The following is a 136995-nucleotide window of genomic DNA, read 5'->3' on the forward strand; positions in this document are numbered from 1 at the left end:
GTGCATAATTTGAACAAAATAAATTAGTTCTATAGTTGTAAGTTATCTTGAACATATATCTGACATAAAAGTAATTTTCATTTGAGCCAATTACTTTTAACGTAGATATACGTCTATCAATATAAAATGTACTAAACCTATCTAATATGTCTTCCTTTGGATCGACACAATAGTTATATTTAGTAACACGTGTGTAGATAGACCCAAAAAGAATTAAGACTTATTAATCGATTGATACCATATGACCTCATAATCCTTTACATGAGCAAAAGCCATACAAACTGAGCTTTCCGCAAGGGCAATATATGCAAAGAAAATCCCTAATAATGAACCTGAATGCCCAAGAATTCATGTAAAGATGACACCTTGTGGAAAATAATGTTACCGATCTGATTAGACGCTGCCACAACATACACAGCCACGCTGCCACAACATACACAGTCACGCGATCCGTTGTCTGATTCAAGAACACGCCATCGCAAATAAATTTTCCTAAGACTGATATTTTATAAATCATGAAATTTGAAGAAACATAACCAAGACTTTGATACCAATTGAAAGAATTTGTAAATCCTAACTCGTATAAGTTCTACAAGCAAGATAAGAACTTCAATAATAGGAAATACAATTGAATAAGAATCTAGTTTCAACGAATCATGGTTTAACATATTAAATACAAAAAATAATGACAAAGAACCTGATTGAAGAGCCATTGCCTTTGTTTTGCAACGTCAACTGTTCGATCCCTGTGGAAGAAGATAAAGTGGAAGTAAAAGAATGATCTTCCAAGGGAATTAGGATGATGGCGTCGTAAAACCTTCGTCAATGGATAACGAAGGCAAGATGTCACTTGAAATCCTAAATCCCAAACCCTTGTATAAAAATCTGATTCGTTATCAGCCCATAGATAATAACGGAACAAATTGACTTATTCTATATATTTAATCCTTATCCGATAATACGGAACGGATTAACAGATTCAACAAATTTAATTCATATCCAATAATATCGAAACAGACTAACGGATTCTACATATTTAATCCATATTCAATAATCCGAAACGATAAACTTTAGTTAGATCATTTTAAATGTGTTCGAGTATCCGCATATAAAATTTAATTAAGATCATTTTAAATGTTTGCCTTTCACTTTGGTACGGGGCTTGTATTGTGTCGTTGTCGGATGCACACAAAGAACTGTTATTCAAGGTATTGAAGCTGATGCTGAGTTAGGAATTATGGCCCGTGGGTGGTGGCATCTTAATTTAAAATCGATACAAAAGCCGTTGCAGCCCCACAAGGAAACTAATGAGAGAGACATTTAACACTGCGAAGGCAAACTTTCTTTAAAGTGAAGATACTGAGTGACATTGAATCCTCCACCAGTGAGGGGGGAGAGATCTCGTTACACAAGCATTCTTAAAAGTGATAATACCCTGGATACAAGTATTCTTGTCATAATTGCAATAACTGAAGGCTTCAACCCACGACTGGCAAGCAATCTAGCCACTATGCTATATCGCTGCCATCTCTCTAGATTGGGAATTAAGATTTCCTTCTTGGAAGTGTAAATTCTGTCGATATGTATATCTCTTAGCCCAGTAGATAAAGTTCAACAGCGCGAGTATTTGCATAAAGCATAGCAGCCAGTAAAAATAATCAAGGTGACTCTTATTCAAGTTGTTCCCCTCTATCCATCCTCTGCCACTGGTACCATGTCTACTTGCTTTATTTGCCAATCCAACCGTAATAGATCCTACGAAAGCAGCTAAGCCAGGCACGCACCAAAAGATTGCTGTCCCTATAGATTTCATTCCTCTCGGCGCTTCACTGTTGAAGAATTCCAGCAGCCCAACAAAGGAAGTAACATCAACGACACCCAGGCAAAAGTATTGCACTACAAGCCAGAACACTGACATTGGGACGCCAGTCGTCATGTTTTGAAGCCCGTTCTCCTCTACAATTTTCAGCCGTCTGTTCTCCACGACTGCTGCTGCGCACGTCGCAAATGCTGCAAATAAGAAGCCAATAGCAATGCGTTGAAAGTGAGTTATGCCGCCTGTGTACCCTGTGATCCTTCTCAGAAATGGCACGATGGACCGGTCATAGACTACGAGCATCACAGTCTGAAAGAGTTGTGGGATTACAAATAGATTTGCAGGCGAGATTTGAATGTTTCCAAGCCTGGTGTCCATGGTGGTGCCTTGTTGCACAGTGAAGCTTAGGAGTAAGCCATTTGGAATGCTACCCAATATGGAACTGATGATGATAGGAACCATTCTTAAGATAACTTTTGTTTCCTCCACTTGAGTTGTAGTGCATAAGGACCAAGGGGAATTGTCAGATCCATGCTCACCAACAATGGCAGCTTTGTCAAGGAACCTGATAACATGGTAAGAATAGCAAACGTTAAATTATCTTTAGCCAATCACTGACTAAGATAACCCAATCTTAAAAAGTATCAATGCACTTACTTGAATCCTTGTGTGTGAGAAAGCACTTCCACTTCATTGGTGCCTTTCTGAGGAGTTTTATGTAGCTCTTCTGGGTTTTCAGGCAGTGACAGATTTCTCTTTCTGAATGCTGCTACTAAAACCTAATATAAGGGTGTCAGGAAAACAACAAAAGCTATTCAGATCAAAGGTGAACTTTAATGTCTAGAAATTATATTAGTGTTTAACCTGTAATGTCCTGGTTAGGGGACTTCCCTCAGGTATCTGATAGCGATAGTAAGGGAAACCACTAGCAACCACAAGCACTGATAAAAGAACTGAAAGAGCACTAACACCAAAGCCAATACCCCAACCCTTGTTATTCTGAATCCATACTAGCAAAATTAGCCCTATTAATCCTCCTAGTGAGATCCCAAATGTGTAAGAATTGAAGAAGCTACTTCTTTGTATTGCTTCAACCGGATCTTCACCATCAAACTGATCCCCTCCCAGTGATGGCGATGAAGCCCGAACAAAACCATCACCCAACGCTATCATGTACAAGCCAATGTAAAGAAGGAAAGAGTTCCAGCCATGGACTTTCTCGCAATTTCCCCCTTGGTCATTGATGTTGCAATGTGGAGGACGGAGTGATGGAAGGTGTGCTTGCAATGCTAGTAATCCATATGCCTGAAATAAAAGACATTTAAATTTCTTTAAATTCACGAAACACTTTCATTTTCGACTGAACATAAAGTACAAAACAATTCATTATAATCTGAGCTGAGTCTGATCAGCCAACCAAATTATTTCATCAATGAAGCAGAACGGTGTTGCAGGTGTCTTTTAGGTGAGGTCTTACATCAAGGAACTGGTTAGTTCTAGTTGTACCAAACAATGACTACTTTTGTCTGACCTCCATAATTAATTCCTTGTGAGTTAATTCTCAACTAAACTCAATCAATTAAGCGTAGTCTGAATAACTCACTTCAACCACAGCTATGCACTTTCACCAAGTGTAAAGAACAAGGGATATACAATTCTTATCAAAATAAACACATTGCTAATGATATAAACAAATTAGTATATGCCAGCGCAATCATATAAGGAAACAAACTTGAATTTACTTGTAGAATTACCATGAATTCAAGAGGCCCAAAAATGAGTATGGTCTTAAATCTTGTGATGTAAGAGTCGGAGATGAAGGCTCCCACGAGAGAGAAGGCACAGCTTGCGCCAACAAGGTTATTGATCATGGTCGAAGAGTTTGCAATGTCCTCGTGCATGGTTCCATGCAAATAAGTCACCAAGTTCAACAAGATCGGGATGAAGGCAAAGTTCAGCAAAAGTGTTTGTGCTGCAATACACATATATAAATATTCTCTTCTTCCAACTTACACAAGGATGGATGTGAAGAGTGCAGGCAAAGTTAGAATTATACTTACTGCAGATGAAGGATGCAGCTCGTGCACCACCATGTCGTTTTTTGTCGATAGGCTTTCCTTTCCAATCTACAAAACCATGGATGGCCATTGAGCTAGCGAACTGAACAACTCTTTGAGTACTGCAGTGCTGCTCTGCTCATTTATCTGCGTGCTAAGCGAGGAGAAGAAAGTACCTCAATGATTGAGAAGGTAATTAGTATGCTAGTGCATTGATGCTGACCGTAGCAACAATGCCACTGAGTCACAAAAATAGAGTCTTACAATGCATGATAATACAGAGTACAATACATCATTCTCTGAGATTTTGCATTAGCAAGAGTTTCATGTACTATGAATATAATTAATTGAATGTTCAGTCTCTAGTTCTTTTTTATCTTCTTTTCATTTTTATTTATGTATCTAAAAGAAAGGGGTAAATGATTTGAGGAGAGCTCTTTTCTATCATTTTTTAGATTATTCTATTTTTATTTTAAAAAATATTGTAAATGAATTTAAATAATTTAGTGGGTTAAGAAGCCGAATAAATCAAATCAATATTAAATTGGTATTAAATATGATGGCGGGTGATACGCACAGCGTGTTGTGAGGTGAGATGAGCCGATCAATTAAATAGATTGAATGGGATATATAGACAAGTATAACTACTAAAGTAGATGAAACTAATAATGCTATAGTTCATGATCGATTAAAGTCAAACAAAATAGAACTAATAGAGAAAGTGGGCCAAAGTATAACTACCAAAATAGATGAAATAATTTGATCAGATAATTTAGGGGTGGTTGATTTGGATTTTTTTTTTATTTTCTGTTTTTCTTTTTCTATTTCTTTATTTTTTGATTCATTTTTAGAAAAAAAAAAATACGTTTGATATGATATATTATTTTTTATTTTCTAGAAAAGAAAATTAAAAAATATGTTTGATTTGTTAATATAAAAAATTATAAATAAAATAATTTTTTTAATAAAAGCCCATCTTATTCATGGAAAAGGAAAAATCTTGTGTGAAGTATTTCCCATTCTAACTTCAATTTCATTTATTTCCAAAGACACGTAGTAACATTTCTTGTTTCCTAAGGGTCATATACAAGCACAGAAACTTGGCACATGCAAAGAGGTAGTTTGAATGATACAGAATATCCACCATTCACAAAGCATCAAAAACTTGTATCGCATTATCATTTACAGTCTTCATTTTTTGCCAACCAAGAATGTTGGTTCTGAACAAACACATCATCCTTGATAGTCGACTTGTTTGCTCATCGAAACCAAGTCTTGAATGTTGAAATCAAGTGTGGGCAATCTTTGATGTTTCAGGTGGAAAAGCTTAGGCACTGCTATCGCAAATCTTGAGAATTTGACAACGGAAGAGTAGATATTATACTTAGAAATGCTTCTTCAAGGTCTTGGATGATTGATTTTTGACCTGTTGGCATTGTGAAAACAATATCCCGACAGACATTCAATACCGGGAGCCAACATCTAACAAGATTCATCCTCACCTGAGAAAAATAGATACTAACCTTAAAAGCTTGGAATCAACAGATTCTTACAGGATTAAACTGACAAAATACGCATTACACTGATTTTATTTGAATTGCATTATATTTTTTTGAATCAACATTGCAGTCATATGCATGCGCTAAATCAGTAAAATTGTTGGAATAATCAACATAATGCAAGTAAGATGTCAAATTAAATTTGACAAACAAATTGAAATGAAATAGGAATATTTGCTGTAGAAATTCAATCTGGTATATCTAAAATGTTGTAAGTTACCTCAAATGTTCATTATGATTTACAGTCTTCATTTCCTCCGATGTGCAATTCCCATCCGCCTCCTCTAAGACAATGGGCGAAATTCTTGCTAGGAGGTTTTCACACTCCTCCCGTCAAAGCAAAGGCATCAAATTGAGTACCCCCTTAATTAACATATTGTTATTGGGCTTAGCTATAATGGGTAGGCTTGACCCATTAAATCATAGCAGAGGCCCCTTCTCCTAACCTTAAAATGTGGTTGTCGCCCCATTAAGACACACACGGACATTTTATTTTGGGCGATAGGAGAAGTTTCTCTGCGGTTTTCTCTATTACTGTTTTGGGTTTTTCTTACAGAAAAACAAGATTAACTCCTCGACATCTTCCGCTCCAGGTATTTTAACATCTAATTCTTTTATAGTGTTTTTGATCATTCATCGTATCTTGAATTAGATGTATAGTTTTTCCTTCACCCCCTCCTCTTCCTCCTCCGTCCACGGCACTGCCTCAAGGAATCGTACGCAAGCTCGAACGCAATCACCAAAGAGGAACTCCAGCCACAAGGAGCATATCTAGAGCATCAGACATGGATCCGATCTCACCGGAGAAGTCGAGGTTGCGGAGAAGCTGAATGACTACGATGTGAGCATCGAAGGGATTGCAGGAGCGGTGGCTTCCCGCAAAGCGGAGGACCTTAAGGTTGAGGCGACATCGAACCCCATTCTCACTGATGGAGGAGTGATTCCCTTGCTCAGAGAGGAGGGTGTCTAAGTGCGTGGTGGCTGGAGGTAAGACTGGCACTCCGAGCAGTAGACGATGGCGGTATGGCGGATGAGGCCCTCGGTGATGTCCATCCGAGAGCGCAGGCAGCGGACGCACATGTTGGCCGGGTTGGGCGGCATTAGTTTTTTTTGGTATCGAAGAAGAAGCGGAAAACGCGGTTAATGTAGTCATGTTTTTGTATTTTTCCATAAATTGTTATTTTATATGGAAAATAATATTTTATCATTTTTTATTTTCTTAGAAAATGACTTTTCATTTTCTATAGAATGAGATTGGAAACCTAAAACAAATAATAATTTCTAAAAAATAAGAAAATAAAAATGGAAAATGATCAAACCAAACACCAGTTTAGTTGATGATTGAATGCAAGCGGACAAGATAAGATGAATATAGAGATTGTGTTTTTTTTTATAATATAATTATTTAATTTTTACGATCCGATTAATCTAGAGGTAATCGGTCCGATCATATATAAATTAATTCGATGAATATATATATATGCGAGTTGGTAACTAACCTATTTCTCTATCCACATTCAGCACTTACCAACAAAAGCATTATTTCCAAAGATACTAGTATTTCTAGTAAAATTTCTGCCACCAAAACCCAAGCAAAGCACCGGCATATTTAAGGTGTAGTATCACAAAAAAAGGCTCTTTTTTTTTTAAAAAAAAAACTTAATATTTTAAACTCTTATTTGAGCTTGTTTTCTACCAAAGTATTAGCACTTGCAATTAAAAATGATCAGAATATCTATTGGTTGCTCTGGAAGAATATAATCTGTATGTGATTTGCTCTCCACATCGATCATTTATATCATGTGGGTCTTATTCAGTGAAGAAAAATCAGCAGTAGATCAACTGAATCAGTGTTAAATGAAAGTAGGTAAGGCAAAGAAGATGAGCTAATTAATACGGGACCATTTGAATTTTCTACCGATCAAATTTTCTTTTGCATGTCTTTTCATTTATCAGAAGTAAATGATTCCAGAGAATATCGGCACTAGAGCAAGTCTACTATGCCGTCTGTTTCATAAAATGACTCGACCGTATGAGAGACGCCACTATAAAAGTCTACTATGCTGTCTGTTTCGTAAAATAACTCCACCATACGAGACGCTGGAAACGACCTGTTTTTTCCACGATTCTTCAACACTACTGTATTTGTATGACTTTGATTTGGTTTTGAATATGTGTGACTTTCATTATAAAAAAATAATTATACAGAGATTGCAGTGTGTGATACTGAGAGCAGCTGCAACGCAGCTGGCGTTAATCGCAGTATTAATGTGCAGTTGGCAGTGGTGGTCGACCAGTGGTCGACCACCAACAGGTTTGACGTGCGTTAACATTAAAAAAATAAAAAATCCATCAATTAACGCGTTCAGAACTCTGAACGCGTTAAATACCTCACTCCTCCCTCGCTCAGCTGCAACGCAGCTGGCGTTAATCGCAGCATTAATGTGCAGTTGGCAGTGGTGGTCGACTAGTGGTCGATCACTGTATGGTGATCGACCACGTGGTCGACCACCAACAGGTTTGACGTGCGTTAACATTAAAAAAATAAAAAATCCACCGATTAACGCGTTCAGAACTCTGAACGTGTTAAATACCTCACTCCTCCTTCGCTCTTTCCTCACTCCTCCACGTCTTTCCCTCTCTCCTCCACATCCGCTGTTAACGCGCGATTAACAGCGCGTTGCGGATGCTCTGATAGGCATGTTGAGTATTTTATTAAAATATCAGAGATTGCAGTACTGTGTGATATTGATATAGAGCTGAATATTCTATTAAAATTGAATTGAATTAATTAAATTGATGAATTTTTTAAATAAAAATCAAATAAATTAAAGTAATAAAATATTATTTAATTTAATTTTTTATTGAATTAATCAAAATTTTCATTTCTATCTGATTTTAATTTTTTAGTCGTTAATTCATTAGGAATTTAAGATGTCTTAATTTAGAGATTTAAGTTTCGACTTATTTGATTGATTATAATCAAATTAAAAATTTTAAAATCAAAATTGAACTGAATTAATTGAAATGATCAATATTTTTTAAAAAAAATTAAAATTTAAAATAATCAAATTAAACTTTTAAATTAGATTAATTATATTATCGATTAATTCAGTTTAATCTTGAAACTGTACGCAGTTTCGCACCTAACTGTTAACCTCTCAAAATTTTCATATCCTACTAAAAAAAAATATCATACAATATATTATAATTAAAATTTAAATCATAAATATTTAAATAAATCATTGAACGGTTTATCACTATATCAGTGTTGGAGGCTAGCCCTAAAGGCTGAGTGTGTGAGTGAATAAGTCATGACAATTATTATGAGGGTCTTATTCAATGAAGAAAAATCAGCAGAAAATCAATCGGATTAGTGTTAAATGAAAGCAGGAAAGGCAAAGAAGATGAGCTAACACGGAATTTTCTTGATAATTTTTCTTTTGCATGTCTTTTTCACTTGTCACTATGCCGTCACTCCATACAAGACACTGAAAATGAACTTTTTTTTATCCCGCGGTACTTTAACATTGTATTTGTATGACTTTGATTTGGCTTTGAGATGTGACTTTTATTAATAAAAAATTATATATGGTGAACTTTTCAAATATTGCAGTATATAATACTGACAGACAGAATTTAGTAAAATCTCATATGTTTCAATCTATGCTGTCTGGAAACTTGGAGACAGGAAACAAAAAACGCGGAAACAGAAACGGCAATAGTTGAAGTTTCTTATTTTTAGAAACGTCGAAGACCTACAGTGTTGAAGACCTAAATTTAGGAGGAGTTAATTAAATAAACCTAATGTGGATGGGGTTTGATCAATTAAATCTTAATTCATTTAGGGTTAGGAGGTTTAATTGATTTAATTGGTTAGTGGATGAGGTTTTTTGGATTAATGGGTTGTTTCAATGTGCGGAGGGGTGAGCACGCCGTTTCCAAAAAATGTTGATTAAATAATAATAAATGGATCAAATTTAAAAATTTTTATTTTAAAATTATGATTATTTTTTAAAAAAATTAATTAATTTGATTTGATTTCGATTTTAAAATTTTTTTATTTGATTAAATTGAATAAATTAAATTAATCAAAATAAAAAAATAATTTATAATTTTTTAATTTAATAAATTTATAAATCCTTAATTAATTGATAATTTTTTATAATATTTAAAAATTTTGATTATTTTGATGGAAAAGTGAATTATTTGATATTTTATCGATATGATTTTTATTTAAAAATTTGATTGATTCGATTAATTTAAAAAAATTTGATTCAGTTCAATTTTAATTAATTCGGTTCGAGATTTGATTTTAATTAAATACTAAATTTTAAGTGTGTTATACTGATAGACTAGGGTTGAGTATTCTATTAATTGAAATTGAATTAATTAAATTTTTAAATAAAAATTAAAAAATTAATTAATAAAATATTATTTAATTTAATTTTTGATTGAATTAATTAAAAATTTCATTTCTATCTCATTTTAATTTTTAATCTGTTAATTCATTAAAAATTGATTTTTCAATTTAGAAATTTAAAATTTAACTTATTCAATTTATTTAATTTAATCAAATTAAAAATTTTAAAATCGAAATAAATTAATTAATACATATTTTTTAAAAAATTAGAATTTTAAAACAATCAAATTAAACTTTTAAATTAGATCGGTCGTTGGACCTAATTTTAAAATCGAACAGATTAATTAATCGAACCGAATTCAATTTTGTGTTATTTTTTTTTAATGGTGAACTCGAAAATATTGGTTTTGAATTTTCTATTATTTATTTTGCTATTGGACGATTGCTTGGACCTAATTTTGACCTTACGATTGACGCTGTGGAAGTCTGGCCGTCGATCTGATGAGGCGTGGGGATGACGGACGACCTAGTGACAGTGGAAGCCGCGGCGGCGGCCACCGTGATAAATCCTCACCGAGTTCAGGTAGGCGATTCCTCAGGACATGATTTTGCAGCCGAAGTTCCATTTGGAATCTGGGGCGGTGATCTCGACCCATGTCCTGGCCGATAGGTTGGCGGTTCCAACCTTTTGCAGCGAGAGGAAGGCGATCTCCGTCTGTAATAACTCCGGCCGGCTCGATTCCAGTGCTCTCTCCTCGCCGGACCTCCTGCCGTTACCATCTCTAGTGGCCGGGCGTGGTCCCGGCTCCACCTCCGCCGCTAAGCTCGATCAACCAAGGCTCTCGACATCTCTCACAGTTGACGGAACCGTCACAAGCGGAAAGATCGTGCGGCCGCCTCTACACTACGCCACGCGTCGATTAGGGAGTGTCTGCTCGAGGGTATGCTCAGTTACTTTTGGCTCGTGTAGAGAGTAAATAGGGTTACGTAGCCACGATTGTACCAAGTCCCTTTTCCCGGAAGTTCTCTGGCGGTCATGGCTGACGCGGCGGAGGATATGCTCCAGTCCATCAGCGAGGCTTCCACCCATTGTACCGCCCAAACAACGGCCGGTAACGATTCCATCAGATCGGCACCGGATGGGTTCTGTTATTCCGGAGATTCAAAGAAACCCTTCTCGGAGGGGAACAGCTTGTCTTTGCAGTTGTTGGATGACAGCAGATTCGACGTCAAGCTCCAGCTTTGGGCTTTAAGGATACCTCGGGAGCATTGTGTAACCGTCAGCCGTCTCCTAAGAGGGTCAGTAAATCCCCGAAATCTCTGTATTTCTACATTTTTTTATCCTATTTAATTGGTCCCATCTGGAACGGTGTGGATGGGTCTTTTCTGGTTCATGGAATGGAAGGATGATAAAAGGAGCATTCACGCAATCTACCAAGATTTTAGAGTTCAAAACACTAGATTGGAATATACCGTGTCTTTAGATTGTATATGAGTGTTATATTAGCTATATAATAAACCTTAGAATGAGAAAGTTGAAATAAGTGTGGTTAGCCAACTGAGTCCTATTTATCTTCTGAAAGAACTCTTGTATAGCTTAGATTGAAAGAAGCCAGCAATTTGAAATGAGAGGGCAAAGTATAGTTGTTTAGGGGTTCGTTATTCATAGCTTTTGATAATACTGTACTTTGAATCAACTTACTCTTGCTGATTGCTAGCTAAAGAAGCATAAAATAGCAGCCTGATGGACTCAATAGTAGGTGCCTATGCATTTACAGAATGGAAAATAAGAGGAACTAACCGTGAAATAGATACAAATATTAATTAAATGATAAAAATGCTGATCATGATTGATAATGCTTAAAATATAAATAAGGGGTGCTATTTTTTAAGAAATTAAGTAAATGAGTCTAGAGTAATCACCAATATATCTTTGAGAATTAATTGAAACTTGATATTCTTTTTACAGCTCTGTTTCAGAATGACATTTCAGTGTGTTCCATCATGTTATTTGCTACTTACAATGCCTTGGCTGGTTCAATAGATCCAATATCATAATTAAACAAACTGATTCTTTGATAGTGCTAATGATTTAATCATGAATTATCAGCTATGTACAAAATGTTTCCCTTTTATATGTATAATAACACACAAAAGGTATAATAAAATTTGTGAACTACATGGACAATCATAGCATAAAGAAATTAATTCTTAGGCTAATATTACGCCACCATGTAACATATGAAAAATTATTTCTTTTACTTTGTTGAACTAGTTGGTGATGTGTTTTCTTCTTTATGCAGATACTTGATTGACAAAGCGCGTATTAAACCCATTGTTGAGGATCCAACTAGCCAGAAAAACCGATTCATCATTCTATCTGAAAGTATTCAAAATCCAGGCGAGGCTTTATGTCTAATTCAGCTTCAGAATCCTGTCAATTTGCTTTAAAGTTTGTCTACGTTTTTGTAACTGAATAATCCATTTCTAGTATTCTCCTAGTTATGTTTTTACAAAACTTAACCTGATTAAACTGCTTTATTGTTTCATTAGGTAAAATCTTAGTGCTGTAGAACATTCAAATTGGTGTGGTCTGAGGATCCAATCAGGAGCATCACCTAGAATTGATGTTAAATATATATTCCTGGAATTTGTTCAAATATGCAGAAGATTTTGCATATTGATTACATAATCAATCCACTCATTTCTGTATTTTTTTTTGTCTATTTCCACTGGGTTTTAGTTGCACTTATAGCTCTAAATCTAGGGTTAGTACTAGATACAACTTGCAATCTTTTTTTTTTTTAAATTTTCTGCTGGCCTTGTGTATGCATATATACATGCCAGAACTTGTAGTTGTAGATCTAAATTTATACCCCAAAGCGGTAAATAGGTTTCAACTTTATATGACTATTTGTTAACATCTATAGGGGTAATTATTTCATCATTACACATATTCTTTGACGACACTTCTTTAATCATAACACCTGTCTTTGATCAAAGTGGATGCTTTGCTCACCTATCTATCAAAGAATAGTTGCCTTCTGTGGGTATTGACTTCATTATCTTTCCTTCCATTTACATAACTTTTCCATGTATGCTGGGTCAAAACACCTTGTGCATGGGTATCTTGCTGCATCATGTTTTCAAGGAAAAACAGTTACTATTGCCTAATCCTAGGAATCACAAATTGAGTGCCTCTTCCTTGCTCACTACAAGAATGTGTAAACTTTGGTTAAGATTTTCCCGAATAAAAGATGAGGCTATGTTGGGTTTTCTTTCAACAACAATAGCTATTGTACTTTTAAGAAACAAGTAACTGTTACAAATATGCAATCAAATGGTGGATACTTTGCAATTTATTTCTTCATTTACAAGTAGCCTGGCTGGTTCTACTGAGTCTATTTGGTTCTGCCTGCAAATGGGGCAGTTGAAATTAGGATTTGCTACACATTGATTTATTTGCAGGCATCTCAGGTCTGCATACGATCTTCTATTTGCAAATCCATTGTAGTTAGGACATAGAAAGTTGTTAATGCGACTACTCCTTGAGATGGTCATGTGTTATTTTTTAAATCTGATATCATTTTTCTTATAAATTCAAGATAGTATAAAAATAGAAAATATAATATTGCTAGTATGTTATTTTTTCACAAAATATTGAAATTACTATTAATCTTGCCTAGAAATCATGGAAGGATATGCTTTGTACAGTAGCACAGCCTGACCACAATAATGATTATTGAATTTAAAACAAACATTCAAATATGCCATTTTAGCTTTGTTTACATGTTTCACATCAATAAGATGTCATTAACAATATTAAATTAAAAGGTACATTAATAGTAACAAAAGATTTTTTTTATTAAGACTTAAAATAACTGGCAAAAATATATTATTAATTGTTAGTATACTCTTGTTTAAAGACGTGTCTATTCTAGCATAATGTTATAGTTTTTTCTCTTAATTTAAAAGTATAAAAAGAACAAAAATGTCAATATCAAATATCTTAATGTATAATAATTTTATCATATATGAGAACTCCCATTGCAAATATTAGTTCCATTTACATGCACCTAGACACTCTAGTTAATAATATCATTTACACCATTTTCTTTTGCTTTCAATTGGTATTTGCAGGCATTACTAATTCAGGCAACCTAAGGTCCTCTATACGAGCATATTCTCATGAGTTAGAATTGACAGTTTTGTCTTATTTCAATTACAGATCTATCTGAGATTCCAAGTCATCTGCTGGATTCACTTAAGGACACATGCAATGTTGAAGCAGTGCCACATGAATTAACATTAGGATATTCTTATTGGGGTGCTGGTAAGTTACATGGGGCACATGGTTCTTTGGTAAAATTCTAGTTTTATCCTTAGTTTGTGATGATTGTTAATTTTAGCTCCATGTGTGTTTTCTCTGTGAATACCTTTATGGCATAGTGTCTTTTTCAATTTTACGATCCTAATACATTGTGTATTTGACATCTTCTTACTCAAAATTTTGATTTACGATCCTCATTTTTTTGTAACCTTCTATCTTATTCTTTTCGACTCATTCAGTCCCATATTTTACAAGGTGACCTTGAGAGGCTGAACCCCTTGAAAATTCTCAAGCTGCTAGACTCCCATCTTGTTTTGTTTCAACAATGTATGATAAAGAACAGAATGAATATTCTATTCTTGCCTTTTATTTTCATATAATTTTTCAAAACATCCTCTAAATTTTCACTATTGTCAAAATATCCCTAGGGTTTCCCTTCTCTCCTCAAAACACCCCCTCTTTGTTAATACCTAACGAACAGATTAATGACAGAGGCAAGGGTGGTTGAGGCTGAAGAATTCATGCAAGTTTGAGTGCTAATTTTGCCGCTGAAATTTTCAACATCGCATACATCTCAGATGCTCTTCATCAACGAGAATGTGATAGGCACAGATGGCCTCCACCTTGATGGCCACTGCCCACAACTTTCATCACTCTATCACCTTCATCTATTCACTCCCCTTTGTCGACCGATCCAATCCACAAACCACACAACTATGTGATAGGCATTGCCACCACTTCACCAACTATCACTGTCTACCTTTGCCCACTCCCATCCATTGCTTGGTTTCCACCTCTCCTCACTGTCACTGCCCTCTACTCTCTTAGTCTCTCTCCTTCGCCACTTTGGTAGCATGCTACTTAATCTTACTTGCAGTAGCTGTCACCCGCCACTTGCACCACCACTGTTCAGTGTCTACTTGCTTACTGCCTTCCACCACCACTATCAATTTTATGGTCCCTTATACCAGTGTTATTATTGACACAAAATTTTCTCAATATGAGCTATTTAACTCATTCTAGAGGAGAAGACTCTTCCTAGCAATCCTTATAAGGTAAATCTTGTTATTTGAATAATTGAATGTTCCACTGAACTATTGGAGTGTAGTAGTGCCATGAAATTATAAGTTTGAAGCACAAATTATACTACAATGAATAAACAAAATCACTTGTATAATTTGTGCTTCAAATTTATATTAAAGATGAAAGAGATTGAGACCATGGTTTAAAATTTCATGTTGCTTCTCCTGATATGTGTGAGGCATGTGGTTTCAGACTCTCAATGAGAAGTGGAACTCTTTTTCTAACAACATGTCAAATTCACCATTTTTACATTGCTAGTGGTTGGTCAAAGGCTTTCTCAACAATGAAGAAAATTTGACAATACATTCCTAGTGGCTGGGAAGGATGGCAAGGCGGCCAACAACATCTTTAGCATGGTTGACCTATGATCTAAATATTATTTTCAGGATAGACAATAAAAAGATGCCAAAGATACTAGGTTGACAAACATGATATTTGATCCATTTGGCACCATCCTTTTTTCATGAATATCCTTTTTGTTGTTGCAGTTTGCCGTTGCTACCATAGTTTTGGATTGGTTTTCTTTAGCTATCATTTTTTCAGCTTTAGTCATTCAACTAAATTGTGAAGGTTGAGAATATTTCTGATCATATCTTCTTCTTCGACTGCCATATGTTAGTTTTTCTTCTTGTTTCGCAGATCATATTTTAAAGCAAATACTACCCTCTGGAGTGGAGGTGCCATCTTCTTTTGAAACAATAGTTAAGTTTCCCTTAGCATAAATCACTCTACTTGCATTTGTTCAATTTACAGATAAATGTCACTCATAAAGCTGATTTCAGTAGATTAAATTTGTTTTTCTTCTACCTTCTTCAATTTTTTGGTTATATTAACAATGTTTGTATTTCCTCAATCTACAGGACATATTGCACATCTCAATTTAACAGATGACGTTCTTCCTTACAAGGATGTCATCGCAAAGGTTATCTATGATGTATGTCTTATCTAACTCAATTTATTGTATTTATCGATCTTGTTTAGGTTTCTACATGCTAACAAAGTTATCAAATTCGACCATGATACTTTGATGTGGTTGGCAATAGGATTTAAGTTAGCATACATAATGTGTGCAGCAATTTAGAATAGTGCACATTGAGCTTGTGAAGCCTATGTAATGCAATTAATTTGGTTTTTGCTCAGTGGCTTGATGACATGAAACAAGGTGGACTCATAGGCATGGAGGATCAGATAGCATAGAATGAGCTTGTGAGAACTTGGTGCATTTGATGGATTAGAGATCTAACACGAGGTGGACTCTGGGGCATGTACCATTGAGTTGTCGTGTTGCTATCATAGTGATTGTGTGCTCAAAGGCTCAGTAGCCTGGAACAACGTGAATTCGTAAGTATGGATGATTTGACATAGCACGAACTCAGAGAGCTTGGTGTTTGGTGTGTTTGATGGATCAGAGGTATGAAAGCTACAATATATTACGAGGGAATTGTAATCTTGAAGGTTTTTTTTTTTTTTTTTGGGGGGGGGGGGGGGGGTAACATAATTGTAACTGATGTATTTAGCTAGATATGTGCAGGCTACCTATTGGCTTGATTGCAAAGCCTTCAGCTAGGGGACTATTTGTCCTAAGTATTTTACAACTTTGCTTAGATCCCTGGACTTTATGTAAGCTTATAGTAGGTGTAAGCTGAGTGAAAGAGGAACCACCCAGGATCCAGTCGACATCCTACTTCTATTGTAGTCAATTGCCTTTAAAACACTATCTGCCCCTTTTGATGTGTTAGAATTACGTTCCTAAAACTATTCAGTCAATTCTCATTATCAAATTTCTTCTGTGTCATTGCATGGCTTTCAATTATTTATTGTTTTATTTCTCTAACAAACTTAGAAGGGTGTGTTCAAACAATATCCCAAAAGTGTGATAATGCAGGAGCATCTACTGAAAAAACAAACCACTGATGAGTGGCTAAGATGAATTACTATTTTTTGTCCATTAGATATTATATGATGACACTTCATATATAGCAGAACCAATCCCAATTAGTGAGTGGTAGATTTCCCATTTCTGCTTTTATGCTGAATAGGACAAACAAAATTTCTTTTATCAATATATAACATGATTGTGTTACATGTATAGCAATTTTTGTTGCTCTATAAGAAGAGAGAAGACTCATGGCAATTGATAATTAAGATTGAATAATAAGAATTGTTGGGAAACTGGGACTAGAATGTCTTATTAAACATTGCTAAATATAAGCATTATCTTTGTTTGTGTGTTAGTGCTCCTAGGTGAATACAAGATGACAGCTATTCTCGTACAGAAATTGTCCATATAGTTGTTGGATTAGCACAGTTCGGTCTTCTGATTTTGTAATATACAAATGTCTTTTAGAAGCATTTGGATATTCTATCCTTCGTTCCTCTGTAGATGTGAAAATTCATTATCTACCTAAGTTGCTCTCTCTATTTTATTTTTTGGCTTCACTAATTTCTTTATGCAATGCTGCTCTATGCAAACTTGTTCTACAATGATATACATATATCTTTTAACTTTTCTGTTACTTTGGGGAAAAGTAATTTTTACTCAAGTATTTTATTTATTAGGATTCTTTTTGACTATTTGCTCCCTCTCCTTTATGAGCTTACAAATTTTAGTTAACCTAATATTTACATTTACTTGCAGAAAAATCAGCCAAGAATTCGGACTGTGGTGAATAAAGTTGGGACCATAATGAATCAGTTTCGAGTGCCAACTTTTGAAGTCCTGGCAGGAACGACTGATATGGTCACTGAGGTTAAACAGTATGGTGCTACATTTAGGCTTGATTATAGTTTGGTCTATTGGAACTCAAGACTCGAACACGAACACATACGATTGATTTCACAGTTCAAGAGAGGAGAGATAATATGTGATATGTTTGCTGGAATAGGTCCCTTTTCAATTCCAGCAGCTCAAAAAGGTTGTCTCGTTTTTGCCAATGACTTAAATCCACATAGTGCTAGTTATCTACAACTAAATGCTAAGATCAACAAGGTAGAGGATTATGTTTTTGTACATAACATGGACGCAAGAGATTTCATACGGCATTTGATGACATTTCCTGGTTCCGAGGGCACAATTAAAACTGCAGGAACTGTTTCAAATGCCGATCATGTTAATGCGCTATTGACTAGCCAAAAACAAGGTTGGGTTATTGTTACAAATGACACTTAAACCATGATCACATATGCATTTCCCCAATTCTGATAGTAATTATGCACCATTTTACAGTTGGTGTCGAAGAAACACTTGATGCAGCCAATGATCATTGGAATTGTTTGGATCATGCTTCAAAGGATGAATTTTGTGCTACTAAAAGACAGTTCGATAGTACTGGTGAGGGTTTTTTTAATGAAGTTTATGGGGTATTTCTCTTTTTGCTTTTGAGTTTTGCATAATTATTTTTTTTATTGTTGTGGAACATCAAGCCATCCTGTTTAACTATCATTAGACCCAAAGATCAACAGCAATGCCTATCAGCTGCAACTTCAACCAATGGGGTTGCTGCTGAGAGCCTGATACACTGTTTTTACAGAGATTGCTATCACTATTTCCTACATACGTGCAAGATAGTTTTGTAGACATAGAGTTACCTTTTGGTTTTTGAGAGGCATACAAGTGTGAATACACAATTCTGGTTCAAATCAAATTAATACCTAAGAACTTCAGTTTCATTCCTCAAAAGGATTTGGACATCAGTTTGTTGTGGCAACTGACGACCAACACAACTAGTTGCATTTGAAAATTCCTGTCGAGTTTGTAAGTCTACTAGAGTAGTAAGGGATTTTTTCTGATGCATCTTCCTGAAGATGCTTTTGCTGACGACAGGGTTTCTGGAAAATGGGAATATCACAAAACGAAAGAGAAGCCTCCCTTTGACTGAATCCAGGCCATGGGCGCATGTGGATCATGTGATCATGAATCTTCCTGCTTCTGCTTTGGAATTTCTAGGTGACTATTGTTCTTACCAATTTCCTTGAGTATGAATTCAGTAGTGCACAGAACCTATTGGTGCAATATATTTCAAAGATCCTTAAATTTGGCGAGACGTCATGTGTCATGCATATATATGTTTTCTATTCATTAACTGTTGAAGGCATTTCACTCCTGTGTTTCTTTTGCAGAAATATCTGATGGTAGGTTGATCTGAGATCTGCCTGTAAAGTTTGCTATTTTCAATGTTTCATGCATTTATAGTTAAATGCTTCTTTCTTGTTTGTTATTTACCCCTTTGAAAGCATAAGACAGGCATCGGTAGAATAATGAATTCCCAATCTTTGGTATGGGAAGGATATGGCTTTAGATATGCCCAATGGGTACAGGTATGGAAAGTGAAAAAATACTGGTCACTCAGCCCATTGACAGTCCTTGTCCCCTCACTTGATCGTCATGGATTAATTAGATTCTACTTAGACCATAAAATTCAAGGTCTTGTTGCTGATTAGTGGCTCACACGTCAACTGTGGCCCAGCCCTCAAGCGGTGGTAATTGACAATGCCCAAACATGGAATCTGGTGCATGTCCTATGTGTTTGCCTCCATGCAAGAAGATATGTATAATGTATATACGAATTCTCCAAGGCCAAGTGTGGTTAGCTGCTTGGATGATGACCTGTCCACCTGACACATCTTCATTATGTGTTCAGATTGCCCTTCTCTGTGATTCTTTTTTTAAGTGGTGACTGCATCTGTAAACTGGCACATGCCTTTTTTCCTGACATTCTATTTTGCCTGTAGTGCCTCTCTGTTTACCACTGCTATCACAGCCACCTATATGGCCATCTCATGGCCTATCCTTTGAATTGATTGATATCCTGCCCAATCATAATTGGAACCCTCTTGGATTAATGGAGGTCTATTGGCTTCACACTCAAGTACAAGAATGAAGGGAATTAATGTTGCATCCTTTGTTAGGTCCAAACAGTATAAAAGTGCTGCTCAGCACAACTTCACATCAGCAATTCAACTTTATCTCTGTTATTCTATAGGAATTGATGGATCAACGCGAAGAAACAAGGATGATAGCATTCTTTAAGTAGCTTACTTATCAGGTTGACACCCATCTGTGAGTTGCTAATATTATGGGTGTAGGAGCACTGGAGAATCATATGCATGGTTGTTTTGTCCATGTATAAAAAGTTGTGGGGTTATTTAGGACTTAGGAGCCATGACAATCTTACTCTTATTGTCCTTGTAATTGTTATATTTATATGAGGGAAAAATGAAACATAACACACTTTTGCTTGGCTTTGCATATTCTTTTCTTATACATATTCTATTGAGATCTTGAGTTCCCTCATTGTCCATAGACTCTATGAATCAGCCACAGAATTGATCCACGACACATTCTGCATGTGGTTCTTGTATAATGTCTGTTGAGTTTGGGCAACATATTTGTTGCATGCTGGCTAGGTAGTTTGCGAGCTATGGCAATGCAAGCTATTTGATGTGGCTTAAACTCACGTCATAGTAGTCCATGCTCTATAGCCAAGCTAATTATTGATCTGGGATTTCACTTTCAGTGACACATGGAAATCACATTGTATGTAAGTGTTGCCACTATGCAGCAAACTTTAATGCTTCAAGCATTAAAATATGGCATTGCTTGTTACTTTTATAAGGATCTCCTGTTCAGAAGTAATGGTTTACTAGAGAAACTTGCAAGCCTATACTATGTTGAACTATAATCACACAGAACAGCTAAGGTTCTTAACAATCACGAATGGACCAATATTTAAAAAATTCACATCCACTGAGGTTATTTCTCAATGAAGTTACTTTGGCTTCTTTTTTGTGTTTGCTTTAGGTTATTTTAACTTGCTTTTATGTGAAATATCACAAATATCTTAAGTTATACATAAACTTCTATAAATTTATGCACTCTCTGAATGGTCTGGTAGATGTCTTCAAAGGCCTTATTCAGAGGGAACAATGGAGAGGGCCTTTACCCTGGATCCACTGCTACTGCTTCATGCGAGCAACTGAAACAAAAGAATCAACATTAGCTGTGAGTAGCTCCTTGCCATATGCAGTTCAGTTAATTACAAATTTGTACCATTTACTGCCATACATTCGACTATTAGGTAGGATTTAATTGTATGTGATCCAATAAGAAAGTTTTGGCCATTTTCTTTGCAGAAAGCTGAGGCTTTTTTGAGTACTAGAATACCAGAGCCATTTTTTCATCGGGTCAGAGATGTTGCTCCTAACAAGGTATAATATACTTTAATTGCTGCTTTAAAAGTAGATCTTGGTATTATGGAACATCACTGATAACCTTGTAGGAAAGGTACATTCAAGCTATCCCAGATAGTTCATGTATTGAAATGACATTGAATCTTAATATTGTGGAATTTGGAACAATTTTTTTTAGCTTTTTTTACATGGGTAATACCTGATCCAGCAAACCTGGCGTGGAAGTCCTACCATAAAGTTAAGGTGCTACTGCCCAGTATTTTCTCAAGAAATAGATGTGGAGTTAATTAATGTGTGGATGTAATGGAAAACTTATTTTTGTGTCACATTTTTCATATTGATATAGACATCACTAACTAGATATTGCGGTTTATGAATTCTGTCAAACCATTACTTCAATATTACAATAACATCTCGATCGTTATTTTCCAAGCCGGATCAAGTACATTGCAAATATGTTCACTACTATGCACCCAAGTATCCATGTTCATGTTAATGTTATTACATTTTATAAGTTTTCATATTTTTTTTAGTTGCATAACCTTTTCTTGCCAATTGTCGTTTTCAGGTAATGTATTGTTTAAGCTTCAAGTTACCTGCAGATGTATGTTTCCAAGGTGTCAGTGGTACTTGAGGTCCATCGGCACTGAATGACTACTTGATAAAGAGAAAATGCATATCAGTCAGTTCTCACTCGCTCATCTCTGATTTGTTTTTATTTTTGGGAAGTTTTCTCGTAACATATATGGATGTAAGTTTCTGAATAGCTATAGTTTATGTGAATTGCACAAGGAAATTTCAAAACTGGCATGCTTCTGAGGCTATCATTGATTTTAATTCCATCGCCTTTTGTTAAAATGTTTTTGTGAACAAAACGGTTGCATCACTCTTAACAGAAGTCGATCTTATTTCTTATATCGTGGTTGGCTGGTTCCTGGGGTACTACTGTCTTCTTCCATTATAGAAAAGGTAATGCCTGGACACGTTACAAGAATTAGGTACAAGCCTCATTTGTTTGTTATGTTATACAAAAATGCAGAGATACTGTGCAACAATTTTATTTACACTTTCCCAATGCAAAGTTTTACAGTATATCATATTAAAAGAGAAAAACAAGTAAAAAAAAATCTTGGACGTCGAGGGCATCAAGTTTGAAAATCTTTCATCAGTATGGAACTTCTATTCTGATTTGTCATATGTTGTTGAAATTTGAACGTCTGTTTGAACTTAGAATTGTATTTCTATGGTTCTAATGTACCTCCAACTTTTCTAAAGTTATTTGTGCGTCTATTGGACTCTGTAGAAGTTGGTTGAGGCCTTACAGAGATATCAGAAGAATGCGATCCATCATGGTAAACAGGTTCAGAAATCAAAATCAAAACAATAGCTACCATGATTGCTGAAAGAACCGTCATTGCAGTCCATGTCAAGGTAACATAATACTTCAACGGTTTGCATTCTTCGATAAGGATCCTGGAGAACGCATCACCAACCAACCGACAATTCGCGAGTCTCTCCATGCGAGGAAATCCATCAAGTATATTCTGCATGGAGCTCGTGTAGACTTGCACTCTTGTGTACTCGGCGGATGATAAAAATTCTCCATGGCTGCAAGAGCCACCACCATCCGAGCACGTATATTTCTTCAAGATCTTGAAACAGAAAATATAAATATATATATATATTAGCTTAGAACATGAGCAGTACATAGAATGAAAAGTAAAATGTCTAGTGGTAGAAGAAGAACGTTTGGAGAGTATGCAAGAGAAAGAAATTACCTGAGGAATATCTCCTATTTTGATTGTGTTGGAAGAACAGTTTGCTGGTTGGTAAGAATACTCTGGTGGTCCAGTAAAGGGGTTGCAAACATACTCCAGGTCTGGAAGAGACAGTGATTTCGCTGTCGATATGTTTGCATTTACCTGCACATTTTGCAAGTGTAGTAGCTATTAAGAACTTGATAACCCATGTTAATCCTTATCGTTTCATTGTTTCTCTCACCAAAAGATTTATTTCTTTGGCTGCTTAACTTAATTTCGCTTACATTACGAACTCTTGATAAGAAGGAGCATCCACAACAAAGACAGGCTTTTAAGACCAGTTTGCATGCGCTGAAAGGGATTATCAAGGTAAAAACATAATAAAGTTTGATACCTGGTCAATGGTATCATGGATTCCTTGTCGGATATCATGTAGAAAAATATTAGCTGACAGTTGCTCACTGCATTGCAGGATTGAGCTTAAGGTGCTATTTTGAGGATTTTGTTGATATTCCTCTAATGCTGCACAGGTATCACCAGAGAACCTGTAAATTTTGGGAAATTAACTCGATCATAATTGTGAAAAAAAATGCTCATGCACAGTAGCATTTTTTACGTACTTAGATAGGAAGAAATATATCCCAAAGAATACCCACAAGACAAATGTAAGTAGCCAGCAAATGATGATAGACCTGTCAGAGTAGAAAGTTAATGTTGGATATTACATTAGAAATGCGAATTGGATTTTAGGAGGATCTTTATGATCTCTGTTATTTTACAGTGAGATCTGAACTCTTTAACTGAGTTGACAACTAGTTAAGTTTGCCTACTTACAGGTAAAAAATCTGGTGAAGTCTTAGTCTCAGAGGCCTCAAGACTGCAACAAGGAAATAAAACAATTAGATATCAAATTAATGTGGTAAAAGATGGTTAAGGCAAGAAATTTGCTTATTTACCAAGCACTGCAAGAAGAACTATAAGATTTAGCACAATGATGAAGATGGTCACCATGTTCCTGCAAAATGCACCATTGCAAATGTTATTTCAGATAACAGTTTCATGTGAATCATGTTCATTTCCCTCTTTATGTAGTGTTCAGTTCTTACAATATGCCAATTGCCCTATCGACCAGTCGCATGCTCTTCTCAGTCTTTTGCTGCATGTTTGCAGCTTCGTCGTTAAGAATTTGAGACCTGGAATTCAAATAGCTGGATCCTTCAAGGCTGCCATATTGTGCTGCAACACTTTCCATGTCGCCTATTGCTTTTGTCACATTGTTTATGGTTTGTGAAGCCTCTTGTGATGTTTCTACGATGAGGTTCTTGATCGATTTCACTCTTGAATGAAACTTAGAGCTTCCACCAAGCACCATACCGGATGCTACTCTGCATATTGACATTTTTACAACAGTAATCCGATAGTAAGATTTATTTATTTATTTTTGGATAAATATTCTCATTTCATAATAACAGGCTTACATGGCGAGGCATGCCAATATGATCCCAAGTACCATTGCCCAGACAAGGTGTCTCTTAGAACAAGGGTGTTCTTTCTTTTGCTTCCTTTCCATCTTGAGCAAAATAGTCCCTCGTGCCACAAGAATGCAAGCATACAAAAAGCCACTGAGAAGCCATATTGTGCCGATAATGTACCCATATCTCCCTGTATAAATTGTAGACTGAAAAAGGGAAAAAAAATCATATTTTTCAATATCTGTTCAAGTTTATACAGTGGCTAATGTGATTTTAACTTAGACTAAAATAAACGAACGGTGTTCAATTCATAAGCCATTTTTAGTGCTTTAACAAGATAGAGAGGGAACAGAGATTACACTCCAATAATGCTTGCTTGTGATGCTGTAGCCACCCATGTACTTTTTGAAGCCATTCAAAGGATCAACTCTCTGTGTCCTTGCTGATAATCCTCCTCCTACTTCCGCATTGTTCTTGTCTTCGATCGAAACTCTTTCTTTTAAGAATAAAAGGAGAGGAAAGGTCAATCAATCACCAGTAATATGAGAACATTCTAATATGAGATGCAAATCCAATTTGAACAAAGAACTAACTTACCTGTCTCAGTGACAGAAAGCCCAACTGCCTCCTTACTGCTGAAAGAAGTGGCTGGAACTGCTGCTTCACATCTTAACAGTGAGGCCAAGGAAAACACAAGCATCGTAAATCGGCACATCATTGGCAATCCCATTCTAGTGTTTTAAAACCTATACAAACCCTGATTGAGAGTATTAGACACCTACAATTCCTGATAGAGCATTATATATTCCTTCTGAGATCAGGGAGAAACACTGTCAGTAAAAGGTGGGGAGGACAGCGTATTAATTTAAGCTCATGGCATACACGTTTGAGGTCATTCTTATTGAGTGGGGCAACAGAATGTCATGAAAAGTTCACTTCTTGGGCTGCTTCAGGTGTGCAATAAACATGCAAATGCAAACAACAAAAAGTGAGCTTTAGCGGAAGTTTATTAACTTTTAGATGAACTGCACCTTTAAAAGATTAAGCTAGTGCAGTAGGATAGAACTGATCGACAGGCTTACAAGCCATGAGATGGATTATTGTTAGGGAGAATCAATTGCTACGAATTTTTTGAGGTTGATAAAGAAAAGTCCGGAGTGGGTATACATTTGAGAATACTTGAAAATTGGAAAAACTCTAGGGAAAAGCAATTTTCTGGATATATAATTAACCAACAAAAAACATGCAAGAAATTGAATTGAAGTTTTTTTTTGGGAAAAAAGAAGTCATGATAATGTCTCTCAAAACTATTTGATAGGTTTAATTACAAGCAAGATGTTAGGGCCAAATGGTGTATAAAGCATGATGCAGATTTCAAGTATGTTAATAAAAAGTTGAGAGAAATTAATCTCACTTACTCTCAAACTTCAGCCCGATTGCCAACAGTGAAGCAAACTTCAAGCAGGAAATCAAACTCGCATAATTAGTATCTCCTTTCTTCTTCCGGGGAACAACAACAGGAAGAGGCAAAGCAAAGCTGCTCTCTTTCTCTCAAACCAACATGATATCCCTCAAAAGAGACAAAAAGCATTACATGCCTTAGCACCTCTTTTGCCACTCAAATCTATCTTCCTGCAGAATTCTCATCTTTCAGGAGCTCTCCCTGAAGCTTAAATGCCCAAGAGCAGAGAGACCTTGTGCCGGTCATTATAGAGCAGCGAGAGTCCTGCCTCTCTAGTGTAGCTCACGCAGTCAAACCTTATGAACTAAGAAATTAACGAAGCCCAAACGAGTAAAAGGAGGCGGCTGGAGCCCTTTGCAAAGACCTTTTTTTACTATACTTGTGTGTCTGTGTATATACATACTCTCGAGCGTTGTTGATGTGATTCTTTCCTTCTCTGCAGCGTGTGAATTGTGATGCAAAAAGAATGGAAAACAAAAGGTTGAGCTAACCTTTATCCTTTCCTTTCGGCTATGCATCCCTTCATGACCACTTCACCGGCGATAAGTTTCTTTTTTGTTTAGAAAAATATCCTCTACGTGTTTTGATGTTATGGAAGCGTATAAACAATAACTTTGCCATAAAAAGTTGCCGTTTTGATGGAAAAATATCAGGACATGTGCCCAGGTGAGAGGGTCTGGTGGAGGACTTCTTTGACTAATCTTTTGGTATGTGACCAAACGAAGATTTCGTGGGGTGGGCATCAGATCGATAGACTTTGAGCAGTTTGGCGGAAAGATTGCGTTGAAGTCAAAAGTGTATGACTTTAAACTTGGGGACAGAGTTTCTCACTATGATTTTTTTATTAATAATTAACTGATTTACCTACTGATAAATTTTATTTGAAATACAATTTATACACATTTAAAAGTTAATTTCTAAAATATCTATCCCATTTGAAATTTAAAAATTCCTATATTTCTTTGGATGAAAATGAGTTAGAAGGAAATAGAGAAGGGAAAAAATATTTTATTTTATTTTCCAATTTCTCTAGTTGAATGGGAAATAACATTAATCAACACTACTACTGTTTCTTTTGATAACAAAAACAATTTAAAAATATTAAATATTAAAAGTTAAAAATGTATAATAGTGAATGTTTAATAAGAATAGTAAATGTATAATAAGAATAATAGCACCTTGATAACCATTAACACTTAAGTGTTCAGCAAGATAAAATTAAAAAAGAAGAAGAAGAAGAAGTTGTTTTTAAGATTCCTCACAAGTCTACAATTGAATAGCATTCATCCCTCTCCCTCCAAGTAACATTCACCTTTTCGAGATCATTTTGTGAAAGAGGATTGTGATATGAAAATAATATCTAGATTATGAAAATAATCTCTATAAAAGATCGATGAAATTTGATACAAAATACATTAGTATTATTAGACTATAAATTAAGATGATTATTTACATTTTAATAATAAAATATTATACAAAGATTATTTTCATAATCTACAAGGTGGTTATTTATATTCTAATAATAAAAGATTTATAAAGATTATTTTCATAGAGTCTAAAGATTATTTCCATAATCTATTAGATTGCACATAAGCACAAACCTTATCTCTCCCTCTAATCCTCGATCACTCATCTTTTTAAACTAAATTTGCATACTCTGGATAAATTCTAATGATTTTATCTTCGAGTTTAATGGACTACTAAATCTTTTTTCACAGTGTCAGGCACAAAAGAGTAGATTTGTGTTTTTTTCTTCAGCTTAAATCAAATAGATGTTGCTAATCATCTTAAAAAACATCTCCTTCTTTCTCTTCAAGTAAACAAGCCAAATATATACTTTAATTTGCAGGAAAACACGTGTTCCATTTTTTTATTTATAAACAATTCAATTAAAAAAAGTCGTCACATGTGCATTGATTAACCATCCCCCACCTGTGGGCTGCGCCACCATTCAAACAGTCGCATTTGCTGCCAACACTTCGATATGAGATCACCATTCAAGGTCCGAAGTACTTATTCTAACATTTGTTCCACCGGATTCGAATCGAGACACGATCAATCTGACGATGCATCGAATAGACTATTCTTCTTTTAACATTTAACAAACTCAAGCATCTGTTAAAGAATAGTGTTTAATGTTTCATCATCTTCGGCAGTAAAAAATAATAATAATTCCGATGGTTGTTAAGAAATTGTAGCATGTCCAACAACTCTTTCGAACGTGTGGACAGAAAAGAAAAGAAAAGGAAAAACAATTCCTTTAGTGCGTGTGTGTGACAAATGACTAGTTACCAGTTGCTTTCCTTCCTCTGCTGCTATCAAATAAAATTCGTTTGGACACGTGACTGCCACGTCCATATAAGCTTCCCACTTCCACGGATCGCCCCAACATAATAAAAGCGATATTGCCACTGTCTGTCGTTCTATTTTATTTTATTTTATTTTTTTTTAAAAAAAATTAATTCATTGTTGAATAAATAAATTAATTGGTTTTAGTTAAGCTGTAAACCGGGCATAATCAATACTCCACTAAGCAGAGGGCCAGAGGCTTGGAATATGCGTTATCTATGGTCGGTATGCGGGAAGACCTTCGTCGCCTCCGCACTTTTGGTCTCTGCGGCTGCCCGCTTGCTGTTTATAGCCAGCGCATTTTTAATACACTGCGTGATCAGCCTGCGTCCAACGCCTTCCACAAGCGCCAACGGTTGCCCTCCTCCGTTCTGCCATCGTTCTTTTTTGCCCTAATCCCTTCTTGCCCTCTTCCTCCTCCACCTCCTCGCTGCCTCCTTCCTTTCCCGCTGTGATCGAAGCCGTCTCGGTGTTCTAGACAGCGATCGATCGAGCGAGCGAGCGAGCGATTGAGAGTTGCGACGATGCCGGTTTCCTCGGAGGAGGTTATGAACTACCGCGGAGGTTCCGTCCTTGGGAAGAAGACCATCCTCAAGAGCGACCACTTCCCCGGATGCCAGAACAGGAGCTTGAAACCCCAGATAGATGGAGCCCCAAATTATCGCCAGGTTGGTTGCGTCATCTTTGCTCTTGCTCCTCTCTATTCTTGACGGCATCCCCTTCACGTCGGCTTCGCTCTTTCTTCTCTGATTGCCTGGCCTGCAGGTGTGTCTACAATTGACCGCCTCGCTTCGCTCTTTTTCATGTTTATCTCTTCATCTGCATCCAAATCATGATGCCTAAAGCAGCGATAGAGTCATGAGAGGTTGGCGGTAGAGCCCCAAGGGATTGTCATGGGCGGTTAACTGTCTGGCTGACTCGTGTTCATCATTCGCAACAAAGATGGCTATACTTAACTTTTTTGTTTACGTTAGAAAAATCAAGCTCTTTGTTCATAATTATATCCGCAATATTAAATTTGTCAAGATTGGTGGCGTACCTTGATGTTTAATCAGGAGGCCGTCTATGCTGTTTTGTGCTCCGTATATGCTGTTTTCTTGAATTCCAATTTCCTCTTCCACTCTCTTTTGACGATTTGAACATGTTTTCCCTACATAATTATAAACATGTTTGTGTTGACAATCACAACAACTTGCAGGTTATTATGAGTTCATATTTATTCCTTCTTTTGTCCAAATGCTCTAACCTTGTTAGCTAAATAAGGCGGTAACAATTAAAATTGCATTAGTTTGTTGACTGAGGAACTTGTTCAACGTTAGACAACGCGAAGACAGACTGATATCTTGCCACTTTTCACGTTTACTTTTTTTTTTCTCATATAACCGCTATCGACAAAAATAAGAATCTTCAAATAATAATTTCAGACTTCTTGTTAGTAGTACCCAACTTGACATTAAGGCGGAGATTGCAGATTACTATCATGCCCGTGTTAACTCATTAAGTTTTATCATGTTTCAAATGTGAGCAATTGGCTATAATGGTTAATAAACATCGACCACTGTTTTGTGCAACATAAATGTTCCTATTAATATGTCCACAAAGAAACTAGTACAATGTTTTAACTTCTTGTTGGAGAATCAACTAGATTAGGAAAATAAATAACTTTGGTTCCAAGCTTCAAAGACATCAAGTTTATGGAAATTATACATATGGCTAACCAATTTCCTTCTATTGTAGTAATTTGAATCGAAATAAATATTAATTTACTTGGCTAATTAGAGGATATCTCAATTAGATGGTGCTATATAATCTTCCAAATATCTTCCATGGTTACAAAGAGTTTAAAAAGAGAGACTTTTCTATCTATATCGTGTTTCTAGTCTAGCTTTAGATATGTTGAATGCTGACAATCAATGTCTATGCATGCAACGATGTAGTGCTTCTCTATGTACAAACTTTTTTTTGTTGAATGCCTAATTGTACTAAAGGAGTTTGTTACTAAATCTCTCACATGGTCCAATATCTTCTGCATCATTATGCTATTCAGATTCTGCACATGTATGCCTTTTCTGGTACTCTTTTATTCTGATCAAGTGATTGTTACTTTTTTAGGCTGGTTCGTTGCATGTGCATGGAGTTGCAATACCTACAATAGATGGGATACGGAATGTGCTCGATCATATTGGGGCAAGAAAGCAAACTAAGCAAAGAAGAGTACTTTGGCACAACCTCCGAGAAGAGCCTGTAAGATCACCTGATTATTTAAGTGAATAAGGGTGAAATATGAAGAGAATTTACTGTAAAATTTTCTCAATGTAGGTCTCATTTTCTTAATGATCTTCTCTTGTTTAACCAGGTGATCTACATCAATAACCGTCCCTTTGTTCTACGAGATGTTGAGAACCCTTTCTCCAATCTTGAGTACACGGTTTGTAATTAAAAATGCATTGTGAAATGAACTTTGATATTTAGATCAATCTTTTTTTGTCGTTACTATATAATAACAATTATAGCAAGTTTTCTTGGGGGACCTTCGTCGGTTTATAAGATGCTTTTTGATTATAATGGAGCTATAACTTTGAACATGAATTATAATTATCTGATGAATCCTCTGCACTGATCTTCTAGCAACGTTTCTTCTGAAATGTTGTCATACTATTTCCAACCACCTGAGCATGGTATATACCCTGATAGAACCATTGTTTGTTTGATGACATGCTCCTCTCCCTTCTTCTTTTGCTCTAATTTTGTACAAATTAGAGATTGATTGCTCTAATTTTGTACAAATTAGAGGTCTTTTTAGAAACTGGAAACCAACCAAGAAAAGCGAACTTAATTTATGTTGCCTATTTTTTGGAAGTACTAACAAAGAAGATAATTGCTAAACAAAGTGCTATTCTGGATGAGATCTTGATTTTCTAAATATATCAGTGAAGTTCAGTTTCCTGTTTGTATTGTCTTCAAATCAGTTTTCATGAAATTCCAGGGAATCAATAGAGTGAGACTTGAGCAGATGGAATTTCGGCTCAAAGAAGACATTTTGGTCGAAGCTGCTAGGTATGCACTTAAATATGCAACCTTCAATTGCCTTGTGACAGTGATTATACGGTGATTATATGAGTTTTTTTTTTCTTGTTGGATATATGATAAACAGGTATGGGAATAAGATCCTTGTAACTGATGAACTTCCAGATGGCCAGATGGTGGACCAATGGGAGCCAGTGATGCCTAACTCTATTAAAACACCTCTGGAGGTACCGAATTTGATATTTGACATGGGGTCATACATGATCCAATACTTAATGTTTTAAATTTCTTAGATGCTTAATATTCTTTTAGGTTTATGAGGAGCTACAGAAAGAAGGATATCTTGTTGATTATGAGCGTATTCCTATTACGGATGAAAAGTCCCCCAAAGAAGGAGATTTTGATGATTTGGTCAGTTACTATTTCTGCAAATTGGAAGTTACCAACTTCTCATTCATGTCATTACTTATTCTCACTGTGGGCATATTCTACTGCTGCTATTGCATGGATTATTCATGATCAAGCTTTATTTACCAAGCACAATGTGGTAATGAAATTTATATTTTTACAAATCAAGGTTTAAAATCTTGCTCCAAGCCTAGGTTTTGGTCCCTGACCAAAACGAGACAGTTTCATGCTGTTTTTGATAGTTGGTGTTAATCGTTCTAAGGAGGAGGAGGAGGAGGATTTAGTCCATATTCAGAATAAACTATGATGTCTGTTTGATACTATTTTCTATTTCTTTGCTCAATAAAAGTCACTGAGTATCCTACCTTTTGCCTAGAGGAGGAGAAAAAGCCTTCGACTGTCAGGGTTCTGCCCAACATCAACATGGATGTGGAATTAGGTTGAGATTTTAATCCATGTTCAGAATCTAGTGTTATGTATCTTTGATCAACTACCATTTTCTATTTTCTTGGCTCAATAAAAGCCACTTATTATCCTACCTTTTGCCTTGAGATACCTTGACATGCTTTAGTCCCAAATCAGCATGGTCGTGGAATTAGGTTGAGATTTTAATCCATGTTCGGAACCTACTATGATGCCTCTATGATCAGCTACCATTTTCTATTTTTTTTTGGCTCAATAAAGGCCACTGATAAAATTACCTTTTGCCTAGAGATATCCTGTCATTGGTAAAACTTAAAATATTTTGACACGCTTAGCTTGGGTATCTACACCTGTAAACTTGTAAAATTGATTATCTATTCTGTGGTTTTTCTGAAGCTTCACCTACACAACCCTACTGAGGTATAATGCACCCATATGCAGTGTTTCTGAATCTTTCAATGGGGATTATTTCAATAATAAAACATCACTAGCCTATTCTGTCACCATCAGTTTCTTCTGAACTTCAACATCCAAATTTAGTACTCTGTCGTCTTTTGATTAATGGCGATTCCATCAGACACTAGAACCAGGTGTTGTTCGATATTATCACCTAATTAATTATAATCAGTCCTGGCATTTTGTTGGATGTATGCTCAGCTTAGGTTGTAGATGAGTAGATGCAGCAGATTTTGAATTTTCTCTAGATTAGGAAGGATTACATGGTTACGCTTAACTTTCTTGTTGCATACCTTGGAATTCACCTCTTGTATGTATATATGAAACCATGATTGTCTAAGCTTGCAAATGCTGCAGTTAGTAATTAATATTATCTAATAAGGCTGACAGATTTACTTTGGTTTTATTTAGGCTTGTCCTTTACATAGACTATGCATATATGTAGCTATTAAATTTTGAGTAAATCGTACAATTACTTTATGTACATATTATAAAGCATAAGCTACTTAGTTAGTGGAGGTGTTATTTGTTGCTTCTCAAGTATGACAAATCTTGAGTATCGTTCAATTGGAAATAGGATGGTATGGTATTTAGGCTAAAGAAAATCCCACTAAGGATTCTGTAACTCTTACTATAGCTAGCATGCAGTAACTTGAAATTAAAGTGTAAGCTTTAAATATCTATATCCTGCATAATTGAATGTTACATTTATATTCCCTTATGTTTGTTAGGCAATATGTTTGAGGACCTGGTGGTAATAATGTGCACAAGGACTATATTTGTAGAGAGGGCTACCTAGGGTATGATTCTGCTTAGGTCATCCTCCATCTCTGTCTTCTTCCCAGAATGGGAGATTTGCTGCTTCTGACGTCTCCCAAATGCATTGTTGCTAATGTCTTCCTCCGTGTGGGAGATCTTCAGCTGTTGTCTTGCTCTCAGAAGCAGAGTTGCTGCTTCTAGATTGTAAGGAGGGGATCAGGGATTGCGTAACAGGCTTCCATAGTCATTAGTTTTATGTCTGAACAGTCTCTCTCTGCTGAATCTTCCTTCTTGGAGTCAGATCTCTCTGTCGATCTTCCTCATACAGCTGAGTTCTGGCTGCTCGTAGCTCTTCTTCATGAAGTGCAGTTTCAACCTCTTTTGTCTCTCTTAATCCTTTTAAATAAAGAAATATTTTCAGTTCTTGAGTCAAAACATATACTTCTACATGTTTCTCTTTACTTCGTTATGATATTTGGCATTCTATTTGTGTCCCTGCGAATTTGGATTTCAAATAATTTGTATCAATGATTATTCTAGAATGAAATGTTTTTAATGAAAAAATATTTTAATTTCAATTTCATTTTGGAATTGAAAAATTCCTCTAGACTCTAGTACTTTTCATTCTTTTCATAACAGTCAATAAGTTATGATATCAAAATTGTGAAAATAAATCATATCAGTTTGGATTTGGAATGTACATATCAAATTCCACCGTGATGCAGGTACATAGTATGTCTCAAGTCAGTTTAGATACACAAATAGTTTTCAACTGTCAGATGGGGCGAGGACGAACAACGACTGGTATGGTGATAGCCACTTTGGTATATCTTAACCGAATTGGATCATCAGGTGAACTTTTTTGTTGCTTTTTGAAATAACTTAATCCACTTGATTGTAACGCAATTGTAATGACCTTCATCATATTTTAATCTTGATAATTGAGAAGCTTTCCTAAAGGCTGAAGTCTCTCCATGTTGTTATTGATGTCCTTCCTTTTTTATCTAGTATGAACTAGTGCTTCTAACCTCTGCATAGTTTTTTCTCTTTACTAGTTAATTTTGAATATTTATGCTACTCAAGAATTTGATCCTTTGTTTGTTCAACTCAAGTTTTTATGCTTGTGTAATAACTGATTTTCAACAATAGGTATTTCACGGTCTACTTCTATTGGAAAAATCTTTGCTTCTGGTTCTGATGTCACTGACCATGGCCAGAGCTCTGAAGATGCAAAAAGAGGTGAATATGCTGTAATTAGAAGTCTAATTCGTGTTCTAGAGGTAAATTGCACCTTTCTTTAGTTGGTCTATTTATGTGATTTGTCCTCTCACCCAATCAATCTTATGAGATGGCTGTCTTCAATGCTTTAGGGTGGTGCAGAAGCCAAGAAACAAGTGGATAAAGTCATTGACATGTGTGATTCTATGCAGGTATAACTTGATTAATAATTGAAGATTGTTTATCTTGTTCATATAGATTTAGGTGCTTTACTTTTGTTCTGGGTTCGAACTTGGTGTTATTGAGTCAGGAATTATCATGTAATTGATTGATTGACTTTTTCAACAGAACCTAAGAGAAGCAATTGCTACCTATGGGAATAAAATTTTTCGTCAGCCAGATGAAATGAAGCGGGAGGCATTACTTTCTTTTTTTGTTGAGTATTTGGAGCGCTACTACTTTCTCATCTGCTTTGCTGTTTTCATCCACACACAGAGAGCTTCTGTTCATTCCATTTCATCTGATCAAATGAATTTTTCTGAGTGGATGAAAGCTAGGCCTGAACTCTATAGTATACTTCGCAGGTTATCTATCAGAGATAAATTGACAGATTCATTACTTAAAACTTCCTGATCATTATTTACATTCTTGGAAATTATAATCTAAATAATCTTTAAGAACTTAATCATTTTAATTTTAAACAATCCATGTATTTGCTAAAATTTGCAAGTATTAACGTTATATACATGTTTCATGTTAATGTAAACAAGATCTGCATTTGCTATTGAGTTCAAATTAAGTCTCCTGTCAGCTCAATTTAGATTTGATCTTCACATGTTCTACGACATCATGTAACCATTTCTTCATACATCATTTTTTGCATCAAGAATCTTTTTCATTCTTATCTTCTTTAATTCTTCAAGTAAAACATAATTATAGCATTGATTCAACTGCTTCACACTTCCATATTACTAAAAAGTTAGTTGGGAAGTGGGATGAGTGAGATTAAGGACTAAATTGATGTTACCGCATTTGAGTTATACTGCCAAGATTTATGCTTATTCAATCTATTACGTAATGACATTACATCAGGCAGTAATGAAGCACAACATATGCACATGTGGTTGAGTGAGCTTCTTTCTAAAACCAGAAGTTTGATCAATATTTCTGATTAATTTGTACCAAGAAGGTCATCCAGCATTCTATTCATAAGTCATGATGGTTAGTAGGTTTATTTTAATTTTTTTAATATACTTATCTTTATTACAAAATGCAAGTTCTATCCAACATTTTCACAGTAAATTTTCTACAACCTTTTGACCACAGAATGATAATGCCTTAACAAGAATATATGGAACCTGTGACAGTGTATAACAACCTATGATAATTTATATGCTCCCTATGTTTTTCCATCCAATTCTTTGCTTGTAGTATATTATACTATCTTTTGATATTGTCAGGAGCAAGTTAGAAGCTTTGAAATACCCATCAACTTTATCCTCTAATGGTTTTCATGTCATCTTGCATTATGCAAAGCTATTGAATTCTTGAACTTGCCTAACCATGTTGACTTGTTAATGTGGGAATGAGTTATTTCAAATCTTTTTACATATTGGCTATTCTGATATGGTTACTTTCATTGCAGATTGCTAAGGAGAGATCCAATGGGTGCCCTTGGATACTCAACTTCGAGGCCTTCTTTGACTAACATTGCTGTATCTACTGATGGTTGTCCTTATGAAATTGGTGTGGTTGCTGCAATGAGGAATGGAGAAGTTCTGGGAAGTCAAACAGTCTTGAAAAGTGACCACTGCCCAGGATGTCAGAATCTTAGTTTGCATGAAAGAGTGGATGGTGCACCTAATTTTCGTCAAGTTCCTGGGTTTCCAGTTTATGGTGTCGCGAACCCAACGGTTGATGGTATTCGAGCTGTGATTCAGCAAATTAGAAGTAAAGGTGGATACTCTGTTTTCTGGCACAATATGAGAGAAGAACCTGTTATATATATAAATGGGAAACCCTTTGTGTTGCGTGAGGTGGAAAGGCCATACAAAAACATGCTTGAATACACGGTAATTTATTGTTCTATATATGCTACTTACAAAAACATGCTTGAATACAGGGTAATTTGTTGCTCCATATATGCTGCAATTTCACACTCCAAAGTTATCTGTCTTTGTTGTATAGAATGGAAATGTTTATGGATATGAATCTAACCTAAGATATACTATAAATGTCTGATTGGACCATAAATTCAGCAGGTGTTTCCCTATTCTTTTAAAAGAAGTGCAAGCATTATCCCTATACCAATTTTATATTTAGTTTTTCCTATAATTCCAATCTCTGACATATTTCTCCAGTCTTTTCTTCATACCATTTTGTTTTTTATAAATAAAATTGCTGATGCTGATCACTAGTCCTGACAAAAAAGGATAAAGGTTGTGTTAAGCCTAGACGATGAAATCTACTACAATTTTTATATTTGGCTTTTCCTATAATACCAATTTATAATCTATTTCTCGAGCTTTGGATGGAAAAGTTTGAGGGTACGTTAAACCTAGACTGACAACCTTAAAATTGTCTAAACCTATAAATATATTTGAATATTAATAGTGATATAGCTGGAACTTAAAGAAGGATAAGATTCATGTAGCTAACCTTGAATAATTGAGACACTTGATGATCATAATGATTTTATTTCTAGGCATTTTTTCCCTTTTCATCTTACCTACCATTGCATTTTGTTTCAGTTGAGGAATTGCTTCTAGGTAGTTGAATAGACTAGTGGATCTTACATCGCCTCCTCCTTCACCTTCGTTACTCTTATTCCACAACTACCCTGACTTATTTGTCCTTTGGAATTTGTTTAATTAAATCAGACTCTATATGCTAATATTTAATTGATTCTAGTTTATTTGATTATCATCATCAAATGGTGAGTATTGACCTTAATCTTGTAACATTTGCATTATAAATATATAACTTAACTAGATTGGGAGGATTGCAGAACCTCAACCTCAGTTATCTGTAATATTGGTGGACACAATATAATCAGAGTATTGCCACTTATATTCATCTCGACAATGTCATCTATCCAACATTCACAAATAGTCTGAACTTATTTTGGGCTCAACTTAAAATGTTCAAGGTTTTGTGACCTGAAATCATGGACTCTCCTCAATTCAAACACGAAAAGGATAATTTTTTTTACCATAAGTACCTAAAGTGTTGTCTTGTCAGGGAATTGATTGTGAGAGAGTTGAGAGTATGGAAGCTCGATTAAAGGAGGATATTCTTCGGGAGGCAGAATGTTTTGGAGGTACAATAATGGTAATTCATGAGACAGATGATGGACAAATATTTGATGCGTGGGAACATATAGATGCTGAATCTATTCAAACTCCATTAGAGGTCTTCAAATGTCTAGAATTTGAAGGTCCAATTCAATATGCACGTGTTCCTATTACTGATGGTAAAGCTCCTAAAAGTTCAGATTTTGACAGAATAGCATCAAATATTGCTTCAGCCCCCAAGGACACTTCTTTTGTGTTCAATTGCCAGGTATGCTTTGCCTGTAATTGCTTGGATTTTCGTGAGCAATCAAATCCTAATGGTGTTATTTTGCATAATTAATAACCGTGTTTCCAACAGATGGGCCGTGGCCGGACAACTACAGGCACTGTGATTGCATGTCTTGTCAAGCTTTGGATTGATCATGGAAAACCTATGAAGATGCAGAGGGATGACAGTTGCAATGAACAACTGGATGCTGATTGCTCTAGTGGTGAAGAAACCATTGGTGAAAATGGTTCGCCAATTTCAACTTTTCTAAAATCTATGGATGGAAGTGAACCACACCACAATTTTGGCATTGATAACATCCTTCTACTAAGGAAAATAACAAGACTCTTTGACAATGGGATTGAATGTAGGGAAGTTTTGGATGCTATCATCGACAGATGTTCAGCTTTACAGAACATACGTCAAGCAGTTCTTCAATACAGAAAGGTAATCAATCAACAGCATGTGGAGCCAAGAGTAAAGAGGGTTGCTTTAAATCGAAGTGCTGAGTATTTGGAACGGTACTTCAAATTAATTGCTTTCTCAGCATATCTTGGAAGTGAAGCTTTTGATGGTTTTTGTGGGCAAGGAATAACTAAAACTTTGTTCAAAACATGGTTGCACAAGAGGCCTGAGATCCAAACCATGAAATGGAGCATAAGATTACGTCCTGGACGATTTCTCACTACCCCTGTAAAAGATTTCATCTACTAGTTAAATTAGATAATGCATGATTCTTGTGCTCATGGATCTTGAGTTGATTAAAATTTGCTTCTCATTTGAATCCAGGAAGAACCAAAAGCACTGTTTGGGTCTATGCATGGTGATGTAGTGATGGATGCGATAGTCAAGTCACGCAATGGGTCTGTGTTGGTCAAAGGTTCCATACTGAAAATGTATTTTTTCCCTGGACAGAAAACCTCAAGTTGGAAGCAGTTTAAGGGCACACCTAACGTATATAAGGTATGCTAATTGCTGAATTTGTTAAATTGAGCAATTAATTTCTTTTACACTGGTATAAACTGTTCCTATTTTAGCTATTGGGGGTTAACTGTAATTGTTCTTTGGAAATATATGTTAGATTTTTCCAAGGAATGTTTGTTGAGGTGTTCTATAAATTCAATATCATAAAATTATGACAATTCCTCATTTATAAGTCATCGAGCTACTTCAAACATTTTTAGATTGCAACTTGTTCCAATTAACTGCCATTAGTTGTTACCTTAGTATGAGTGGGTTAGGCTGAATCGCTGAACTTGTCTTGGAATCCATTCTTTTCATCCTTGTAAGATTGCCTGTTACTTTGCTCTCATGCATTTTGTAAAGGTTATGAACATGCAGTAGGATATTTTACTCCTCTTGACTCATGTCATGGAGATGGAGAAGCAACTTATGGGCTGCAGCTGCACTCTAAGCTCTTGAATTCGACCTATCAACCTCTCTAATTTTCTTTCTCACACCATTTATTTCTGCGATATGGGGCCTGCCAATGGTCTGAATTAACAGTTATGGTCAATTTGGTTCATAATAAACACCATTGTCAAGACCAATATGGTTCTGACCTGCAAGCATAATGAGCCCTTTGTTTACGTGAGTGTCAGGCTTAGTGGATTGAAGAGCTCTAATTAAAGAATAGTTATTTGTAACACTACCCAGTCTCCATTTGTTCTGTTCAATGTTTTTTCATATTTGATGATCAAACTTCAGGGAACACAGAGGAACAAGGTGGCTGAACTTTGAAGGTTTTAACCATATCCATTTTCTAATTTTTGTTCGACGAGCACTCTATGCTTACTCTATCAAAAAATTTTACAAAAGAACTGATCTGATTGAGTTGGTTCTAGAATTTCTTTAGACTCCCAAAACTAATTGCGTCTCTCTACATTTATGGATGAAAGGCTGGTGAATGGTAGAATATTCTTACCCATATTTTTAATACTAATTGATCTTTGAACTTTATATCTTCTTCTGCAAAAAAGGTGAAATCCGTCACCCCAACGGCCCCACACGGTCGGCCCCACGACCATCTGTGAGGAGGTAAATTGAGAAGCTGCAGTTGGCCACGACGGAGGAGGGTATTGCTCGGCTTCACCGAGATTCGAACCCTTGTCCTCTTCTACAACTCTACAACTTTATATCTTCTGTTCCATATGCATATCTCCCTATGATGTTGAGCAATTAGAGAGAACCATGGTTTTGAGTTTCGTTCATCAGCTGATACTGGGCAAGAGGAACAGTTCTGTGGAGAATTTAGCTATCAAAACCTTGGTGAGAGGTTGCAATGGATGTTGAAGCTCCGACAACAAATTAACTCACTGAGGAGCCTAGAGGAAGCTTTTGGCAGACAACTGATCCAATGAACTAGCTGAACCCTATATGAGATAAAGAGGAAGTTTTTTTTTTCTCTGGTACTAGAGCTTCTTCCTTTCTGATCATTGTCAACTGATACCATCTCATACTAACAGATGATATGATGGCCAGCATGGAACCATACTATTCTGCCAACCAACCCAAATGGATATTGATATAGGTATCTGAAACCTTGGATAAATGTCCACAACGAACTCCCTAAAATCCTGCAACAATGGTAATATATATGATTTAGGATCCAGCATTTATCAGAAGCCTGGCTCTGGATTTGAAGCATTAGTCTGAAAAATGCCTCATTAGACATAAGTAGTTTAGTATGCTATCATAATTTCATAAGTTTTCTTAAACTATGTCTATGACAATTGTTTGCACCTCGTTCAGAATCACCTCTTAACTAACAGTTGTGCATGTATGACAATTACTTAGGACATGTCTAAATGGGCATAGTATATTGGTGTAATTTGTTGCTTGAATCTCTCTCTATATATTTTCTACTTCAACATTTCTATGCAATCTTTCAGGTTGACGCTTATCCTGTGTACAGTATGGCAACTCCGACAGTTGATGGTGCGAGAGAAGTTCTGTCTTACTTAGGTGCTAAAGATCTTTCTGCAACAACTCGTTCCCAAAAGGTCATCATTATAGATCTGAGAGAGGAAGCTGTTGTATATATCAATGGTTCACCTTTTGTTCTTAGAGAACTCGATCGCCCTGTTGATACACTAAAACATGTCGGAATTTCTGGTTCATTGGTTAGTGCAATTATGGCTCTAGTGCTTATGCTGTCATGCACCATGTCTGCATTGAAATTATGTTTCTCATGCAGGTCGAACACATGGAGGCAAGGATGAAAGAAGATATATTTACTGAGGTGAAACAATCTGGTGGTCAGATGCTTCTTCATCGAGAAGACTATAACCCAGCTTCAAAAAGGACAAGTGTGATTGGTTATTGGGAAAACATCTCATTAGAATATGTTAAGACCCCTGCAGAAGTGTTTGCAGCACTGGTAGATGAAGGCTACAGAATTGAATATAAAAGGATCCCTCTTACAAGTGAAAGAGAAGCATTAGCTGTGGATGTTGATGCAATGCAATATTGTAAAGACGAGTGTGTATTAAGTGATATGTGGTTTGATAGTGAAATTTTATTTTTTCTTTTGGTTATCTGCTGACTAGTTGGAGTTCATCTCTGCAGATTTGCTAGATATTACCTTTTCATTTCACATACTGGATATGGAGGGGTTTCATATGCAATGGCTATCACATGTCTCGGGCTTAGTGCTGACAAGAAATTTGCTACAGAACAGACAGTTGAGACACATTTTGTATCAACATCACCCATTGGGACCTTGCATTTTCAGCCATATGGAGTAGATGCATTAAAACTGGGTGACTATCGTGACATTCTAAGCCTTACTAGAGTTTTGGTCCAGGGACCACAAAGCAAGCATGAAGTTGACAATATCATCAATAGGTATCTGTCTAAACTCTTGGCAATTTCCAAAATGTGTTTTTTTGGCAACTTGACATTGGAGAACTCAGTGTTAAAAGATTCTGAACACTTTTTCCTGAGCTTCTCAAGATTCATGAGGTTCTTCATGCTTTCATTGGTTGCTATGAGCTCTGTGTAGACTTCAAAGTTTGAGTGCCTTTTGTGTGACTACTACTTTGGTTTTTAAAGTTGGCAAAGGATGATACAAACATCTTTTGTTCAACTTAGCACAAGTACTAAATTATTTGGCTACAAAAATTTTCCAAATAGTTGAGCTAGAGGAGATGGGAGCAGATGAGCGTTCTGAGTAGCTATGGCTACTGGGCCACATGAATGTTGTGTAAAGGATGATCTTCTAGATAATCATGGACTGAGTAACCGACATCCTTGGCATCATGGTTTTGAAAGTCTTAACTTGAGCTACATAAGCAAATTTTGAAGGTTACCTCGTAGCTACTGCCTTTGATATATGCACCCTATATGTGAAATTAATAAACTTTATTTGCTTTCTTAAACTAATTTAAGCTAAACTAAAATAACTTAAAACCTTAGGCTATTTTATTAGTAGTTTGTGATTTGTGTGTTAAATTAATAGTTTTTGCAAATAATAAATGCTTTGGATATTAATATAAAACTTTATTTTAATGTTGATTGTATATACCTTTGTATAATGCTCTCGCATATTGTATGTGTGCTATGCAGTGGATCAAATCCATAGTGCCTTCATATGATATATTAAATCATGTTTGACATGCTCAATCTTCCATAAAAGGTACATTTGGGCTTGTCTTATCTATCAATATGAACTCCATTGTTCCACGATCAACCTCCTCCACTTTCATGAGAATCTCTAGATAATAATTGAGTGGTTAAGTTCTACCTATTGTGGGGATCATATGGTGGTACGGATGTGGTAGATGCACTCAACATCATGTAAATTATGTGGGCATGGAGGTGCCTCCCAAGATTTGAGTTAGGTTCTAACTTTGGATGAATTGTGTAAAGAACCATAATTATGAGGAGCTTGTTGAAATGGTTTTACATAACTATATCATTTGAGATGATTGAGAGGATGTCTCAGAGATTAATAGTAATTGCCTAGAAATTGAATCTTTTACATGCATGGTCATATTAGCCAATACAAGAAATAGATTGCACTGCAAGATGAATAAATGTTGTGATCAAATTTTTGGTGCGCACTGAAACATCTGATGGAAAATTGCAAAATGGATGTGATAATTTGGTTGCCTTTTTAGGAAGTGACTAAGTGACCATATAATTGGCAAATCTGTGGCATCAGTGGGGTGAAGGGTAAATGACCAGTTGCTCCACCTATTCCAGCGTATATAAAATATGGGTGTTCCTGTCTTTTTTAATTTTTTTGCATAGCTATTTTCTTATGTGTTACTTTGGCTTTGTGTTAGGTGTGCTGGTGCTGGGCATTTACGAGATGACATATTGCATTATAAGAGAGAACTTGATGAGTGTCCGAGTGATGATGATGAGCATAGATCCTACCTCATGGATATGGGGATTAAAGCTTTGAGGTTAGTCTTTTTCCCTAAAAATATCTTGTTTGTTTTTGGTGTCAATATTTTCTGTTTAGTCAGTATACCTTCACATATCAAATGGACAACTCTGCCTAGACTAGGACATGAATTGGAATGTGAAATGTGGTAATTATGTAGATGAGATATATCACTTGATTCTCAACAGATGACATTTCTCAGAATCAAGCCTGTTCTCATTGTTTTCCTGAAGTGACAATGGCCTCAGGATATATGAGATTAAACTTCCATATAAAATTAAAGATACATATTACTTTAACTAGACATTTTGCAGCTGTTAATGAGTTGATTGTTACTGGTTAATTGAGATATGACTTTTGATGCGATTTTAGTACTTATCTGAAGCCTTTTATTTGAAGTTAAGATAGAATTTGTTCGCTAAATCTTCTCTATTATACTAAAGTAGATAACTTACAAGAAATCTGGTTCTAGTTACTAGTTTATGTTGATGATGATTGATAATTGGACCATTATTGACGACATATGGTATGCTTCCTTGTACATTGATTTCACTTAAAATCATGTGGCATTCTCTTGCCTTTTCATAAAGCCAACCAACTTCCTTTGGCATAAGCACTTGTCTTTTCCAAATTGGATGATTTGACAAGTTTTCTGCCTCCGCACATGCATACACATGGACATTGTGCATCAACACAATGTAGCATCACAGTACAATGAGATGATGTTACATAGACTTAAAAGTTTATATTGATGACAAAATATCAAAACAAAATTAATACAACAATTCTAAACTTCTGTTTCGGACATTGTAGCTTGGACGGCTAATGTCTTGGCTTGACGTTTCTGATAATTTGCCTATAATCTGGTCCTCTGGCGTGTTAAAATCGTACTTTCATACTACAACCACTATTTGTGGAGAACTCTAGAACTTGTCTAAGCAATGATTTTCTCATTCATTGCTTTCATTTTGTATGCGGACAGTATCCAATGTTGCATTCATTTCGAATTATTCATTACTTTCCCAGCTAAAATTACTTCCAGGTTTTACTTGACAGTTCCTTTAACTGATATTTAGGCCTAAACTCATTGCCCTGGCAACAGCTTAACTTTTTCATAGTCCTAAATAATGGCCTACTGCAGCAAAATAAGTAAACTTACAATATGGTAGGAATTGCTTTCAATGAAATACACCATGATTAAGATAGCAGCCTTGGTTACCAACCTAAATGTTTGTTTGACAACTCGGAGTTTATCTCCTCCATGTCCTCACCTTGACTGTTCTTGCAAATTGCTCCCAGTTACCTTCTTCACGTTGTCTCGTTGACCCTTCTTGCAAGTCGGGATTCCTTCGTGCTTATATCCACCAAATAGTGAGTTCCCTAAAGCATTGATTAGTATCCTAATTTGTTAGGTTGGCTATCACAACTCATTTGACTCCGAATTTTCAATATCCCAATTTACGTCACATGGTTAGTTGTGGGCTAATAGAGGAGGAACTTTATAAGCTTTGACGAATTAACTACTATTAACTTATCTAAAGCATATTGGGCTGCTTGGGTTTGACAAGTTAATAGGTTTAGGCCAATTCTCTCATTTAAGTGAGTCATCACAATTGATATTAGATATAATCTAATTCAATGCATGCTAAAGCACTAGAAAGGATTGCATGTACCAATGGACCAGATGATTAGTGAGAATTATGGGCTATAAGTTGAGTGTTTAGGTTTGTCAAGATTTAAGTGGGGGAGATTGTAGCACCCCCAATTTAGTCCCACATGATGGGTTGTGGATTGATAGAGGAGCTTTATTAGAGGACTTAACTATTGTTATGTGGCTTAAGCATTTTAAACCTGTGGTTGAGTTTGACAAGATTGGTTAGCTCTCTCATCTAAATGAGCCCCATCAACTATCAGTGAAATGAAAATTTGCAACAAACCTGTACCATCAACTATCAGTGAAATGAAAAACTGCTGAAAGCCTTGCACCATCAACTATTAGTGAAATTAAAAACTGATGCAATGACCTCTCAAATGTCCAAACTACTTGAAATCTGAAACTGATGCAATGACCTCTCAAATGTCCAAACTACTTCAAGTGACCAAACTGCTCAATTTTTGGAATGAAGAGCTTGTTTCATTGCAGTTCTTCTTGGAATTTTTAGGCTTGAACTTATGTTCCATATCCTTGTTTTTTTATTGTGGATAGTTGGCCTTGAGTGTTTTTGTATCTCCACTCGAACCTAGAGGGAGTTCAACAATCACACTTCTCTCAGGTTAGGTTGCCAGTTAAAGTTTCTCCCTTATTGCTGGAAGCACTGGTCTCTAATTCACTTGTCACAACATTGTCTCCGCGAGGAACTCATTAATTCATGCTGTCAGCAATTCTTAATAAAGCAAGGCCATCTGTACAAGATGCATCTTGATGTTAGGGATGATTATTTTTGGAGTCATCTACTGAAGTGAATGGTTGGTTAAACTAGTTTTTCAACTGGAGATTTGGAGTCGTATCCTTAATAACTGGAGGGAAAAAAACTTATTGCAAATCTGTAAGAATGAAGAGAACATAAAAGTTTGTTCCCTTAAACGAATTAGGTTAATAAATAACACCATGACTCTAAGAAATTGTAGTTGGGCAAGAATAAGATGTGAAATGAAAGTTTCTAAAAAGCAATGTGGTTTTATGGTCAGAGAGAGACAATAGAAAAACCTTTTAGAAAAAGAACTGGCTCAGGATTTTAATTGACTTTGAAAAAATTCTAAGAAAACTTCTAGACAGTTATTATGATGGATTCGGCATTTCAGCATCAGTAGTGATACCTTTCATCACGTGGATAAAAAATGTCTAAATTTTCTTTACATGTGTTCCCAATATTTATTACTTAATCTTTGGATGTCATTTGATAGATCAGATGGTTGACTTTTAATTGCCCTTTTAATCATTGATATTTTGTTGTTTAGGGAAGTGTAGCATGAGTTGGGAAATGGATATGTTTCTACACTGGCTATATTGTACAATTTTTCCAACAAATAATTAATAATCTTCTAGAATGACTGTTGTCTTGACGCTTTGTTTCTTTCTTCTTCCAGGCGATATTTTTTTCTGATTACTTTCAGGTCTTATCTTTACTGCACTTCTCCAACTGAAGTAAGCTTTTCGACATGGATGGAGATGAGACCTGAGCTCAGACATCTTTGTGACAACCTGAGACTGGAGTAGTACTGTCCAAAGGAAGTTCAATGTAAAGCACCTTTAGTCATTTAATCAATAACCAAGAAAGTTGAGAAGGATAAAAGAAAGAGGGGGATCCATGTAAAGCATTAGATTAGTAAAATCTTCCGTTTCTAAAGCTTTGAGTGTACAGTTATCCTGTAAAATGCAGCTTGATCTAGGGTTTCCTTGTGTTCTGCTCATTGCTAATAAAAAAACATGAAAGCCATTTCCACCTAGCTTATCTGCATATGCTGATGGTTGGTTTCTCAGTATTTGGAGTTTCTTGGGTTGTTAATTAAATCCAGGAATTGTTTGTGTTTTTTCGGTTTCTCGTAGTAAAAACTTGTAAGAGCATTAGTTTTTTTTTTTCCATTTCTCAAGCTATTACCTTATTTTCTTTTTCTTTTTCTTCTTCTTTTTTTTTGGAAATGCTAGTTGTTCATATGATGGAGGTCCAATACTGAATTACAGAACGTGTAGACAGCTACAAAACAGCTTAATGTAAAGTGCCCCAAACAGTTCGAGGGTGGAATGAAAGATGATGATGCTATAGCTAGTGGGATCAACACCACGATGGTTTAGACGCTTAATTTATACCGAATTAATAATTTATTTGACTTGAAACGGACATTGCAACATTTTTCTCTCATGTTCCACTCTCTTCTTGAATCTGAGAGAGAGAGAGAGAGTTCGTGCAAAGGCCTCGAGATGGCGATCAGGAATTGCGACCGGTGATAGGCCACGAGGCAGTCAAATAAGTAATAAATAAATTCCAACAAGTTCAATTAACAGAATGGCCATGTTTTTGTTTTTGCAAAACTATAAAAATGTTTCATAGGCCAATTTACTCCTATAGGAAATTGTTAATACATGAAATTCTTTTCTAAACTCAATACGTTTTGAATCTTATATAAGTTGAAACAAAGCTTAAGAAGTCACTTCAAAACGGAATAGGAACTTCAAGGATTAATGGCTTGCAGTTAGAAATTCATAGCCACACCAAATTAGGAGTGCTCGTGCAAAAGCGCTTTGGCATGTGCATGATAGGTCACAACAGGATGCCACAGTCGAGCATACATTAGCTATTTCGACAACATACGTCTATAACATAGTTGAACCCTTGTATCAAATTCTTCCAACCAGAGTATTCCAAAGCAACTATTATGACTGATACCTATAACACAATAGCATTTACTGGTAACATGGGAGTCTTGTTATACGTCATACTATTTGTTTTTGAAGCATTTCCACTCATTGTTGTTGAAGCATTAAGAGATGCGCAATTTTCATCTCTTCTTGAAGCAAACTCCCCCAAAATCTGCTGCACCTCACCCACCACTCCGAGCCTACTAAACCACCTGGCCAAGACTCGAGATGCCTCTTCAGCAACCAGAATGCCATCGCGCTCCAGTTCTATCAGAAAGGAGAGTGCTGCATTCAAGTCATTCTCCCTTTCATAAGCACCTAGCATCAAGGCAATACATCGGTCATTGGGTTCAAGGCCTGCAACCCTCATGTTCTCCAATACAGTGCGCGCTTTTACACTCTGCCCGGCAATGCAGTAGGCACTTATGAGTTGAGCACAGTGCCTACTGTCAGGAACAATTCCAGCAAACTGTATTGAGTCAAAAACCCTTTGAGCTCCACTGGCATTGCCTTTGGCGGAATAAGCTCTAAGCAACGCCTTGTAAACTTCTTTTCGTGGATAGATTTCTTGTTCCTCCAGTTCTTTCATTAAAGCTTCTGCACTCTCAAGCATTTCAGCCCTGATATAAGCCATTATCATCGAGCCATAAGCTCGTTTGTCAACAGGTACACCAAGTAGTTCGATCTCTTTAAATGCTTCCTTGGCATGATCGAAATGTCCAGCCTTGCTGTACATGTGAATAAGGACTGTAAGTGTGACCTGATCATAAGGGAACCCTCTTTGCTTCATGGCACAAAATGATCTTTCAGCATTTTCTAAGAGATTCTGCTTTGCATATAGGCCGATCAATTTGGTATAATCACGTACGTTGGCTTCAAAAGAATTTTCCAGCAGTGCATATTCCATTACCTAACTTGAGGCATATGCCAGATTAAGAGATACTTGATGGTAAGTTCTTATCACACAATTCTAAGATGAAAGATGCATGCCCTAAGTGCATCTTGAGGCAGTAAAAATTAGAAAGTAGATACAGAGGAGAACCAGATAAGGAGCAGGAGAGGAGAGATACCAAGAAAGGGAATATTTTAATTCAGAAACTTACTATAATGAACACCAGATACAATGACTATACAATATCTTTGAAACTAAAATTAAAGGAATAACAAAATAATAAGAATATTTATTTATGTACTTGACTCGTTCATCATCAATGTTGTGTTTGTTGCAACTCTCAACTCTTTGAAGTTGGTTACATAGATTTTATCCCTCAATTGAACTCTATACAAATTGTAAGGCTATATGCCTATGTCACTAATAAATTCAAATCAATTTATTATATTATCCATAGTTTAGTCTCCTCTACCCATTACATTCCCACTCTAATCGATTTAACTTGTCTAAGAACACAGGCTACCAGTCATTACCACATGAAAGGAAAATGGTTGATAAGCCATCACATTGGTAAGAAACATCAAAATGATCAGCAGCATATGCCAACTTCAGTCGAATATTATCAAACAAAAGAGAGGAGAAATAACACATGATATGTGAAATAGCCTGAAACAGGAAGGTACAGAACTGACCTCAAAAAGTAGATGATGCTCCATCCTTTCGATCTCTTTCAAAACTGACAACCAATCAGCCCGTCTAGGTTTCATGGCTTTCACCCAAGCAGCTAAGAGGAGGGATAAATTGTCTGTTTCAGCAGAAAAACAGATGATCTGCTTCAAAAGGGCCTTGCAGCGGTTAGACATCTTTAAAGGAAGTTGGGAAATAGCCTTTTTCTGTGCTTCTGTTATATTAGATCCTATGTTAGTCCATTTAACCTTCGGTTCTTTCTTGCAGCAGTTATCAGATTCACCATCTTGGCCAATTGATGTCGATTGGAGTGAACATGTTGACACTTGAAATTTCCTTCGATACTCCAGGACATCCAGATTAAAGAAATGTTTAAATGGAAGTTCAGAAAATTTTATGTTGTTGAATATGAGTAGTTCTGAAACTTGGAAGATAGATATTAGAAGGCAGAATTGGAGAAAGGCAGGGCATTATGCTGGGAAGGAATTTAGTTGAGTAATTGACAAAGATTTTAATTTTTTCCACAATAACAACTTCTATGTGGTAGAAAAAGGTAGAATTATACTAGTCAGGTGATGAATGAAATAGCCCTGCACCAGTTTAAGCAAAATTCATCAAAGGTGCACCTCTTAGTTCTCCATGAATAATTCTGTGATAGTAACAAGCTATGCAGTTCGCTCTTCTAAAATACTTGGACCTGCAAATAAAATAAACTCTTTATTTCTCATAATTCCATTTTTTTTTTTCTAGTAAAGATTGTCAGTTCTATCTTGAAAAGAACAAATCAGAAAAATTGTCATTTCTCATATCACAACCTTAGCAGAAATGATATTAAACAATCCACAATGAAATGTATGTTTTAGGATATTGTATAAATAATGAAGCTAGAGAAATGCAGAAACATGTGAACAAACATATTCATAACTTGATGAAAACATCATAACTTCAGCATGATAATATAAATGGAAAATAGATAATGCTGATACAGTGGAATCATATCATTTGAGACAAAGCATTATACAATGGACTAGAATAAGAATATCCTAAAGAAATAATTGAAGCTTCAAAATTCAAATGACATATCAAAGGGAAACATAAGACTCAAATCGCTAGCATGTCGATTTGAAAATAAGAATGCAGCATTGATCAATGAAGAATAAACATTATTCGTATTCAAATATAGACCTATAAAAATATTAGTTTTGCTGATATTTATAGGCTCTTTCATTTTCATTCTTCCTTCCAGATTGAATAGATGTTCGGGTATTTGCTTATAGGAAGAGGAAGTTGAACAAATGAAACAGTAGGAAGAGACAACGGGATCACAGAAGTAACTCGCCCAATAATTCTCTTTCTGGAGATGCAACAATTGAGTATGGTGGCTCTCTATTGGGCAAGAAAGATGATACAGAACCACCAGAGGAGAGCCATGATGGGGAACTTAACTTTTCCATGTTCGTCATGATGCTATTAACTGGGGAAAAATGGCAAACTACTTGGTTTGAGTTACTGAGATAGAGGATAGTCATTTGCAAAACCTCAAGCAAGCTGCAAACGCTGGCGCCTTCTAAGTCTCATTCAACAGGCTACAACAGCACTGGCCATCACAGGAATTAGTACAAAGCCGCCAAGAAAAAAAACAGTAAAGAAGAACCGCCTCGCCCGCGCTACCATGCCCAGATTCTTCTCGGTCGACGCTCACGCGTATGTCGCCGCCGTTATTCCCCGTGTCTCTCAACTCTCTCAGGTTTGAGAAGAAGGGAGGGACTTGGTCGGCAGCTTCGCCGGGACATCTGTTGGACGGAGAGGAGCTGCAACACGCCCCAGCTGCCGGAGTATCCAAGGATACCAAAGGGGTCGGTGGCCGGAGTTAGGGTGGAGGACGACGGGCAGCAGAGGGACGGAAAGAACCGCTCCTCTGATAACCGGAAATAGGGCAGGATATGTTTGTCACATTATATAGATAAGTCCTAAAACTTCTCGATATACAAAATTAGCCCTTCAAAATAGTCACACTTTACTCGTTCAAGCCTTTTGCATTCTCAGGGAGCAACTAAAAGCAAAGAACTAGATAAATATATTAAATGTGCCAACTTGTTTGAATAATTTTAAAAGTTTGGTGGACTAATTTAGTGCATTTAAAACAAAAAAAATAATGAAAGGACCTAATTTTGACATTTTAAAACATAGAAAATCAGTATGGACATTTTTCAACGTTATAAAAAAAAATGATAATCGCAGTTAATCGCATTGACTCAATCCCTGGAGATGACCGATCACAAAAATTTCCCACCGGGATAAAGCGCACACAGCGGTCAACTCAGATGTCCAACATCCTTTAATTGCGATCCTCATTTGAAAAAAAAATTTCTACAAATACGTCGTAACTGGGGATCGAACTGTAGAGTGCCTAGGTGATAATCTGAATGTCCTTTTTCAACGTTATAGGTCCAATATGAAATGGTCTGTAATGTCAACTTATCTCGACTTTTTAAAACGCAAGTTATTGAAGACAGATCAAGATATGTTTTCAACATTGCGATTAAAATCTTATTACACGCAAGTAAAGAGAAACTTATCGCACGCAACTAAACTTCTTGCGATTACAATCCACAAAAGAAAATTGCAAACATCCCAGTCATTTATCTCCCTAAGAATGCAACACGGTCTTTTTGGATCGCTTGAGAAAGGTTGAGGTCAAAAAGCTCACACCGTATCGGCATCTCCATCTCATAGAAAGGGTTCTTCAGCACATAATCTGTGTACAACTCATAGATCACTTTCAGCAAAGCTTCCATGTGCAGCGTGCCAGGCTCACAAACAACAAAGAACTTTGTTCCTGTGATTCATTTTAAAGATAAATCAATTAGACGAATACATTCTCAAACAAAGAACTTGCACAAGATCTTTTATATAAATCTCCATCTGCATATACTCTCTTATTGGTGTTCACACTGCATGTACAGATGTATAGTAAGGATTTCCTCTTATTTACATACATTTGCCAATTTATGTTACTAATTATGTGGTGGCTTGTAACTAGCCCAATCTCCATCTTCCACAATTTCAATACAGTCCTCACATTTTCCAGTGTGGTTTCCATATTCAAATCTCTTTATTTGCATCTGAGTTGTTCTCATGTTTCACTATTTCTTGAAATTCAACTTCACCTGTTTGTGTCAACTTGTTGGCCAAGAATTGGACAATTTTACTATATGCACATAAACCAAGCAATTTCCAACTGTATCCATATTTTTATGACCATTTTCCCTGTATCGTATAACTAAAGTAATATGGTACCAAAGTCAGTCAGGAAGAAATCAATCTTGACTTAGATAGCTTGAGTCAATTTCACGACTACGTGAATTTGAAAAAGTTATCACGGTAAATACAAAGACATTAAGAGTCAGATCTATTCTTACCAATAACAGTATCTGTAATGCTCAAATTAATGACTATTTAGCTGTAACTCTAATTGAGCAGGAATATTACTGCAACAATGCATGAGCCCAATATATAGTTTGGCTACATAGATTTTATCTACCATTGAACTCTATGTAAAAGATATAGCTTCTTAGATCCAAATCTTTTTATTAAGTTTAATTACGTTACATATTCTTAGATCTCGATCTATCCTCACCACTTGAACTTAACCAATTCCATTTATCCAACTATAGAATAAATTCATGAACAAGTTTGTATCCTCTTGATGTATTTGTTCTCTTTTTAACATCTCCTGAAGTTGCACCTAGTTACTCCTTAAAAGTAGTATTTTTGAGTAAGCAAAGAGTGCAGGAATATTATTTAAAGTAGTTAGGAAATATCTATACACAGATATACTGAATGGAGAAAGTGAAATAATTATGATTAGTTGTATGAGAAAAGGCAGAAAATCTTGCTGTGATCTACACAGAAACATTTACAAGCACTAAGTTTGATCCACTATTTTGTCCATAGATCAGCAAAAGGAAAAGAATATATCCATGTAACAATCATATAATGTTAATGTAGTTTCTAAAGACAACTGTAAAGGAAACGCAAATTTTTTGTTTCTGTGGTGATCACTATTAGATAAGAAATTGAATCGTTTTTAAAGGGTACCTAAGACAATCTTCTGTTCATTCAAGGTACCTAATATATTCATCAATCTGTTCAAAGATGAAACTAACCAGATGTTTCTCTTTGATATTTCCTTAACTTGAGATGATAAAATGACTCAAGATGCCATCATCATTATCTCAAACGAACAAGTTCAAGGAATTCTTTTGAGCACGTTTTCTGATCTTTTTTGTGCTGTTTTACTCGGTAACCATCATTATCCTGGTGTAAAATTCTCTTACAGAACCTTAATATTAGGAGGCTTTGCCCTTCAGTGTTTGAAAAAGATAAATAACATTTCCGTACAGACAAACACACAGATCCAATAGAAAAAGTATCTATAGCAATTTTAACATACATATAGTTATACCAAAAAGATATCACATATTACATAGGCAGTAGCAAATGTTTTACAGAAATGAACGCAAAATGCAACAAGAAAGGGACCATAAAATGGAAGTAGGAATAATTAGCAGGTAAATTTGACGGATCTGACGAGCGTTAGTACCAGTGAGGGACTGAAAGCAGTGTAGATCGAAGGTATCGGCATGCAGAAGCTCAATGCCGGAGCAACCTGTGGTGGGCGACAGTTGCTGCGAGATGGCGTGCATCGAGTGCCACAAGCTCGCCAGCCGCAAGCTATCGTTCGTGTCCATCCGCCCCGCCGATCCGTAATCCTATCGGAAGAAACGGACCAACAGCGAGTTCAATAATGAACAAGAATGAGCATACGACTCAAATCAAAAAAGAAGGGCGGATCCTGATGGATCTAGGGCTCCCACCCACCGACCTTATAGAAGATGAGACCTCCGGATTTGTTGATTATGAAGAGGCTATAGATCGCCGCCATGGAAATAGTACCGGATACCAGACTAACGAGGCGAAGAAGCTGGCCGGCGTCGCGGTGATGAATCGGCGGTGGAGATCGTCCCGAACACGAGAAGGGCAAGGGTCTGTAAACGGGTTTTTTTTATTTAAAATTTTATAAATTATAGAAGATAAAATGTAATATTTTATATTAGATAAAAATATATATAGTTAAAGTGTGGGTGAGAAAAATGAGATTGACTCGAGTGACTGCCATTATCTGGCTGGGTCGACCCAAGACGTCCCGCATAGAGAATGTGTAAATCTTCTAGGAATTCGCTATAAATACCGTTCCGCTCCACTTGCCCCGACAGTTTCGTTGTTAGGGTTTGTGCGGCTGCTCCAGTGGTGTTGCGATGGCGATCTCCTTTACAGATCTGCACACAGAAACTGGTCTCAAAACCCTCGAGGAATTCCTCTCTGGGAAAAACTATGTCTCCGGGTCAATTCCCGATCAAATTTTCAGTTCTATAATACTTTTTTTTTCTTTGGTGCTTATAATAGTGACGCCCTCTGTTAGTAGATAAAGAAGCGAAAAAGAATTTATTTTTTTGGTATTTCTTTGTTGTTTTTAATTCAGGGATCAAATCAGCAAAGATGACGTTAAAGTGTTTGCTGCCGTCGCAAAGCCTGGAGGGGGGTTTCCCAACCTATGCCGTTGGTATACGAGCGTTTCTGGAGTTCTTGCGCCAAGGTTTGTTGGATCGGAGCCGTTGTGAACTTAATTGTGTGAATTGCTGACTTGATCTTCTTCATTTTTCTCCTTTTCGTTTTCGTTCTGCTATAAATTTGGAGGTACGAATGTATATTCTATTTGTGAATTTTGGTTTGTCAAATTTTGTCTACATATGTTCTTTAAAATAAAGAATTGTGTTCTCCAATATTTGCTTATTATAGTTCAATTTGTTTAAATTTTCTATGAGTTTGAATTAACCCTTTTTCATTTTTAAAGTCTTTTGGTCTATGCTAGTCGCTGCACTCCGTCCTTTGTTAAACAATTCTGGAGTTATGCTTTGTTATGCTTTAGGAGATTAGATCTGCAGCATGTGTCCTTTAGGCTTTAGCCATCAACTTGTCTCATTGATCAATTCAGGATGCCATAAAATAGTTAAGCTGGATTTACTATATTGATCTCCTAAATTACCTTATGCTTGCACAAATGTGTTTGTTTTTTTTATAATTACTTCAGAATGATTTATGTATTTAACTATGTTACACGTTCTCAATTAGAATATGATTGAAAATGATGAAGCTTGTTTATGAGTTTGACTGGAGAATTGAGTTCCATAAAGAGACTGCTATAGATTTGAGGAAATTTTTGGCATGAGTAGCTGTTGTAATTGAGTTGTTGTCGATAGTGTAGACAGGCACATTAAGATCTAAATCAGACAACTTTATAATTATCATCATGGCTATATAGGCATCCTTCTGATAGATGAATTTGATCAAGGTGGCAACCGTAGTCTTCCAAGGATCTCAATTTTTTGTCTTATTTTCATCTTAACCACTTGTTAGCGGTGTGCTAATGACCATTTCTTTCCAGATTTCCTGGTGAAGCTTATGGAGTTAAAATTGGAAGTCAGGCTGCAGTCTCAGCTACTGCACCTTCTGCTGAAGTCTCAAAGGTATGCTATTTCTAGTCCTGTCTTAGAACTGGGCAACCAACATAGATCATTATTAAATTTAACTATTCCAACCATTTACCTGCAGTAATACTACCAATTAATTTAAGAAAACCCACCCAGCTAGCTGTTGGCCCTTTTCAGAAGGACCTGGCCCAAGCTAAATTTAGATACCATGCTTTCTGGGTTTGTTTACTAGGGTATACACATCAAATTAACTGTTCATTGATGTCAGTCTTTGTAGTATCAACATATCTTCACCAGTGGGTTTGTCCTCTTTAAAAGTAATTTTGTGATACAAGTCCATTGGAAATGATACAAAGGCATTTTTTTTATAGCAGTAGTTCTTTGTCATGTATGGATTATAGTGCTCTATCGACATGTTACCAGTTATTCCATACTTCATTTTTTTTCTTCTTTATCTATTCGTGCCATGCTAACTTAGGAAATGGTTCCCTGTTCAACTTTTACCATGAGTTTTGAAACTGCTGTTTTCCTGGTCTATGAAATGTAAGGTGAAATATTATTTGGAGAAAATCTCGAAGAAATTGATAATTTCATTTATCTTATATGTTTGTTATGATATTATGACTTTTTAGACCTTTCACTACCTCTATTTTGTATATTGTTTCGTTTCTTTATCACAAATCCTCTTAAATATCCATCTAGTACAAGTAAATAGTATTTTTGTTTGATCAATTTTCTCCATCTGTTGCCTTCAGAACTGACTATCCCAGTACATTAGTAAAAGTTGCAGTGAGAGAGTTTTGTAGGAGCATTGTCTCTTGTTCTTTGGAAGTTAACTTTTTGTTCCCATAACTAAGAAGCATGATGCGTTTCCGCATTGAGAATTTATATGTGAATCTTGATGAGTTCATGTTTAAATCCTTGTCTCACCTTCATGAATATGATTGTGTTTTAGTATTCATGTTAATCCTTCCGCATTTCAGGAGGCTGCAGATGGTGATGATGATGATCTAGATCTCTTTGGTGATGAGACAGAGGAAGACAAGAAAGCAGCAGAGGAGCGTGAGGCGGCTGTTAAAGCCTCTTCCAAGAAGAAAGAAAGTAAGCCTTTTCTTTACATTTCTTATTTTGTTCAATTAATTTTATGTTTCTTAATGAATGTTCACTGAAATATAAGGTACGTTGCTTCCTTTTCAGGTGGAAAGTCATCTGTTCTTTTGGATGTCAAACCTTGGGATGATGAGACCGACATGAAGAAGTTGGAGGAAGCTGTCCGAAGCGTAGAGATGCCAGGCCTCTTATGGGGAGCATGTAAGCATCATTGTTGTCTATTTGGATATTTTTTTTTTGTGGGTTAAAATCCTTATCTAAAACTATGCTTTTCCTTTGTATTCATCCTTTTCTTTTCTCTTTCTTGCAGCTAAGCTTGTTCCTGTGGGTTATGGTATTAAGAAGCTGCAGATCATGATGACTATTGTAGATGATCTTGTTTCCGTTGACAATCTCATTGAAGAGTATCTCACTGAAGAGCCACGCAATGAGTACATCCAAAGTTGTGATATCGTTGCCTTCAACAAGATTTAATAGCAGTTTGCTCTGGCATAGAACTCGAATCTAGAACTTCATGTTTTATATTTGAGGTATTTAATGTATCGTCATTTATAAGATTTTACCCGCCTTCAACTACATTTAATTTAGTTTCCCTCTCATCTAAGCGACCGAGAAGGATGGATTTGAGTCCTGCTTTCCATTACGTTTGAGGTATTTAATTTAGGCTCGTTTATGTTACTTGAATTTATATTTTTTTAGGGTGTATGCTGGATCTGAAATTCTTCTGTTCCAGATCTTTAATCTGCTGCTCAGCCCAGTACTTTTTCATCCAAATGCAAATTGTCAGATTTATTTACATTCTTTTCCATTTATTTTTTCAAGTAGATCGAAATGGATAAGTGATCGAAATATCAACTAGCCCAAAACTAAAGCAGCACTTAATGAACTATTAGAGCGAAAACAATTTATAAAGCCTGAAAATGATTACATAAGGCCCAATTTTCTACGAACGTTCAGCACTAAGACAAGCCCATGATAAAACTAGAACGATATGTACACATACAGGCAAACTATGCTTCGTACAATTGAAGAAATCTTGCATACAACACTGTCATTGCACCCTGGAGTTTGTCTTTCCCTTGCAAGGATGCTCCTAAGGTAGAAATGCTCCATGAACTGACCTTAGACCTTGTTGGATAAGTGGTGGTTGGTTGCCAAGACACCATATGTGAAAGTGAATTACCTAGGACACTGGAACATGCCAGTCAAAATAGCAATTCGTACTTCACGGTAATGACACCAGAACTCATCAGTAAGTGGAATGGATGCCAACAGGCCTCGCAAGCCACTGCGTATCAACATGTCTTCCTCGTCGATTCTTGAATATTAGGAGAACAGTTGTGTTAGTCACCCCAAACAAGCTTGAAGATGTTCCTGCTGGCTGGTGAGCTCACAACTTTACTTTTGTTCTTCAGCATCTCCTCCTGAGCATGAAGGTCTCCCTCCTAAACAATATCAGACAAGATAAAGCATTGGAGTGCTTTCATCTTTAAGAAAACACGATTTTAACTGACTAAACAAACAAATCTCTCTTGAACGTTTGGATATAAAACTAAAGAAAAAATGCTCAGAATTACTTAGTTCTTACCAGTTGAGAGTATGCCTGAGCCAGGGAAAGAACAGTTGGATATAAACCTACAACAGCCAGAGCTATCTCTTCTGTTACTTGTGGAACCTGACATACAAAAAGCAACTTGAAATGAAAGTGGCATCCAGTATGGATATAAATTTTTTTTAAAAAAATACATATAATCACCTGCATGAGTTGAAGAGCAAAAACATCACTAACAGTCATCTTCTCAAGATCTTGACATTTACTGATAAATTCCTTGTATGAGGAGCAAACTCTAGACTGCCGAACTTTGCCATTGCAGAACTGCTCATCATAGTATTGCATTATTGATTTGGTGAGATAGCCATATCTTCTCACAGTATCGGAAAAACCACTCGTCCTTTGTACATCAAATCCTTCCAATATTTCTGTTGTGAAACATCTAGATATAGATACTTTTATCAGTTGTACAATTTTTGACATAAATTGGAAAGGCAGTAAATACAGAGGATCATAGAAAAATACCATGGTGTGGAATGATACATACATGGTATTGTTCAAAACACCACCGGTACCAGTGACGTTGAGACACCACCTAATAAGGCAATTAGTCTCGCAGTCAAACCTTCGGATACAGTTTGTGCAAAAACTATGCAATTGTGGATTTTTTTTTTAATCAAAAAAATTCCCGTTAACTGCACAAGTATATGCACTGAGACTAAAGTGCACGTTCTTTGAGTGGTCAAAATATGTGGTAATACCCACTACGCTACTGAATATTGAATGTGCAGACCAAAAAAGTAGTATTCATGCTGATGGAATTGGTGTATCATTGTATGAATATGATAAGGTAAGTTGGAATTAGCTAAAGTCGGTTTTATAAATCTAGACGGCAGTATTTTAGTTACTCCCATTGCACTGGACCAGTGTCGTTGAGACGCCACCAAGAAAAACAAATGCTTATTGCATCACCAATATTTCATCTGTTTCACTTAGAATTCAGGCATGTTGCAGCCCAATATCAAGTGCAACAGGAAGCAAGCTAATCATAACTTTTGGAGACAGGGTGGAACTTACTGATGATGAAGCCGAATTGAAGTTTGGGTGTATTTTGCACATAACTAAGGATCAATGATCAAGTGAAATTTGTGATGCCTTTATTCCGGTGTTGGTTTTGGTTACTCAACATATGCATTTGCACATGCATTTTTATTCCGCAAACTAAACTATACATTGCAATTAGTACTCAGAAGACGATATTAAAAAGTAAAAATGATAACTCATTCCAATCTAAGCTTCTATTTAATAACTGACACAATTAGTTGAGCTGGTAAAGCAATTGGAGCGCACCAAAAAAAAAAGTAAATGGCAAATAACATAAAATGGTAGTAGCAGTATACGTACGCAGTTTTAATGCTTTCAGCAGCCTCCAAACTATTCGGATCACCCTCCACCAAATATATCAGTTTTTGGACTCCACATCTCTACATAAAGTGAATATTGTCTTTTTAAAAAGAGATAATGTAACAGTAGAGAGATATACTATAGCAAGATAATAATTTCTTTGCAAGAAGATTTATATGAGATGGGCATGTATTTATCTTCAGACAATTTTTATCTAGTTTTTTAAAGTACGTTCAAACTCTAGAAATATGTTTATGGACTACAGTGAAAAGATAAGCACACGTGATGCAATAAAAAAAACTTTTAAGGTAACCCAAACCAATAAAATAAACAGAATGACGGTCTATTTTTACTCTTTCTTTAATTCTAGAGCATAATTTTATCACTTCTAGAAATTATCTCATCACTGATGAGAACACCAATTAAGGCATGCAACCCCATGAGTGCTCATGCATAAGACTCTGACATAGCACCTAATAATAACCAACGTGGAATTAACATATAATAAATAAGGGTGGCAAATATCCATAGATACATGAGAGTGGGAGACGCTTAATAGTGACAGAGCTACTACTGGCCATATCACAAGTTACTTGAAAGACAGACAATAGGGTAGATGATATATCATTTTATTGAGGATCAGTGGTTTCAGAATCTCGGTCAGGAAAAAGCAGTAAAGTAGAATCCCTTAAAATAGAAAACTTTCCAGTATTGACATTTTAAATCAAGAAAAACAGCTTCCTTCCAACTGCAAATTTCTCCATCCTTCAAAATGAAATAACTAAGTATCTCAACTATAAACTATACCTTTGAAATGCAGCAACCTATCATCAGCAATGATACTTTCTCAAACTTCATGATAGTAGTAAGAACATTAGATTTTGACTATCCATCCAATTTCTGTCAACCATTATTTATTTACAAATCATTATGTCATATTTATCTCTGTATATAGTGTGACAGGCTACAATTGTCAGTGTAGAACCAATATTCATAGCCATTGTACCAAATCTGCACTCTTTACATTTACAAATATAATGGTCAATTAGATTTTCCATAAGATGAAGTATTTCGTGCAAAGTAACCTAGCATACAAGTAGTCTAGCATAATATGCATGTTTGGACAAAAGAAAATAAGTCATCTAATATATTATGTAATCTGATCAAGCAGGGTAACAAAATTTTTTTAAAGAGGAACACCTGTAATCTCAACTTCTGATCTCTATATCTGTTATCCCTAATTGATTTGCACAGATCATCGACTCTTTTTCTTTCTACTATAAAATCAAGCACATACTCAGTGTTGCACTCTCTACGTCGAGCAAGCCAAATGGCATCTCCAACAGGTAAGCGTCTAGCCTACAAAGAAAATTGATAAGACAATTGATGTTCTCTACCAGAAGTGGAAAAGGAAAATATGACACTTGAAAGTGCTACTACTATATTATACATCTTAACCAGAATATGATCACCTTTAGTCTCCAGAGGTTAATCATGATAAGTTTTCCAAATAAATCATGTTATTTTCTTTGAAGCTACCCAATGTTGTCACAAAAAATTGGAATGACTCTTTATGAGCACTGCATTCCATAAAAGCTTGGACCAATTCTATAATGTCCACTGCACATGATTTTCCAAATAAATCATGTTATTTTCTTTGAAATTACCCAATGTTCTCACAAAAAATTGGACTGGCTCTTTTTATGCTCTGCACTTATGTGTTTGTGTAGTTGTTTCGACAAGCTGCACTTATGCATTTGTGTAGCTGTGGAGTTGAAGTCTGTGACATCATTTTTATGTTGGTGTAAAGTTCAGCTCTGGTTGTGGTATGTGTAGGGAGTTGTGGCAAGTAGTGGGCTATCAGAGGTTACAGTTTGAAGCCACCGATAGTCATATTGATAATTGTTATCCAACTACAGAACATATAGGCAAGAAAGTTTACAATCATAAAAACAGTATTTTTCACCCTTTGCAATTGTCCCAATCTGCATGCTTACATTGATCGGAGTGGGTTCTCTCTTCTTCAAGGAGCCCCACTCACGTATGGAAAATCCTGTGTTCATGTCAGATTATAATAGGAAAAAACAAATTACTCACCATCCAGACAGTAGCCAAGCCTTTATCAATGTTCTCAAGACAAATAAGTTAAGGAAGATTGTTCTTCCATTCAAACATCTGAATTTTCTTATATAGTATCAGCTGATTAAAATGGAATATCAATATGGCCTTAATAATGCTAACATCTTAGATGATCTTTATGTTCTGCAAACAACAAAGCTTCTTTTTGGTTGTTTTATCTGAATAGTCTATTAGTCTATAATATCATGTGACTTCAATGATTTGTAGGATGCAGTAGGAAACTTGATGAGTAACAACTAAAAGGCACAAGTGCATTTGAAGAAACAAAAACACAATGTGCGCATGCTTGAAACAGAAAACTGTGTTAATTGAAGCAAGGATAAATATTAAAGCATTTTCTAATTTGACATAATTTAGATCCTAAGATGAACATTGTGGAAATAAGGACCAAAACCAAATCTTAATCTATAATAAAAAATGTCAAAGGTTCAGTTCAAACTTCAAACAGTTCTTCAAGGAACTCACCTCTACTAAGATATTGAATTGCATCTGTATGTTATCAATGACTTTTCTTGAACGGGACCTAAAAAGGTTTAAGTAAGAAAAAAATGAAATTTGTGAGTTGTTCTTACCAGACTGTTTTGTGAGCACTATCATAACCATTTATTTGAGTTAAAAAATAAGCATTAACCTGCCTGGTTGATCATAGAATAAGCCAAGTTTACATATGGTATACAAGAAGTGATGACGGTTAAAATAGACCAAGGTGCCAACAAGTTATAAACCTTGAAAAACATCACAAATTATCTTGCGATGGATTAATGTGAATTGAGTAGCAGGTTATTAAGTCATTGCTTCATATTAACAACTCAATCACATAACAACAAAGTTCTACATGACTTGCATATAAGATTTAAGTAGGATCTGTGTTATTTATTAATAACAGTTATACAGTTAATTGAATACCAAATTGCCAGATGGACAGAGATGGCTCAAACAAGTACAAAAATACATAGTCAAAGGTAAATACCTTTAATCCCTCAAGGTTTTTTGATTTTTGACAAACATATTAAAATGAGTGGTTTCTATTTGACAAGTTGGCTAAGTGTGTTGGTTGACTTAATTAAACGGATAGACTAATTGGATGCATCAGCTAGGAAATGTTTTGACTGTGAAAGAATGCCCAAAATACTTGTAATTTGGGTAGAATGTGTTGTGTGGTAAATAAATATGTACATAGGTTAAAATGAGTAACCTAGTAAAGCTCGAAAAATGAGTTTCAATGGTTATTATTCACCATTGGTTGACCAATCAGCTTGGTTTGGTCGACCAAGAACATTGGTTGACCAACCCAACAGATAACAATCATTATATGATAGTTAATTGATCTGAAGGTGCTTTTGTCGATTAAACAATACAATTTTACATGGTCAACTTGGTAGACCCAAAGGTCACAAATTAGGATGAATTCGGATTTCAGATCATAAAAAGGTCATGAATGAGATATAGATACAAATTACAATTGATGGAAACTAACTATAAATAGCTCCTTGAGGGTCCTTACTCAAAACATTCTCTACAAGTTATCTTGTCTTGTCTTAAGCACTTTGTGTATATTTTCTATATGTACATCAAACGTTGCTTGTTTCTCTTTCTCTTCCTACGTGCTTTATTTATATCCGTTATATGGTGAGATTGAGTTCCTTTTATCTTTTGCACGCATACTCCACATTAATGAAAGAGAAAAAGATCACCAAATTTTTGATATAGACATTATTATTGTCCTATATTGAATCCGAGACTTGTGAGCTTATATTCACAAGATTGTAAAGAGTAATCTTGCTCGATTGATTTTTGATACTAAGATTTTCCATTGACACAATGTTGCACAAGAGCGTCATGGGCCATGGAGTAGGAGGGGTCTCTAAACCACGTTAAAAGGTCATGTTAGCATAAACCTCTTCTATCTTTGTTTTTCTCGTTGCTCTTAATTAGATTTCTCATTGCAATTCAATACTTTCTTGTTGCTATTCAATACAAGTTTTTTCCTTACAATTTAATACAAGATTCTTCATTGCAATTCAATACAAGATTTATCATTGTATTTTATTTTCAAACTTTTTGTTGCAATTTAGTAATTAATCTTAACATTACAAATGTTCTGTTATTTATTTTTGGTTGCAATTCATTTCATACTTACATTACATTCCTGGCACTCCATCTAACACTCTATTTAACTTTTGATTGAGTTGGGACTTTTGCGAGGTTTTGGTGAATCATCTATTTACCCTTGCCTCTAGCCGTCCTTTATAATCCTTTAAATACTTCATAATATGAGGGTAAATGAACTAAGGAAGCTAATGAAAAGGAAAAATTTTGTAATGAAAGGTTAAAAAAAAGTCAAACTCTCAACAAAATGGAATATGGAATGTTACTAACCAATACTGTTTGTTTTATTTAATTTAAAATCCATGGTCATTTTGAAAAATGATATAAAATATTCATTATGAAAAAAGACCAACTGGAAACATTCATTATCCTTTAACAGACTTTAACTGGAATTAGTTAATTATATATATACCATTGTTTTTGTCAATCATCTATAACAGTCAATAAAAAGAATAGAAAAAGGCAAATAAATTTTTGTTTTTATTTATTAGAGGAGAATGACTGGTGTTTGAATTCTGTCTTGATGTTCTTTAACACAATTTTACAAGTAATAAAATATATTTATTGTTGTTTTTGCCAAATTGTTCCCAAATAACAAAGATACTAGGAGTTTGTTTTTTGTCTTTTTGTTGATGAGTGGTGTTCTATTTTAATTGGCAGAGAATCAAATAATGAAATAAGACTTGTGATCAGATAACATAGAAAATCAAGACATAGAATCAATTTTGCAAAATAGTTGAAAATGGAAAGTTGCTAACCCAAAGTTTTCACGATCATCTAATATCAAGATAACATCGTATATATCCTGAAATTTCTCCCCAAAGTCATGTGGTGGCATGGCAAGAATATTGTCATTTCCTTTGATGGCATCATTAGCAGATACTTTGTGCGTATGAGGATCCTAAGAATCAGGATTAATTAACAGTTAGTCAAAATAATTTTAATGCTTCTTTGAAATCTCTGATCACAAGAGACAAATTTAATTTTGCTATGCTAAAACTTGAAAAATATGATTTGCACAGCAAGGAGATTAAACATACAACTGCAGTGCAAACTCGTAAATTGAAAGATTGAGTGGCATCAAAACAAACAGGAATCTGGGACATCATATTGACTGCAGGTATGGTGGTCATAATATCTGAAGAACCAACCAAAGAATTCAGGTATAAGTATAATGCAAGAAAAAAGGAGTATGAAATTTAACACTGTACAGATTAAATTAATTTGGCAAGCAAGAAGAATACCCTGAACTATGGGCATGCTGATAAATGTTGATCTGCACTGCTTTCCCTGGACTGTATAATCCATGCTATAATCAGAAAGATCAGCTTGCTTGCCCTGGGGATTAATATATGAAAGCCAAAAACTGGTAAAAATATTAAAGGAACTTCAAGATTCTACCAAGTTGATATTATAATTCAACATTAACTCAAAGAAAAGATATAGCAGGCATCGTCACCCAAAAGTATATATCAAGAAAACCTATATCTCTTATTTTTATCCCTCATTTTCTCTCCCCTTCTCTCTTCTCATCTCTATCTACATGCTTTGAACTTCCCTCTCATGTTGAACCAGTTCGACCACCACGACATGAGTACTTGAACTAGTTAAGTTGAATAGAGAAGACACGAGTACTCATAACGAGTTAAGTGGAATAGAGAACTATCCCCTACTAGAGACAAAATTCATACATGCACTTCAGAAACAATGCCCAAACCTTATCTGCAACCTCATTTGAAATGTCAATCACTTCTTGCTGACAGCTTGTACTTGATGGTTGTGAAGTCAATTTAACAACAGATGAATTTTGTGTGTCAGAAATACTGTGGCACATATTAGTTTCTGACATGGATTGAAGATTCCCTGATCTAATGAGGCATTCATTTGCAGCTTCTTGCCCTTCTTGCGTTAGCATGAATCTGCAAAAGAGTAAGAGGATACATAATTAAAATTAAGTCATGGACAACAATATTAGGGCCAATTTCTTATGGTATTAATAATGACAGAAACATCTACCAGCTACCAAAGTTAAGTATGACAATTTTAGACTCATACCTCTGAGCTTACTGTGGTAATAACCTAACCTTTGGCAATATCTTGTTTCATGAATGAATTTGGGTTTCCTTATGGTATTAAGTCTGTGTATATGAGATGATGTAATTGCTTCCTGTTAATGTTTACAATTTTTTAAATTTTAAATTTTAATTCAACCATATATGTATCACTAAAATGTGTGTTATTTTAGCTTTTACTAAGTGAAGTGAATAATTCCTTTTCAATAAGCATCCATGTTGCAAATGATACTTAACTACAAGAGTCTTGAGAAAGAATATTAAATTTTGTAATTTTGTATTTTTTTTAAAGAAGTTATCTGATGAATGACCATTTGACTTGTATAAATATCCTACATGTAATGTTTATAGTAACTTGTGAAACACAAGTTTTTATTAATACTTAATTGTCTGTTTTCTTGCATATTTGCTAACTTGTTGAGCAGGTATCCAATGATATGTTACACATTGTAATTGGGGAGTCACAAGCTATCTGAAGAGGAAGGAGATAAAATAGGAGAAAACCACAAAGAAATATACAAGAGAAAGCTGAGATTAAGGTTAAATGAAGAAGAATCTAACTTTAGAAGAGAACCAGACACTAGAAGATGGATACATCTTAAAGGAGAAGAAAAGGAAGAGGAATGACAATTGGAATTTGTTGGGCTGCCAACACAGATTTCCACTAGAGAAGCATCGAGTGAAGAGTTGTTGGCCATGAAGAAGTGTGGGTGAGCAAAGAGAGCGGGATTAAAGATTCGGTTTTTTAACTGTTTATTACTTTATTATTCAAGTGGAACACTTTTAATAAATGAACCATATTTTTTGATAAAATTGAACCTGCCTAAACTGAGCATCTAGATCACCTAGGTTGCCTAGTCAAACTGCATTGGCTACTCTTTGGAGGGCCCCCTAAATGGGAACTCATATTCAATAAGCAAGTGGTACTCTTTCCAAATTGCCTAGGCGATCCAAGTGGTTGTTTTAGGTCATAACTTATATAGTGAAAAAGTCACCTTCCTTGTGGAATAAGGTAGGAACAGCCGGTATTGGATACCTTAATATAGGATGCAACAAAATATTTGGCACTAGAGAAATCCTACCCATCTAGTAAAGTCAACTTGACATAGGTTCAATACACTAGTCTAATATTTAAAATTTTAAATCACATATAATCTGATCGACAACTCTAAATCTTCATAGTTGGCCTTATAATATTGTGAAATGAAAATGTCTTCGCATGGACAATTTTCAGAGATTATAACCCAATAAATTAGAGTCAATCTTGGACAAATTTGGCAAAAAAAAAAAAAAGGTGTTCATTGAGATAAGCATAAGACTAAGACTATAAAGGTATCTGTCATCCATGATTTGATTGTCCAAAGACCTGAGCTTGAAGTTATAGTTACATAGTGGAAGATGCAAGTGTGAAACTAAAAAGAACTTCGGCAATCATTTATGTTGTCAACTAAAGCATGAAAGTGATAAGTCTTTCATAATTCCTTTTGAATTAGAATCTAATCTTCTTTTCTAAAATTTGTGGCCATTAATATTCAGTTATACAAAAAAATATCAATATAATTTGTAAAAAGAATATCCTTCTAAAAGGAGAAACACACACATATATACAAGAAACATAAAGCTTATTTCAATGCAAGCAACTTTGCAATGTTCTTATTTTTTTCACAAATTCAATGTATTTCAATGCAACTCATATAGATGTCAAAAATGCAAGCATAGATATCATTTTCGTAAACCAAATTGTACACACGTGTGTGAAACTTGCTTCTCTCCCTAATTCCCATTCTTGCTCCACAAAACTGAGAATATGCCACTTTCATTGAATATAATTGTCTCGCTCTCAACACACTTGTAACTAACTGGCAAAGGAGATGTAACTAGCTTCTATCCCCAATTCCCATTCTTGCTCCAAAAGTTTGAGAAATTTGTCACTTATACTGAATAGATGTTTTCTAAAGATAGATGTATTTCATTAATATAATACACAAACAATGAAGTACTTTTTAGATATCCATAATACCCCAGCTTTTCACCATTTCGTAGGGCACCAATCAACATACACTCTGAATGTCTGTAGTTGGATGTAAGTTGTATCGTTTAACAACTTCATTTCTCCAGGTGACAATATCCTCCAACTTTGCATGTTTTTATTATAGAATAAACAAAAAATAAAGTATCCGTCCTAAGAATGGCAAAAGTTTGTTAAATTAGTATGAGAGTTTGTTAAACTAGTGTTATACTATTACAAGCAAATCATGAATCTTTAGATGGAAGCAACATTACTTTGCTGGGCAACTAGACTTCACCACTAAGCCTCTTGATATCAATGTTTTCATGCAGCTCCATCCAGTATACCAATCCCTTGAACTCCCAAAAGATCCAGGTTGCTTACTCTTATCTGTCCTGTGATCAAGACCAGGAACAGAATCATCAGTCCAGGTTAATAGATACAGATCTGTAAAACAGTTAAATAGATAGATGAATAATCACTCACGCAATTGAAGTCCGTGAAAGGCCACTTGCTTCTGAGGCATCAATCAGTTCTTGTTTTTTCATAAAACTAGCCCCATTCTGCATTGCTCTAAAAACCAGAAACAAAAAAGATGCACTATAAATAAATACAGAATAAAACAATCACAAACCAATGACACCAAAACCAGATATACACCTGTAAAGTGTAATAAGTAAGGCATATGCAGCTGAATTCTTCTGCGGTATGTATCTTTTCGGCTCTTTTGCTTTCTTCCCTATCAAAACTCGCATTTATTAGAAGATACTAACTAATGGGGATGCATAAATAAACATATTTTTCAAAGATAAAAAATGTTGGGATCCCAAGGATAACCATTCCGAGGAGCATCATTCTTAGCGGAAGACTCATCCGCGACGGACTCTGGGAAGAACCCCTGCATGAGCCTCAGGATCCACTTCCCCACGCCCCTAGCACCGAGAAAACACGATCGTCATCAAAAGCAAGAGGACATTTTTGCGACTAAAGAAAGGATCTAACAAGCCTCACTTTATTTTGGACAGGTCTTTAAGGGTTCTGATCGGGGTTTTCGCACTGCAGATGTTGCGATAAGCGACGGAAAGCGTGGAGTCGAGATTGTCAGAGATGCCATCGGACTCAGCCATCTCCTGCCGCTTCCTCCATAGGTAAAGCGTGAGCTCTTCGTTCTCGCTGCACCGGACGGGATGCCGATTCTCCATCTCGTATCACGGACAGAGTTGGAGAAGCTCGATCCGGAAGAAGCCAACGGGCTATTCCTTCTAGGGCTGGACGTCGCCTGCCCCGCGAATTCGTTCGACTATTCGAATTGCTTGGGCAGGAGACGGAGTGGTCCGGGTCTACGATGTGAAAGTCTGGCCCATTTCTTCATATCGAAGCGCTTCGACTTGCAGCCCACGAGGCAAGGCCGAAAATTTGGTCCCATCTAATCTCTTTGTTCATTTATTTCATTTAATTTTAAATTGATTAAATCTGTCACCTTAACAATCTCACACGATCATTCCTACAATCATTTATAAAAAATAAATCAAAAAACTACAATTGACTACGATAGAGAAAGATATTATCCCAACTTCGTCTAAATTTGATTCTTGTCTACTTCAACAACTCTGCTTTGTCGTATCAACTCAACTATGTCCGGAAGACTAAACTAATTTACTCGAGAGTATCTTGATAATTTTGCACAATTTCGCTTCAAAAAAGAAGAGTTAGAACATGAATTAAATATCATCAATTTTAGTGATCTATCTGTTAACGAGAGAACGCTGGTCGATCCATAGCTCACACATGGCATATGGCGTTGAGAAGAACATGAACCAGCATCAAGTCCACAAAATAATAGTGCCCCACTTCTCCATCGCGCCACCGCGCCTTCGCCGGCTTTCGGCCGTAATGCACGCCGTCGTTGCATCGGTTATCGTAGTGCCACGGGAAACTCATGTCGAACTCGTCGATCACTCCTCCGGTGATCAGCCCCCTGGCCTTCAACTTCTCCAGCAGCACGCCATCGAAAGCCTCCATCTTGCTCGGGTTGAACGCGAGGTCCCTGGCGTACCCGCCGGCGGCGATCGTCGTCCGGTAGAATATCCTTGGCGCATTGGCCGTGCGTCGCGTCACATGCCCCATCACTTGCTCCCAGAACTCGGCCGCGTACTCGGCGCCTTGCGCGAAGGCCCGGACGCTCCGCCAGTAGATGCCGTCGTGGAGACCGGAGTTGAAGAGCATGACGTCCGGTGCGGTCGGGCCTTGGAAGAACTCCCAGACGAGGTCCCTGAACCCTTGGTTTCGGAGCGACTGCAAGCCGAGGTAGTTCATCGACTCGTTCCAGTGTCCGTTGAAGACATTGGTGATCCTCACCGACTCCGAACCCTTCGCCGGATTTGTGAAATTGGCATCGAATCGGCGAGGCACGGAGTCAATATCTGCTCGTCCGAGCACGAAATTGAGCAGATTGCGGATGGTGTCGACGTGATTGGAGTCCCCCCAGAAGAAGATCCACTTGTTGCGGAGGCATCTCCACGCCGATTCCTGTGTAAATATCCTGAAACGGCAGTGAGCGGAGTAGACCCAACCATTGCTCTCCAGTGCGGCCAACGGCCCCTCGCACCACGGTACGGGGCAGAGGAGGCTAAGCTCGAGGCAGCGGTACCGCCCCTCATCGTCCACGCCGCAGCTATCGTTCTCGGCGTGCCGCGTCCACCGCCCAGACCAGACCGGTCGGGAGAAGTCGCCGCTGCGGCAGAGGTGGAGCGGCGGAAGTAGAACGTTGCTTCGGCGGAACCGGATCTGGAACTTCCTCATTTGTCGATTGTACTTGAAGCGCAAAGGGGAGAGTTTGAGCCCCTCGAAGCTCCGGAAGAGGAGCACGATGGTTAGGTTATACTCGCCAGGGAAATCGGGGTGAACTTGGAGCTGGAATGAGTAAGAACCGTTTCCGTAGTCTACCACAGGCGGCCGCGACTTCCAGGAAGAACCAGAGAGGTCCGTCTCGAAGTAGTCGCCGCCGACACAGCGCGGACGGCCGCCTTCGCCCAGAGCTGAGATCGAGAACTCGTGGGCCTCCCCGGCGGGCAGCTCGACTACGTGACGGTGGTCGAGGACGGGAACGGAGATGTCGGTGGTGCGGGAGTCGCGGCAAGGCTCGCCTCCCGGAGCCTGCCAGCGGGAGATGAGGGTGCGGGTGAAATTAGGGGTTGAAGGGGCGGAGATCCAGCTGAGGAACTGCGACGCGACGGCGGCGGCGGCTGGGTGAGCCGGAAGTGACAGCCCGTCGGTCGCAGATGAAACGGAAACGAAGACGGAGGAGGTGGCGCTGATGGATACGGAGAGTGCGTCGATGGCCCAGAGGAGGAGGGCGACGAAGAGGGCGACGGCGAGGAGTTTCACCGGAGACCGCCGGTGGAGGGTGGAGGCACAGGCCTGTGCCTCGGACAACATTCTTGGGAGGCGAGCAAGGGCGGCTCGGGCTTACAAGCCACCAGGTGCGGTGGGAAAGGCTGGTAGCAACAACATTGGCACGTCTTTCCTTTTCTGATTTCTTTATTTTTATTTTTTATATTTAAAATTTTTAACATCCGCCGTCGGTAGCTGCGCAGCTGCCGGTTGCTCTGCAATCTGCTGTTTGGTAAATGAAGATTTTGTAGGAAAACATGTGTCGGTGTTGGAGGGATAAAGGGGGCCGCTCGTGACACAGCCTGGCAACCGGCAAAGCCTGTCTTGGCACATAAATCTTAAATATTTTAAATAATGTTTAAGAAAAACATTACTTTTGATATTAAAGGTTTTTCTGAAAATTATTATTATGATATTATAATTTAAAAATATCAAGTTTAATATTGTTTTTAAATTTGAATTTTTTTAAAAAAAAATCTTTTGAATATTTAAATTCCTTTAAATTCTGATGATCTTGCAATAAAATTTTAAGTTGGATTTGTAGAGTCCATCTACATATTTGTGTTTGAATTTTGATAAAAAATAACTATATAATTCATTGGCCAAAACTGATGTATAATTTAGGATTTAGCATAAAATGCATGATTTTTTAAATTTATAAGTAAAGTATTATATGACTAAAATTTTAAATAAAAAATGTGACATATTACTATTTTAGCTAGAATTGATATATAATTATTTTTTACTCCTTTATTTCTTTTTGAAGTGTGGTTGCCAAAATTATATTTTATAGTTTTTACAATTTATCTTTTTTAAAATATTAATTATTTAATCTTTTTAATTTATAATTAGCGTAGCCATTTTAAAAGTTTTATGTCAGGATTTATATCATTTTACTTTAATATATTTTTGAAAAACAAATAATTTTAGATAAAAAAGGACGCTGATATTTTATATTTAAACAAATAAAACTAATTTATTTATTTTAAAATTGTTAAATTGTAAATTTTAAAACTGTTCTAACAATAGTTAAAGATGCTCTCCGATTAGTTAAAATAATTTTAAATTAATTAAAATTACTCTACTTATGTGGAGTAATTATAACTAAGTTACAATAATTTTATCTAACTTAAAATCAATTTAATTAATATTGAAATAATTGTAATCAAGTTTAAAATTTTTAATTAAGTTAAAAATATTTTGATTAATTTTAAATACTTTTAACTAATATTAGAGCACTTTTAGGATTTAGATAATTAGGGTTACAGACACATTATAGTAATTTTGGGGGCAAATTATTATAATAATACTGAAAAAAACTATACTTTTAGGACAAATGACGGGATGAAGTTCAACTTTAATATATTTGGCGCATCATAGCAACATAGAACGTGACAAAAAGAATAGAACATGCACTTTTATTTTTGCTCAATAATTTTATCAATGCATGTTAGGTCATCCACATCACAATTATTGCAAGGGATAGAGCTATTTACAAGAATAGATATCACAATTATCCCCGGAGCTAAATGCAATGATAAGAGATAAAAATGAGAGTTCGATTCTCCTACATTACACTTTATACATCAGCAGTGTTTGAATCGTTCATGATGTTGAATCATTCATTAAGGAGGTGTTTAATTTTAAGTTGTATTTTTTCAACGAAAAATTGAGGTTGAAAATATGTAAATATATAATTGGGATTAGAAAAGGTTAAGCAAATGTAAATATAAATGGAGTGTTTGATGAATATGAGGTTTAGTTATATTTTGAATGTCTATTTACTTATGTACCCTTACTAAATTAAAAAATTATTTCAATTTTAGTTAAAAAAAAATGAAAAGCAGTATACTAGTACGGGCATGATTTGGAGGCTAATTTTCAAAGAATAAAATATTCGAAAAAATCCTTATATATTTTTCACAAAGGTAGATGTGTAATTTGAACTTTCAGATTGGCAAAAAAGACCTCCACAGATCCTTTTTGCCAGCCCCCAATTTTCGATTATCCCAATCTCATATGTACATTCATCATCTAAGCCCAAACACTCATCATCTGTCCATTGCACAAATTTCAAGAACTCAACGGAACATTTACATCTGAAGAACCTTAAACCAAACACCCCCTAAGACTCATCTATTAAGATTCATCTGTGTTTCTCGAATTTATTTTAATAACAGATGAAAAATTTTTATAAGATTAAATCAATTATCTTCAAGATTAATCAATTCAAAAAACTAAATCCTTGATTAAAAAAATAGATATCACAAGCATCTTTGAACTCTCGAGCAACATCTAAGACACAATTGAGGCAACAATTCTCAAGATTTCACTTTGACTGTTAAGTTTCGACAAGGCACAATAAACCAATGAAGTCGAATCAAACTAAAAGGAAAAAAGTGGGCCTAAAAAAACTATTTTATACAATAGGATAAAATAAATAGATCTTTTTTCTAGCATATCCACACTAAACAACATCATGGCGCAAACATCTGCAGGTTTGGCACTTCCAATGTCAGATGAATCGAGAATGCATCTTTCAGACATGGCAGTATACTGCGTTAAAACCTTTGGACAAACAAAATTTATCTCATTCGTTTGGAGGCGAAGGGACGAAAGAGAAGTTATTACCGGGTAAATACCTGTTGGTAAATAAATAGAAGCCTTGGTTATGGAAACGTCAAAAACCCACAATATTTTCAGACAAGGCAATAACAGACCACACACCTAAAATCCAGTCCATTTCTGAAGAAATTTGGAGGAATGTCACCAGTTAGGTTATTGTTTTCAATGTAGCTGCAAAAAGGAAAATAAACAGGTAAGAAAAACAAGCAGCACAAACAAACGAAAGGACGACCTAAGGAATTATGGTTTAGTAATGAAAGTCAAGCTGTAAATCTGTCTGCAGCCACTGCTTCGGATGACAAAAGCATCACAGCTAGTCACGTATTAAGCTGGCTTCGATTCTATGGTTCATTTGATTGAGTTTTTATCAGTTGATGGTTCACATACCTAGACTGTATAAATATAGATATACAGAAGCTCCTATGAGAATTGTGAGAATTGAAAACTCCCTATGAGACAATCCATCCTATTCTCCGATGGTGTGAAAGGCCTGAGGTGTGAGTTTAAAACCCCTACAAGATAATCCTGTTCTCCATGGTGTTAAGCAGCCTACTGACATGAGGCATGAAGTCATGTCTATCCCGTTCAATTACAACCCCATGCTCATCTGCTGATTCTTACCATCGAAGGGCAAATCTCTCCTCCTATGAACCAAAGTCATCCATGGGCTGTGGACTAAGTGAACATAAGATAACCCACTGATCTTGATATCTTCATGGCAAACAGAGGAAGAACATGACAACTATTTTTATGATGGAACTTGGTTTCAATTCCCATTACATGAATATCTATATAATATGTATATACAACTTTAACTACTCAACTCCATAAGGCACCCCTCAGCTTAATAGACAAACATAAACTACTTGCACAACTTCTCCAGAAAGACTTCCATAGCTGGATTGGATCACCACATATGTAATGTCACTCCTCTATGGCAATGTTTTTGTCCTTGAGCACAAAAGAGGGACAGTTTGGCTTTTGTGACTCAAGTGAAGCAAGATGTTGCAAGAACATAAACATAACTATCTAACACCTCCCACATTTAACAAGGGGCATAAACACAGAGAACTACAAACACATTGCAGTAAAACATGGGTGGATTTAGTCTAGCAAAATTTCCAAGAAAAGGTTTGGTCGATAGGCCAAGATTCTATTTATTCCCTGAAAAAAACATAAGTTGAGTAACTAGAAGATAACAAGAGGTCATCTTGTGCATCAACATATGGCTTCACTTGTCAATCTACCTCTTGGCATTCTTCAACATGACAAATGAAATGACAAATGCATTGTGGATGTTGAGAAGATGACAGAAGATGCGGTGAAGGGCGGTCAGGCAAAAAAGAGGCATTCCATCGATGAAGCATGGAAAGGTGATAGGCTTTAGGTGCAAGGAGCTGACGAATTGGTACTAGCTCTGAGCTGGTGGAAGATAAGCAATCGATGAGGAAGCCTCGCAGCACATGGTTGCCTATGATGGCAGCACAGGAAGCTCAGCTGATTAAACTCAAAAAACTAAGAGATTCTTAGATTGGCATCATTCCCCTATTCAAACAAGGGGATTTAGGTCAATACAAAAACAATGGGAGAACAACCTTAGCAAAATAAGAGCTCTTGCTGATGGCTCACAGCGAAGACCAAAGAAACATGTTTTGCCAAGGGAAGCAAGTGAGAAATAACGCACGACAATGTTTGTATCCTCACTCACTAGAGTAGAAGGTCAAGGATGGAATGTCACACAGGTATCACATTGGAGATGTTGCAAAAGTGTCAGGTGGTTTCCAAATATAGCATTATCAATGGGGAGGCAATACCAGGTTATTTACAAGAACAAATAAAAACTTTGAGATATCTTTTAATTGTAAGGTAAAAAGAAAAAATAATGGTGACTTCCTTTGCATGAAATCCTGGGTAATGAGCCCAGTTAAAGGAATAACACAATTGTGGAACCTTTGTCTGCTGCAGACTTGTTTCTGCTGGAGAGCTGTTAATAATGATTAAAAATACAATATTGTTGCTTAGAAAAGAAAAGAAAAGGCAACATCTTTGCAAGACAGAAAGAAGAAAAAGTTGTGCCCAAGGCTACACAATAATGTTACTTACAGTTCTTGTAGCCTCGTCAAACTTGCAAGTGATAGAGGGATCATTCCTTTTAAATGATTGTCCTGCAAGTGTCTTCAAAAAAAATTTCAACAATAAGTAAAATTATTAGGAAATCAAAGGGAAAAGAGAAAAGGAAAAAGTTAAAGATGTCACTTACAATTCTTCAAGATTTCTCAATTTAATAAGGTCTGGAATAGGCCCTGTGAAATTGTTATTGGCCAAAGATCTGCAAACTAAACATTGTAAGGTCGAATTGTATCAACTTCCAACCATCTAAATTCATAATACCTACACATTAGTTAGTGCTGTCAGCTTGGAGATATAAGGTGAAATAGTTCCAGATAAGGCCATACTTGAAAGATTCCTGTCAAAAAAGATTTTCTAGTTTGTTAATTGTGACAACAAAACCTGAATGTTAAATGTAGATATTCATATATTAGGACAACTTACAGAGAGACAATGCATATTTGGCATAGATAAGAGCAGGTTACTCCAACCCACAAATAATCGCGTGGCATACAAGGATCACCACTCCAACCAGGTGGTGGAGTAACAATATTTCCTCTGATTCTTTCCATCGCAATGACTGCAACAAATACAAATTACAGAAAAGATGAAAATAACAATAAACTAAGAACATATAATAGAAGGATAGGAAGACATACCATCTCTTCGAAGTGTCAGATTTCCAATCAAGAAAAGATCAAAAACCTCTCTAGTGCTTATTAATGGTAGACCAGATCCAGGAGTCAATGTGACTGTTGTTTGAACAAAGAGATTCCATTCGTTTGAAAAAACAACAAGGCCATATGATGGGACTGTTAAATTAGAAAAGAAGTTGTAGTCATTTACAAAGACATTCGATGTCCTGGTGCTCTCTAGTGATGTATCAGCAAAATAAAGAGCAATATAATAGATAGCATCTGGAAGAAAATTAGGAGGCCACAGTAACACCAATGGTTTCCCTTGATCTGCTATCATAGCAGTGTTAAAGACGACTGCAGGTGGAAGATTCCAAATATCAGATGTTGTGATAGGTGCTGAATTTTGCATGTGTACTATTAGAAAACGGCTGCCAGTATCTGTCAAATCTGTCATCTGGATATCTACAAAGCACATAAAACTTTTCAACAGAAGAAATAGCATGGATACAGGCTATACACACACATACACACAAGTTATCATCCTTCAAGTGGAAAGTGGCATAGATGGCAATATTTACTTTATGCTCCCCGCAATTGCATCATCAAAATATATGATTATCTTATAGTTAGATGATTTTTTGTAGTTTTCTTGTTTTCATTTCTAAATCAAAATTTCCTTTAGGATCAATTTAACATGAGAGCTTCTAGATAATTAGATATGCTGGGTTTTACCTGGTAAAATATGGAATCAGATCTTAATATGATTGATTTAATATATAAGTTCCTAAAATGAAGCCATTGATTTCATGTTGCAATATGTTAAATGTCACTTTGAAAATACAATAAATCGTCTTCAATTATACTAGCTTATTTAAACTTGTCATGTGTATTGTATTGCCTCTTATCTCAGTGTACGAGGCCATATTTAATGAAATAAATCGATAAGGGTGTCTACTTTTTACTTCTAAATTGGGAATCAGGGCAAACCTAATGCCAACCCCTCCAACCTGATCTGATGGCATCCCAAATACAATACAATGCAATACTGTAATTAGTTCACCCTCCTTCATTTCCTTCCACCATTTTTTCCTAAGGAATAAGAGTTCCACTTATCTCCAAGTTTTTTCTCCTTCAGCCTTTTTGATTTTTTATCTTATCAAATTTGATCAATCGATATATAATGCAATACAATTTATACTGTGACTGTCTATTTTGCAATGATATCTCCCAACACATCCCTTTTTCCCCAAAATAAAATGGCAAGGATCTTGGCTAAAACTTTGACACTAAGCATAGTACAAATGAACGTATTGTCTTAAATCTCTAACTTTCTGCCCAAAGAGAGGTCAAATTAAATAAGATATATCAGCTAGGATTTCTAATTCAAAATTGGGGAATTAGGGTAAACCTAATGATATCTCCCACCTCAACGACATCATAAATATAATAATGTGGCATAATTAGACGTAATACTGCAATAGGTTGCACCTTCCATCCTCTCCTCCCACCATTTTCGTCTAGATAAAATATTGTTATTCATCTTATTTTTCTGCTCTCTAGTTTTTCTGCTTAATCTTTGTAATTCATCTTATGAATCTGATTGATTTATTAACGGAATTTGTACTAATATGACGGTAAATTTTGCAACAATATCTCCCCATTTTTTTTCACAAAAAGCAAGGAAACTGACTAAAATATTGTTATTATGCATATGAGAATGAGATCGATAACCAGAAAGGGCATTCATTTTACCTTATAATAGAACCAGCGGATCCGAAGCTGCTCCTCGCGATGAGGCCCATGGCGTACTTCCTGAAATCCATGCCATTATAAACCGAATCCTCCAACATAATCATCTCCAGGGCGGAGATGAAAGGTTCAGAGGCCGTGTAGGTGTTGGCGGCAACGCACACTCTCATATGCCTGCCCACCGCCAAGAAGACGCCCTCGTAGTAGGACGCCATGCCGACGGCGTAGTCAGCGGTGGTGTTGACGGTGACCCAGAAAGTCCCGTCAACGATCTGATCGAAAACTGGGGGCGTGGAGCCGTTATCAAAGCCGCCATAGAAGTAGGTGGTGCGGACGAGGTAGCGGGCGCCGCGGTAGGCTGGGAGGACGTAGCAGAACTTGAGGGGAGAGTTGAGGTCGGCGCGAGAGGGGAAGAAGCGGAGTGGAGAGGACGGGGAGTAGGCCTGAGAGGGTGAGGTTGTGAGGAAGGCCGGCGGAGATGTATTGGGTGTCGTGAAGCCACCTGAGGCCGTCGGGAGTGGCGAGGTCGGCGGTGGCTACCCTTTTCCCGTCTATATAATATGAGCTATAAAAAATATATATTTTTAATTTTATTTTAAGATTTAGACTTTAAAATTAAAGATTTAATATTTAATATATATATATATAATTTAATATTCATGGAGTATGTCCATGTAAGATTCCTGTGTGTGTATATATATATATATATATATGCAGCGTGTATATATATATATATAATAAAGCAACGCCAGCAATAAATTAAAATAGTCACCGTTCGATTTTACAGTATTAAATCGACCGTAATTGAATGGGTAATTGTGATAGTTTGCCTATTTTAAAATTTAATCCAGTTGATAACAAATTTATGCCCTATTGTAATCCAGTATAACACATCACTAACAATCCAAGAAGCAACGCCAGCAACTAAATTAAAATTGTCACAATATTAACAGTAACAATAACGAATGCCATATTATATAATCCAGTTGATAACGAATGCCCTATTGTAATCCAGTTGCAGACTATGCCTACCATGTTTAAGAACACAATATTAACAGCAGAGCTAAAAAGTAATACACTATCTAGCATTTTACAGAAATCTAGATTACAGACTGTCTTCTGTTCTTGCACAAAACTCTCTGAGCTGTACCAAGCCTTGCAACAAGATTCCCACCCCTAAAAACTTGATTAAACATCATGTGTCCTTGATTCATGAAAGGTTTTGGTTGAGCTGGGGAGCCGACAATGACTCTCTTTTGCACACTGAAGCATAGTTTGTTTGTAGTAGGGTGTGCACCATCCAAGTTTTCTGCATTGGTGGGGCTCGACATTAGTCGAAGCCTTAGGCGAGGTGAAGAAACAGTTGGTATCTTTGATTTGGGAAATGCTTGCACTAGAGATGGGCTTCTGTACTTGCTACTGGATGCCAGTGTGTTAAAATTTGTCTTTTCTGGAGTAGTTGCTGCTCGAAGAGAAGTCTCTCTTGTGGCAAGAAGAGAAGTCTCCCTGATGGGAGTGAAGGTGGCCAACGACCTCCTATTTGGAATCATCAGCTGCGATAACTGAGAACCAGTGATGTTGTTTTGGTGTCCCGATACTGACAATGCTTGTGTTCTTTGTGTCACATCTTGCAAAACTGCAATAGAGGACCTCCTCTTGGGTTGAGCTGGCACATTACGGACTACTGGTGCCAATGTTATCCTTCTTGATTTGTATAGAGGTTTAACTGAATCTGTCTCAGAAGCCCTACTGGTCAGCAGACTATTCTCTTTATCTAGTGGCTGCGCCCTTCTATTTGTTTGATATCGTGAGGGCGGCAACTGATTTGTGATTCTCTGTAAAGGAGGCCTCTGTCTTAATGGAGCCATTGGAGGTTTTAGAAACTTTGCAGCATCATTCTTGGTTTTCCTCTCAGCATTTAATTGATTTTCCAGTTCTCTTACCTGAATGGAACCAAAATAGACAATATGGAAAAAGCAGTTGTTGCTTAGTTCAGGAGGAAAACTAAAAGTAAAAGCGATGTATACTCTAATGGATCAAAGAGTATTAAATTTAAAAATAACCTTGTGCTGGTAATTTCTGCTTGTTTGCTCAGCTTCTCTGACCTGCACATTTGAAATATTCTGTTTTAAGGATACTAATTTGAGAGAAGCTATATATAGTAATGAATGGTGAATAATAGAATTTTTTTTCCTGGAATATAGAATATATATTATTTAATTCATACTGTCTTGATTAGGAGGTAACAATATAAACAATTTGTTCCCCAAAGTCGTGTACAACTTGGAATTACTAAGTTTACGTGTATGTACTGGCTTGGCTGAAAAATTGGGCCAATGATTTTGGATGATAAGTCCAATTAGGAGAATACCACATGGCGACCTTCAATAGACTAAATGTTATCATGTTTTTCACTAAGAGCAACAATTTGTGAAGACAACTTCAATTTGTATAGGATCTGAAATTCCTAGTACTACCTTATCTTGCAATGTTTTGAAAACATTCTCCCGAGATGCGTACTTCAGATGCATCAATTGCAAGCTTTCATTAAGCCTTGTTATTTCTTTTTCATTCTGAAGGAGCTTATCAGCCTGTACAATAGCTCATATTAGGCATCAGATAGCTCTGGAAGATACAAAGCTGTATATATATTGCCAAATAACACAAAGAATTTAATTAGCAACGTAGCCCAAATACCATTTGTTTAAGCTTGAAACTCTCTGCTAAATCTGTCTGTTTACGGACAGGGCCATGCTCAATCCCTCTGACTCTGCTAGCAAAGTTTAACGAGCATAATGTTTCGCCTAAATCTGTTGAACATGGGCTGATCTGTACAAACATGAGCGTCTTGCAATCTCCTCCTATCGTGTTTACAACATATAATATAAACAATAAAATAAGGACACGATATAAACCATCTATTGTTTTTGAAGCTAAACCACAAGATTACCAAAGCTAGATATAATATTGTTTAGGTTCATTCTCACCTAGAGAGCTTTGGAGCAAATGAGTTAGCTTGGAGTTCCTGCATAAGCACACCTCTTTTAGCAAAATGAGAAGTTCAAAAAAAATTTAGTTTTAATAGAGTAAACTAGAAGTATGTGAACATTAGAAGGAACCTATAAGGAATATGAGGGTTCTTGGAGGCAAGAGCAGAGATCACGTCTCCCAAAGCTGATAAAGACTTATTGATGAATTGAGATTCCTTCAGCCTCTCTCCTTCCACTTCAACCTTACCAACACGCTCGCTGCCAGCTAAATCAACCAACCACAATCTACTTGTGCACTTCTGACCATCTACAAAACTTTCACCCTCGATAGTTACCCTCACCAAGCTGCGAAAAGCTTTAATATAACCATGCTGGTAATAATAAGAAATTGTTTTAATTGATTTAAAATGCCAGGCAACATCTTTCTGTAAATGCGAATGAACAAAAAGCAACTGTTCATTGTAGTCAAACAAAAAACATGATTTGATGGAATGCAGGAAAAGAAACTCACGAATGAGAACGGCTACTCATTTCGTTAGCATTTGTTGACCCCACAGCTCTGTTTCTTCCTCCATTTGTTAGAATTTCCCAGACCTCATCTATGTTGCCAACTTGAGCTTGGGACAGGCCAGGTACATCTTGAGTTCCATCTGATGTTTGCTTTATCTCCAATCTTCATCCAAGCAACGAAGTCCACAAATGAAACCATTACTTTGTAAGTGATATGAAAAGAGTTTCCTACAAATATCCATCATGTGATTGCAAATCCTTCCAGGATACTACCTCTTGGAAAGTTGGTCGGGGCCATCTGCAAGAAGATCTCTGATCTTCTCATTGTAAACCTCCAGCATGCTGACATAGAATTCATATCTCATAAGAGAACTTTTCTGACCAGAAATATTGAATAATTCTTCTAACGCTCTGTAATTAACGCCTCTACTCTCTGGAATCCCTTCCATTGTGAAAGTTTTTCCAGATCCAGTCTGTCCATAAGCAAAAATGCAAACATTGAAGCCATCCAATGCCGATTTCACAACCGGCAACGTCTCTTTGAATACAGCATCTGCAATCACCAGATTTCCAATCATGAATTTGAACTTTGTTAACATTTGGCACTCAATCTATAATTTGGCATCAAGAAGCCACCCTTTTGAAGATTTAGTTTGACCGCAAAACGGGGAAGGACTATGCCACAACAATCATATTTTGTACTCAGCTTACAATTTCTTTTTTTAAAAAGAGAAATTCAAAGTTTAACTCTTTGAATGATTTAAATATATACATATGTGCGTGTGGTTCTATAAGACATGTACGAATTACTATACCTTGGTCATCTTTAGGTCCGAAAACATGATCAAACTTAAATGGCTTCTTGGATGAGTCGGTGCAGATGACCCGGAGTTCAGTATCTTGTGCGGGGTCAAAATCCACCACACAGGAAGATCCTTTAGAAATCTCTTCCGAGCTCAGAGGCCTACACCTGCAGAACACTCTGATGTTACCCTTGAGCTCAATGACCTCATTGTACAGCCTCTTCCTCTCTTCACGCTCGTCAGTGTACTTCTTCTTCAAGATCTCGTATTTAGGAACGCATTCCTCGCAACATTTCTTTCGCAGGTTTTGGCATTCATCCCTTAGCCCTTGATTAGCCTCCATGAGCGTGTTGTGCTTTCGCCCTGAAAACACACCAATGGAACTGAGTGGCTGCCAGGGAATTCTCGTCGAATCACGGAAGGAGGTGGATCCTTACCAATAAGAAGCAGCGCAGACGATAGATCAGGGAGAGAGACCGCCTTGAGAATCGGAGACGGTAAGGGGCATTCATCTCTGATCGCCTACGAGAATTGGGGGAAAAAATAAAGTGATTGAAGAAAAAAATTCCGATCGAAGAAAAAAAAAGATTCATTACCTGGACGATATTGTCGATTGATTCTTGCTTCTTATTCTCCAGCGTTTCCTCTGATGAATCTTCACCGGGCGCCATGGCGTCTTCTGGCATGGAGGCGACAGGAGACGACAGCGGCAAGGGAGCTTCTTCTTCCATTGGATCTGGAATGATCGCAGATGGAGATTCGGACTCGGAGATGCGAAGAAATGGGGTGCGTAGGGTTTCTAACGGTTAGTAGATTTGCGAGCGTTTGCCACTTTGCCCTTTATTGTTGCTGCCGTTTCAAAATTTGAATTTCTCTCGTGAGGACCGTTGGGTTCAAAATTTAATTTTTGCCTTTACATTGAAGGGCAAAAATGAAAGAAATTTTATCTCTTACCTAAACGGAACAGAATTTGAGGAAATGATAATTTACATTTAACATAAATAAAATATTATTTATTTTTGTCGAAGTCAACAAAATGGGGAAAATGGTTGGAAGAAATAATAGTTTACTCCCTTCCCAACTGTCGTTTAAAATAATAATATAAATAATTATAATCAAGGAAAATGTAGAAGGATTGATTACCGTATATAGTTAGTTAACTTAGGTTGATTAATATATTTTTTATATCAGATATTCAATTTCGTTCATTTTAAGATGGACGATCCTAACCAACTTTAGTAAAATGATTTTTGACGTCACACTCTAATATCATTAATTATTAATATACAATCTACAAATTTTAAATCCTAATTGTTTGAAAAAAAAAACATCCTTCACTTGCCACCCCCACCGTGCAGTGCACGGGAGCATGTTATTAATGTTTTGAAAATTGGATTCGACGATTATATTGTTCAGTGGTTAAATCCCCCATATTAATCCAATCGAGGAACATACTTTTTTTTCCCATCTTAAGCACTGAAATCGTACTCTTAGAAACGTTATTACCCTTTTTCACTTCTGATTTTTCCTTTTCCAGGGGTCAACTTCGATCCTATATTCTGATCACAGCAGTGGGAAATTGAGAATCATCTAATTAGAATCTACAGAATTTATCAACCAATGCGCCATCCAATTCTTCCTATAATAATTAAATCGTCAAACGAACAAAAGAATGGGAGCGTATCAATTACAAAATAATGTGTTCTGTATCATTCAATTCCTCGTGCAGTCCTGCTCCACAAACATGGCTGTACGTTTTAGCAAGAAGCTTACCGAATCTTGTAAGATTGAGTTTGACATTCTGCTTATCAAGGTAGATCTTCTTCATCTCCAGCCATCCCCTGTTGGTGATGAGGTTGGTGTTGACCAGGACGGGGCTGCGCCGATCGTAAAGCTTCAACAAGGTGCTCTCCTCGGGCGTGATATTGTAGGCTACGTACTCCATCCCCAGCCGCCGAGCCGGTTCGCCGTAGAACTCCTCGGCCGGCTTCTCCAGCCCCAGCGGCACCACCTGTATGAGCACCGACGACGGGCGCATGAAGAGGAAGTGCGTCACGGCGGCGCCGTGGACGGCGAGCATGGCGTCGGCGGGGACGAGGGCGCGGTGGATCACGTCCAAGGGAGTGTCCCGCTTGGGCTCGATGATTTGGACATCGAACCCGGTTCGCTGGCACGCCCGCACCAGCTCCCGCTGGTTCACCAGCACCCGGCTGCGTTTGCGCACGAACACCGCGATCCTCGGCCGCCGGCAGCGAGAGCACCGGCCGGGCGGTTCGCGGCGAGTGGACCGGACCAGGGGTCGGAGGAACGGTGGGGACTCCGCGGCCGGCGGCGAGGGCCTCGACTGGGCCACGGCGTTGTAGCCTTCGTGAACGAGAGCCTGGAAGTCCCGGATGCCATTACCTGCATCGCCATGCAGTTGAAAACTAACAAAAAACTTGAAATACAAAGGGGAAAGTCTGAACAAATTCTCAAGTCACGCAGCTAGTTCAATCTAAATTTAAATGTATGCATCTCGTGAACAGAACACACTGAAACAGCGAGAATCCAAGATCTCGTTGTGTCCCTCGAAGGAGTAGTAAATGTCACTAGTTCAAGAAAAGGGACAGGGTTTTAGATGGACTGAGATTGTTACTGCTACTCCTGTCACATCACATGCTGTGTTGCTATCTATACCCCACTACTGCGACATTCGAATCCAACTCATCCCACTGATTAAATGAAGTGACCTACTAGTAAATTAAGTGACCATGAAAGGGAGGTAGTTGAGCTACTTCCACCAAATTAAATATTGTTAGAGAGTAGAGAGGAACCCTCCAGCTAAGTTGCTTCATCGTCCAGTGCGCGGCTTTGCCGCATGTGAAAAAGATGAGGCGGGCAGACCAAAACGGGGAGCGTGACATTCCGCTGCACGCAGGAGATTATTTGGGTGAAATCTTTCTCACTCGATTCCTAATCCTTGTGTCGGTGTGCTTGTTTGATAGCACTGCTCGAGACATGGCCATGTTCTGTTCCCGTAGGAATCACGCCTCCTCGATTGATGTGCTCGCAGCATGGATTGCCAGCTGCTAGCTTTTCTAAGATTTGTGTAAAATGTGTTTAGTTGGACAGAAACGAAAAGACTAATAAACGGGTACACATCATTAATTTATTTGAAAGAGAGGATTTCTTTTATTTTGAATGAAGGGATTAACAAAGTTGCATTATTAATTGTCATTCCTACAACATCCAAAAGATCAAATCCACTTTGGACGTAACCAAAAGTATAGAAATGAGTTCCAATTTGTTATCTTCCTTTTCACCTAATTAGACATAGAAATTTGATTAGTCCCTCTTCCTTTCATTCTACTTTGGCTCCCTCTCTAGAATAGACATGTCCTTGTGCTTGTGCAAAAGATAAAGAAAGGGAAAAGGAGGGATAAGTAAGAGAAATAATTAAAACTCATTTAGCACAAGGGAAAATGAATACTACCAGTAGTTCCATTTTCATAATTATGTCGACAAAAAGAACACAAAAGTTACTTTTTTTTTGAACTTCTATTCATTTGTAACTCTACAATACTCACACAATTAGCTGCATCGTTGCCTTCGATACTGTCTGTATTTGAGCTTTTCTCTTTATCCACGATGGTTAACTAGCCAACCAATTATTAATGATACTATTATTATTCCAACTGCCAACACAACCTCTGACTCAATTGGTGTGAAAATCCTAATCGATCTTGAATATGTAAGGCATGTTCATTGATGAAGTACAACTAACCATGGTGATCAAGTTCGTAGCATCCTAATTTTCCGAGATGGTGAGATGTGAGCCAACAGAGGAGTTGTATAAGCCTATATGAGTTAACTAATATTAACTTAAACTTATGCATTTTAAATTAGTCGTTAAGCCTAATAAATTAATGGATAAATTTTCTTCATATAGAACAATAAAGTTATTTATGAAACATAAGAAGAAAAAAATTATAGGTATTAGAAAGAGTTTGAATAATGTAAGGTATAATTAGAAAGAATTTCAATAATGTGTAAGGTATAGTGTCATTTTGTTCATCCCCGTTGATGGACTAGACGGATTGAGTTCATCGAACTAATTGTTTGCTAAATCGATCAAAATAAGCAATCAGAAATCTCGAGAAAGTTTAACGAGGAGGAGATGGCCGGAAACTTACCGTTTGGCATCAGCCACGGGTCGATGATGAGCTCCCCGTGGATGCGCAGGCCGACGATCATCTCGGAGAAGCAATGGACGCGCCTGTCCCGCCTGAAATCCACCACCTGGTAATTGGTCAGCCGCTCCAGGAGGGGGCGGTACCGAGCAAACCACCACGGCCGGTACTCCGCCACCACCAGCACCACCTCCCCCCGGAACCGCTGCGCCGTCACGTACAGCGGGATCAGCCCGTCGCTGAACTCGTGGTACAGGTTGCCGGTGTAGCCGCCGTTGGAGAACAGCAGCGCCGGCACGCCCTCGTGCCGCACGTCACAGCCCTTCTGGCTGCCGCCGCTGCCGTTCCCCGGGCGGATCGAGATCTCCTGGATCGTCCTCGTGATCGTCGCGTCCCACTTCCGCGTGTACGGCCGAATCCTCTCCGCCGACGACTTCAATCCGTACACCAGTACGGACGAGGAAGCGAAGTCGGTGCGGATGTCGCCTCTCGCGTAGCAGAGGTCGCTCCGGATGTGGCTCCGGTCGCAGCAAACGAACGCCGCTGCCGCCTCGTCCGTGCTGGCGGCGGTTCCTTCACGATCAAAATAGCAACAAACAAAAAAGGGCACAAATCAGGGCGGATAAGTCGACCGACAACGACGCCAGTTTTCCTTGTGAAATTATCTTTCTGAATTTCGTTACCATCGATGAAAGAAGAACAAGGAGGCGCCGCCGCCACCGGATTTTCTTCGTAGGCCTCGAGGTGGTGGGTCTCCGACGGAACATGCGTCTTCAAAGATTCCGATTCTTGCCTCGATTCTGCGGAAACTAGATAAGGGGCGATTGAAATTGGAATTCGAATTGGAATTGGGAACGGCCTAATTTAGAAGCGGAATTTAGTAATTCTTACATGTAGAAGAAGAAGCGGATGCCTGCACGAAGGAGGAAGGAAATGGGGACGAACAAGCGAGTCGAACAACCGACGCGAGCGCATAGAGCGTGAGGAGCAGCAAAGGGAACATACGGTGGAAGGAGTTGCTCTTCCTTTCCTTCTCCGTCGTCGACTTCACCGGCGGTGGCAAGACGGCGATGGCGATGGCCCTCTGCTGGCGATTCATGTTCCTTCACGACCCTGAGGCGGAAGTATCTACCCCGTCGCGTAGACCTCCATATACAAACCGATCCCTTTGATATGGATTCCGATGAACGATGACGACGAGAAGAAGAAGAAGAAGAAGAAGAAGGCGAATCAACAAGGTGGCTCCTGAGGCAGTACAATTCATGAAGATGTTCACAGATAGAAAGAGCCTTATGCACCGACCCGTTCACCTACCCACAATTAATCCTGAAGAAGTTAAAACTCGAAAGCAAAGGCTTTGCTTTCCCAAACGTTGCTGCCTGACTTGGATCAGCTTTTTCCCAGACTATAATTTTGCTAGTTAAGAACAAGAGATTGGCTTGGACCAGAGGCGACTAGGGCAGCCTGAGCACATGCCAGTGGACTCTCTTCTGCTCTGCCAAAATGGTGGAATCCGTCATCTTAGCAGTTCAATCGATAAATCAATTCACCGGCTGGTCGTTAAAACTACTGTAGTTGGATAGGTGTGCTCGACCAGCTTATGGATCTAATGCCGCATTAGCTGAAGGGAATTATTGGCGGTAGGTCAACAAGCATGGGTTTTTAATACCATTAGTTGCCTGCGCTTTGTTGTTGCATGTTTTTTTAGAGAAAAAGAGTGCCCAACAGAGATGATAAAAAAAAAGAGTAACAGTTTACTTCTTTTGAGATGTTGATGTTAGGGAGCTTTTGACCATGGTCCAACCCGGGCGTTCTGTTGGGCGTATGCCACATGATCTAGCCCAAGAAGGATCAATGATCCTTCTTTGATATTTCAAAGGATAGACGAAAAAGTAAAGGATTTTTGTTTCAAATTTTAACGTGAACGGAGTCTTAAATGTTTCCATATCAACCGACAAAATATTGCGTGTAAATATATATACATTGAGAGAAAAGGGATTTGTACGGGGAAGGGAATTTGTTTCACTTTGTCGATGTGATACACAGATACAGTTCATATATATATATAGTAGGGCAAAGTTTGCATGCCCATTGGTCATATTTGCACTTGCATGAAATAGTATGGCCGGGCGCGGTCCGTGGGTTAGCTCACAGGCCTAACTCAGACCTATTAAAAATAAATTTCGGCCCTGCTCAGCCCGACCACAATCCGTTTACTACCCTCACAAAGTTTCAATTGACACAGTTTAGCCTATTTATCTGAGAAATGATTAAATTTGCTTCAACTCTTTGAGGACATTTGCCCTACAATCAAGCAATTAAGAGGGAAGAGCCGTACATATTCTTCTTCGATTATGTTTCCCTCGTTCCACATGTTTGGTTTCGAGGTCATGTCGGGACGATCTATCCTCTACACACCACCATCGCCCCCTTCATTCCCGCTTCTCTTAGATTGGTCATCATTTACAAGCCAAGACGATGGAAGAAAATTAGCTAGTTGCAGGTCAACGGATCCCATGGCGAAGGAGAAGAGAGCGAGATGAAAAACTAGAGAATGTTCAAGGACAACCAGCTCGTCAAGGCTTGGGAGTCCACCATCCGCAAGACTACTGCTGCTCATCACCAGGAGAAGCAACAGCCTCCTCCGCACCACGCTCGCCGTCGCAGCGTCGCTTCGGCGTCCATGTCGATTCTTCCCAACGATGACCAGCTCGATGTCTCTTCCAGTGACACCGCCCCAAGTACTCCTCCCATGGGGAACGATGAAACGGCCTCCTCTATCTACCACGCCGAGCGTGTTCTCTCCACTGGCGACTTCTACACCGGCCAGTGGTGCGGCAACGTGCCGCACGGCCAGGGCAAGTACCTCTGGACCGACGGGTGCATGTACGAAGGCGAGTGGCACAACGGCAAGACGATGGGAAAGGGCAAGTTCTCGTGGCCCTCCGGCGCCACCTACGAAGGCGAGTTCAAGGCCGGGTTCATGGACGGCTACGGCACCTACATTGGCGCGCTCGGCGACACCTACCGCGGCACTTGGTCCATAAACCTCAAGCACGGCCACGGCGTGAAGTCCTTCGCCAGCGGCGACTACTACGACGGCGAGTGGCGATGTGGCGTGCAAGATGGGCACGGGCGATACGTGTGGAAGAACGGGAATGAGTACGTGGGGCAGTGGCGCGCGGGCATCGTGGACGGCCGCGGCACGCTCGTGTGGGCGAATGGGAATCGGTACGACGGCGGATGGGAAAATGGCCTCCCCAAAGGGAATGGTAACTTCAGGTGGGCGGATGGAGGGCTTTACGTTGGGTATTGGAGCAAGGAGAACGGGAGCCTCCAGCAGAAAGGTGTCTACTATCCATCTCCGACGGCCTCCTCGCCGACGGCCCGAGATCCCTACGTCATCTTCATGGCCGGCCTCGGAGATTGCAAGGTGTCCAACGTCGAAGACGTGTCTATTCTGCCATCCCAAAAGACTCTGAATTGGCCAGCCACGGAAGCTGATAATCTGGCACAAAAGCAAGCGGCCTGGAGAACCTCCAAGACGGGAGAATTGCAGACGAGGCGGCGGCGAGCTTCGATCGAGACGGCGGCAGCCATCGGGGCGACACAGCGAGGGCACCCCGGACACCATGCTAGCAATACCATAGGTGGGATTGGAAGCAAAAGTGGCTTTTGGTATGCGGATGACCTTGCGAACGGTTGCGACGGGGAGAATGAAGAAGGTAGAAGAAGTGAGGTCGGAGGTACCACAAAAGGTGTTGATGAGTTGCCTGGCGAGTTGGATGATCAAGTGGAATTGAGGGGCATAGGGAGGATCCCACTGACAAGGTCGCCGGCTAAGGAGGCAAAGAAGCAAGGTGACACAATATCGAAAGGACATAAGAATTATGAACTGATGCTCAATCTCCAACTCGGAATCAGGTAATTAAGAGGAAATTGATTTGTTTTTTGTTTTTGTTTTTGTTTTTGCTTCGTTTCATGATGTTTATGTTGTTTTCTGAAATATTCACAAAATTATTACTTTGGTGTAGGCATGCAGTAGGGAAACTTCCTGAACCCAAGTCACTTGACCTCAAGGCACCTTCATTCGACCCAAAAGAAAAGATATGGACAAGGTTTCCACCAGAGGGAACCAAACATACACCCCCACACCCTTCTTGTGATTTCAAGTGGAAGGATTACTGCCCTCTAGTTTTCAGGTTTGTCTTCCTCAAACTCCTTGAAGCATTTTCTCAGTGTTGTTCTTAAACTAATTGATTCAGACAATAAGAGGACATGTGTATATATAGTTCGCAATTGAACTGATTTTTTTTATTTAATGAGTGTTCAGGACACTTCGCAAGCTATTCATGGTTGATCCAGCTGATTATATGCTTTCAATATGTGGAAATGATGCTCTGCGAGAACTTTCATCTCCTGGGAAAAGTGGAAGCTTTTTTTACCTTACGAATGATGATAAATACATGATCAAAACAATGAAGAAATCTGAAGTAAAAGTAAGTTGTCACGTTTTAAAGTTTTTATAAGGAACACCTTCAATTTCAGATTTCAGTATTTGTCAAACCAATTAATGTTGTATTTTCCTCTACAATTGGGTTCCTTGCAGGTTCTTCTAAGGATGCTTCCGGCATACTACAACCATGTTCGAGCTTTCGAAAACACTCTGGTGACCAAGTTCTTCGGCTTGCATTGTGTCAAACTGACTGGGGCTACTCAAAGAAAGGTTAATTGTTCCTCCGAGCATACCTTTCTAACACATCGATATATATAAGACTAATACGAGAGAAGCATCCAATTGCTTCAACACTTCATTTGAATTTTCGATCGAAAACACTAAACTCTGAAGCCAAAGTTGTTGATCAACTTATTTTCTGATCAGGTTCGATTTGTCATAATGGGGAACCTCTTCTGCTCCGAGTATTCCATCCATAGGCGTTTTGACCTCAAGGGATCTTCTCACGGTCGTACGACAGATAAACCTGAGGCAGAAATCGATGAGAACACTACTCTCAAAGACCTTGATCTGAATTTTATATTTCGACTGCAAAAGTCTTGGTTCCAGGAATTTCATAAGTATAACTTAACACTGTTTTTTTCTCCCCTCTGTTCTTCATAGTGAAGTATTCTTACACGCTGTGTTGATTTTAATAGGCAAGTCGATCGAGACTGCGAATTTCTGGAGCAAGAGAGAATTATGGATTACAGTCTCTTAGTGGGAGTTCACTTCAGAGAAGCATCCGTCTCCCAAGAAAATGAGGGTTGCTAATTTCTAACAAAAATTACACACAAGTTTTTTATATGATTATTTTCTATTGTTCTTGTTTATTTAATATTTTTCAAACACAGTTTCTACTGAGGTAATTAACACCAACACTGGAGCTACTCCTCGCCTTTCTAGAGCTGATATGGATCAACTTCCTTGTGATCCAACACGGTATGCCTTGATGCTTAATATAATTAGTTTCTTTTAAATATCATTTAATTTAATTTGTAGTACTAAACTTTGTAAAAATATGGATTATTATTGCCATTCTCAAGCTATAAACAATGTTTATTTAGCTACCATTTAACCTAAAGATGGATTTAGTTTGATTATTTAGAATAAATACACTACAATTAAGATATGATAAAAATTCATTTAATTATATGGCATTATATTGCAGGTGGGCATCTACAAAATTAGGTGCAAATATGCCGGCTAAGGTCGAATCGATACTTCGAAAAAATGATCCTGAACCATGTCTGAATTTTGAACCAACAGGGGAGTTTCATGATGTGGTTTTATACTTTGGCATTATAGATATTCTCCAAGATTATGATATCACCAAGAAGCTTGAACATGCCTACAAATCTTTTCAGTATGATCCAACCTCTATATCAGCTGTTGATCCTAGACAATACTCAAAGCGATTTCGCGACTTCATCTATAAAGTCTTCATAGAAGAAGACTAATCGTATCTACTTGGATGAATTACCGTATGTATGCTAATTTTACAGAATTGAACATGATGTTCATCGATCTTACAGAAAATCAGAGGTTAATTTATCTTAGGAGTCATTGTTTTTTGACTTGTTCCTCGATTGTCGTCGTCCATAGGTTGATGTTGTTTAAGAAAATTTAGGTACATTTTTTTTATGTCTATGATTGTGTCAAGGACTATCAAAGTTACACTTGAGTTGTATATTTTTGTTTCAATGTTTAGATGTATAACTTAAAATGTATTATGAATTATACTTAAACTCTTTTATTGAGTACTAATGTGGATGTTTAGGGTAGAAGCTTTACTGATAATTAATTTTTAGGGTTTGATTTGGATAAAATAGTAATTAAATTTGATGCACAATAATCTAAAATGTTGATTGATGCTTAAGTTTGCTACTTTGGTAGATAATAGTAAATCTTTGAAGAAGATTTTCTAACTAAACGCAAATTCCAACTGGTCCGAGGAGGAGTTTTCTAAAACAAGAAAAAATAGGCAAGTCAAAATGGGGGCAGCCGCAATGGGATCTTCATATGTCCTGTCACTATCAAAGCTTTTTCCGTAGATACGTCACCCAAAAGGGGAAATCTATATATCTATCCCGTTTTCCACCAGATTTATAATAGATCTAGTGGTTGACATTTTATTATTATTATTATTATTATTTGCACATGTAAGTGAAGTTTGATTATTCTTCTTCATGGAAATTAAGGAAGGCCATTCAGTGAAGTTTTCATTTGGAATGCCGACCAGCTGCTCTATTTGACAAAATATCTTTTTCTTCGCCCACTTGATATGGGAAAAAATTAAACTTTGACCACATTTAATACATTGCCAACTGAATTTGTAAGTTATTCAGAAAATGACAACTATCTACACCCATAAAGATGATGAAAATTAGAAATAAATAAATAAATTTCAATAATAATAAATATTTTAGAATTTAATTTTTAAATGGGTAGGTTTTGAATTTATTTAGTAGATGAATTAAACGAAAATAGTCTATCTTTTATTTAAAAAATAAAAAAATTGTATAAAAAATATATACCCTTTATTATCATCTTTATAAATTAAAAAAATTAAAATAATAGTTTATTTTGTTCTTAAAATATTATTATTTCAGTATTATTAAATCAAAACTATTATAAGTTTTGAATAATACGGAGTAATTTGAGTTAATACATTATAATTTTTGAATAAAATTGCTATTTGATTGATTTTAACTATCTTTAAATAATTTTTAGCAAATTTTAATATAAGTATTTCATGTGCAGTAATTTTAATAAGTAAAATAATTCTTTTTCTTGAGTAGAATACAGGGTTGACGAATGAGTAGATTATACTACATAATTGGCTGTCCGTTGACTGATTCATCACCGACCAGATACAAAACTAACGGCCGGCAACCCGCGGAGAAGACTGGTCAAGTCAACTCCCTCTTTGCTATATTAAGATGCGCTGTTGGTTTAGACTTCTCATAAGTCGTCAGTAATCGACATGGGGAATGCCGTCCAACGCGCCTCTTGCTGCATCTCCGCCTCCGAGGGTCCCATCAAGCTCGTCTTCTGGGGCGGCGCCACCGAGCTCCTCCACCAGCAGCAACCCGCTGGCGAGCTCATGTTCCGGTTTTCCGACTGCATCGTCTGCCCCGCTGACGCCTTCTTCATCGGCCACCCGGTCCCCGCCCTCGCCATCGACGACGACCTCCTCCCCGGCCGCACCTACTTGGTCCTCCCCCTCGACAAGTTCCCCTGCCACGGTAACCCGCTCACCGCCGCGTCGGTGGCGTCGCTGTCCTCGACGCCGCGGGCGCCGCTCGCCGGCTGCCCGTTCGCCTACGTGAAGGGCGGCGATGGCCGGGCGATGATCAAGGTACTCCCCGAGTTCATGACGAAGCTGGTCGTCGGCGGCGGAGCCGATGACGGAAGAGGCGCGGGGAGATGGTGGGAACGCGGCGATTTGCACCACGCCGGAGCTGAGGAAGCATTTCGCGCAGCTGGTGGGGCCGAGGGAGAGGCCATGGTCGCCGAAGCTGGAGACGATAGCGGAAAGCAAGAAGAGGTTATTGCTTGCAGGAAGCCTATCGCCTGTTAGATTGTTAGGGTTGACTGACAGGAAAACTTGTTAATTAATTAATTAGGCGATAATTATGGCCTCTATAATTTATTAGCACTCGAATTTTGAGAAACATGTTAGGGCAGTACTTTGATTAGCTAGGATCCTTAACTGATTAACAGAAATATATATGCTCTCTATTATGATTATGGTGCCAAATAAACCAACTTACACGAAGCAGATATGTGCTAAAAGGAGATTTAATTTGATGAGTAATTAATACTTTGATGAAAAGCGTTTTTCATTTTTTTTTTGTTCTAAGCTGATTTTTTATGTATATTAACGTGTAGAGTGATAAAAAGTTTTAATTTTTTTTTTAAACTTGGAAACATATAAACCTTTTTTTGCATATTTCTCGCAGTGGTTTTCATATGGAGGGAGTTAGAACTTTTCAGAAAGGACAAAGTCATCCCAAGAACTATAATTAGCTTCCAAAATTGTAATGAACTGAAATAATTTCATCAGTATCTAATTCATGAATCATGATTAAAAAAGAGATTAATTTATGTGTTCACATCATGAACAATTTCTTCAAACCAAGCTGCTAAATAAATTAATTAAGCATCTAATTTCTTTTCTGCAATTAATTAATTATCATATCCAAGCATCTACTATTCGAATCTGTTAAAATTTTAATAGGATGAAAAATTTAAAACGTTAATTGTTGAATGAAGAGCCATTTGTATTTTTAAATTTATCTAATAAGAATCTTTTATCTCCAAAATTAATTGAGCCTGTTACTCAAATATCTGAATTATATATAAAAATTTTTACTTTGAATAAATTTGGGTATAACTAATGAATATAAAATAGAAAATCAGTTTCACACAAGTTTACACCTTGTCCATGACAGGTCGCGCTTCTCCCACTCTCAACGACGTGTCAGTCGTAAAGTGGGCTACTCGAGTTATTTATAGACAACACGAATTGGTTATAATTAATAACTCTCTTCCTATGGCTTTCTATTTTGTTATTTTTTTCATTATTTATTTTTTAAAAAAATTGGCACACCGTATCAAATTGCTTGTTTTCTCCCGATAGCTTCTAAATTCTAATGGATATGCATGTTGTTGAATGAAATCAACAATTCCTTTAATTTTGGATGGGTAGGCGATTGCACATTCCGTCCGATACATCAGCACAGGTACAAGAAAGTTACTTTTTTTTTTTTTTTCCATTTGTGTTGGATTGAAATTTGTTGATCTTTGGGGATAAGTATCATTTCGCAATTAGGAGAAGGCGTTGAATGAGGTGGTTGTGGGCATTGAATTATGATGTCTGCCCAACAAGAGTTCTACGACTCCTGCGCTCCTATCGGTTCGTTCCCTTCTCGTTTTCAAAATTTTCGATCTTCTTTGATTTCGTTAGAAACCTTTCCTACACGAACCCTAATTCAAAAATCCTTGAAATTTATCATACAACCATAGCAGATCTTTATAGATGAATTTTGTATGCACAATCTACACAGTTGGTGCAATAGCATCATGGGTATATATCTCAATGAAGAGATTGATTTAGCGAAATATTCTGTTTTGGTAGTACGATTTTGTGGATCTGTCTGTTTTGATCCTTCTCTCGATTTCTTTGTTTAATTTTTGGTCTACCTTTTCACTTTTTTTTGCAGGTTCCCCGACTCCTCAAAAAAGGCTGGAACTTTTAATGAATCAACCAAGCAACAGATACTGTGCTGATTGTAGCTCTCCAGATCCAAAATGGGTGTAAGTATTCTAGTCTAAATAGTGTATAGATCTTTATGATTTTCCTTTTACAACATAAATAGGTTATCGTGATTGCATCTTGTATATCGCCATTGTTAGATGAGAAATATTCATAATCTCACTGATCCCAACTCCTATATTTAACGTGAAGTTTGAAGTAGAAAGTACCAATAGCTGATGTTGCTGTCTAAGTTGATCACTACGGTACATTTACTACTATTGTCTAAAACTATAAGTTTAATGTTAAAATGTCTCAAATTCTCTGTTTCACCATTTAGTAGAATTTGGACCAATATGAAGCCATCGTTCCCTGGTTCAACAATCAACATGTAATGGCTTTGTTCCCTATTACCAATTTACTATTGTATTTATGAGTTTTTTTAAAGATAATAGTAGTAAAGTTCATGAAGCACTATCTTGTGCATTCACATTTTCTTTAAGCTGAAAGCTTAGATTTTTTGATCATCAACTAGTGGTTAAATGCCATTTTTTGGTAATCCCATTGGTACTAGTTGCTATATTTGACAATACATTTTTTTTATGTACAGATCATTAAATCTAGGCGTATTTATTTGTATCAAGTGTTCTGGAGTTCATCGAAGTCTTGGAGTTCATATCTCTAAGGTAATAATATGCACGAATGACTTCAGAGTAAATTTGTTCCATTCAAGATTACTCAAATATATACATTTTGTGTAGTTTGGTAGCATGTGCTATGATTGATTTGCTAATCACTTATCCTAAAAGCTCAAGCTATTAGGAAATAAACTAATTTGTATAATACATGATCACACGTATCCATCTGGGATTAATGGAGACCAATTTATATAATCGACTATTGTATTTGTCCATGTGGGACTAATGAGCATGGGGCATTCTAGCTGCTTTGACATAATGCAATTGTATTCATATCACATTTGATTCAGTTTCAAAATGATCTAGATATTGTATATTACTATATTTTGCATATTAGAGTCCAGAATTGAGGTTGGGTTGATAGGACTAAGATTTTGTCCTACTGATAGATTTTAGCGACAACCTAACTCTATTGAAATTGACCAATTACTAAGATTGCACATGAACTTTGCTCCTTTTGTTTAGGTTAGGGATTATGGAAAGAACTCGATTAGATACCTAAATGTCGAGTTTCAAATGTATAGAATATGTTCTGGACTGAAGAAGAATGGAAACAAAAACCTCTCATGATCATCTACATTACAAGTTTCATTTATAAAAAAAACAAATTCACTAAATTATGTATCCTAAATTTCTGAAATGATTCTGAACTGACAGGGTTGGAAATATACTTTTAATAGGACTTTGGCAATAGATTGACTCATTTAAGATTGACTATGTGCTCGTAAAGGTTACACTTTATCTTTGCTAAATTTCATGACTTGTATTGATTATAGAAAAAAAATTCCATCTAAATTTTTATATTTGTCCCTTTAAAGGTGATATGTTATTGTCTAGTGAGGTTGTAACACACTAAAAGATTTAAATAAATGGGTAATTTACTAAAATTAGTCTAACATATCACACAACCATAATAACAAACAACATTTTTAACATTTTGATCGTCGCCATCGCCTAATTCAAAATTCTACAATTTCAATCCAAGTTTGGGATTCACAAAGGAGGTGTTTTATATCAATATTTGTGCCTTTTTCTTTAATCACTTTCTACTTTGATTTTATATGTTCCATTATCCTTCAACAGATCCTCTCAGCGAAGTTAGATGATTGGACAGACGAACAAGTTGATTTTATAATTGAGGCGGGTGGTAATGCTACTGTGAATATGAGTTATGAAGCCTTTTTGCCAGAAAATATTAGGAAGCCGAGACCAGATTCCTCTATTAAGGAACGATCTGATTTTATCAGGTCTACTTCATCCAATTCTAGTTTTGCACTGTACTTTGACTCAATCTAAATGTTTATATAATTATGCTCAGGAGAAAATATGAGTTTCAACAGTTTGCAAGCTCAAATGCACAGAATGAATATTCCATATCTAGTTGTAATGCATGCTTGCTTCACCATGGTCCGAGTAACAGACATCTTGAGGAACAACAAACTGGTATTCGTCAGACATTTCATAATAATCGGAGAAAAAAGGATGCTGGACATAAATCTATAAAGAACATGGTATGAATTGCATTGTTAGAATAAATATGCAATTCTTGAATGTATCTGATCAAGTGGTATGCTATAACCGAAGTAATGTTTTGTAGATTGGCATGGTAGAATTTGTTGGATTAATTAAGGTTGACGTGATTAGGGGCACCAACTTAGCTATTCGTGATATGGTGAGCAGTGATCCATATGTTATCCTGAGCTTGGGACACCAGGCAAGACATTTATCTTTTCAGTTGGAATATTTGAAATACTAAGTTCACTTTGACAATTAGTTTTTTACTTCATTGTTACAGTCAATGAAAACACGGGTGATAAAGAACAACTTGAACCCTGTATGGAATGAAAAACTAATGTTGTCAATCCCTGACCCTATCCCACCTTTAAAGTTGGTAAGTAGAACTGTGTAGTTGCTCTAAAAAGTGCAATATTTTTAATGGTATGACAATTGCATTTTTTTGCCGTTCTTGTACTAAGTGGCATTGAAATATTTTGCTTGCTTGATGAAATGACATCTTAAATTGGTCCATTTGGTTCCAACTATTTGTGGTTGATGTTAGGAAAAAAATATTAGAATTTTGTTCTAATATATTGAACATGTACATTTTCATATCTTTTTTGTTCTACTACTGTGTTTTTCTATTATTAGGGCCACAACTATAATAGTCTTTGATTTTTTTTTCTTTTCTAGTAACCATTGTGTTTATGTGAACGAGAAGGTTTAATAGTCTTTTATTTTCTCTTTTAGTTTGTTTTACTCCATCAAACAACATAAAATAATATTGTTATCGCTTTCATATGCACTATGCAACACGGAAAATGGCCTACTTCTATTGAAAATATTCTCACCTTAAGGTAAGTTCCACTAGAAAGTATTTCATGCGTAACAAACGGATGAGCTTTTAAGAATGCAGCTTGGTGTTTCAGAGTTTAGCTTATTGTTGCATCTATAACTCGGATATTGAGTTGGTTTACCATCGAAAAGTTGAAAATTGATGCTGCAGTTTGAGACTTCTCTGGATAGTCAATGTTGAATGCTGAAGATAGACCATCTTTGACCACGTTATTTGGTTTCTCCTGTGAATTTTGTTAGTGTTTCTTCTGTTTTTTGATTCAGTTGTACGGATGCATTTAGCTGACCAACAATTTTTAGGTATAAGCTGACAGTTTTTTTGGTTGCAGCAAGTGTACGATAAGGACACATTCTCGACTGACGATCACATGGGGGAGGCTGAGATCGACATCCAGCCACTCGTAGCAGCAGCCAAAGCATACGAAAACTCAGGCATCTCAGAATCTATGCAGCTCGGGAAATGGCTAGCTTCGGAAGACAACACTCTGGTAAAAGATAGTATAATATCCCTCGACGAGGGCAGAGTAAAGCAGGAGATCACCTTGAAACTTCAAAATGTAGAACGTGGTGAGTTGGAGATCGAACTTGAATGTGTACCTCTCAGTCAATAAATTGGAGAAGACTAAGCATGATCTTGTCGCAAATTCTTCCTTCTTTTCTCGAGGGACATCTGGAGTTGTTAGTTGTAGCATCACTGTACGTTGTTTAGTGATTATATTGTAATATAGCACTTTTTTAGCCGCACTGTTCTCTTCCCTTGTTGATTTAAATCCATTAGTTCTTGCTCCTCACTGTTAAACAAAAATGATGATGAACCAAAATGGAGCTCCATCACTGCTAAATGTTGTCTTCACCATCCAAGATAAATATTTAGATTTACAAGGCTACAAACTTACATCCACGTTTTACCAATCTTTAATTAACATGCTTAACAGAAGCACAGAGAGTTCTCAGCAGCCAGTTCCATTTCCCTGCTGTTGGAATGCTAATTCAGTGCACTCAACAAAATAGAAACCATTAAAATTGTCTACCAAAAACACTCACGATAGCCACATTTACAAATCGAGAGAATGTCAGCTAATCACAAGGGCAGGGCACTTACGAAAACAAAAGATTTTAGAAAACTTTGGGAAATATGACAATCTAGGCATAAAACCCCCAAACTGAGATTTTGCAGCCACTGCATTGCATGTATTGCAATATCTATGAAGAAGATGTCTGAGGCACACAAAGGCGAACAAACAAAACAATCTTTTGATACTCAGAAACAAATTTGAAGCTCCTGGAACCTACATATTTGCAAGAAAAACTAAGAATCAGTCTGGAAAATTGTGTTAGTAGGCAGTCGAGCAACAATACAAACTAGTGAATCACAGTAGTGTAAGATTGAATTGAAGGGCTGGAGTATATATTACAAAGGGAGCAGAGGGGCTAGCTCTCTATCACTCTAAAATGGGCAAGCACCATATAACTTTCCTTCTCTATGAGCCAAATTTGGTCGTGTGCAATCTTCACCAAAGTGCTGGCTAGAGGTTTATACTACGCAGTATATAGCAACAATTTCCTGATTTAGTATGCTTGGAATCTCACCATGTTTGATGCAGAGGCCTGCTCAGCAGGATGAAAGTCTTATTTCTGAGTCAGTATATTAGAGGATAATTGACCAAAATTCAAACACTTGAATATGACGCCGGAAACTAGTTCCCAAGACCTTGAAATACACTGCCATGCTAAAGATTTCTTAAGAGTTACCTGGCTGGTTAACATAGCAAGATACGAGTCACACCTAATATTGTTTGCTTACTTCCAAATTTGAAGTCCATACCTGCTCTCTCAAAAGGTATTTGTAAATATGATCACCGGTAGTTAGCATCTATATAAAGGCATCATTGTATTCATAACTGAGTGAGGCTTCTAATCATACAATCATTTTTAGACCGCTACACAGTATGGTAAATTTATTTCTGAAAATTGGATCATCAGTAAGGAGAAAAATTTGTAATGATCGGATCGTCCTCTGTTATTTAAGCTCACAACATTGCCAAGGCAACTGACATTCATGGGTGGCTATAACTTGTTTATCCATTAACTAAATCCATTGTCTCTAGAAGTAGAAGAGTGAAAGGAAAGGTTGTTTTTTGATGCAGGTAAAACAATGGAAAAACTAACAATATTTAGAATCTAATCTTCAACCTCACGACATTTTATCTTTATAGCCATAGTATCTATTTGCTTATAGACTAATGACAACTCTTAGTCCTCTAGTCCAATGATTATATAATTATCAGATTATACATTTGATCTGGGTATACATCTATTTGATTCACAGATTATGTATTCACGATATCTATTCTCTTTGTTGTTTGCACAGATTGTATATTCACTATATATATTCCCTTTGTTGTTTGGTGGCCAGAAGTCAAAAAATATTCACCAAACCATTCCCATCAAGTTCCAGAAGAATAAATCAAGAACCAGCATCTCCACAACACTATCCCTTTATAGTGAATTCTCTTTAAGATTCAAAAATGGCCAAAACAAGCATACTCAATTCTTCACTGGTCCTTTAATTCAGCACCATGTTTCTTTTTCAAATAAACAGACAAGTAGTCATCGAGTAAAAATCAGCAACGCGCTCTATCATCAAGATCATCTTTTCACTTAATATGTCCTCGTTTGGATAATGATGGCTCATTATAACTGTAGAGATGGAAACGAGATTATGAAATTGTACAAATCACAACTCATGGTCGTACCAAATTCATGGCACAAGTCCCTGGTGGTGGTGGAGCACTTGTCTGCTGCCACTTACAAAAAAGAGACTACTTTATCTAAAAAGGTTATCTGTTTCTTTGAATAGCCGTAGGAACAGTTTGAGGCTTTGGGAATTATAGAGCTGGAATATGGTTGTGCATTGATGTTATGGTAGCAACTGTTCAACGAAAAAAGCTCACCAAACTGTACTGTTCTTGAGAAAGAAATGATTAAGTCTTTTAGTTATCCACAATCACGCTCAAGGTCTCGTTGCCACCACAATCCATTAAGACATTATACAGGCTAATACTGTATTTTCTTGAGGGAAAAGTCAGAAAGGTTGAGGCAATCATTTCATTCGATAGATTACCTTTTTGCCTCAAACATCAAGTTACAAGATTTCTCTTTCGGTATTACTGATAAGTTGAGGGAACGATTGAAAGCACAAGATAATAAAATGCAAACGTTCCCAGTTCTTACAAGAAGAATCGCATGCTTGCACAATAAGAACACGAACATAAACAAGAAAGGGAAGCGGGCACGAGAGACAACCTGGACGCCGATCAACCGACAGGAAGCGTGCCGATCTCGCCGGACCTGAGGCCGTGTGCGATCTCGTCAGCGATCATCAAACAAGTGGACACCCACCCGTGGAGAACCACCCACACCATGCCCATCACGTAGATGGCCAAGCTCCACGGCATGGCCATCAATGTCAGCTCAAAACCCTGCCCTCTTTACCCTGCTGCCTTATAGATCGCAAGATGAGGCCATCAGTTCCACGAGATGAAGAGCAAGCATCCGAAAGGAAGAGAGGGGGAAGAAAAAAGACATCTGATCAAGAAAACGATCGCTGACCTCGTGAGAAAAAAAATCAATTCTTGGCCTCGTCATTCAACATCCACGCCATTCTTGCTGTAGAAAAAAAAAAATCAATTTTTGATTAAGAAAAATCTGAAAGAGAGAAGAAGCCCAAGAGAGCTCGGTGGGACTTTGGTTGGCAGGTCGCAGAGGCAAGGAATCGCACTTTCCCCTTTTAAAATGAACAATTATGAGGAGTTGATTTCGCGAGAACAGTTCGTTGGGGCGGTTGGCGACAGAATCTGGTGGCGTTGATTTCGTCACTACAAAGTCAGCGCCCAGCGGGATGTAGATTTAGACGTTCGATCTATCGGCTGAATTCATTGTCGGTATATAAGCACGGTCAAGTGGTCAACGTCGCAAATTTGCTCTTAAATTCATAAAAAACAACTAATTATATATTTTATATGATAACTAAGAATAATTAAACATATTAATAATAAATTTATATATTTTATATGATAACTATGCTGTTTAAGTTGAGTTATTTGCTTGACGCACACGCACTGGTGAATGGATCGAACTCGGACGAACTATGCCAGAATTTTTTTTTTTTTAAAAAATGATTAAAAAATAAATCGAATTAATTTTTTTTCAGTATTCTTCTCCATAATTTCGTATTTGCATTAACGATTCCTCGATTTTTTTTATTAAAATTCGACGTAAAAAATAATCAAAGATACGAATGCTTAGCCACTAAAGACGATGCTGGATTCCGAGTGTCTAGGGTTTGTCTGAGATTTCTCGTCCGCCTCTCCATGGCGTCGATGACCTTCGCCACCTGCAATTCGCTCTCCACTGGCATCTCCCCTCGCTTTCTTGCTTCTCCTGTATGCCGTAAATCCAGGGCCTCTACTTATCTTTCAACAACTACTGACAAAGCTCTCAGTTTCCTCGGCTCCTCCTCCCCGAAACCCTTCTACTTATCTACGGTGCAGCTAGGGGTTACTACTAGAATTGAGCGGCGAATCCTTGCCTCCGCCTCCAGGAACGAGGGAAGCTCGGAGCCGGAGGCTGCTCAGTCCGATGATGCTAATCAGGCGAGGGGTCAGAGCACGTTTCCGGAGAGGTTTCGTTATCTCACAAAGGAAGCGCCCGATCGCCCAGTCAGGTGGCCATGGGCTATTGGTATGTTAACCAGATAAGAACATTGCTGTGTTTCTCTTGGGGTTTGGATTGGTATTCGTATGATTGCTCCTCCTGATGTTGTGCCAGTATTTTTTGGTGCTTAGAATGTTATCAAAGATCGAAATTTTGAAGTAAAATTGATGCTATTCTCCTGAGATTTTCCATGGGCATTTATGCATTATCATCTTCACGAGGAGAAAATTTTGAACTCAGTAAAGTTACGTATTAGCAATTATGAGGATTTTTTGTTCTTTGGTTTGTTGAACCATCATATTTGTGTTAACGAACTCTGTATTGTTAGTTTCATGTATTTGATGGTTTGAATGTCAGCATATGGTTCAGTAATTGTTTTATGACTCGATGGTTGATCACCATACCAAATATTTTCTTTTTATATGAAAATTCAGAAAATGAATAAGCTAAATTAGCATTTAAGAATATCTGTGTCTTTGCATATGATCTACCTATTTTTTGTTGCAATTATAACTCAGATATTATGAATGCAGTTCATAATGCTTATAATTTATACTAAATATGGCATTTTCACATTACAATAACTTCTGAAAGTTGCCATGCCCGCTTGTATGTAGACAAAAAAAGGTAGAGATATATGTTGTAGAACAATCAAAATGAATCCTGTAAGATAGTTTACTAAATCTTAACTTTTCTTAAAACTGGAATATGGTTGGTTAGTTTATAAATCTACAAACTAGTAAACAAATTCTTACATAATTTGTTTATATTGCTTAGTTAAAGGTAGTTTGTCAAATTTTTTTGTTCATTAACTTATGGATATATATTTTATGCATCTTGACCATCTGGATGCTGAAATGTGCATATAGTGATTGCATCATTAACCTGGTATAATTCAGATTGTGCTCTCCCCTTTTATGACTTATCTTGAGTATTTGATAAAAAGTCTTATAGAAAGATAGGATCTTGGTATTTTAAACTTTGGTATTTACAACTAATGATTCAATCTTATTCCGGGACATTGCTGGTTTTGAACACTGTTACTCAAATTTTCAAATTTTTATTCTTGTTATGCTTCCAAATATACTCGATCAATTTTTATTTACTGTTCATCAAATTTGTGTATAAATCAATTTATGACCGTTTGTATATCAGATATTCATTTATCTTATTGTTTCTTGCAGCACTGGTTTTTCTTGTTTATGCTTGGCGAACTGCATTGTGGGAGCTTTCAAATTGGGCAAAGACTGTGTTAGCTGTTGTGAAATTTTTTGGTTACTTAGGCAAACTGCTCCTTGCTGTTGTATTCCACTACATTGGTGGTCCTGTTACAGAAATTATAAGATGCCTCGAGTTCTGCCTCTATTCTGCAAAGTCTGTATATGGCAGTGTTGTGGCATTTGCTCCTGTGCCAGAACTGACGAGGATAATCTTGTTTACTACAGTGATATTAGCCGTTGCTGAAGCTACAGTTCCAGATTCTGTAAACAACCAGATGCCCTTGCTTACATTTGCAGCACTTATCGGGTTTGGGGCCGTGAAAAACTTTATTCCAGAGCCACTCTTCTGGATGTGCCTCTGTGCACTCTTTTGCTACTCGAGGTTTATTACAAAAAAGGATGATGTATCAGCGTTATTGCCATCTGCTGCTGTACTCGCCGCTGTCGGGGAGCCATGGGTCAGATTTCTTGTGATCGGTTTTTACTTGGCCCTCGCCATCTTCCAGCATTCAAAGGCATCGAAGGAACCTTCAAATGAGGAAGTTCCTGAAACCAGTAGAAGACTTCCAATCCCACTCTTACTCGCTGCTTTATCTATTGGAGTTCATCTTGCTGCCAAATGGGTTCGATATCGTCACTTGACATGGATGATCGCTTGATCGTGCCTCATTCTAAATTGATTTTGAAGATCCTGTCGAATCACAATCATCTCGGAAGTAAGTTAGTGTTGTGTAATGTCCTATTTTACTTTTATTCATTGATCAGAAATTTGCATTTCACAAAGCCCTGTTTCAATCAGCTATATGCTGTAAACCTATCTCTGATTCCTATATTCCATCCGTTTTGCTGAAGTTCCATTCGTTGCTCGGTGAAATTTTCATCATACAGCATCCATAGCTCACCAATTCATCAATTAAAAAAAAAATTTAAAGGTAAAAACTTCTAAAGTTAAATCTTACAATCATGACTTAAGACCACTATTAAATTAAACTAACATTTAACCATGTCATCGATAGAGTCTCAAGTCTATATCCAAGTTCTTAGAAATGTAATCATAAGTTACTTTTAAAAATTAGTCAAAATTTGAGGAGCATTTTATTTTATTTTATTTTATAAAGTATAGAGATAAATGTAATATTCGAAACGAAAAGGAGTAAAATAAAAAAGAAAATAAACTATGAAAAAATATTTCTCTCCCTCTCGTAGCATCCCAAACTCAACGCCGCCGTTCAGTGTTTTGAGCTTACCCTGTCGGAGAAATTTGTTCAAAAGAAACAAGAGAAGAGGGAATTCATTTGGGTTGTTGCTCCTTCCTTCCTCGCGTGGCATAAGCCAAGTCGAAATGGAATCACTGCGCGGATAGAGGATCGTGAAGGGTTTAGACTCAAATGGAGCGAGAAAAACCGCGCGTACCGGGAGGATCGGAGAAGGATGCATCCGCTTGTTGGAGAGTCCTCGAATTCTACAGCGGGATCGGCGCAATGGTTGGTGGTGGATTGTTTCATCAATCTCTAGGTGTTGCTTAGCCTCGGCTGCTTGCAGTGACTAGGGTTTCATGCTTTCGCTCTTTGCAATTTTATTTCATCTATATATTCATTGACGCATCAATCCTTTCAGAGGTACTCCTTGATGCGGGCTGGTTTTCCAGAATGCATAGTGGAAGCATTCGACATCAACAACATCGCCAACGACGTCTACGAGCACAACTTTGGCCATCGCCCCTTCCAGGTTCCTCTTATCTCCTTCGGTTGCTTATCCTCCACTCCAGAGAAAAGGGAGAGACGCAAGTTATAAATAAGAAAAACAAGTCCTTTTTTTTTGTTTTTTTGTTTTTTTGGTTTTGTTTTGCTTAATACTGTCGTAAAGGAGATGAAAAGAAGACACGTATGCAGGAACTTGACTATAAATTTGGATTGCCTTTGGTTCGCTGCATAAAACCAGTAGATACTCGAACAGATGGAAAACACGAGTAGACAAGAAATGAACTGAACAGAGGACTATATATAACGTTTTACAACCATATCTCCTGTTCAATCGTGTGTTAGGAGATCGTCTTTCTCCTCTGTCCAATGGTTATTTATCTAACTATTCAGAAGGCTGCCATGTGTATTCAAGGCATCAACTGAGTTCTAGCTTCATTTCGTTATGGATATCCTAGTAAGAAAAATTGATATAGGAATACTGAGATGGTATATAATCTTAGAATGGATTTGGTTTAGTTTAGCCTATCAGGACTTGTATAGACAACTGTGTCACCATGCACAAAGTTCATAAGGACACATTTCTATTCTGTTTGGCTTTTGCCTAAGTATACAAGAATATATGGAAGAGGCTCTTGAAAATATTTGGATGATTTTAGAGATAACATGAGGGTGGGATTCTTATAGTTTCAGTTCATCCTTAATGTATCAGGTAGCATTCCATTGCAGGGAAACATCCAAATTTTGTCACCTGTTGATTTAGACAAGTATGAAGCACATGCATGGCTTCTTTCTCCTCCATGCCAACCTTACACTAGACAAGGTTGTATTTTGAGTTCTACAACTATATTATCAATAGACTATGATCCTTCCACATTTATGTTTGAAGTGTTGTTTTATAGGCTTGAAGAAAGACTCAACTGATGCTAGATCATTTTCATTCATCAAGATCCTTGAGAATATGCCACATATGAAGCATCCTCCTCTAATGCTATTTGTGGAGAATGTTGTTGGGTTTGAGGTTTCAATTTCAAAATCTGCCCTTTTCTCATCTTCTCCATGAATTTTGTCAAATTGAATCCTTGCCTTATGTTGCAGACTTCAAATACACACAGGCATATGATGGAAGTGTTGGCAGGAATTGGCTTTGTCACCCAAGAATATATTTTGAGCCCATTGCAATTTGGAATCCCATACTCTAGACCTCGGTACTTTTGCCTGGTACGTTCATTCAGAATCAAATATTTTACTCTTAGACTGTTGCCTGAAGTACTCAGATTTATGTTAACATTGGTAAATAGTAGCAGATTTTGTTACAGCATTTTAGATGATTACCTACCTAGCTTAGTAGTTTCATTTTTTTTCCAGAATGCTTTCCTACTATTGGGCTTGTTTGTTCAAATGTTATGTTTAGAAAACTTATCTGGATAATTAATCGACATGGAAAGAAAAGGATACAGATACTAATGATGAGTTTATATCTTCCATGCATTTGTTCTATTCTGAAAATCTCTTTTTTTTTTTTTTGCAGGCAAAAAGAGAACCTTTTTCTTTTAGGAATCCGTGCTTCAATAACTCAATTCTTTGCACACCATCTCCCTTCATTTTGTCCAAGGATGCTTACTCCACAAATAAGCTTGATGAAGCAAATACAAACCATGAAAATTTTGAGTCTCTTTGTCAGCCTATCATGACGTTTCTAGAAACAGACTTGTTTGCCCCAAATCAACAAGAGTGCACGAGAGACGTTGTTGTTTCCAAGGTGGAGTCTGAATATGATACTGATCAAACACCAAGTACAACTGAACACTTGCAGATCACTGACATTGATAAAGTTTATGAAGAGGCTGAAGAAGGTGAAACTTGCATAAATTCTTGGAACACATATTTTGTTCCACCAAGTTTGATCGAAAGATGGGGAAGTGCCATGGGTATCGTCATAATTTTTGTCTCATTTATTATTAAACACTAGATTTACAAGGTATCTTGACTGTTGATTGTCTGAGTCAATCTTTGAAAATGGCCAGATATTGTCTTCCCGGAGTCTAAGCGTTGCTGTTGTTTTACCAAGAGTTATTTTCGTTATGTAAAGGGCACAGGGTCCTTATTGGCTACTTGTAGGGTATAATGCCCTCTTTCTCCCTTTTTTTGTCTGAATAATTGATAACTATTGTTCATTTTCTGACACTTTCATTAATATTTGCTATGCTATGATCTTTCTCCTTATTCTTTGTAATAGCACACTAACTCAAGGCTTGAAGCACTCTCCTTGAAAGAGCTTGGACTACGTTATTTTACACCTCGAGAGGTAGGCATTTAGTACATAATTAGTTGATTAGTATCCATGCCAACTTCTGTGGTTTGAAAGTTTACAATCTATTTCAGGTTGCTAATTTTCATTCTTTTCCGCCGGATTTTCAATTTCCATCACATGTGAACTTGAGGCAAAGGTGAGTCTTTCTTAGGTCCTGTGTAGTAGTGACTTTATATTGCAGTAGTACTATGAACTGAGACTGATGTTTGCGAAGATTTATTTGTAAAATACATGAAATTCAAATATACTTTTGGTTAAATTGCATTTATAATAATTTATTTGTCACTTCTCATTTGCTATTGAACAATTAGGAGAAGAGTAGGTGATGTTGGCATTTTGTTGTTGGATAGGTGGATCAGGTCTGGTTTTTCTTAAGGGTTTTCATTAGATCAATATATTACAAGATTTTCTCAAGGGTTTCCATTAGATATGGGTCAGTGTTTCTAATATTGAGTTGATCTAATGGATTCAACCATTTTACGAAAGAAATGAAAGTCATGCATAAAAATAAAAGAGGTTTGGTTTGGTATGGGTAGGCTCTTGCATATTGAAATTGCATTGTTTCTATATTTTAGTTTCTACACTTCGTGATTGCATTTTTGTGGTTAAAAATATTTTCTATTCTCTAAGGAGTCTATTTTCCTGTAGAAAGCCTCAGTTGTCCTAATAGCAATGAAGACTACATACAAGTATGGGCATGATAAAGCGTGTCTTACTGCAAGCTTATTTTTCTGCTAAATGTCGTGCAGGTATGCCTTGTTGGGAAACAGTATGAGTGTTGCTGTCGTGGCTCCATTACTCCAATATCTTTTCAGCGAACCTACATAATATCGTCGATGTGCACTTATCTAGCATTTATCGGCGCAAAACATGAAAATCATGCTTATTCCTGTTTCCATCTTTTTATTCACACTTTTTAGGTCTTGTTCTACATTTATAAATTGAAGAGTTGGCCAGTTTGTTTTTAAATTTTTTCAAATTCTTGTCGAGTTTTCTTCAGCTCCTTGGCCCTTCTGTTCTATGTGAATGGTATAGTAGGTGGAATTGCAGCTGCCAGCTACCACTTTCTGACGTTCCTTAATCTTCAAACAGTCTCTCAATGTATTGCTATAAACTTGCAAAAATGGTGGGTTTTCATTATGTTTTTTGCCCATTTATTTGACTTTTGATCTGTTAACATATTTATCTCAGTTATACGACTTTCTAGTTTGCCTCTTCGAGTATAGTTTGTAGTAGAAGATGTGAAAAATATATATATATAATTTGCATTTATCGAAATGTAATTCCCTAGCTACTCAAAGACTGCTTTTGCTCAGGATGTATATAGGTCTCAAAAAATGGCTTTACTAATGTGTATGAACAGAATTACTACAGGCAGAGGAGAGAAATTTTCAATGAGCTTCATTTTGTTTTAGATGGAGAGCCTTTGAATCCTAGTGAAGGCCTTGAACTGCCTGTTTAGTTTCGATCGCCAAGAAATGAATGTTTCAGCAAGAATTCTCGATCTCCCACTGAAAATGATCTATTCTGATGGATGAGGTGAAGCAAGGAGTCAGGATCTCGGCGAGATTAGAGAGGATTCGTAAGAGGATGTGAACATTCTAAGCAAGCTCTCAGATCACATTGCTTTAATCATGGGAACTCCACACAACTCCTACTTCTCTTTTCTTCGTTCTTCAAGAAAGGAACCTTATGTCTCAAACAAATAACAAAAAAATATGTGATAATAAGTTAGATTCATAAGAATATATTTCATTTGAATATAAATTAATTTTAAGTATCGATTATGATATAGGACTTTTAACAAAAAAAAATTCTTTCATTAGTCTTGCTAATATTTATTCCGATAATATTAGCATTGACCTCTTACAAAATGGTCTTTAGTTTTAGAGATATTTTGATCATTTTAAATTTATTTTATATCTAACAAATCATCTATTTCTATGTGAGAATCAAATTATTAGTAACATATGAGAAAGTTCCAACTCAAAAAAATCATTTTAAAATTTTAAATCATAGATTAATAAAAAAAGATTGAAATACCAAAATTTGTTGATTTAAAATGAAAGTATAAACTTGAATATTGGAGTGTAAATGAGTGAAGTTGCTCATGAACTATTCGGGTCACGATTCAAAAAAAAAAATTGTTCGATTAAATTAATGAGTTGAGTTTAAGTTTAACAGTATTTGATTCGTGAGCTCGTAAACATGTTTGTCTACAAATATGTTCATTAAGAGGTTCGTGAATATGTTCGTTAAGAGACTCGTTTATCTTATTATAGATATATCACATGAATTATAAATATTATATGTTAACAAGTCAAGCTCAAATTAAGCCCGTTTAATTTTTAAATGAATTATTTTTAAATCAAACTTAAATCATTCGTGAACTATTTAATTTTATTACGAATCGAGCTCTAACTTAAGAATTAAACTTAATCAAATTTGAGCCAAACTAGAGCTTAGGAAAAAAAACCAATCAAATCAAGTTCGAATCTCTTATTATTTCGCTCGATTCGATTACACCCTACTTGAATAGTCATGAGAATGTAAGGTTATTTGATGCTAAAAATTTAGGTGCTCAAATGATAAACCAAAGGGAACAAGACAAACCTCACAATCAATAAATATGACAAATATTAATCTTTTGTTATTATTTGGAAATAAAAAATGCTATAAAAGTTTTTCATTTTATTGTCAAAATCTCTCTCTCTCATAATTTAAGTAATTATTTAAAATTGAAATAGATATTTTAGTTTTAGAAAGGAAATTTTAAAAGGACACTATGATGAACTGATACGAGCCACCTATCACAACATTTTTTGTAGGATTTTTGTCTTGTTATTTCTTTTAATTTGATAAACATTCACTCATTGGTTTAGTTTTTATTTCCTGATAATCTCAACCTTTATCCTTACCGGGTTACACTACACATGATAATCCCCAAGATCCGATAAAAAGGTTGAAACCGAGCTAGTTTCGAAATGTAATTGACCGAAATATAAATTCGAAACTGATTGATTGATTGGTTCATTCCTAAATTGGTGAAAAATAATTTCGCATTGAAAGTTTCCAAGTTACGTCGCAATTTGCTGTAACCAGTTGAGATTAATCAGGAACGCGGAGAAAGAAATTATTCTCCGAAAAAATCTCCAGAAATCTCTATAAAAAACCTCAACTCGATTCGCTGTCTTTCCAAAATCTAATCTCCTGCCATCACTCACAGACATCGCCCAAAGGCGGCGCCTCTCATCGCTCCCCTCTCCTCCTGTTCTTCCAGTCGCGATCGCTCTCCCGATTCCTTCTTCCACCCGATCGAGCGCGCGATGGCGTCGGGCCGTTGGGTGTTCACCGCCGCCCTGTTTCTGGCGGCGGCGGCGGCCGTCTGCTTCGCCGCGGACCCCCAAGCCCACTTCGATTGGAACGTCTCCTACATCACCGTCGCTCCTCTCGGCGTCCGTCAGAAGGTACGTGCCATGCATGAAAATGCATGCAGAGTAGACAGGGATCTCTCTACTTAATTCTTTCTGCGCTCTGATCCTGAATCTTTATCGTTCAAATATATCATCAGGTGATCGCAGTGGCGGATCGGTTTCCCGGCCCGGTGATGAACGTGACCACCAACTGGATCGCAACCGTCAACGTACACAACAACTTGGACGAGCCGTTTCTGTTCACATGGTCTATATTACTTGTTATTTTTGATGTTTTCGTCGTCGTCGTCGTCGTTGTGTCTTCGAATAATAGTTGACGTGAAATTTGATGTGTGAATCAGGAACGGCATACAACTGCGCAGGGATAGCTGGGACGACGGGGTTTTGGGCACAAACTGCCCAATCCCACCCGGGAGGAACTGGACCTACAACTTCCAAATCAAGGACCAGATCGGAAGCTTCTTCTACTTCCCCTCGCTTCTCCTGCAGCGCGCCGCCGGCGGTTACGGCGGCATCATCGTCAACAACCGCGCCGTCATCCCTGTTCCTTTTGCGCAGCCACACGCCGACGTCCACCTTTTCATCGGCGATTGGTACACCAAGGACCACACTGTACTGCTCTTGCAACGAACTTCATGATCGAATTAATACTTAACACTAGTTCTATCGCATTAATTTGCTATAACACTACAATTTTTTTTCGATAGGCGTTGAGGAGGATGCTTGACGAAGGGAAGGATCTCGGCGTTCCTGATGGCGTTTTGATGAATGGAAAGGGGCCGTATCGATACAACGCCACGCTTGTTCCTCGTGGCATCGACCACGAGACCATCAATGTTGAGCCAGGTTACAATCTCTCTATCCATGAACAATTCTAGCTATGTTTATGATCAGAAATCAGAATAAATGTTCATGTTTCGTAATTTTAATCTATATAGGAAAAACATATCGATTTCGCGTCCACAATGTTGGCACATCCACCAGCTTGAACTTTAGGATCCAAAATCACAACTTGTTGCTCGCGGAAGCTGAGGGAACATACACCCTGCAACAGATCTACTCCAACCTCGATATACACGTCGGGCAATCTTACTCTTTCTTGGTCACCATGGATCAGAATGCAAGCAGCGATTTCTATATCGTGGCGAGCGCTAGATTTACGAATGGATCGCTTTGGGATAGAGTTATTGGTGTTGCAATTCTGCACTATTCCAATTCTAGAGGCAAAGCATCAGGCCCTCTCCCAGATGCTCCTAATGACTTCTATTACAAAGGCTTCTCTATGAACCAAGCCAAGTCTATCAGGTTTATTATTAGTTACTGATCTTCTTGTAGATTCTATCTGTTGCTTGTAATCTAACTTTGTTTAAATTCATTTGTTCAAGGACAAATCTATCTACTGGTGCTGCACGCCCGAATCCTCAAGGGTCATACAAATATCGTACGATCAATGTGACTCATGTATACGTGCTGAAGAACACACCACTTCAGATCATCAATGGAAAACTTAGAGCTACAATCAATGGTATTTCATACTCGCCGCCAACGACGCCATTGCGCCTTGCTGATGAGTACAAAAAGACTGGAGTTTATACGCTTGATTTCCCCTCTGTCCCCGGTGATGAACCGCCTCGAATCGGATCGTCTGTGATAAATGGAGCATACAAGGGTTTCATAGAGATCATATTTCAGAATAATGATACCAGAATTCAGACTTACCACATGGATGGCCATGCATTCTATGTAGTAGGGTAAGTACAAGCAGTGGTACACACATTATTGTAGTAGCTTTCACTATTCAGTGTTTCTTTTTCTCTTAATTAAACAATCATATCCTAATTGCAGAATGGGTTATGGAGACTGGACAAATAATTCTAGAGGATCATACAATATGTGGGATGCTGTTTCTCGCAGTTCAACTCAGGTGCTTGCATTTCTTCCAGGACACCTCTTTCTTTGATCTTTTCGATCCACTTTAATTTGCCAACATTAATTACATGTCGACAAGATAACTAAACTGCGTCTTGTTGCTCTAAATCTGAACTTTCTTGGCTCTCCAGGTTTTTCCTGGTGCATGGACTGCTGTGTTGGTCTCGTTGGACAACGTCGGAGTTTGGAACATCCGAGCACAAAATCTAGATACATGGTATCTTGGGCAGGAGGTCTATATGAGAATCATCAACCCTGAGCCTACCAACAAGACCGAACTACCTATGCCTGATAATGTTCTCTATTGTGGTGTTCTTAAAGATTTTGTAAAGTATGTCATTTCTAAAGTTGATTAAATCCATCCTTTTTTTTCTTTCTGAGTTTATATTTTGTATTACTGGAATCTAAATCTGGTTTTAACTTTGAATCTTGCAGCCCTCATCAGTACACAAGTGCAAACTCCTCAGCTTCTTCTCTTGTAAATGCGGGAGGCATGCTAACCAGATGGATTATAATCTTATTTTCAGTTATTCTGTTACAATGGCTAGACGAGTAGTAGAGGAGATTTCTTATATACATATATATAAGAAAGAGCAGTTGAAACTTTAAGTCTGCCAATCTTTGTGATCAGAGTTAAATTTCTCTTGGCAGCTGTTTCAGATCCTTGTTGTCTTTTTTTTTTAAAAATTGTTGCAGTAAATTATCTGACTGTTAATGATTCTTTGATCAACTCTAGTAGTTTATACATACCATTTTTATTTACCTACACCTAATTCTAGCACTTTGTTATGGTACAGAGACACCAAAAGTTTTGAACAAACTAGACAATCATATTACACAATCTTTAACCATGAATTTACATATAACTTGGTATTACAAAATAATTGAAAGGTCTCCTGCACATCAAATATTCAACTTTACAACTTCAATTTATAATTCTCTTTTCATATGATAAGAAACTATTTTTTCTTTAAAAAAAAAAAACTTTAAAAGGTATTGATACTACAAACAAGCATACCACCAAAGTTTATTCTGTTTCTGAATGTCACCTTCTCAAAAAGTAAGCTTTCGTCTGATGGGTTTGAAGAATAATCTTTAGCATTATAAGTTGATTCTTCTTTCATACCTTCGTTCAATGGATTTAGTCGTCTTCTTCAAGTTTTTAAAGTAGTTTCTGATTTCATGAGCTCCAACAGATTCAGTATGTTCATTTCTTATTTCATTAAGTCCAAGGGATCCAGTATGTTCATCTCCATATTGGAAATAAGAGTTTCCCCTGCGTGGTGTGTATAACTCTGGTAGATCATCTCCACCATTAGGATGAATCAGATCAAGAGCTCTATCAAGACAATGATTGATAATTGTCGAGTCAGATACTGAAGAACTGTGTGAAGGCCTATTATCATTGTCCAAACCCTGTGAGGAAAACATGTTTCTTAGTGTTTTTTTTTCTGAACTAGACAAGAGATGTTACATTCTACATGACAACAATCATAATGGCAAGAGAATTATGTTGCTTTCTACATGGCATTCCTATCAAAGAAAGTGATTATTACTTGATCAAGTAATTATTAACTTGAGTTGTAGCCAAAGCTTTGTAACTAATATCTGAAGTAATAGCTAGTAAATGCTGTCAAAAGAAGAAAAAAAATGTCCGTGGATGGGTTTGAATCTGGCTGATCCGCCATAGTAATCTCTATCCCAAGGAATGTAATCACCTTCCGCAATGTTTAGTTTTCTCCAATCAATAAATGTGTAACCTAGTCTAGCTAATTTCCTATGCTATACAACGACATCAATCACCTTGCATCTTATACCAATGAGGTAGAGCTTAAAATCCACTCGATTGGAAACAAGACTCAGCTGTTTTTCCATTTGAATCTGTGCAAATCCAACAGCTGTAATTGTCTGCAGAGATGAAGGCAGTGCAAGGACAGGAATATGTAATTTATTGTCTGTGGGTGGGTTTGAATCTGGCTGGCCAACTGTACTAATCTCGATTCTAAGGAATGTAACCACCTTCCGTTAGGCTTACTTTGCCCCAACCAATCAATGTGCAACTTAGTCCAGCTAATTTCCTATGCTATACAACAAAATCAATCACTCTCTCGCATTTTGTACCAATGAGGTAGAGCCTAAAATCTGCTTAATCGGAAACTAGATTCATCTGTTTTTGCCATTTGTAAATGTGCAAATCCAAAAGCTACAGTTCTGTAGAGACGAAGACAGTGCAAGACAAACGTGAGGAGTATATAATTTATTAATAATGAAGACATTCCACCCTACCCAACAAGTCTGCTATTTACAGGCTACTCCATGACCCTTCAACTGGGCTGCAATTGTTGTGCTTCATCCATTTGGTTTTAATCTGGGCCCTTGGATCGTGTTGATGATCCACCAACCGACACAATGGTTCACCTAAACCTATCAGATGACACTGTTTGTACATATCCATTGACTCAAATCCGTTTGACTGCATGGAGGCCCAACCGCATGTTGACTGCACGACATGCTCCGCCAGTTCTCCAACTATTCAAGACCATACAAAAGCCTCTATTTATATCTCCTTCTCTGGACTAAACATTACATGAAATCTCTTCTTCCTCTCCATCTTTCCTGTGAAACCTTTTTGAAAACCTTTTGATTTTGAAAAAACTCCAACAGCATGTGTTAAAATTCAAGTAGACAAAAACCTTACACTAAAGCCATAGTAGATAAATCATAAAAAAAACCACATGGTTTAAGCAGGAAAGTAGAGAAGCAAATTATGCAAAAGCCAACCAAGTAATAAATCAGATGATAAAAAACAAACCTCATGATGTTCAAATTGAGTGATGGGGTAATCTGTTGAAATGACTCCAAGAGTAGAGTTTATCCTTTGATCCTCTTGTGAGGAGAAGTCAGAACCATCAAACGCTGACAATGAAACACATTCATCAAAATATGTCATTGCTTCTTCTGCTAGACGCCTAGACATCTTGAGTCGTTCTATGCTTGCCTACAACCATGGTTTGAGAAATTAAGCAACACTATCATAGTGAAAGAATATAATTAATGGTTTTCTTGCATTAGTCTCTTAGCTTTCCTGTTTTGGGCTCCAAAGATATTACATAAGTTGCTACCACTTAAATTATCTAATGCTATGCAAATTAGAACCTTCCTCTAGTTCAGGGATGCTAAATTTAAGCTAACGTAACTGATGGGAAAATTTTGATCCCATCAGTCTAACTCAAATTCAAGAAAAAAATTTCCCAAGAAAATGAAAAAGGCAGCACGTGTAAGTTGTGACTACATATTAAAAAGACATAAAAAAAAATTCACAGAAACATCCAATAATATTCTACCATGATTGAGTTTCCCAGCATTATTAGGTCATTATACTTTATTTTATCATAGTAACTAAATGGACAAAAGAAAAGATGGATCAAATATAAGTTGAGCCAGTAAATAACCAAATGTCTTTGAGGGAATAATTATGATAAAGAATACTATCAATTCATTGCTTGCTTTTTGACAGATCAAGCTTACCTTTCTTTTCATTTTAGATTTGCGTGTACTAGAGCTCTTTGGCTCAAGTACTATGTTGTTCAATATTCTGCTTAGCTCCTGCCGACGTTGCTCTTCAAAAGCTAAATCAGCTTGTAGTTTCCTTATGCGTTCTTGGGACTGCATAGTTTAGAGGCTCAGTACAGTAAGAGGATAAAGAATCTAGATTAGAAAATAATGTGAATACCTGTTCAAGCATGAATGCATATTCCCTTTGGATGTCAGGAACTAATTCAATTTCATCCTGATTAACCAACTCAGGAGGGGCATTGCCAATACTGTCTACTGGGACCTTTCTCTTGATAATCTGATGTCCAGGTTTACAGTGAGGGGCACAAGTTTATGAGAAATGCTTTGCACAGATAATTGTAAAGAATGAAAGCTAGGGATCCTCCATATTTTTCATAATGTCATTCGCATGTTAATTTCAATTCTTGGAAGTAGAATTTTTAAGCATTCAAGAGTTAAAATATTTTTGCACGACTTACTAGTATAACGTTGCTAAATGCTAAATTGGAAGAAATTTCTAGCACTAACAGAAGAAAAGAATTTTATGAGAGATATAGCAAAAACTTGGAAACAACAATTTTATTGCTTAGAAGCATAGTGTTTTCTATATGCAATCTTCAATTCATCACCCAAACATTTAAGAAAAAGAACTCAAATTTAAGCCATCTAATTAGTGATAATGTGGGTACATATAATATATTTCTGCGCTCATGAGCAGCAACACGCTAACAAGTCTGTAATAAGGCAATGCTAACTTACACTCTCCAGGTCAGTTGTGATTTCAGAAACTGCAGAATGTAATTCTGATTGAACCATTTCATAAATTCCACCACCTTTAAGATCAGGTGGAAAATGCTCAATTTGATAAAACTGAAAACAGTTAAATCATAAAGAAACATCAGACCATCAGGGAGACAATCATTTAATCACCTAGGACAGAAACGAACATGAATCATGCTTGCAGCCCATATAGACATTGAGAGATGAAATGCTAATGAAAGAAAATGGAGGATTATATATTGGCCTACATTTCTTATAGATGACTCTGTTTCAGAAAAGTAGTCTGTAGAATTTCTTTCCTCCCAATGGCGGTCCTGTTCATGAAAAAAAACCCAATTAACCATACCACATGTGTAACACCTACTAGCAATTAACCATATATATACATGACACATGTATGATACATAGAAGGTCAGCTCACTGAATGCAATAATGAGAAGTATAACTTTTGTTATCCAGAAATTAAAGATACATTCTCTTGTCATTACAATTTGAGAAACAGCATGAAACAATCGAATTCTGAATAAGGAATTTGATCAAACCTCAGAAATATGAGATTGCCCCCTTGAAGGAGACCGAATTCGAGACTGCCTAACCATATCTCTGGACGAACTCCTTTCCCTCGTACTACATGTACTTTCACTTCTGAAATTGGAGTTCTTTACCAAGGATCGCCCTCTTCTACAGTCCAAGACATCATTTTTGATAGCTTCACTCAAGTACTCAGCTTCTAGCGATGACGGTGACGGACTTGTACAACCAAAAAGGGGATTATCCCTTGTGTTAGGATATTCTAAGAAATGTTTTGACGTTGAATTTTCATTGCTTCTCGGAGACGAAACGATGCTTCTCGACCTCCGAAGAGGGATCTTCTTCCCTGAATCCTCTATCGGCCGATCCCTTGTTGATGAAGATGTGGTAGAAGGTGAGGCATAGGTGCCTCTTTTAGACGAAGATTTGAAGACCGAGACGGCCATTCTGTAATCAAAACCAATGAAGATCAATCACAACCAGGATATAAATTTTACATCTATCTTCATGCTGACTCGATCCAAACTCGAAAAGAAAGAAAATTGATATAATGAGCTCAAACTACATACGAGTATGCTCCAGTATCACTAAATCAACCCAAATTCAAACAAGTTTTGTGAATCGTTCAAGAAACCTAGTGAAACCAAGAACAAATCCTGCCTTACTACCTTGCTCGACTGGAAGAATACGAAGATCCAGGAGCTTCGCTTCCTCCGTCAGCGCGAAAAGGGTGAGGGAGAAGTGCGAGGTGGGAGCCGTAACCCGAGCGAATTCCTTGTCTGTTTCCTCGGAATCGAACGCGCCTTGGAAACTTGGGCGTTTGGGGGAAGCAGGACGGTCTGATCCATAGTGAACGGCGGTTGATCTCGCTGATAGTTAAAAATAGCATAGCTATCGTAATCGCTTGTATGCTTAGTGTTTTGAACATTTGAATAACAGACGTAAATGGACTAATTCAAGATATTGTATGTGAAATGGTTTAGGGAAAGAGTCAGACTTGACATCCTAATTTTATGGAAAGAGTAAGACTTCAATTATTTTTATCAGTAGTAGAGAAGGTGTTCATCGTGTGACTTTGTGGTAGGGTTGAATTTTGCATGAGCATTCTACTAAATCACACTTTTATTCCAAAATGTTTCAGATTATGTTTGAATTTTACAAATCACAGTTTTATATATGTTTTTGCTACAGCTTTACGTCTCAGAGCAACAAAAAGCAACTGTTCTTTGCGTGTGCCACCAACTCTACCTCCATTGTTTCTGATAGCAGGCGTAAATATTTCGAAATGGTTGTTATTTACTGCCCGAAGTGGCAAGAATAAGAAAGATCCAACGCCTGGTAATCATATTTATGTTTACTTTTCACTTATGATTCTCTTTCCCTTTCAGAAAAGTTATTACTGACTTCAACAGTTGTTTCACTGCTTCTCCAAAATTTTCCTTTAAAGCCCATTCGATGCCTTACAGAAATCTAGATGCCTCTATCATAGATGAGTACAGATCCACCAAGGGCCATTAATTGATCCTGTTGTCCTGATTAAGTTCATTCTTGGTAACTTGGGTCCTGAGCTGCTACTGAGAGAGATGACTCCAAATCCTCATGTGACCTTATGTGCTTTTCTGCAACATCAATCAAGACTGCATGGCCCCTGTTGCTTATCACTGAGATGATACCTTGTTCGAGATAATACCCTCTTTTGTTGTCGTGATCAACTTCAGCTCATAGATGATCATGGAGCCGACCGTGTGAGACTGTTGGGGTTACAGATTCCATCTTTTGCAGAAGAGATGATACCTTGTTGACCATGGGTTCCCAAGTACATCAACAATTCCTAAACCATAGGAATGTGAGCTGCTATTGACACAAACAATTATAGACCCATTGCAAGTTTTAAGTTCTCATGGCAAGACAAGAACGTAATTCAAGATACATGGTTCTTCCATGTTGTATCTAACACATGGGATCGAATTTTCACCTCCATAGACATAATGATACTCTAATCCAGAGGCAATTCCTTAAAGCTAGGAAGAATATTGTGTTTACTGCTACGTAAATCAGTTAATCAGCATGAGCAATTCACTAGGGCTTGAGTACTTTTTCTACAATTCCTAGGCCTTAAAATATAAATAGAAACTTATATCCTTCTCTTATGAGTTATGACACCAATGAGAAATAGTACTTGTTCTACAGTTCTTAAGAGTATTTCTGGTTGGAGTGGGCAAGGCAGAGGAAAAGGAAGAGGAAAAGGAAAAGGAAAAGGAAAAGGTGACGAGTGAAGAAGGGAGTGATGAGTTTTCCATGTCACGTGGAAATCGGCCTGGACTTTCTCAATGTGCTACAACTGTTGGGATGGCGGCTCACAAAAAGCTTCTCAACACGAAAGGCAATTCCGGTAGAAGCCGGTAGAAAGATTTTTGACAAACAACGCCATTTGTGGGATATTCATCCTTTCAAATAGATACAGTCCAACTTACATATCTAACACCACCAAACCCTATTAGCCACCATGCACCCTATAGCTACATTCCCAAGTCTTTCTGCCTTCATATATAATTAATATTACAGAGAATGTAAAAAAAGTTTAAATATTTAGAGATTTTAATCCAATAATTTGTTTGTATCCCCTGATGAACAAGTTGTAAAATACGAAAAGATATTTTTTCGATTGCGCATACAAAAGTGGGCAACTAAGATATAATGAGGTGAAGGGATGGAGACGTCCACATTAGCTACAATTAGTCTTTCATAGGTAAATCCAACATTATTACTCTAATCCACCATCTAATAGGATATGTTATCATAATCAACCTTGTAAATAGGCTGCCCCTTGAATAGGTAACATGATCAATTGATATAACTAGTTTCTTTAAGAGTGTTCGGTCGCTAATCGATCTTTTTCTTTTTCTTTTTCTTATAGTGCAAGAACGTTTATTTATAATTGTTTTGAAATGCATGCGTCGATGGTTTAAGAAGACTCCACCAAGAAAAGTGCACAAGTGTATAAGTTTATTAATGATATAATTATCCTCTCCATTATAATTTATAAGCATGCGCAATTTAGAATACTTGAATGCGACTAAACAGTGTAGTTAGCAACTTGAGGAAGTAGGATCCATGCTGACGAGAACATTCACTTGCTAATGATATTACTAGTAGTAGTTTAATTAGAATTAGAGATACAATCTGTCCTGTGAAACCATGAAAACAAATTTAAAATCTTTGAGTGAATGAAATTAATTTAGGGAGCTAAGCTACCCACAATATGTTAACGAGAGTAAGAAATTAATGAGAAGATATATTATAAAGAATAAAAAAGAAAAAAAATTGTTTTCAAAATATATTTTTAATATTAAGAGATTTTTATTTAACTGTTTTAGTACTTTAGGTATATATAATAAGAGGAATGATATTTTTTTAAAGTTTAATTTATTTTATCTAAATATTATATCCTCAATCTTATTTTATCTAATAAGATTCTTATATAATAAATTCTTAAAAATGGAGTTCCTTGGTTTTCAGAAGTCTGATAATTTAAGTTGCAAAATAATAATAATATATAATAAAATAGTTAATGATTAATAAAAATGAATATTCAATGCTTTTGCATTATTTTGTTAAAGCAATTTAAACATTTAGAATAGCTTATAGTCAATCAATTATAATAAAAACAAAGTTGGCTTTTCTTCCCTTTGGAAATGACGATTACAACTTTGGGAAATATTACTAAAAAAAGAAGAAAAAAACGAAGAAACATATACCACTAGAACTGTTCCTGCAACCAAATGTCTTCGACACTCCATAGACTCTCCGTCCACATGCTCTGGTCTAAGTCCGGCAACTCCAGGTCATCGTAAACTGACTCCGACCAATTGCGGTTGTCCTCTGCACCCTTCGCCACCCCGCCGTCCTCGTAGCCATGGGAAACCGGAGGCGGCGAGAGCTGCATCCCGAACGAGTCCGAGGGACTCATCAGCTGCTTCGCGACGCCAAGCGCAGGTTCCTCCGCCCACCCCGGAACAGAGTCGCCGCCGGCGGCCCGGATGCGCTCGACGAGGCGGGGCACCCACAGGTAGCGCATCACGTCCTTGAACTGCTTGCTGTTGACGTCACACTTGAGCTGCTTCGCGTGCTTCTGCACGCGCGTCCTCCAGTAGTTCTTGATCTCGTTGTCGGTCCGCCCCGGCAGGTGCTGCGCGATCTTCGACCACCGGTTTCCCCAGCGAGAGTGGAGCTCGAGGATGAGGAGTTGCTCCTCCGGCGTGATGTTTCCGCGGCGGACGTCGGGGCGGAGATAGTTCAGCCATCGGAGCCGGCAGCTCTTTCCCGTTCGCCTCAGCCCTGTACTTAATTAGTTAACGAATCGATCAGAATCCATCTATATATCAACGCTTATATAGCAACAAAGTTAACTAAAACGCTAGTTAATTAATTACCAGCACAACGAGCCAAGGAATTCCATCGGCCTTCGCCGTGAGCAGTGATATAATTCATGAGAACGAGGTCTTCCTCCACCGTCCACGGCCCCCTCCTCAAGTCCATCTCCTCGCCCTGTACCTCTGTGAAGGAGCTACAATTGATCCCCTCTTGGAACTCCATGATTGAAGAATTAAACAAGGAAACTGGATGTGAATGGGAGGATTTGAGTTTGGATCGGAGTGATTTGGTAGCAGGGCGGGCGGGGAATTAGCTTATATAGCACAGGGAGCATTAAGATCACTGCGCGTCCTTTAAAAAATTCAAGTGGTGGCCTAGCTACCTTTCAATTTCAAAAACCTTACAGCTAGCTAGCGTATGAGACCTTTGACTTGTTCACTGTTCATTCCTCTCCCTTTTATTGTTTTTTAAGATCAGATATTTTAACCTTGGCCCAACTCAAGATCAGACATTTATTAATATTCTTATTGTTATCGAGGGGAAAAAAAACTCTAGTTCATCAACGGATTTACTGTTCTTCAATGTCATCAATCCAAAAACCTGGGAACTGTAAGACCCACTGGTTACAGTCTTTCTCTTCTCTGCCCCTGCCGTCCTCTGTTTGCGCTGTAGACTTTGCCTGGCTAATCATAAGCAACAGCAGCAGCAGCTTGTCGAAAGCCACAGATGTCAAAGGTTAGATTTTTCCACGCCTAAAACTGAGAAAGATGTGGCTGCCAAGTTGCAGTATCATGGAGCAGCTTAATCAACTCATCAATAAGAAAAATCTAATTGTCCTTTTATTTATTTATTTATTATGTAGCTGCAAAGATTTATCAATGTTTTAAACATCCAAAGAAGAGTACGTGGAACGAGCAGTGATGAAAACAAACGAACCAAATAGTCTTTTGGTTCAGATTTCTGACACTGCTGGTTGGATCCATTCGAGTATGTCAAAATGATCGAGCTGGAAGTTTGACAACATCTTTGAAAAAAATATAAACCGTACTGTTGCTCGCGAACTCCATTCCATCAAATTCCTTGTTAAATTTGTATGCACAAAATCAGCCATCAAATCATGGAGAAATTATCAGGGACTATACGCGATTGGCGATGTCGACTGCATCAAAGTCTTTCCGGCATGGCTCTCGTTATTTTAAAAAAGCACGATAAAAAAAATTAAAGGGGAAAACTGGTGAAACTGTGAAAGGAACAGGTTGTTAATTAATTACCTGAGAGAAATACTACATAATCGATCGGCACTGAGACGCGTGAGGTTTCACAAAAGTGGGCGCTAATAAACAAGTTTAAGAATGGTTCATAATTAGGATAAGGCGTACAAAAGACATGGTGATAATGATGTTTTAGCCCTTTTGTATAATGGTGGTGGTGGAAGATGAATAGGCTGGCGAGCTAGTGTCTTTCTCCTTTTCCGCGTTCCATCTTCAAACAGAGTTGACAGAAAGGAAGTTGAGTAAGGTCAACTACGATTTGGCCTTCAACAATACAGAAACCCAATTTATTTATATATATATTTATATAAAGCAACGCGGTAATATATAGAAGGTGCCGAAAAGATTAGCAAACGCTTTCGATAGAAAATTATGTTCTTTCAACAACTAATTAAACATGTTCTTCATATTACTTAATCCGCCGCAACCATGTGGATCTTTTTGTTTCCGACTACACAATAAAGTAAAGTTCACATATGTGATTCAACAATCTGATAATGAGGTGAAATGAGATGAGATAGAAACCTAGTGACCAAGTGGCTAACGTCTGCACAGCAATAGTGGAGGCTAAAAGCCAACGATAGCGATCTGTATATTGGATAGAATTCGACAAAGTGCATGCCAAGTTAGAAATCGAGCATAATAGCAAATCTCTCTGATCATTTAATCCTTACGTTCATATATATAAATCGATTTTCTAATTAATTTCCTGACTGTACGTATATTAATTAATTAATTTACACCGACAGGTGTATGTGAATTTATAAATGTGTGTATTGACAGTCTGCCTACCATGCATCATCAGTTTCTTCTACCCACAATCTCGTCTACATATACGGTCAACCCAGGCTGCTTGCAAGTTGTTAAATACTACCGTCCATATCCAGGGCGTGTATGCGTATGGTTGTTACTTGACTTAAGTACATGCGTTGAAAAGGAAGGTACATGGATGCTTCTGGGAACCGGTGGCAGGGAGCTCGTGTAGTAAGGTCAACGCATTATGGATTGTCAACTGCAAGAGTGCAAGTTGTAATCTGAAGGCGAATCTAGGGATGGATTGGTCAAGCCTCTCGCACTAAGTCCTGTCCTACTCGACTATGGCTTTTGGATGAAAACGCATGGAAAGATTTGCTTCAGATTGTGTTGAGGCATCCCGATGGATTGGATTAGTGTTTTTTCTTTTGATAATCCAAGAGTTCAGGGGTCTTTCGTCCCATTAATCTAGAGGTAAATGGGCTTTTAATTGGAAAACTGCTTTAGCATGCATGTCGTACTTTTAAATCAAATGTTTGATTTTTTAAATAGTTTACATGAGTAATTAATATATTGTAATGGTTTCAGAGATGACAATTCGATGACTTTTTGTCATCCACAAAATATTAAAGAAGAGGAAAATCCCCCAAAAAATCTTACCACAGGTAGTGGCTTATCTCTTAAATGTTAATTTCTAACTTTTTCATTTCTTATTTTCGATAAATATTTATATATATATGTTTTTCTTGAGGTGACTTGCTAATGAACTTACATTTTTAATTATAACTATTTGATTATTTTGAGAGAATTAAAACACTTGACATCTTAGGATTGATTTTGAAGTTTTAAAAGATATTGATGCTACCATTTATTTATGTTTCATTGATTATTAATTATCTATCAACTTTAAAAAATAAATTTAGTAATAATTTATTCTCAATTAAAAAAAAAGAGAAATTTTTCATGTTCATTCTCTTTGGAACCTTTGGTGGTTAGACTAGCTATGATCCACGAAAAGTCAATTCTTTTATCTATTATTTAAAATTATTCTATTTATTTTAAATGGGACAAACCTTAGTGAATCATGCAATTTCTATGTAGACCTTCACAGATACAAGAATTTGACAATGATGGGCCAAGGAGAGGATGAAGCGATAAGATGCTATTGCCATTTGAATAGATTGGTGAGGTTCAAGCACCAAATTGAGAATAACAATATCTCCAACCAAAGCCATTGGAATAAGAACACTTTTATTTGGAGATAGCCAAGGAGAAGATAATCTTCTTGAATAATTATGATATAGAATGTGAAAGTGATAATTTTCAGTCAAAAATACAAACTGAAATGCATTGTCTGATAAACAAGGGACACATTAGAGTCTGATGCCCAGAAATATATGTGCGATGATGCAGCAACAAGTGGATCGTTGGTAATTGCTTTTTCGCTTTTAAAACTGGCTTTTGCTACAGTCTGATTGGCGGAGAAGCCCTTAATCTAATTATTTGTATATGTTTGGTTGAAAGTTCTCTCGAGTCCCTAAACTAAAGAAGAGAAAAAGGGGCACATGGTTCTTGCTTAAGGTCAAGGAGTGTGAGACGGAAGGAGAAATGAAGATAGAAACAAACAAACGTGAGCTTCTTTTATTGACAATGCACAAAAAGAGCGAGGAAAAGTCAGAAGGAAAAGCGAGAAAAACATGCCTTTCCTATTTACTTTTTAAAAATACTAGAAGAGTTTTCTTAGCGATGTCAATGTTTTCATAACTGAATGCGAGATCAAATAATTGAGACTATAATTTCAGATGAGTTGTGGACTTACAAGACGCAACTTTGAAAAGCAAACCAAAAGCAATGTTAAGGTGACCTTGGCAGTCGTCCTAGTGAAAAAGTAGTGCATAGAAGAGCATGTGGTGGCTTGCAACTAATCAGCTCACTTCATTTAACTATTTGTTTAAACTCATTGAAAGTAACTTTAGCAGATTTGGGACAAGAAAATAGAATGAAACAAAGTTTGATATGTTGTGCAAAGGTTAAGATCTTACATTTCAACCAAGATGTTCAAATCAGTGTGTCGCCAAACAAAATCGTACCATTGTAAGACATTCCTTCACTTTAGGTCTGATTAGATGTGTTTGAGTGAAACTGCAAGGGTAAACTGAAGAGCATTACACACCATAAAAGCACATTATAAAAGGGTTGAAGTTAACTTCCTTAGGTGTGTTATAGGCAGCATAGCACTCTGATCGAAAAATCCTGAAATATATCATTATTATATACTAGCACAGTACTTGTTACAAGAAATTACCAACAGGGAGTATCATTGAATAATAAATAAAGATCTCAGGCCCTCACTTCATATTCTCCAGATCGAGTGAGTGCTCGAAAGCCTTTGTAAGGTTCACTTGGTGTATTCTTAACATCTAGTTTGTATATTTGCAGGCCTGAGAATGCAACCCCCATGATCCTGAACCCAACTCTAAAAACAGGGAACACATGCAATTTGTCCAGACCTACGTCAAGAACTAAATTGCCTGACAGAGACGGGGATTTGTCTTTTGGTACTTGTCCAATTGACCAGCAGCAAGTCTGCAAGAAAGAAAGGCAAGCACCGTGACTAAACAGAGAAAAAAAAGGCCCAGATGAGGATATTGGTGAGAAGATTTTATAATATATCGTCCATGAGCTAGTGTAGTGTATCCAAGGAAAAAGTTAAGCAATAATGAATAACATTCCACTAAAGATACCGACTTCATCCATTGTTCCAACTAATCTGACCAGACTGATCATACGCTTTGAGCATTCGTTGCATTGAAACATGTACTCACCTTGTCCGCTAGGATGTTCACTGTGCCATGATTTGGGGTTAAGTTTGCTGATGCAACACAAAGTGGCAGCTGAAATTGCACTGTTATAGAATCAATTGCTTTTCCAGGATCGTTGCGTATTCCTACCAAAACATTAACACGGCAATTTCCTGCATCGGAAGTCAACTGTGGCTTCACATAGATTGGCGGGTTCTTTAGTTTTTTAACTCTGACCAAAGACAAGGCACTAGAATTGATATACAAAAGTAACAAGGGAGAGGAGAAGTTTATTTAATGCATCCCCACAAAACCAAAAATAAGAACCTGTAACTCATCAGCCTAAATTCCCCATCAGGCGGCACAAAAGAAAGGATTTGATCTGATTCCCAAGGGCGAAAGCGGACACATGGATGGAATCTTATGTCATATAAGATTGAAGGGTTTGAAAATGACAAAGTCAAATCAGGAAGACCTGGAAGATGAGAATTTACTTGAACTTCACCATATATCTCACATTTCACCAGAATCCCATCCCTGAAGATGCAATTGGAACAATTAAAATTTGCTCACTGTTATCATAAGCTGGAATGAAGACTTCAAACTTTTAGTTACAAATTTCTAAGATGGAATATCACTTGCAAGGTTGCTGAGGTGTATAAAAACTTAAACCTATGCAGTAACAGTGATTTTGTAAACATGGTTACTAGAATGTGCAGATACATTAATATGTCATCGATATGGAGAGTTTATGAGCATGTCAAGTAAAACATAGACAAATGGCATAGTGTCCACTATTAGTACAAAGACCACTTTAGTGTCTAATAAAAGAGATGAACCAAAAGACTTTCAGAAAGATAACAACTTGAGAATCTCTAAGAATTTAAAAAATATATCTTCTCCTACAAATAGAAAACTTCAATAACTAATAGTTCAGAGTTGCTATTAAGCTTGTCTCATATGCCAAACAAGCTACACTTAAACATCTAGATTCTAGAATGCAATAGTTATTAACCTATGAGTTAAGGTCAAAGGGAAATAGATGTAAGCAACTTATGAATAAAGATGTCTCTCAGACAGAGATTCACAGTTAATAGTAACATGCTGACAACATGACAAGTCCAAAATAATGAAGAACAGTAGGGAAATGAATTCTGCATAAGAACCTGTTAAAGATTGCATCCATCTCCTCAACAAGGTTGACATAAACTTCATTACTAGAGTGCTTCGAGTTAGTTTTCCTCCACGGGATACAAGATGCTGTAGCATCAGGAAGTTTAGTGCTGACATTGGAATTTTTACCAGTCACAATGCTCAACATTTTGCTAACAATATTTGGTGGGGTTATCATCTCCCTCAGTATATTCAGTTCTGTCGTTAGAGGAATACCATTATCCATCATTTCATCTAGAATCTGAAATAATAGCAAATACCTTATTATTTTATCTCAACTAATGAAGATTATTTTGTTCAATAAGTTTAAAAGTAGCTTATGGTTGCAGAACAAATGAATACTAAAGTGCAACATTCTGTTGCATTATTTAAACTGACGCCCTTGATTAGATGTTACATGTTCAAAAACCATATGAAGTATACAATTGGATGTTTGATCATATGTACTAACAAAAATATACTGGACAAAAAAATTAGGAAAACCAACTTGAAAGCAGATTTGTCTTCAAAAATGTTATTAAAAAAATTCCAGCTTGGCCTGAAAATTAAATCTGTGATAAAATGGATGCAGATATCTGGCAGTCTCCTATTAAATTCAGCAATCACAGGATTTAACACACTTTTTTTTTGACAAATGAAAGTTAAATCCAAATTCTGTTTTAAGGATTTTTTTTTTGCTGGGATTTCAGACAAGCCAATTTTATTAGCTGTACAGTCTATAATTTGTTAGTGTGTTACTGTGTTGGCACTCAAAGTATCCTAAGTCCTTGTTCACATTTAAGTCTTACCTTCTAAATGTTCCCCACCTAGACCATGCAGGGAGCAATACAATAACTGAGTCCAGGCCCATTCAAAAACTGAATCACTCAATAAATAAGCGACTACTTCTCACAAGTTATCTACTAGTGAATGCATAACACTTGGCTTATCACCCACGCACAAGAGGGAAAAAGAACATGCAAGCAATTCAAGAGAACAAGTAATAATGAATACAATTTTCTTTAATGCTTGGAGTGATTGAATTCCTAAATAAATAGCTCAATGTTAACTTCTAATGATAATCAAATCAAGGATTAAGGTCACAATAAGTAAGTTTAATGTATAAATGATGTAATTGATTTTGTATCTAAGATTACTTTAAAAAACAACTTTGAAAAGTAGGCTTAATGAAGCAACTAAACTCTCTTGACAATATACTATCTCTAGACGATACAATGTCTTAGGGAAGCAAAGAACTCAAGAAAACAATTCAAAGAAGTATGTACGATGAAAAATTCAAGTATAAACTAAAATAGCCTTTATGAATATCTATTACTTTGATCCAAGGTATCTAAAAGTTTTGGAAGCAAGTTTCCATGGTTTTCAGAGAGTTTACGTACATACGTATCCATTTATCCATGGGAGCACAAAACCAAGCAAAAAGCACTTTTAATTGCTTTGTGCAATGGTTAGTTGCAACTTCCAGTCGACCCGTAACCTGGTATACCAATTGACCAATCTTGACAGTTAACTGTAAATTGGTTAACTGAAATTTGCATACAACTTGCGAAGGTTATCTTACTATTTTGAAACATAGAAGAGTTTTTTGCTATATGAAGAGAAGCTATAATGAAATATAGGACTGACACCATAGTTGTTTATGGAAGGAACTCAGGCAACATACCTCATATACAATTACAAAATTATCCTTAATCACATCCTCATTTAATCCTCCTAGATAATCGGTCAAAACATCTGCCACTCGGCAAAGGAACTGCAAAAGTGAAAAAAAAGGTTACCCCAATAGCTGTTCTCAAATAGAGCATAGTACTTAGTACACAATATGAAGCGCTGTAAACAAAATTAAACTGAGATATTTAATATGAATATACTACAAGAATTAAAGTCATTCATCTAGCAAACATACCAGAACAATCTTTTCCAGATAAAAAAAGTTCATATAGAAGATTTTTGATGTTTGTGATTGAAATAAAATTCCTAATATTTTTTCCTTTATGAATATTCTACGAATATCCAATTTGCAGATGTAACCTTATTTTAGTTGATAAGATCTCAAAAGACAATGTGGGCACATAAAATTAACATGCAGCTGGGCCATATGCTCACATGAAGTGAAATAAATAGTTCTTAGGCTAGAAAAACCAACCTTAAAATCAAAAGGCACTGAGAGTCAAAATTCCAAACAAAGTACTACCTTCATCAACTCTTGGAGTCATGAAACATATGCAGATTTTCTTACTTTGGGATTATACCATTTTATAGGCTTAAAAAAGTCTTAAACTTTCTGTTTTCAGAAATATATCTCTTTCAACGAGAGCAATGTCTTAACTCATTCAAGTCAATACCTGCCTAACTTGATCGAGACATGCAAGGAAGATTGACATATAGGTCAAAAGAGGGAAATAACACTTATGACATGTGTAAGAATTTGACTAAGAACCACATCAAACTGTAATCTGACTTTATGCGATACTATGGGTGATCCATCTAGTTGAAAGATATACGCACCTCGATACCCATTAGTGGAGGCATTTCGACCTGAGTACACGCCAAAAAGATGATCCCATCTCGAAAGAGTTGAAAGAGGTAATGTGTTGGAGATGCAATCACGGGCAGAATCTAGTTCATCACGGAACAATAAGGAAATCGTAAGGAAAACATAAGGAAAAAAATTGTTTTGAATTGCAGTAACCAAAGAGCTTAATCCAAACTTTAAACCAGTTAGCAGCCAATGCAACGTTAAACAATTTTTGACCGATCTTTATTATAGTTCAGGTTTTGCTTTACCATCGAGGGATCGCCGCCATGGGAGAGGACGTAATCCCAGAACCAAGCGCAAATGGAGCGATCCACGCGGTGCCCGGCCATCTGCTTCTCGAGCATGACCTCCCTGCAACGATCCAACTGCGCGAGATCAGTCTCCAACTCAAGGTGAAGTGGAAATTGGAACCACGGACAAGTAGCCGCCAGGCAAAAACATAGCTAGGGCATCTGAATCAGAGGACAACAGCAGAGATAAGGGAAAGATTACCCGGTGTCCGAAAGGAAAAATATACACTGAAGCATCTTCAATCTACAATCCTGATCTCCAAAACTCGAGAGGAAGCAGATTCACAGCGGCGCTACAACGGCGACGCCGGGGAAGGAATTGATGCGTCGTTTTGAGTTTTAACGGGCCGACCAATGGACCAAGGCCCAACTGTTGCGGCTGTCCCAGTTAATACGAAATTCAGTTTATAACAAATATATATATATACACATGAGATTGTTATGCTGCGTGACAACCCCGTGTGTATAACATGCCATCCGGCCACCACCTCGGCCGCGATCGACGCATATCGGCAACATATTATATTATTTTTACAAACTACGCGCCCATTGTCGATGTCGATCGGACCGGATTCCGATCGTGATTCGGCTGGAATTCGGTCCGATTACCCTCAACAGTGTCTGTGCCGTTTCTGATCGAATTTCGTTGGATTCCGACCACTATCCTTTCGGGGCACATCGATCTGCCCAAGACGACAGTCAGACGGCACGACAAGGGCGAGGGCAACGGTGGTGAATTGCAAATGTCATGCATTGTTTTATTTCGCGAGCATAAATTTATATATATTTCAGAGATAATATATAAAGATAAAGATAAATGATTTTATAAAAGTTTTGAAGAAAGATATTGCAAAAAAAAAACACAAAAAAATGGACGATGAAGATGAACGCATATATTGATTTGTTTTTTAGAAGATACAAATTAAGGGTTAAGATCAATGCAATATTTGAGTCCATGTCGTGGCAGAAAGTCCACGTAATTAATGGTCCAATTAGTTGAGTAATTAATTGAGTAAAGGAATATTAGCTGGAAAGCAAGCGAAAGGAAGCAACAACCACGTCAATGTTGACTACGACACGCTCCGACGGCCTCTTCTCATCTAATCTCATCTCGGCGTCCCTTGGATCTCTCTTCCCCAATCCCTAGGTGCTTCTTCCTCGAAGACGGCTCCTTCCCCTCCTCGTCTCCCTCCCCCCTTACTTTCCCTTCTACAGCAGCCGGTCGTGTTCGTCAGGGGAAGCTTAGTTTGTACAGGCAATCAAATTCATTCCTTTTGTGTTCTTGCGGTCAAAGGTGAGGACTTTAGTTCAGTGGTTCAGTGATTGATCATCGGTGGTCAAAGTTGGGAAGGTTGATGCTATGCCTTTGTTCTAAAGTCGTGTTCTGTGATACCCTAATTTCTTTGTGACCTTTGATAATTGTTTTCTAATGTTGCCCTTCTGTCTTCTGAGTTTATGAATCTTTATCATTTTTTTTTTGAATGGAAACTTCTTATCAGTTCTTTTGTTCGATTCGTGTGCGAACCACCTCTTGGCCGGTTTCATAGGTGAGTACGTAGTTGACAAGCGCGAATTCTTATATTGTATTAGCAATGGCAAATAAAAGTATGAGCGGTTGATTATGAGAGGGAAGGTGGAAGCACAATTGTTGTTTCCCCCTCTTCTCTCTTTCTTTCGCGATACGTCTGTCTAGCAAATTTCTCTCTCTTGATAGCCAGATATCCGTTTTTCCATAGTATACTACTGAAGTCAACTTCAAAATTTTCATGATTTCGTTTACTTCCCGTCTGCTTTGTTATTAGATTGCAATGGCTAGTAAATTTCTCTGAAGAAAGTTGTTAGGATTTTGTTTCTATATTTGTAGACTGTAGAAGAAGTGTGTTAAATCGGAGTGAAATGCAAATGCTATTTGGTTCACTTCATCTAGTCTGATCTTGTAGGTAGTTAATCCGTGCAATCAAGTATTTTCATCTACCGGCAGAAGAATAAAGACGTCATTAATCAACCTTAACCAAGAGATTACTGGAAATGGGTTCTGAAGGGCCTTCAGTAGTAGTTGTTCACGTCACTGGATTTAAGAAATTTCATGGTGTGTCTGAGAATCCCACTGAAACTATTATCAGAAACCTGAAGGGGTTTATTCAAAAGAAAGGATTACCTGAAGGTCTTGTTCTTCATAGTTGTAATGTTCTTGAAACAGCAGGAGAGGGTGCACTTCCAGAACTTCTGAATTTTTTTCAGCATGCTGTGTCTTGTAAAGTTAATGAAAGTGTGAATAGGGAGCAAACCATCTTGGTAAATTACATTCTCCTTTTTTTAGAGAAAATAAGGCAATTTGAATTTTCATACTTAGTTATTATTTTTTAAACTGAAGTACTTGTGTTATTGTTATTCAAAATGAGATTTCAATGCTTTTGGTAGATATATATATCTGGTTAAGGAATATAATATGCATGTTATGTTTTCTTGGATTCAAAATTTTTACCAAACAGAGGCAAAGTTATACATCTTTCTTTTGCACATTACTGAATGCCTATTTTTGTAATTGTACACTACTAAAATTATCAACGTAATCCACTTGTACATGTGTGTTTTATTGAATTGACAGTCTGGGGAATTCCACTTGGAAGTCAAAGATATGATGGATTGTCACTTTTAGCACCAGTTAGCTATGAAACATGACCTCTTTTAGTATTAGATCAGTTAATTTAACATTTTTTTAGTTTCGCAAACAATTTCGGTTAGTAGGATAGCTAAGTACAGGTTGCTTGTTCTCTATCCTTGGGTTATACAGTTACACATTTAAATCAGCATGTATCTTATGATCAAAGCCATGATCTTGACAAGAAAGTCAAGACTCACAAGATAACCAAGATCTAACTTTGATCAGGTTGCTGTATATATATATATCTATTTTATTTGATAATTCATGTAATTTTTATTGGCTTATTAATAACCCAAAACTTTCTGATTTTTACACAAAGAAACTGGTGGTTGTTCAATATATAAGTAGTATGTAATTGTGTTTGTTATGAAGTGAATCAACTCAAGTAAGATATGGAACCTAAATTTTTTCTCCTACATTACAAAGTTGACCTGGATGCAGAAGGATATTCACTTCTTTTTCAACTAACTCTCTCTTTTCCACAAGTTAATATGTATATGGAATGTAATTATATGTTGTGAAGCAAACCAACTAAAAGATGACTTGAAACATAGAACTTTGCTACTAATTACATTGTTTAGCTAGATGTAA

At 37.0% G+C, this 136995-nt stretch overlaps 20 protein-coding genes and 3 pseudogenes across 31 annotated transcripts in view; 10 read left to right on the forward strand and 13 right to left on the reverse strand.

Annotated features, from left to right (window-relative positions):
• Positions 1-1315: 1315 nt before the first annotated feature.
• On the reverse strand, positions 1316-4084 carry LOC141836868 (protein NRT1/ PTR FAMILY 4.5-like). Of its 3 annotated transcripts, XM_074724335.1 has the most exons (6): positions 4050-4084; positions 3877-3942; positions 3571-3788; positions 2681-3121; positions 2474-2595; positions 1316-2381 (listed from the first exon to the last, which is right to left on the reverse strand). In XM_074724335.1, exons 3-6 carry the CDS (start codon positions 3715-3717, stop codon positions 1514-1516), a joined length of 1578 nt encoding a protein of 525 aa, XP_074580436.1. In that variant the 5' UTR covers positions 3718-3788; positions 3877-3942; positions 4050-4084; the 3' UTR covers positions 1316-1513. The 3 variants fall into 3 exon arrangements, with proteins under 3 accessions (XP_074580436.1, XP_074580435.1, XP_074580437.1); XM_074724334.1 differs by lacking the exon at positions 4050-4084 and having other exon boundaries at positions 3877-4036; XM_074724336.1 differs by lacking the exons at positions 3571-3788; positions 4050-4084 and having other exon boundaries at positions 3877-4036.
• Positions 4085-10499: 6415 nt separating this feature from the next.
• LOC141840187 (tRNA (guanine(37)-N(1))-methyltransferase 1) lies at positions 10500-22207 on the forward strand. Of its 2 annotated transcripts, none has more exons than XM_074728097.1 (11): positions 10500-11094; positions 12099-12196; positions 14024-14128; positions 15848-15908; positions 16067-16142; positions 17847-18348; positions 18435-18539; positions 19032-19154; positions 21103-21209; positions 21341-21415; positions 21966-22207. In XM_074728097.1, exons 1-11 carry the CDS (start codon positions 10832-10834, stop codon positions 22029-22031), a joined length of 1581 nt encoding a protein of 526 aa, XP_074584198.1. In that variant the 5' UTR covers positions 10500-10831; the 3' UTR covers positions 22032-22207. The 2 variants fall into 2 exon arrangements, with proteins under 2 accessions (XP_074584198.1, XP_074584199.1); XM_074728098.1 differs by having other exon boundaries at positions 16067-16130.
• A 431-nt stretch (positions 22208-22638) lies between these two features.
• On the reverse strand, positions 22639-25410 carry LOC141837176 (uncharacterized). The gene is made up of 10 exons (XM_074724624.1): positions 25227-25410; positions 24989-25125; positions 24636-24835; positions 24264-24542; positions 24114-24172; positions 23992-24034; positions 23778-23849; positions 23552-23702; positions 23176-23319; positions 22639-23049 (listed from the first exon to the last, which is right to left on the reverse strand). The coding sequence occupies exons 1-10, from the start codon at positions 25357-25359 to the stop codon at positions 22639-22641; spliced, it is 1629 nt and encodes a 542-aa protein (XP_074580725.1). The 5' UTR covers positions 25360-25410.
• A 3262-nt stretch (positions 25411-28672) lies between these two features.
• Positions 28673-47122, forward strand: LOC141839205 (uncharacterized). Its single transcript, XM_074726899.1, has 19 exons — positions 28673-29108; positions 30553-30684; positions 30797-30868; positions 31427-31497; positions 31595-31694; positions 31780-31878; positions 34239-34365; positions 34663-34793; positions 34884-34943; positions 35080-35315; positions 36377-36803; positions 37972-38292; positions 38383-38985; positions 39082-39255; positions 41184-41414; positions 41489-41772; positions 41860-42138; positions 43581-43703; positions 46772-47122. The coding sequence occupies exons 1-19, from the start codon at positions 28965-28967 to the stop codon at positions 46899-46901; spliced, it is 3744 nt and encodes a 1247-aa protein (XP_074583000.1). The 5' UTR covers positions 28673-28964; the 3' UTR covers positions 46902-47122.
• Positions 47123-47834: 712 nt separating this feature from the next.
• On the reverse strand, positions 47835-51512 carry LOC141837766 (pentatricopeptide repeat-containing protein At1g01970). The gene is given in 5 exon segments (XM_074725139.1): positions 47835-48951; positions 49626-50039; positions 50041-50317; positions 51159-51217; positions 51323-51512. Coding segments are annotated over 3 exon segments (1347 nt in total). The 5' UTR covers positions 50092-50317; positions 51159-51217; positions 51323-51512; the 3' UTR covers positions 47835-48069.
• Positions 51513-52117: 605 nt separating this feature from the next.
• LOC141841565 (uncharacterized) lies at positions 52118-54666 on the reverse strand. Its single transcript, XM_074729740.1, has 3 exons — positions 54509-54666; positions 54227-54395; positions 52118-52459 (listed from the first exon to the last, which is right to left on the reverse strand). Exons 1-3 carry the CDS (start codon positions 54566-54568, stop codon positions 52263-52265), a joined length of 426 nt encoding a protein of 141 aa, XP_074585841.1. The 5' UTR covers positions 54569-54666; the 3' UTR covers positions 52118-52262.
• A 205-nt stretch (positions 54667-54871) lies between these two features.
• On the forward strand, positions 54872-57968 carry LOC141839705 (elongation factor 1-beta 2-like). Its single transcript, XM_074727517.1, has 6 exons — positions 54872-55027; positions 55166-55279; positions 56129-56210; positions 57158-57275; positions 57372-57485; positions 57595-57968. The coding sequence occupies exons 1-6, from the start codon at positions 54942-54944 to the stop codon at positions 57756-57758; spliced, it is 678 nt and encodes a 225-aa protein (XP_074583618.1). The 5' UTR covers positions 54872-54941; the 3' UTR covers positions 57759-57968.
• A 236-nt stretch (positions 57969-58204) lies between these two features.
• LOC141839704 (crossover junction endonuclease MUS81) lies at positions 58205-69770 on the reverse strand. 2 transcript variants are annotated; one of them, XM_074727516.1, is made up of 15 exons: positions 69580-69770; positions 69406-69500; positions 69229-69307; positions 69055-69141; positions 68844-68963; positions 66206-66407; positions 65733-65826; positions 65529-65626; positions 65247-65389; positions 62845-62902; positions 61441-61599; positions 60241-60320; positions 59041-59278; positions 58873-58959; positions 58205-58729 (listed from the first exon to the last, which is right to left on the reverse strand). In XM_074727516.1, the coding sequence occupies exons 1-15, from the start codon at positions 69768-69770 to the stop codon at positions 58628-58630; spliced, it is 1833 nt and encodes a 610-aa protein (XP_074583617.1). In that variant the 3' UTR covers positions 58205-58627. The 2 variants fall into 2 exon arrangements, with proteins under 2 accessions (XP_074583617.1, XP_074583616.1); XM_074727515.1 differs by having other exon boundaries at positions 58873-59278.
• Positions 69771-70244: 474 nt separating this feature from the next.
• On the reverse strand, positions 70245-72053 carry LOC141841206 (uncharacterized). Its single transcript, XM_074729343.1, has one exon. It carries the CDS (start codon positions 72004-72006, stop codon positions 70351-70353), a length of 1656 nt encoding a protein of 551 aa, XP_074585444.1. The 5' UTR covers positions 72007-72053; the 3' UTR covers positions 70245-70350.
• Positions 72054-74551: 2498 nt separating this feature from the next.
• On the reverse strand, positions 74552-80171 carry LOC141837177 (putative LRR receptor-like serine/threonine-protein kinase At1g67720; annotated as a pseudogene).
• Positions 80172-80182: 11 nt separating this feature from the next.
• Positions 80183-84131, reverse strand: LOC141842420 (kinesin-like protein KIN-14J). The gene is made up of 11 exons (XM_074730626.1): positions 83982-84131; positions 83823-83907; positions 83398-83748; positions 82856-83135; positions 82584-82745; positions 82202-82417; positions 82070-82107; positions 81780-81943; positions 81560-81673; positions 81146-81187; positions 80183-81025 (listed from the first exon to the last, which is right to left on the reverse strand). Exons 1-11 carry the CDS (start codon positions 84114-84116, stop codon positions 80183-80185), a joined length of 2430 nt encoding a protein of 809 aa, XP_074586727.1. The 5' UTR covers positions 84117-84131.
• Positions 84132-85005: 874 nt separating this feature from the next.
• Positions 85006-88860, reverse strand: LOC141838247 (xylan glycosyltransferase MUCI21-like). 2 transcript variants are annotated; one of them, XM_074725667.1, is made up of 4 exons: positions 88446-88854; positions 88238-88363; positions 87558-88127; positions 85006-85788 (listed from the first exon to the last, which is right to left on the reverse strand). In XM_074725667.1, exons 1-4 carry the CDS (start codon positions 88651-88653, stop codon positions 85073-85075), a joined length of 1620 nt encoding a protein of 539 aa, XP_074581768.1. In that variant the 5' UTR covers positions 88654-88854; the 3' UTR covers positions 85006-85072. The 2 variants fall into 2 exon arrangements, with proteins under 2 accessions (XP_074581768.1, XP_074581769.1); XM_074725668.1 differs by having other exon boundaries at positions 85069-85765; positions 88446-88860.
• Positions 88861-90108: 1248 nt separating this feature from the next.
• LOC141838246 (phosphatidylinositol 4-phosphate 5-kinase 6-like) lies at positions 90109-93509 on the forward strand. 2 transcript variants are annotated; one of them, XM_074725665.1, is made up of 9 exons: positions 90109-91322; positions 91386-91478; positions 91589-91756; positions 91888-92053; positions 92164-92280; positions 92437-92630; positions 92709-92815; positions 92904-92991; positions 93221-93509. In XM_074725665.1, the coding sequence occupies exons 1-9, from the start codon at positions 90109-90111 to the stop codon at positions 93507-93509; spliced, it is 2436 nt and encodes an 811-aa protein (XP_074581766.1). The 2 variants fall into 2 exon arrangements, with proteins under 2 accessions (XP_074581766.1, XP_074581767.1); XM_074725666.1 differs by having other exon boundaries at positions 90109-91222; positions 91313-91478.
• Positions 93510-95034: 1525 nt separating this feature from the next.
• On the forward strand, positions 95035-95882 carry LOC141838248 (uncharacterized; annotated as a pseudogene).
• Positions 95883-96894: 1012 nt separating this feature from the next.
• LOC141838451 (putative ADP-ribosylation factor GTPase-activating protein AGD11) lies at positions 96895-101086 on the forward strand. Of its 3 annotated transcripts, none has more exons than XM_074725933.1 (8): positions 96895-96970; positions 97278-97371; positions 97920-97995; positions 99091-99254; positions 99326-99518; positions 99605-99721; positions 99803-99898; positions 100689-101086. In XM_074725933.1, the coding sequence occupies exons 1-8, from the start codon at positions 96925-96927 to the stop codon at positions 100968-100970; spliced, it is 1068 nt and encodes a 355-aa protein (XP_074582034.1). In that variant the 5' UTR covers positions 96895-96924; the 3' UTR covers positions 100971-101086. The 3 variants fall into 3 exon arrangements, with proteins under 3 accessions (XP_074582034.1, XP_074582035.1, XP_074582036.1); XM_074725934.1 differs by lacking the exon at positions 96895-96970 and adding an exon at positions 97097-97141; XM_074725935.1 differs by lacking the exon at positions 96895-96970 and adding an exon at positions 97103-97188.
• A 132-nt stretch (positions 101087-101218) lies between these two features.
• On the reverse strand, positions 101219-104184 carry LOC141841916 (uncharacterized). 3 transcript variants are annotated; one of them, XM_074730115.1, is made up of 3 exons: positions 103972-104184; positions 103666-103855; positions 101219-101648 (listed from the first exon to the last, which is right to left on the reverse strand). In XM_074730115.1, exon 2 carries the CDS (start codon positions 103821-103823, stop codon positions 103677-103679), a length of 147 nt encoding a protein of 48 aa, XP_074586216.1. In that variant the 5' UTR covers positions 103824-103855; positions 103972-104184; the 3' UTR covers positions 101219-101648; positions 103666-103676. The 3 variants fall into 3 exon arrangements, with proteins under 3 accessions (XP_074586216.1, XP_074586213.1, XP_074586215.1); XM_074730112.1 differs by having other exon boundaries at positions 103666-103858; XM_074730114.1 differs by having other exon boundaries at positions 103666-103862.
• Positions 104185-104681: 497 nt separating this feature from the next.
• On the forward strand, positions 104682-107149 carry LOC141841144 (uncharacterized). Its single transcript, XM_074729269.1, has 2 exons — positions 104682-105102; positions 106260-107149. The coding sequence occupies exons 1-2, from the start codon at positions 104733-104735 to the stop codon at positions 106952-106954; spliced, it is 1065 nt and encodes a 354-aa protein (XP_074585370.1). The 5' UTR covers positions 104682-104732; the 3' UTR covers positions 106955-107149.
• Positions 107150-107542: 393 nt separating this feature from the next.
• LOC141838450 (tRNA (cytosine(38)-C(5))-methyltransferase 2) lies at positions 107543-111397 on the forward strand. The gene is made up of 10 exons (XM_074725932.1): positions 107543-107779; positions 107913-108023; positions 108725-108818; positions 108898-109016; positions 109094-109216; positions 109527-109926; positions 110023-110117; positions 110235-110303; positions 110381-110445; positions 111059-111397. Exons 1-10 carry the CDS (start codon positions 107684-107686, stop codon positions 111135-111137), a joined length of 1251 nt encoding a protein of 416 aa, XP_074582033.1. The 5' UTR covers positions 107543-107683; the 3' UTR covers positions 111138-111397.
• Positions 111398-113635: 2238 nt separating this feature from the next.
• Positions 113636-116228, forward strand: LOC141837178 (monocopper oxidase-like protein SKU5). Its single transcript, XM_074724625.1, has 9 exons — positions 113636-113776; positions 113881-113990; positions 114085-114355; positions 114451-114589; positions 114682-115048; positions 115129-115494; positions 115589-115667; positions 115804-116003; positions 116108-116228. Exons 1-9 carry the CDS (start codon positions 113636-113638, stop codon positions 116226-116228), a joined length of 1794 nt encoding a protein of 597 aa, XP_074580726.1.
• A 253-nt stretch (positions 116229-116481) lies between these two features.
• Positions 116482-121330, reverse strand: LOC141840613 (uncharacterized; annotated as a pseudogene).
• Positions 121331-124190: 2860 nt separating this feature from the next.
• LOC141838251 (transcription factor MYB78-like) lies at positions 124191-125180 on the reverse strand. Its single transcript, XM_074725673.1, has 2 exons — positions 124972-125180; positions 124191-124876 (listed from the first exon to the last, which is right to left on the reverse strand). The coding sequence occupies exons 1-2, from the start codon at positions 125132-125134 to the stop codon at positions 124299-124301; spliced, it is 741 nt and encodes a 246-aa protein (XP_074581774.1). The 5' UTR covers positions 125135-125180; the 3' UTR covers positions 124191-124298.
• A 3855-nt stretch (positions 125181-129035) lies between these two features.
• Positions 129036-134066, reverse strand: LOC141839922 (AP-3 complex subunit mu). Of its 2 annotated transcripts, XM_074727777.1 has the most exons (9): positions 133942-134066; positions 133698-133800; positions 133419-133529; positions 132574-132663; positions 130904-131151; positions 130065-130274; positions 129762-129969; positions 129289-129522; positions 129036-129212 (listed from the first exon to the last, which is right to left on the reverse strand). In XM_074727777.1, exons 1-9 carry the CDS (start codon positions 133974-133976, stop codon positions 129102-129104), a joined length of 1350 nt encoding a protein of 449 aa, XP_074583878.1. In that variant the 5' UTR covers positions 133977-134066; the 3' UTR covers positions 129036-129101. The 2 variants fall into 2 exon arrangements, with proteins under 2 accessions (XP_074583878.1, XP_074583877.1); XM_074727776.1 differs by having other exon boundaries at positions 129177-129522; positions 133942-134061.
• Positions 134067-134809: 743 nt separating this feature from the next.
• Positions 134810-136995, forward strand: part of LOC141837772 (uncharacterized) — a 6183-nt gene continuing 3997 nt past the window's right edge. Inside the window, exons 1-2 of the mRNA XM_074725144.1 lie at positions 134810-135033; positions 135680-136034. Of these exons, the coding sequence (XP_074581245.1) occupies positions 135768-136034 (267 nt within the window). The 5' untranslated portion in view covers positions 134810-135033; positions 135680-135767. The remainder of the gene's footprint in view (positions 135034-135679; positions 136035-136995) is intronic.

This window comes from Curcuma longa, chromosome 11 (genome assembly GCF_044706935.1).
Source record: "Curcuma longa cultivar G26 ecotype Majalengka, Jawa Barat chromosome 11, ITB_CL_G26_1.1, whole genome shotgun sequence".
Classification (NCBI taxonomy): domain Eukaryota; kingdom Viridiplantae; phylum Streptophyta; class Magnoliopsida; order Zingiberales; family Zingiberaceae; genus Curcuma; species Curcuma longa.

Bases quoted from the DNA above. Each gene is read 5' to 3' on its own strand.
- LOC141836868 (XM_074724334.1), bottom strand. From the start codon at position 3,964: ATGGCCATCCATGGTTTTGTAGATTGGAAAGGAAAGCCTATCGACAAA. The intron at 3,789-3,876 runs GTAAGTATAATT...TGTGTATTGCAG, and splicing joins AGCTGCATCCTTCATCTGCA to CACAAACACTTTTGCTGAAC. The intron at 2,382-2,473 runs GTAAGTGCATTG...CCATGTTATCAG, and splicing joins TCTCACACACAAGGATTCAA to GTTCCTTGACAAAGCTGCCA.
- LOC141840187 (XM_074728097.1), top strand. From the start codon at position 10,832: ATGGCTGACGCGGCGGAGGATATGCTCCAGTCCATCAGCGAGGCTTCC. The intron at 16,143-17,846 runs GTATGTCTTATC...ATTTACTTGCAG, and splicing joins TCGCAAAGGTTATCTATGAT to AAAAATCAGCCAAGAATTCG. The intron at 21,210-21,340 runs GTGAGTAGCTCC...TTTTCTTTGCAG, and splicing joins CAAAAGAATCAACATTAGCT to AAAGCTGAGGCTTTTTTGAG.
- LOC141837176 (XM_074724624.1), bottom strand. From the start codon at position 25,359: ATGGGATTGCCAATGATGTGCCGATTTACGATGCTTGTGTTTTCCTTG. The intron at 24,543-24,635 runs GTAAGCCTGTTA...GTCAATATGCAG, and splicing joins ATATTGGCATGCCTCGCCAT to AGTAGCATCCGGTATGGTGC. The intron at 24,173-24,263 runs GTAAGAACTGAA...TGCATTTTGCAG, and splicing joins GATAGGGCAATTGGCATATT to GAACATGGTGACCATCTTCA.
- LOC141839205 (XM_074726899.1), top strand. From the start codon at position 28,965: ATGCCGGTTTCCTCGGAGGAGGTTATGAACTACCGCGGAGGTTCCGTC. The intron at 31,695-31,779 runs GTACCGAATTTG...ATATTCTTTTAG, and splicing joins CTATTAAAACACCTCTGGAG to GTTTATGAGGAGCTACAGAA. The intron at 36,804-37,971 runs GTAATTTATTGT...TTGTCTTGTCAG, and splicing joins AAAACATGCTTGAATACACG to GGAATTGATTGTGAGAGAGT.
- LOC141841565 (XM_074729740.1), bottom strand. From the start codon at position 54,568: ATGGCGGCGATCTATAGCCTCTTCATAATCAACAAATCCGGAGGTCTC. The intron at 54,396-54,508 runs GTCGGTGGGTGG...TTCTTCCGATAG, and splicing joins GAGGTCTCATCTTCTATAAG to GATTACGGATCGGCGGGGCG. The intron at 52,460-54,226 runs GTACTAACGCTC...AATGAATCACAG, and splicing joins CTGCTTTCAGTCCCTCACTG to GAACAAAGTTCTTTGTTGTT.
- LOC141839705 (XM_074727517.1), top strand. From the start codon at position 54,942: ATGGCGATCTCCTTTACAGATCTGCACACAGAAACTGGTCTCAAAACC. The intron at 57,276-57,371 runs GTAAGCCTTTTC...CTTCCTTTTCAG, and splicing joins CTCTTCCAAGAAGAAAGAAA to GTGGAAAGTCATCTGTTCTT. The intron at 57,486-57,594 runs GTAAGCATCATT...TCTTTCTTGCAG, and splicing joins AGGCCTCTTATGGGGAGCAT to CTAAGCTTGTTCCTGTGGGT.
- LOC141839704 (XM_074727515.1), bottom strand. From the start codon at position 69,770: ATGGAGAATCGGCATCCCGTCCGGTGCAGCGAGAACGAAGAGCTCACG. The intron at 59,279-60,240 runs GTACGTATACTG...ATCTATATCTAG, and splicing joins GCTGAAAGCATTAAAACTGC to ATGTTTCACAACAGAAATAT. The intron at 58,730-58,872 runs GTAAGAACTAAG...GATATTGTTTAG, and splicing joins CTCAGGCATACTCTCAACTG to GAGGGAGACCTTCATGCTCA.
- LOC141841206 (XM_074729343.1), bottom strand. From the start codon at position 72,006: ATGTTGTCCGAGGCACAGGCCTGTGCCTCCACCCTCCACCGGCGGTCT.
- LOC141842420 (XM_074730626.1), bottom strand. From the start codon at position 84,116: ATGGAAGAAGAAGCTCCCTTGCCGCTGTCGTCTCCTGTCGCCTCCATG. The intron at 83,136-83,397 runs GTATAGTAATTC...TGGTGATTGCAG, and splicing joins CGGACCTAAAGATGACCAAG to ATGCTGTATTCAAAGAGACG. The intron at 81,944-82,069 runs GTGAGAATGAAC...TAAACACGATAG, and splicing joins TTTGCTCCAAAGCTCTCTAG to GAGGAGATTGCAAGACGCTC.
- LOC141838247 (XM_074725667.1), bottom strand. From the start codon at position 88,653: ATGAATCGCCAGCAGAGGGCCATCGCCATCGCCGTCTTGCCACCGCCG. The intron at 88,364-88,445 runs GTAAGAATTACT...CCCCTTATCTAG, and splicing joins ATCCGCTTCTTCTTCTACAT to TTTCCGCAGAATCGAGGCAA. The intron at 85,789-87,557 runs GTAAGTTTCCGG...ATGGCGATGCAG, and splicing joins CCCGTGGCTGATGCCAAACG to GTAATGGCATCCGGGACTTC.
- LOC141838246 (XM_074725665.1), top strand. From the start codon at position 90,109: ATGTTCAAGGACAACCAGCTCGTCAAGGCTTGGGAGTCCACCATCCGC. The intron at 92,054-92,163 runs GTAAGTTGTCAC...GGTTCCTTGCAG, and splicing joins TGAAGAAATCTGAAGTAAAA to GTTCTTCTAAGGATGCTTCC. The intron at 92,992-93,220 runs GTATGCCTTGAT...ATTATATTGCAG, and splicing joins CTTCCTTGTGATCCAACACG to GTGGGCATCTACAAAATTAG.
- LOC141838451 (XM_074725933.1), top strand. From the start codon at position 96,925: ATGATGTCTGCCCAACAAGAGTTCTACGACTCCTGCGCTCCTATCG. The intron at 99,255-99,325 runs GTCTACTTCATC...AATTATGCTCAG, and splicing joins GAACGATCTGATTTTATCAG to GAGAAAATATGAGTTTCAAC. The intron at 99,899-100,688 runs GTAAGTAGAACT...TTTTGGTTGCAG, and splicing joins CTATCCCACCTTTAAAGTTG to CAAGTGTACGATAAGGACAC.
- LOC141841916 (XM_074730115.1), bottom strand. From the start codon at position 103,823: ATGGCCATGCCGTGGAGCTTGGCCATCTACGTGATGGGCATGGTGTGG.
- LOC141841144 (XM_074729269.1), top strand. From the start codon at position 104,733: ATGGCGTCGATGACCTTCGCCACCTGCAATTCGCTCTCCACTGGCATC. The intron at 105,103-106,259 runs GTATGTTAACCA...TGTTTCTTGCAG, and splicing joins CAGGTGGCCATGGGCTATTG to CACTGGTTTTTCTTGTTTAT.
- LOC141838450 (XM_074725932.1), top strand. From the start codon at position 107,684: ATGGAGCGAGAAAAACCGCGCGTACCGGGAGGATCGGAGAAGGATGCA. The intron at 107,780-107,912 runs GTTGGTGGTGGA...CAATCCTTTCAG, and splicing joins ACAGCGGGATCGGCGCAATG to AGGTACTCCTTGATGCGGGC. The intron at 108,024-108,724 runs GTTCCTCTTATC...ATTCCATTGCAG, and splicing joins TTGGCCATCGCCCCTTCCAG to GGAAACATCCAAATTTTGTC.
- LOC141837178 (XM_074724625.1), top strand. From the start codon at position 113,636: ATGGCGTCGGGCCGTTGGGTGTTCACCGCCGCCCTGTTTCTGGCGGCG. The intron at 113,991-114,084 runs GTCTATATTACT...TGTGTGAATCAG, and splicing joins GAGCCGTTTCTGTTCACATG to GAACGGCATACAACTGCGCA. The intron at 115,049-115,128 runs GTTTATTATTAG...CATTTGTTCAAG, and splicing joins AACCAAGCCAAGTCTATCAG to GACAAATCTATCTACTGGTG.
- LOC141838251 (XM_074725673.1), bottom strand. From the start codon at position 125,134: ATGGAGTTCCAAGAGGGGATCAATTGTAGCTCCTTCACAGAGGTACAG. The intron at 124,877-124,971 runs GTAATTAATTAA...AATTAAGTACAG, and splicing joins TTCCTTGGCTCGTTGTGCTG to GGCTGAGGCGAACGGGAAAG.
- LOC141839922 (XM_074727777.1), bottom strand. From the start codon at position 133,976: ATGCTTCAGTGTATATTTTTCCTTTCGGACACCGG. The intron at 129,970-130,064 runs GTTCTTATTTTT...GTCTTTGGTCAG, and splicing joins TTTAGGCTGATGAGTTACAG to AGTTAAAAAACTAAAGAACC. The intron at 129,213-129,288 runs GTGAGGGCCTGA...GTACTGTGCTAG, and splicing joins CTCGATCTGGAGAATATGAA to TATATAATAATGATATATTT.